General features: G+C 39.1%; 2 protein-coding genes and 1 long non-coding RNA gene across 7 annotated transcripts; 2 read left to right on the forward strand and 1 right to left on the reverse strand.

Annotated features, from left to right (window-relative positions):
- Window positions 1-1,367: 1,367 nt before the first annotated feature.
- On the forward strand, window positions 1,368-10,648 carry LNP1 (leukemia NUP98 fusion partner 1). 2 transcript variants are annotated; one of them, XM_079101407.1, is made up of 4 exons: window positions 1,368-1,463; window positions 1,600-1,788; window positions 8,021-8,251; window positions 10,238-10,648. In XM_079101407.1, the coding sequence occupies exons 2-4, from the start codon at window positions 1,633-1,635 to the stop codon at window positions 10,385-10,387; spliced, it is 537 nt and encodes a 178-aa protein (XP_078957533.1). In that variant the 5' UTR covers window positions 1,368-1,463; window positions 1,600-1,632; the 3' UTR covers window positions 10,388-10,648. The 2 variants fall into 2 exon arrangements, with proteins under 2 accessions (XP_078957533.1, XP_078957534.1); XM_079101408.1 differs by lacking the exon at window positions 1,368-1,463 and having other exon boundaries at window positions 1,481-1,788.
- Window positions 10,649-29,414: 18,766 nt separating this feature from the next.
- LOC306638207 lies at window positions 29,415-54,094 on the reverse strand. Its single transcript, XR_013757408.1, has 3 exons — window positions 52,465-54,094; window positions 30,419-30,557; window positions 29,415-30,292 (listed from the first exon to the last, which is right to left on the reverse strand). It is a non-coding gene; the product is annotated as an uncharacterized lncRNA (long non-coding RNA).
- On the forward strand, window positions 43,081-120,813 carry TMEM45A (transmembrane protein 45A). Of its 4 annotated transcripts, XM_079101400.1 has the most exons (7): window positions 43,081-43,421; window positions 57,460-57,536; window positions 105,589-105,781; window positions 106,986-107,192; window positions 108,441-108,625; window positions 113,494-113,639; window positions 120,321-120,813. In XM_079101400.1, exons 2-7 carry the CDS (start codon window positions 57,489-57,491, stop codon window positions 120,412-120,414), a joined length of 873 nt encoding a protein of 290 aa, XP_078957526.1. In that variant the 5' UTR covers window positions 43,081-43,421; window positions 57,460-57,488; the 3' UTR covers window positions 120,415-120,813. The 4 variants fall into 4 exon arrangements, with proteins under 4 accessions (XP_078957526.1, XP_078957527.1, XP_078957529.1 ...); XM_079101401.1 differs by lacking the exon at window positions 57,460-57,536 and having other exon boundaries at window positions 43,082-43,421; XM_079101403.1 differs by lacking the exon at window positions 43,081-43,421 and having other exon boundaries at window positions 57,516-57,536.
- Window positions 120,814-139,556: the final 18,743 nt, after the last annotated feature.

The following is a 139,556-nucleotide window of genomic DNA, read 5'->3' on the forward strand; positions in this document are numbered from 1 at the left end:
CACAAAACAGCAAGCATGCATCTCTCTTAAAACAAGTAAAAATGTTGCAAGCCATTTTATGCTTTGGTTACTTTACTTCTTATGTAAGTATAAATTGTGGCACCATGCTCTGGGAATAGTGCATAGTTATCAAGCTTATCATTTTTTCAGCTCCAGGAAGGATTTTCATTTGACAAATCACCAAGAATCTCCTTGTATGAAAATGCAAGCTTTCTCCAAGGTCTCTGGAATACTGGCAGAGAGACTTGCTTCAAACTTGACTGGGCTGCTTAGTTGTAGTTTGACCTTGAACAAGTGATAAGCTACTTGAATCTCAAATTCTTTATCTATAAAATGTGACACAAAATCTCCCAGTGACAGGGTTTTGTTTTGTTTTGGTGCAAAACACTTTCACAGAATAGGGATTTTATTGTGGTATTTTTGTACATGCACATAACATAATTTGATCAGTTTACTTCTCAATGCCTCCCAGAATCGTTATAATGAAAACAGCATTTGTGAAATATTGTAAATACGCAACACAAAATAGAGGCTCCATAAATGTAATATCCTCCTTGCCTTGAAAAAAATGACTGAAGACAGGGATAATAAGTGCCCAGAAGCTTTTTAAAAATAATAGCCCCTACTGGAAACAACCCACAGGAGAGCTCCACGTGACCATCACTGAGTTAAAAAAAAATTGTGGGATGTTCATGCAATTCATTACTATAGCACATGAAGTATTGTTACTGCAGAAGTGTGGAAAAATCTCACTGACAGAATGTTGGATGATACGCAAGTAATAATGATGTACAATACCATTGAAAGAAAGTTTGAGTACAGGCAAAATTAATCTAAGGGGTTGGAAGTCAGAAGTGGCGACATTTTAAAGGGTATGAGGATTGGAAATGGGACAGAGGGAGCCTGATAGGGACCCGGAAGGGTTCTGTCTTAACCTGCGTCATGGTTGGTAATACAGGGCATACATAGTAAAATTCATCAAGTCGTGTACTTCAGATTTGTACTTTTTACATGTGTATTATTTATAGTGGTTCACACACATATGTAATTCTTCAATACAAAATTGCTTGCTTTGACATAAGAGCTAGATTTGCTGTTAATATCTATTTGATTTATTAGGAGAATATCCAGCTCTAGAAATGGGATGCCAACAGCTGGCTACCTTGCAAGCTGCAGTCAGACTGTCCTTTGAATGTGGCCCCATTTCAGTGCTGGCCTGGCATATTATGAGAGTCATGCTTCATCATCATTGACAGCTGGAGATGCCATCACATGCCATTGGCAGCAAAGCACAGAGAAAACCAGGCAGTGGACTGTGCTTTCTACCCTTAGGCTGAGAGGCACAAACCCCAGCAATGGGAGGATTAAAAACCTCTCAATTAAAAAAGACGAGGGGGAGGGGAGTGTGGGCTGCACAATTTATAAATAGACATTGCCCAAGGCTGCCTGATGATGAAGTGGTTGTTAGTAAACCTTTCTCCTTTAAGGATGCCATTATCAGAGACCATTTAAAAATATCAGCTTCATTTTTGTCTTTTGGGGGAGATCCTGGGTTTCAAGTCAGCCCTCTTAGGTGATATTTCTCTCTGTTGGATTTAGGGACAGGACTTCCATGTTTTGAATCATCTTTAAATGGAGCACAAAGATGATGAGGATGATGATGTGTCTTTTGCCAAATGGATGAGCAGCTTCTGGGGTCACAGCTGGAGAGAGGAGAATGACAGAGGACTCCGGGAACACCACCGACCACAAGATGCCAGCTACAGGAAAACCTCCCTGCCCTGCCCAGTGAGTCGTTATCATGGAACCAGGGGAGAGGTGGAATGGGGAGGGGATTTCTCTTAGAGAATTTTTCGAATCTTTATTCATACCCACAAAAATCCCTTTTATCATTTCATCTTGTTATTTAAGTGACCTGATTTTTATCTATTTGGCAATAGTGATCTAAGATATCTTTCACTGCTCTTCAGAGCTCCTGATAAGCCTGACATAAACCCACTGCGTGACAGAATTCAAGGCAAAGGAAAAGAAACTTGATGTTATAATTAGTCTATGTAACACTGTCAATCAACATGTGATGTCTACTAGTCACTTTGAAATACAAAAAGTAACTCCCCTATTTGGTGCCATGACCTCTGAGGTGCTGGGGTTCCATGTGACAAATCACTGCCATTGATATATGTGATATACTTTTTCTGGTGGTTTCCATTTGGTTTTCTCACAAGACCAGGAGCTCAAACCCCCTGTCCTCAGCCCTGTTTTCCCAGGCCTAGGCAGAGAACCAGGTGTCTGGTAAATGAGAGGTTAGCAGGGAAGCTGCTTCGAGGGGTTGGGTGGCCTTGCCAGGTGTGGGCTCAAAACAGGTATCAGAGCGGGCAGGTGTCCTGCCCTCTGTGGTGCTGTAAGACTCCACAGTAGACACGTATGTCCTCTGCCTCACTGTTATACAGCAATAATACAGTTTCTCTCTTTCCGAGTCACTTAGAATTCCAGCCTCAGAGACTGCTCCCTAACCCCTGCTTCTGCCATCCCCAGAACCATACATTTAGGGGTAAATTTACTTGATTTAATTTTAGTTTCAGGATTCCAAGATGCATGATGACTGAGTTGTATTAATATATGCACAGGACCTCTTTTGGTGCCAGTGGTCTGTAACTTGGAAATGAGACCTTTTTGAGACCTCCTACCAAATGCATATTTGAGGGCCAAAGGGCAAGTGTCAGCATGTCTTTGTGCTTCTGATTCCTTAAGTGAAGAATATTGAATTGGGTGCTCTCTGAAAAATCTTCCAGCTTTAACTTTCCCTGATTCTGTTATAAACAATATACCTGCTTATCATGCTTTCATTTAATCTAAATATAATTAAATGTTCCACACCTAGCAAGCTGTCCATAACATGTGAAACAGGAGTATGGAGAGACTTTAGTTTCTAGATGTGAGAACAGGCATAAAGGGAAAAACTATGATTTACTCTTTATCACAACAGCGCCTTATAGCCACAGGAGAAACAAAAATAAAGGAAGAAACATGGTTTACAAAATAAAATGTCTGGAATAAACTTTAGCACCTATCAAATTTTAACTCAGATAATACACCCTATTTAGAGATTTCACTTTAGTTTGCAATATTGTTTGCCTTACGCTCTTAGGAAATAGCAGATTTTGTTTGTATAATGTTTCTAAATAGTGTCCATTAGACATCTTTGCTCATTTATCTTAATATGTTTTGAATATCTGAGTCAACAATGAATTTTATAATTATCAGCCTAACATGCATATGTTTATTTAGTGAGACAAAATATGGAAAAAAAATTACAATCTGAATAGAGAAGAGAACGTAGAAACATAGAACACAAATAAGAGGAGACAGAGGTGGTATGCACAAAGTCCTGGAAAACAGGGAGTCTGATTCTGCTTTTCCTATCTGCTTATCCTATGCATTTGGAAACTGAATCTGTACTTGGATATTTATCTTTTCATATCTCTAAATGTGCTCAAATTTTTCTTGTTTTGGAGATCTGAGAAAAATTCAGTTTTCAATTTTTGTGTTTTACTTTGAGCTCAATGAAAAATAACTTGAAAAGAAACAGTTACTTTTCTTTTTTCTTCTCTGTCCATTGCTTCAATCTAAGGTCATTCCCTCTCTAAATATTAATCTATTGATATTACACCTATTAATATCACATTCATAGGAAGCAAAGAGTTTCTCCCTTCTTGCCTGTTTTAAATATGTTTTCTAATGTGTCTTTATCAGTCTTATGATCAGCATTAATTCAGTTAACATATTTATTGAGCCCTCATTATATGCCAGGCATCGTGCCAGATACAATGGGATTATAGGGTAAAAGAAGACATACACGATCCCCATGCCTGTGTAAGTTTTAATCTAGTGGAAAATACAAATTGACAGAATGAAGTATTGTAACAAGGGGTAAAGTTTAGTCCTTCTCGAAGAACACCATTTTCATCTGTGATTGTTGATTTAAAGTGAATAAAGAAATCTTGCTTTTTTTGTCCTGTTGTCCTAGGTGGACAAAAAATTAATGTGAATTCTCTCTTGACTATTGAATATATCTGCCTTCCCTCTCTTTTATCATACAAATACAAAACCTAAGTAAACGTTTCCATATCATTTATTCATTTTTCTCATTGAAATGCAGTTTTTAAAAAATTTTTATTGTAAATAAATGGGATACATGTTGTTTCTCTGGTTGTACATGAAGTAAAGGCATACCATTTGTGTAATCATACATTTACATAGGGTAATGGTGTTTGATTCATTCTGTTATTTTTTCCTCCCCCCCACCCCTCCCACCCCTCTTTTCCCTCTATACAGTCCCTCCTTCCTCCATTCTTGCCCCCCTCCCACCCTCCATTATGTGTCATCATCCACTTATCAGCAAGATCATTCATCCTTTGGTTTTTTGAGATTGGCTTATCTCACTTAGCATGATATTCTCCAGTTTCATCCATTTGCCTGCAAATGTCATAATTTTGTTATTCTTTATGGCTGAGTAATATTTCATTGTATATATATAGATATACAACAGTTTCTTTATCCATTCATCAATTGAAGGACATCTAGGTTGGTTCCACAATCTGGCTATTGTGAATTGAGCAGCTATGAACATTGATGTGACTGCATCTCTATAGTATGCTGATTTTAAGTCCTTTGGGTATAGTCCAAGGAGTGGGATAGCTGGGTCAAATAGTGGTTCCATTCCAAGCTTTCTGAGGAATCTCCATACTAGAAATACAGTTTTAATACTTTAGTCAATTCACCTTTCTAGTCATTGCCTCCTTCAACTTAACCTGGTTCTTTGAACATTGCTGGTGTTAAGGGAGGTTTATGCCAAAAGAAAGAGCTCTTTGAGGAGAAGCTGAATTCATTGACCTGGGGCTTGGCAACTTCAAACAGACCCTCTCAGTGCTGCTTTGGGCTCCAGGGTAGGTATAGTCTGTGCTTGCCCACATGGAATAATTTGAGGGGAAACAAAATAAGTCTCTACCTACATTCAAGATTGCTTCTTTTTTTTTTTTAAATTATACTTCCCCATTTAATAATCTCTCCCTCCACAGTCTCAATTTAAAGCAGTGAAAGATATTTTTAATTTTAATTTTTATCCCTGATTGACCTGAGGTAGCTACACATTCTCATTTCTACAGTATGTCACCATAGGAGTGTTTCCTTTGCAGTTGTTTGCTATAGGGATGAGTTGGCCACCTTAAAGAATTTCTCACAAACCTAGAGAGAGAAGGCATACTATAGCATTTTATACTTGATAGTGAGTGGCTTCTTGTATTCCAGATTAGACTTGTATTTAACTTTTTGCTTTTAAGATGCAGGGTCTTGCTGTGTTGCCCAGGCCAACCTTGAACTCCTAGGTTCAAGTATTCCTCCCACCTCAGCTTCCTGAGTATCTGGGACCACAGGCCTGCACCACTGCACAGGGATATATTTATATTTAATTTTAACAAAGCACTACCTTAGTCCTTAAGTAACAATGGGATTTCAGTGACATTTCTCTGGGGGAGCTTTTAGATTGATGTTGTATGGACTTTTCTGTCTTTTACAAGGTGCTAATGTGGAGGAGCAGGTATAGAACTCTGATGGAGTTAAGAGCAGGACTTGGTAGCCAGTCTCCCACATTCTTCATGTACTAGTACCATGACTCTGATAAGCATAAGCAAATTGCTTAATCTCTCTCTGCCTCAAATTCCCCATATTTAAGTGAAATGGAGACAAAGTAGTATGACAATTGTATTGTGAAGATTCAACGAGGAATGTATAGAAAGTGCTCAGGACAGTGCCTGCTACCTCTTATTATTATTAGTCACCGATGTTTAAACTTGGAAAGTTTTTTCCAGATGCTTTTAGTTAATTACTGGGTAAAGTTCTAGAGCTTTTCATTTTATCTTTCCCTCATTATTGTTTTTAAAATATATTCTTTTACTTTTAATTGACTTAATAATTGAATAGTCTGGGAGTAGAGTTCAGTAGTAGAGCATATTCTTAGTACGTATGAGGCCCTGGGTTCAATTTCTAGTACCATGAAAAAAATTTTATGAATTCATGGGGTAGAATGTGATATTTAAATACATGTACACAATGTATACTGACCATATAAGATTACGTGACATAAACATTCCCTCAAACATCTATCATTTCATTGTGTTAGGAACATTGAAGATCCTCTGTACTAGCTATTTTGAAATATACAATTTAATTGTTGCCAAAGACAGTTATTCTACTGTGCTATTGAACACTGTAAGTCATCCCTCCTATCCGACAGCACGGCCTTCACTACCTTTAATGTTTCTCTTACATTACAATGGGAAGATAGTTGGTAATTTTATATGAAAGGTTGTCATTTGGTACATGCTTCCCAGATTAATATGTTGAAGCCCTAATCCTCAATGTCATGTTTTTAGAGGTGGGGCCTTGGGGAGATACCTAAGGTTAGATGAAATCATGAGGGTTGGGTCCTGATCTGATGGATTGGTGACCTTATAAGAAGAGGCACCAGAGAGCTAGGGCCAGAGAGCTGGCTGAATGGCTTGTTTACTTCCTCATTATTTCTGTCTATTAATGCACCCATGGTTTCCCATCTTCCCAAACTCATACCTGGTCACCTTTTCATTTTGTACCTCATTTGGCATCACCCCACCCTTTCAGTAACATGGCATCCCTGGTCTTTCTTTAGTCAGTGCGTCCACCCTACTGCCCAGCACAGGCACTAACCTGGGCGGCCCTCCCAGCCACAGCCTCATCCACCCCTTCACCTCCCAAATCTCTAAGAAAATTGTTGATTCCAAGATGAAGTCCCTCTGTCACACCTGGACAAAATTCACAGCTGGGGAAGCATGAGGGTGGGAGCTGATGCTCTGCCTGTGTGAGATAAGAACTATTTCAAGGACTTCCTCAAAAAACAAAACAAAACAACAAACAACAACAACCAGAGAACCTTCATACCCAACATGCTTGGCACATCTCACACAGACACACATTTCTGTAACATAGTTTATCTTTAACATTCTTTAACTACAATTCAGACAAGATGCTTTCCCTGCAATGGCACCTCCACCAATAAGCTACTGCCTCCCTCCTGGTCTAGAAGACCAGTGATGGACTTGGTATCTAAACAACTTACATGAATTTCTCCCTTTTTGCTAATAAAATATTTTCTTACTTTTCTCCCTTTGGGTGCACCTTTGGCTTGCCATCCGGTGCATTCCAGATTAAAATCCCTGAATGTATAAATTCTTTATACTTGAAGAATGAAGAAGTAAACAAAAATGTTTAAATCACTCTAGCAGAAAGATCAAAGGGAAAACAAGAGGGTGCAGTGACAGAAGCAAGGAAAAAGTGTTTCTAGCGACCCCTATGGGCCACTATGTAGAACACCAGACAATGATCAAGACAAAGACCAAAAAATGCACAGCATTTGGCAAAATGAAGACCAGTATCCTGATGCAAAAGTTACGTAGGGACTTTCTATGTTCTGCTGCTCTTCCATTTGTGATTTTAACATTGTTGTCATTGTGTTATTTGATCTCTGTCTGTGTGTGAGATGTACTTATATTCAAGATATTTATTAAACAATAATATAGTCACTGTTTTTTTAGTTTTTGTCTAATGCTTAATTTTATGTTGCTTTTGATACACATTAACTTTTTAATATAAATTCTATTTTTTCTTATAACTCTTCCATTTTTCTTTTACTTAGAAATTACACAAACATTATGGAATTTTAAAAATGTTTATGGCTTAACTAGAAATGTTTAAAAATCATTGGTAGAGTGGTAAGCAATTAAACTGGTCTTGGGATGTCCTATTTAATAGTTTAACCAGTTGATTCTGCTGTTTCATTCTAGGAGAAAAATCTTACTGATCAAGAAAATTAAAAATTTCAGTTAAATATTAGATATGTTTATTAGTAGTTAGTTTATGGGCATCCTGTGGCTGTGCTAATATTGTACATTCTCTTTATATTATAAAAATTTTAATTCTATATCCCCAGTTTCCTATGCTTCCCAGAATGACATCATGTGACCACCAGCCTCGAAGGCATTCTCATGAGGATCAGAAATTCCGAAACTGCACTCACATGCGATATTACAGGAAATGCTCAGTGGATGGATCACTCAAGGAGTCACTGGAATCAAAAGGAAGTTCTCATTCCAAAATTCAGGAGTTTTCAGAGTCCTTTGAACAGCAACTGTGCATTAAAACCAAACGCTCTGTCTCTTTGGTATGTAACAGAGCTAGGGCACATTTAAGCCACCTGGGAAGGAAACCCAGAGGTTTTGGCATCCTCAAGTTGGAGGAGCACAAATTTAACTTCTCCATTTACAGCTTGGTAATAAGATCTATGAAAACAATGCCCAGTTTATCATAACTAATTTAAAATTGAGTATTTTATATCAATTTTAAGGAGTATATTATAAATTTTGTTAGTATAAAATTAAAATTTTAAAACATATTCCTTTAAAATTTTTCTGATATAACAATCCACACACTTTTCTAAAGCTAGCTACAATAAACAATGGGGTTTGCCAGTGAATTTTAAAATGTATATAATTATTCTCTAAGGTATTTTCTCTAGCACCCCACTCAAAGGATACCAAAATATAGGAATGTTAAAGTCCCTTATGCAACATGGAGTATTATTTGCATATAACCTCCATATACTTTTTATCTATATACTTTACATTCTCCCATATACTTTAAATTATCTCTAGTTTTCTTATAAAATTTAATACAATGTAAATGCTATGTAAATAGTTGTTATATTGATTAGGGAATAATGACAAGAAAAATAAGGTCTGTACTACATATTCAGTACAGACACCATTTTGTTTTCTGTTTTTTTTTATCCTCAGTTGGTTGGATCCACAGATATTAACCCCACCGATAGGGAGAATTGACTACATCATCTTTTGTTTGGGGACCAAATGAATACTAATGTGTTGATTTAAATTTTTACATATCTGAACATTGAAAAGAGCCAGAAACTGCTTTTGCGGCCTAATCATGTCCAACAATGTTAATTCTTTCACTTCCCCAGTCCAATTTTGTATTTTATTTAGAGACAGGGTCTCACTGAGTCAATTAGTACCTCATTTTTGCTGAGGCTGGCTTTGAACTTGCAATCCTCCTGCCTCAGCCTCCAGAGCCGCTGGGATTACCTATTTGTTTTTTTTTTTAAATAGAAGCATACATAGATATCATGACCACATTTATCAAAGTTATTTTTGCACAGTAATTCCTTTCAAAGGAACTCCCCAACCATCAAAACTGAAGAATCTCTCTTTTTTGGGGCTGGGGATGTAGCTAGCTCAGTGTGGAGTGCTTGCAAGCACATGTGGGGCATTGGGTTCCATCCTTAGGATCACATAAAAATAAATGGATACAAAATAATGGTATTTTGTCCATCTACAACTAAAAAACATATATATTAAAACATAAATGAATAAAACAATAGAGATATTGTGTCCATCTACAACTAAAATATTAAAAAAAAATCTCCCCTTCTTCATAGTTCCCTGTCACATATCACATCACGCTGTTGTAGTTACGATTTCACTTATCATCTTTAGCTTTATCATATTTAGCCTGATGGTCTATCTCCCCTCACCACCTCGTTGGAATACTTAGAAGGTAGTCTCTCCATTTAGTACTGTATCTTCTAATCTGACAACAACACTGTGGTGTTCAATAAATCAGTGAAAAAATGTGGACCCCCAAAACCTATCCCATGGGCAACTTATTGGGGAATGCTAACCTGGCTGGATGTTATTTCTCAACAATTCATTTTTCACACAATCCTCATATTAAATTTAGTGCAAACCCTAATATGAATGTAATATAAGGAAATGAACACAGGGAAGTTAGAATCATTCCATGTGCACTCTTGTTTTCCTTATCCAAAAAAACTCTGGGACACTATTAATTTACATTCTTTAGCTTTGGCATGTCAGAGCACATGGTCACACGCAGGTTGGCATCCTCTCAGACCAGCAGTGATACTCAAGACCCTGTAGTCCTTCTCTTTATAACTAAAATCTTCCACAATATGATGATTGGGGTTATGCTGATTTGTTACTAGACACTAAGAACTGCACATCCGCTACAGGATCAGGGCTTTCCTCACGTCTGGCTGTTGGGAGGAACGGGGCAGGGGCTCAGCATGGAGCTGCTGGTGTATCTCTTCCCTTTCCTGATCCTTCTCTTTCAGGGACCTGAGAGCAGAAAGGAGAGAAACGAGAAAGAATGTAAGAGGATGGAGATAAGATCCCGCAAGAAGCTGGAGGACAGAAGGAACTCAGCCAAGGAAGAACACCAAGAGGCATCCATGGCCACCCTGGTTGAAAAAGGGTCCAAGTAGTCCTTTATTCCTACATCACCATGACAGATGCCACTGGTTGTTTTGAGCCCAGTTCACCATTTCAGGAGGGCAGGATGGCAGTCGTAAAAGGGCATCCCAGATGCTGAGTGACAGAGGTGGGTGGTTGGAACGGGGGTTCCTCAAGACGACTTGCGTCACCCTCCAACTGCTTGTGGCATCTTACTCAAGTGTAATCTGCTTTCTTGCCTTTTCATGGGAATAAAAGAATAAAAGGTATTTTAAAATAAAGTAATTTCTGAAAATGCAAAAGATCTTTAACAAGCTACCCACACATCTTCACCAACTCTTCTTCCATGACAACCTTGCAATTCATCTTAAATAAAAGTCATTGGTGTGACTCTTCAGGTTTACTTCCTTTTAGAAGTAATTATGTAAGTATGTCTAATGGCCATCATTTAAGGAGAACTGGTAATTAGCATGCCAAGTGTTACCATGAATGCTTTAATGTATTACCTAAAATAATCTTTTCCACTCTGAAGTGTGTTAGTCAGGTTTCTCCAGAGAGACAGGATATAGAGAGTGAAATATCTGAGATGAATGTATTTGGGGAATTGGCTCACATGATTACAGAGGCTGAGAAGTTCCATGATGGACTGTCTGTGAGCTGGAGAACCAGGGAAGTGAGTACTGTGGCTCAGGCCAGGTCCAAAGGCCTCAGAAACAGGGAAGCAGCTGGTGTAAATTCTCTTTTTGTGCCAAGGCTGAAGTCATGAGAACCTGTGGACAGGGGATTGTGCAGGTCCCTGATGCCACAAGCTGGAGAACCTGGAGTTCTGGTGTCAAAGGGCTTGAGAAGAAGGATGTCCCAGCTAGAGAGAGATTGCTTTTCCTTTGCCTTTTTGTTTATCGGGGCCTTCAGCCAATTGGAAGGTGCCCACTCACATTGAGTGACGGAAGATCCTCCTCCCCACTCAGTCCAGTGACTCAAATGCCAATGACTTCCAGAAACACCTGCACAGGTACACCCAGAAGAAATGCTTTGCTGGGATTTGGGTATCCCTCAATCCAGTCAAGTTGACGCTAAATATTAACCATCACAGATCTATTCTTCTCTTTACCTTCTGCTTGAGAAAAGTGCAGTACAGAAAAGTTCTGAGCCTGCAGATGTGGTGGCAAGGTCAGGGCCAGAGCCATTCTTTCACTTTGATACCAAAACTCATGTTCCTCATACAGGACCTCCATTTCTCCTAAGAAGTGGATGTGACTTAATATGTGATGTGTACGTGATTGACGAGATGTTAGTGAGAAAAGCAGGAGTGGATAGGTTAAAATTTTGAATACATGAGCGTATTGAAGACCGATTATTTGAGGTCAGTTTTGTGCTCTAGGTTTTACTTTATAAGACCATATTCTGTTACCAGTCTCCACACCCCCACAAAGAAGGGACTGGAACTCTCATACTTAGCCTGTTTATTCTTTGTCTTGGATCTTCAAATACCCATGGGTAACTCAGTTCTTCATTTTGTGAAGAAGAAAATCTCCCACATATACTTCTCATAACTAGTACTGTCACTGATTGCTACTGCAAGACACTAACCTTTACATAGACAGTAGAAAGAAGAGGGAAAGGGAAGAGTCCTAAGAAAAGAATAGTACAAGAGAAGTAAAATACCAATTATCTTGACTGGAATCATTTTGATTTCTATACAAACTGTACCTGCATTCATTCTGGACTGATATTTCCATGTGATCTTTTTAACACAATATTATGCTTTTTCATACATATAATGAAATATGAGTGCAGACTATGATATGGTGACTTTTTCCTGTCCATTGCCACCATTAACTAGGAGGATGGGAGTGGTCCTCCCTGTGCAGAATTCATGGGTAAGAAAGTTGTTTCTCTGCCCTGGCTTTGAGTACTTTGCAGACTAGATAGCCATGTTTCAAATCTGGCGACAGTTTTCTCGTCTACTTTGGTTTCTGGAGAGGTGTGGGGAGAGGTGAAAAGTTAGAAGCTTAGATGAGTCTCTTTGGCCCAGAGGATGACTGAGTGAGTCAGTAACCACCTTCTACTCCAACTTGGATACCTGTGGATTCATCCTATTCGTAGACTCATGGAAAACTCATGATTAGGAATTTTACAAATGTTTCATCAAACTGGAATAAAGTCATTTTCAACACACATTCAAGACCATAGTATGTATAGGCAAGGGGACACTCTTAAAATAAAAGGTCTAGTTTTTTTTTGTCATTTCTGTGTCACAAAACACTGTCTCTTACAATCAAAAATTCAGATTAAGAAAAAGAATAAAATTCAAATTCTGTTAGTCTGCCTACTTGGAGAAAATGTGGTTAATATCTTGGTGTAAGTTCTTCCATAATGTCATCTGTGTGTTCACATGTACATACTTCTACATAAAACACTTTTTTTCAGTCATGTCTCTTTTTAGTTAATACATTATTAACATCTTTTCAGATCAATGAAATAGTTTATTGAATAATTTCTAAGGCTCCTTTTCAATAGCCTCTGACATCATAAAAACCTTTCCTCATACCAATAAATACCAACCTTTTCATGCAATAGATACCACCTTCGCTATCTTCCCTCAAAGAAAACTTCTCGAGGATTTTTTTTTTTTTTTTTTTTTTTTTTTTTGTGCTGGAAATTGAAAAACATTCTATCCAGGCAAACATTCTATCACTGAAGTACAGCCTAACCCACCCTGTCAATTTGAAGTCTGCTGAAATGTGATTTTTATCCTTACTCTGTAGAAACTATTCTCTTCAAAGTCACTCATAACCTCCTTATGGTCAAATTTTGCAAAAACATCACTGTACTTTCCCTGCTTGACTTTCCTTGCTTGACTTTCTGGAAGCATACTTGACTTAGTCTTGAAGTTCTTTCTTTGGTTGTTGAGGATCATGTTCTCCTGGGTCTCCTTGTGCCTCTCTGATCCCGCTCAGTCTTTGGAGAAGGGTCCATATGTCTTAGGTAGTAGTTTTCTTCTGTCCTCTGCCTCAGCACTTGTCTTACTCTCTTCATTCTCTCTCGTCAATCTCAGACCTTCCCATGGGATCATATGTATCGATGATTCCCATCAAGCCCTCTGGTGTAGATGTCTCCTGAGCACTAGGCTCATGAATTAACTGTCCCTGGAACATATAATCATTTGTAGGCTTCATGGCATCTCAAACTCATCTTTTGAAAGCAAACTTTTATTTCTTGCTGTGTTGGTCAGATTTCTATCACGGTGACAAAATGTCTGCAATAGACCAACAGAGAGAGGCAAGTATTATTTTAGACTCACCATTTCAGAGGTTTTAGTTCATGGTTTCTTGGCTCTGTCACTTTGGGCCTGTGGGAGGTAAACATCAGGGTGGGGAGCATGTGGCAGAGCAAACTTCGCACTTCACAGCAGCTGCGAAGTAGAGAAAAAGGAGCAGAGTTGGGGGAGGTCCCAATATAACTTTCATGCACGTGCTTCCAGTGACCTATGAAGGCCAACTTAGCCCACTGCCTATGTTTCTACCATCTTCAATAGTACTTCCAGCTGGGGAATCAAGCCTTTCACACACAAGTTCAGATTCAAAGTATCACACTTGCCCTGACTATTCTTTATTTGCCCCTGTGCTCTCCATTTTGATGGATGCATCACTTAATGCTATCTCAAGTATGCACCTACTTGAGTTTAAAGCTACTTCCACTCCGCTTCTCTGATTCTACATCCAGTTAACCATCACTTCTGCTTATTTTGCATCTAAATGTCACTTGGATTTACCCAGTTCCATCCATTCTCATAGCTACTATGGGGTATCAGATCCTTGACATCTCACTTGTTTTTGATGAAAGAAACAATAAATATTTTTATATAACTCAAAATATATTATTAAAATTAATTTTATCTTTTATAGAGGAGGCTACTATAAAATTAATAATTACATATGCACCTCACATTTTATTTCTACGAGGCAGCAGTGATCTATATATACCCTGGGTAACTCTCAATCCTCTTTTTTTAGGTCTCTTGAATTTACTTTTTAAGTTTTATTTACCTTTAAAATGTATTGGAATTTGATAAATCCAAGGTGTTATTTGGGGTTAATTGGCTTATGAATTTTAAGTAAAGTTTATTATACCTTAATTTGTCCTCCCCCTGCCCTCCCTCCCACCCTTCCTTTTTTCCTTCTTTTCTTCTCCAAGTACAAATGTTCTTGCATGTTCATGTTCTCTTCTGTAATGCAGTGTATCTCATGTAAGTTTTATCATATAGTGTGTTTCGTAACATGTATGTCTTCCCATCTAGGCTGTGAATTCTTAAGTGGCAGAGACCACATCTTAATCATGTCTGCATTCCCCCAACCCAAAAGGTGTTTATTGCACAGTAGTGACTCAATAGCTTGAAGATATAACTGTAAACAAACAGAGTCCTGAAACTTGAATTCATTCTATTTCAGGCAAGACACTGTCATTTATTACTTTATTTAGAATGAAAAATCGGATCTAGTTAATATTTTATCTTAATATAAGTAAAATGTAAACCATTTTTACTTATAAAATAACTGTTTAATCTCCATTCAAATAATGCAGAAGCATATAAAATAAAAAATGACAGTCCCCCAGAAAAGTCAAGTGTGGGAATTAGGAACTTCAGTTCCACATTAGGGTCACAGCACTGTCGTTACTGTACCCTAGGGGGCAGTCTTAAGCTGATGTTTGGACAGGTAATGCAGGACTAGTCTCAGTGCTTGACCAAAGACAAAATCATTATTATTGTTTTCAAATAGAAAGGCGCATTTCATATAGAAATTATCAGAGGTGGATTAAACAAATGAAATGTTTGATAATTTTTATGACTTATCAAAGCATTTAATGGTACACATGAAGGAAGATGTCAAACTGGCTATCTCTGTTGGGAACGAAAGGACAAGAACTTAAACTACTGTGCAGTTAGTTGACTTTTTATGATAATGGGAAATTTTAGACTGGCAAAGGGAAGGGCTATAAATTCTAATTTTCTGTTTTGGGGCTTTTTTTTTTTTTTTCTTTTTACTCAGATGTGTAATGTGCTGACATCCTAACAATTTACAGGGAGGCACATGTCATACAATGGTATGAACACCCAATCATCACGCTAATGAACTAAAAAGGACCTGTCTTTGAAATTTTCAAGATCCTAACTTTGGATTGTGTTTCTCTGTTTTGGCTGAATTCCTGCTGTAACTTTGGAGCCAGTGATGATGTAATTGCCTGAACACAGTTTTTCCCCACCTTCAGGTGTGAATATGTTCACCAATAGTGAACTGCAAAACCTCTCTATTTTCCACAGTTTGTGCATACATATGTGTCCAGCAGCTCTTGGTTGGCTTGGATCCCAGTGCCAGTCAAACCTAACTGGAATAGAATCTGCCTTGGTTCATGATTTCTGAGTCTCTCTCCTAACTACTAATTGCCAGGATTCATTTATTCATTGTCAACAAAGATAGAACTTTCTTGATTGCCTGCAATGTGATAGGGATACAGCAATGAGCAAAATAGTCAAGAGCCCCTGTCTTCAAAAAGTGTAGTAAATACAAATTAAAGAAACATGCTGCATAACATCATGAAGAATGAAAACCATTTAGGAGGATAGAGTTGATGAGAATAGTCATCTACATGGGGTTTCCAAAAACAAAACAAAACAAAACAAAACAAAACACTAATGAGAAGACATTTGAACTGAAGTATGAATGAAATGAGGGGAAGGAGTCCCAGGCAGAGATGCAGCAGTGCAAAGCCTGGCTTCCATTTGCAAATAACAAGGTTTCATGCAGGAAAGGAGTGAAGGACAGGGGTATAGTGGAAAATGAGGTTGGAAAGTGCTAAGGCCAGATCATCTGTGGTATAGTTGGCTGTTGTTCTAAGGTGCCATGGGAGCTGTAAGAAGGTGTTGAGCAGGTAAGTCACGTTGTCTGACTTAATGGAAGATACACAGAAAGCAACATTGCCATCCACTTCAGGCACACTATCATGCTGCTTTTCCAAGTTCCATCTGTTAGCTGTAGCTCTGTGGCTGTGTGGTTAAGAAGAGTTTCTTGAAGTTGGAAGAACGTATAAGTGCCCTGATTCCAGGTTGAGAATATCTTCCTGTCAAACAGCATGGTGCAAGAGTAGGGTTGTTGAATGAATGAAAGAATGGATGCACAAAGCAAGAGTTGGGAAGTGGAAAATCAGACACTTTGACTCTACCTGAAGTCCACATGCCCTCACCCTGGGTACTGATGATCAGTAAAGCCATTTCCTAGGTATTATCAGCGCCCTGAAGCACAGGTTTCCTCTCCACTTCACTAACCCATGGATATTTACCGAGGGTGGCATGTACTGCAGTGTTAATAGATGCTGTGGGGGACACCAGGATAGGTGAGAAACAGTCACTGCCCTCAAGAAGCTTTAATTTTAGTTGGAAAAATAGTCATATACTCAAAAATTGTGCTTAAATTGGCATTTTGACTGAGTCACCAAGATATAGGAAGTGCTGCATACCAAAATCAGAAGTTTTGCAAAATGAATGAAAGACCTAAATGACAGACCTGAAACTATGAAACTCTTGGAAGAGAACATAGAGGAAATGCTCCTGGATGTTGGTCTTAGCAATGGTCTTTGTGGATATCGCACCAGAACGATGGGTTACAAAAGCAAAAATGAAAACAAACAAACAAACATGACTACAATAAATCAAAGAGCTTTTGCTGAACGAAGGAAACAATTAGCAAAATAGAACTGCAGTCTGTGAGTTGAGAAAAAATTATTTGTCAATCATGTATCCAATAAGGGGTTAGCAGCCATATGGAGAGGACCGTGTAGAGGAAGTGAGGGTGTTCTCTTGCCAATAGTCATGGAGGAACCGAGGCTCTCATTCCAAAAGCCTGTGAAGAACTGAATCCTGACAACAGTCAGGTGAACCTGGAAGCGAATCCTTCTCCAATTGTGTTTCACAAGCCTCCACTGTGCCTGAAATCTTGATCGCAGCCTTGTGAGAGCAAAAGAAGACCCAGTTAAGGCAAGCCAGGTCTCCTGACCCACAAAACTGTCAAATGATATATGTATGTGGTTTCAAACTGAAAAAGGACTTAATATCCAAAATTTATTTAAAAACTAATGTAACTCAGTAGTAGACAAATGATCCAATTAAAAATATGGGTCAAGGACCCAACTAGATATTTCTCCAAAGAAAACATAAAAATGGTCAATATGTGTATGAAAAGGCATTCAATATCATTAATCACTAGGTAAATGCCAATCACAAAACTACTACAAGATATCACTTCACACCCTTTAGAATGGCTATTATCAAAAAGTCAAAAGATAATAAGTGTTAGCAGGGGTATGGGGAAAAGGAAACCCTTGTACACTATTAGTAGGACTGTAGATTGGTGTACTCACTGTGGAAAACATGGAGGTTTCCAAAGAAATTAAAAATGAAATTTCTACATGACTCAGCAATCCCTGCTCTGGGTGCATATCCAAAGAAAATGAAATCAGCACCTTGTAAAGACATGTACATTCCCATGTTCACTGTAGCATTATTCACAGTTGCCCAGGTGTAGAAACAATCTGTTGACAGATAAGAAAGACAGATTAAGAAATTATGGAAAATATATACAATTGAATATTATTCAGCCTTAAAAAAGATTTTACTGTTTACCACACATGGATAAAACTGGAAGACACTATATTAAGTGAAATAAAGGAGACTGTTATGGGTTGATTTTAGGTGTCCCCCAAAAGCTGATGTGTGAGACAGTGCAAGAATATTGAGAGGTGAAATGATTGGGTCATAAAAGCCTTAACAAAATCAGTGAATTAATCCCCTGATAAGATAAACTGAGTGGTAACTGCAGGCAGGTAGGTTGTAGCTGGAGGAAGTAGGCATTGAGGTCATGAATTTGGGGTATACATTTGTATCTGGCAAGTGGAGATCCCTCTGTCTCTCTGCTTCCTGATCATCATGTAAGCTACTTCCCTCTGCCATTGTCCTCCACCAAAATGTTCAGCCTCACCTTGAGCCCCGAGGAATGGAGCCGGCTGTCTATGGCCTGACACCTCTGAATCTGTGAGTCCCCAAATAAACTTTTCATCCTCTAAAATTGTTTTCATCAGGTCTTTCAGCCACAGGGGCAAAAAAAGTCAACTAAAACAGAGATACCGTATGAAAAACATTGCAGGATCTCACACATATGTGGAATCTAAGAAAAGAAAAAGTCTAACATAATGTGTTAGATTTTCATCTGTTTGACAAAACACCTGAGATAAACGACTTTAAAGGAGAAGAGATTTAGTATGGCTCATAGTTTGAGAGTTTTCTTTCAGTTCATGGTCACTTGGCCCTGTGGCTTTGGACCTGTGGTGAGGCAAACATCATGGCAGGGAGTGCCATGGGGGAGCAAGGCTGTTCACCTCATGGTGGCCAGGAAACCAAAGGAGAGGACAGAGCCAGGGACCCAACAGTCCCTTCAGGTTCACACTCCTAATGACCTCACTTCCTTTTATCAGGCCTACCTCTTAAAGTTTCTACTCCCTCCCAGTAGTGCCACAAGCTGATGACTGAAGCTTTCAACACATGAACCTTGGGGGACATTTAATATCCAAATTGTAACACAGAGATAGAGAATAAGACAGTTGCTGCCAGGGGTTGGGAGTGGTGGAGGAAACGGAGAGGGGTTGGTCAGAGGATATGAGGCAGATTTGTAGGATGACTGAGTTTAGACAGGTAATGTATGACTTGAGGACTACAGGTAATAAAATGATGCTGTGCTTTGTGCTTGGGATTTTTGCTAAATGTGCAGATTTTAGCTGCTTTTGCCACAAAACAAAAAATCAGGAGTGACTGTGAGGTAATGGGTATGCTGAACATCATACTGTGTACCTTAAATACACACAATAGATTTATTTTAAGAAATTAGGAGTGCTGGTATGGAACACAGGAAGGCAGTTTTCTAGGAAGGAAACGTAAACTGACACATAAAACTAGGGAGAGAGGAAAAGGAAAGAAATGGAGCAAACAAAATTTGAGAAAATGTTTATTTTTCCATTAAGGAACAAAATCTAAGATTTCCTTAAAAGATGAGAATTTAATGAATGACATTAAATTAAATTGAGAGTAAAGGATACATAGAGGGGGAGAAAGCTCCTAGGAACAGCTACCACATGGTTGCTGTGTTTTGGATATGGTATGTGTGAGTCCCACAAACATTCATGTGTTGGAAGCCTGGTCCCCAGTGTGGTGATGTGGGAGATGGTAGGAACTTTCAAGACGTGGTGACCCAAGGGTGCATGTCTTCAAGTCATTAGGGAAGCTGCTCTCAGAGAGGACTAATTTAGTTCTCATGTAAGCCTTGAGTTCTCTCTCTAACCAGTAGTTACGATTGAGCCTGCCCTGGGAATGACTCTTTGCCTTCCTGATTGACTATGCAACGTCACCTCCACACGCACTCTTATCATTTATCATGCAGTTCTTGTTAGAGTGAGGGTCATCCTTTTCTGACTTTCAGCTCCTGAAACTGTGAAACCTCTTTACAAAGCAGTCTGCCACAGGTGTTTCATTATAGCAATGAACTAAAACAATGGTCATATGTAAGTGTCATATAAAAGATACAGACCACCACTGTTATGGACACGAAATCCCAAGGCTAGATGTCACCATGTTCTCTACCACAGTGCCATCTTTGCATCCATGTATGGAGCATCTTGCTTTCCTCATTGCTAACCTAGCTGCAGAAAGGAACATCTCTTCTACTTTCCTTGTGAACCCAAGCAACTAATGAATAACGAACTTTTACTTAAGAATTTTTGGGGAAGACATAAAAGATAGTTTAGATCGCATCCCTTTAAGCAAATTACATTTTTAAAAAATCCCATTTGACGTGACTTCCCTTCCAAGTTCATTTTTTCTATCTAGGTTACTAGGTTCCCACTTTGTCACCACAACTCCCCTTCTCTTAAAGCCTTTCTCTATATAGTAACCTAACACCTTGATTTTCTTTTCCTATATTATTTAAAGCAATTTTTTTTGTGCTCTTATGCTTGTCTTCTCTGTTTATCTTGGTGGTCAGCAAAATAAAATATACTGAAATCAATAGCATTGTAAGGTATAATTCATCTCAACAAGAACTTTGTATTTCTTTTAAAATAATTGTTTAAATTGATAAATAAAAGGTGTATAAATTTATCATGATAACATGATGTTTGAAATTATGTATCAATTTCAAGCAGCTAAATTAAGCTAATTAACATATGCATTACTTCACATATTTATGTTTTTGTGGCTAGGACACTTAAAACCTACTTTAAGAAAATTTCAAGAATATGATACATTGCCATTAACTGTAATCACTATAGACTAGATCTCTTGAACTTATTGTTTCAATCTAACTGCAATTTTGTATCCTTTGATCAACATCTCCCCACCCCACACCTAGTCCCTGGTAACTACCTTTCTAATCAACTTCTATTAATTCACCTTTTTTAGATTCCATATGTGAGATAACACAGAATTTGTCTTTTTTGTACCTGTTTTATTTCACTTAATGTGAAGATCTCTAATTCCATGTTGTCCAAATAATAAGACTTCATTCTTTATTATAGCTGAATATGACTATGACTTCATTTTGCGTAAGAAAGTATCACATTTTCTTTATCCACTCATCCATTAATGAACACAGATGGTTTCCTTTCTGTGGTTGTTGTGAACAGGGCTGCAGTGAAAACAGGGATGCAGGTATCTCTTTGACATTTTGATTTAATTTCCTTTGAATATATACCTAGTACTGGGATTGTTGGATCATATGAATTCTATTTTAATTTTTTAAGGAAGCTCCATACTTTTTCCCATAAGGCTCTATTAATTCTATTAATGTTAGTATAAATTAAGAATGTGAATTGGAAACTTTATATTTCTTGTTCATCTTTGTATCCCCAATATCTGAGCCCCAGCAATCAGTCAATATTTTACGAAATGAATGAACAGAAGGACTTTGATAAATATCTATTCTTACAATCTTTGGAATCTTACTCTCTCTATCAAGTGGTTTATTAAAATATTTCCTTCAAATTCATATATTTTATCCCCCAAGGGAAGTTCTGGTAGACATAATTTATTTTACATAAACTTAAATGAGAAGAGTCTGGACCAGGGTGGAAAAGGGATTAAGGGAAGATTAGGGACTCCAGGGTAGTATGTAAACAATCAAACGATCGTGAAATGATCCAAGCTTGCAGTGTCAAAGCATTCTGGCAGTTGTCACAAGTGCCACGAGTTAATATCATTGTCTGTCTCAACTGTTTCAAAGCCTCTTAGTGCTCCCTTTTGTCATTAGTTGTTTCCTACCTCATTGCGCTCCACACATCACATCCTCAGAGATAACTCACAGCAAAAAAGATCATGTGGCTCTCAACTGTGAAGACCTTGATGTGCTTATTGGTCGCAGAATTAAATAGACCCCTTCTAGTATGGCATCGAAACCCCTGTTAGGGTTAGGGAGGGGGGCAAGAATGGAGGAAGGAAGGACTGTATAGAGGGAAAAGAGGGGTGGGAGGGGTGGGGGGAAGAAGGAAAAAAAAAACAGAATGAATCAAACAACATTACCCTATGTAAATTTATGATTACACAAATGGTATGCCTTTACTCCATGTACAAACAGAGAAACGACATGTATCCCATTTGTTTACAATAAAAAAAAAAAAAAAAAGAAAAGAAAAAAGAAAACCTTGTCTAACTGGTTTTCGGCCCTTACTGAGGAGGATATTGCTTTGGACACGTTACATCCTTTCCACTCTTCTTCCTTCTCGAGGTGTCTACCTTCCTTCACACCATGTTCATTGCTACTGGATACATTGCCCTCAAGTGTTTTGGTGGAGGGATAGGTACAACAAATGAAATCTTCAAAATTACTGTTGTGTCTCTTTGTTTATGCTCTCCAGCTGGGATGGGCACTGGCTAGCCACTCATTACAGGGCAATAATAATGCTGTGCAGGCATGAACTCCTTTTACATGACAAAGGAGCCAACCAGGACTCTTCAGGAATCTCTCTTTCATCTCTGAAGCACTTCTGTCACCTGTGATTAGCTAATATGTGTTTACTGCTCACTGTGTTCTCATAAACAAGTGGCTTTTCTTCTTACCCCTTAACTCAGAAGCACAGTAATATGGTAAATCACGATTCCCAGAGAAGCACAGGAGCAAATAGAAAAATCCATGAGAAGGAAGGGGCATGAGAGAAATAAAATCAGAGGACTTTTAAAGGTCATTTGATTCAAGACTGCTCAGTCTGAATGCTATTTGAGGCAGGAGCTCCCCTGCAATGTGTCTGCCTGGTGTGTTCCAGCTTTTTCTCCATTGTCTGTGGTCACATTCTAGTAGTTGATGTTGTTGCTCTCCTGCTACATCCCTCCTCCCTCATAATAAAGGTTCTTTCTCAGCCTTTCTCCAGTGTTCCATCCACTCATTTTCTTTCCCTCAGGTGCCCTGGAGTAGATGTCTAGCTCCTAATGATGTCACCGCAGTTCCTGGAGGAGACTGCTCATTTCTTTCTCTGTCTTGCTGGTCCCATGGCTCTCCTTAAGTTAATGGCCCCATATCATCTGCCATTCCTCACAAAGCCTCAGTTCCTCAGTCTCATTGCCCTAAATGACATCCTCTGCATCTCTTGTGAATTTTCTCTTTAATATATGGCATCCAGAGCAAATAAATAAAGCATATGAAAACAAGAGAGAATTTTAAATAATTATATTGGCAAATGTTTTAAAAAATTAATTCTCAGAACTTGGGAGAGTGAGGTGAAATATTAAAAGTACGTATATGTTCAACGATGTTTGAAAGTAATATTTGTATCATGAGTATTAAAAATATTATTACCATTAGGATGTAAATTTTCTTAAAGGAATTGATCTAAGAAGTAATAAATATAAGATCAAAGATTTTCATGTAACAATGTTTTTATAGCATTGTTTTATTTAAAAAACCATTTTAAACAGTTTATTAAAATATAAATGGCATATAATAAACTGCATATATTTAAAATGTCCCATTTGATCCTTTTTTCTATTCTGGTTATTTTGTGGATATGTTTTTGGTGTATTTAATAAATATTTACCTAACCCAAGGTCACAAAAGATTTTCTCTTCATGTTCTATGACTTTTGTAGTTCTAGGTTTTATATTTAGGTTTATGATCAATTTTGAGTTTGTTTTTTGTTTATATTTCATATTATGGATAAAGGTGAGGCTAAAATTTTTTTCTCTTGCATATGGATATGCAATTGTTCCAACAATTTGTTTAAAACTGTCCTTTCTTTGTTGGACTTTCTTTTTATCTTTCTTAAGCTTGCATGTGAACCTATTTCTTGGCTTTCTATTGTGTTCTATTGATCTATTCCATTATTTTGTTTGAAAATATATTGTCCAAAAAGTATAATATGGTAAATGTTGATTGAAAAATTTGAAAGATAACCAAGAAGCAGACGAAAATCACCCAAAACACAACTATCTATACAAAAGCATGGTTAATATTTTTGCAATATTTTTATAGTATTTATTTTCTAAGTATTTTTTTATATTTGTTTTCAGAAGTAGCCTTAAATCCCTTGAGAAATTATATAGTAGTAATCTATCATCTTTCCTTCTTTACATATATGTATGTTTATATACATATATACACACATATATAATATATACACATACATAATATGTGTATATGTTTTATATGTGTACATATAATATACATATAATACTATATATACATAATGCAATATATATATAATACAAACATAAAATCTATCCAGGTTAATTTGAGTCACATTTCTTACTGTCAGAAAAAGGAGTTACATAAATGCAAAGAAGACATTAGTGTGTGCGTGTGTGTGTGTGTGAAAGGATTTTAAATTTTCCCCTTAGTATTGGATTGAAACAGGACATTTAAAAAATTTTTAAATTTATTCTTTTTAGAATAAATAAAATGGCAGTAGAGTATATTTTGACATATTATACATACATGGAGTATAACTTCCCATTCTTGTGGTTGAACATAATGTGGAGTTACTCTGGTCATGTATGCATATATGAACATAGGAAAGTTAGGCCTGATTCATTCCACTGTCTTTCCTATTTCCATCCCTCCTCCCTTCCCTTCAATCCCTTTTGTCTAGTCCAATGAACTTCTATTCTCTGCCCCCTACATTATTGTGTGTTAGCATCTGCATATCAGAGAGAATGTTGACCTCTGGTTTTTTGGGATTGACTTATTTTACTTAGCATGATAGTCTCCAGTTTCATCCATTTACCATCAAATGCCATAATTTCATCTTTCTTTATGGTTGAGTAATACTCCATGATGAATATATGCCACATTTTCTTTATCCATTCATCTGTTGCAGGGCATGGAAGTTGGTTCCATAGCTTAAGCTATTGTGAATTGAACTGCTATAAACATTGATGTGGCTGCATCACTGTAGTATGCTGATTTTAAGTCTTTTGGGTCTAAACTGAGAAGTGGGATAAACCGGTCAAATGGTCCACTCCAAGTGAAACAGGACATTTTAAATATATACAAATAAATATGTATGCAAATTAATAATTAATACAGATGCACTTATGTGCATATCTTTATGAGGCTATGGGCATATATATTTAAAATTTTCTTTTAACCTATATATAATTAACACATTGCTTTTTTTTTTAGTAATTTAAGTTGTAAGTTGCAGACAAAATGCCTGATTATAACTTGATCCTTCATTGTGTAGTGAAAAACAATGATACTTTTCCTGCATAGACATACTAAAACTATCAAGATCAAGAAATTTACATTATTGAAATATTTACACACACACACACACGTGCACACTCTCTCTATCCATGGAGAGGGACTAGAAGTAACGAAACCTCAATAGGACTGAGCTCACGGTGCTTCCAGATCTTGGTTTCTTAATACTATTTTCCACCAAAAGGAGCCAGGGATACTTGTAGAAATGTCTGACTCCAGGGCTGAGGAAGGGAAATACCAGTTAAGCCTGGAACACCTTCTCGTGCCAGCAAGTAAGACAATACTCAAAAAATGATGGGTACACATCAAAATGACACAGGAGTCACATTGATGGTACTCCCACTTGCCAAGTCTGGGACAATTTGAGAATCAACATAGATAGTTGCAGAATGCTACCCATTATAAAGTAGGAATCCAGGAATTTATATGGACAAATTAAATAAATAAATAAATCAGCAAATAATTGGGGGAGAAGGAAAAGCTAATCTTTCAGTAGAATGCCTATTGACAAATGTAGACATAGATGCAAACTATTTTTCTTACAAGTATTTATTAATGACTTAAGTAGAAGTACATATATGGGTAATTAAAGAAATCTGTGTAATTTATTTCTTAGTAGAAAACCTGGTAGACATCATCTTATTGAGGGATAAACGCTGATGTTCCCACTAATGGGACAATTAATGGTGTGCATCTTCTGATCTGATGCACTGAGCGAAGCACAACATCCTTTATCTGGTACTGCTGACCCAAAGGCATAAATCATGAGGACACATCAGGCAAACCTCAACTAAGAAACGTTCTACATGTCGCTGGCCTGAGTGCTTGAAAAATATTTAGGTCATAAAAGGCAGGGAAGGAAATAGTGGGAAACAAGGTCAGAGCAGCAATCGCAGTGCTCTGACTGGCCAGGATGTGTGGGAATGGTCAACAGACCAGTGTGAGGGTCCTGAGATTTTTCCCTACATGTAAATTAATAGGCTAGTCTGCTACAGTGTCATGGATAATAACAAAGAACACGAGTCTCTTAATGAAGAGATGAAGGACCAGTTTATTATTCACAGTAATAGTAGTAGAGTATCCAATTTTGCCCTGATTCTGGATTGCCCTGATTCTGAATCCCAAATCCTACAGGATGACACAATAGGGCCAGGTGATGCCTGAACTTGTTGTGGGTTCCTGAGCTTAGAAAACCCCAATATTTTATAATGATTGCAAGAAAATGCTTCAATTTCTTCCCAGGAAGGAGGATTCATTTTTATCATTCAACAAAAAGTCTCTCTCCTATGGAAGGAGACATCATCTCTATATCCCAAAGTTGTTTGCTGTACAAACATGCCTGAGAAGGTAGTATGGAATGAAAGCTGTTGGTGTCTCTAATAACAATACAGTGATACCTGCAGAGAATTGTTTCCTAACCAAATCCATGCCTTGCCTCCATACCATCTTTGCTTGGGGCAAAATTTCCCATGAATATTCCACTCCATCAGCCAATCTGATTAATATGACCACAGGGGCTGAAACCACATCTGTTTAATTAAGTCTCACATAGCACTTAATTAAGGCTACCATCAACAGGATTCCAAGCAATAGGAATCCTGCATTACTGACCTCAAAACCATTTCCCTCCCAGACCAGGTTCTGGCTCAAAGAAGCTGCACAAATGCCATAAATCATCAGGATCTACCTCATAAAGTCAAGTGACTTTCTCTTTAGATTTCTGTGTTTACCTTTCCACTTGGCACATGACATTAATCTAGATTTGGCAGAATGTATTAGTGATTGTATAGACTCTCTTATGGGGTGCAACTTAAGAACAGATCACTGAGAAGTCCAAATTTGAGTCATTGTTAAGCCCCCGGCTGACTGTCTCACACAATGCCCCAAAAAAATGGCTATTGGGAGAACAACCCCGACCATAGGGTTGCAGGTGTTCTTATACCAAAAATCACATCAATCATAAGTGTCTGTTGCAATGATTTGAAATTACAAACTAACATCATGAGATCATCAACAGAGGGGGAAGTGGGTCAAAATGACCCTTATGTAGGTGCAAACTAAAGAATGGTTACTAACATCCACACAATCACCATTCACATGGTACGTTGTTCAGGAGCAATAGGAATCAAATGAGAGCAATTTTTCATTACATAAGACTTGTCATTTTGTATCACTAAACATGTCACGCTAAGTAATTGATGATGGGGACAGAGGCAGGATGTTCCCATGGGAGAAGCTTATTTCCTACATAACATGGAGTCTCAGAGCAAAATGGAGTCTGCTTAGTCATTTCTCCCATGGTCTGGCCTATAAAAGTCTCATGGAGCCAGATCTGTCAGCCCATCACAGACTACTTTGGTTTCAAAAGAGAAAGTCCTTCATCCATACAGTTCTGGCCAGTGAGCTGAATCTGACCTGAATACTTTTGAGGACCCAGAGGTGTCATTAATGATTTTATTTAAAGTAGGGGTAAATCTTGTAACATCTTTTCTAATTGAGTGAGTGGCACTGGAGGAAAAACTGCCAGCAGGTGTATGTAAGTAGTGAGTCACTTATGCCTCTGGGAAGTTTCTCCAAGTAACCAAGGACAGTTTCATTTTTAAAACAGATCTCTGCCATGGTCTGAGACATACATGATCTGCTGGTTGTGTGTTGAAACAGTTGTAGGTCTCTCATGACCACTCCTAGGAGGCAGCTCACCATGTTTCTGGGAGAGATGGAGGTTAATGTCTGACTTGCATTCAACAGGTGAGGCCTTGGGGATGCACAGAGTACCCCTAGAAAGATCAGGGTCATTGATGATTGTGGGAGTCCTCAGAAGAATCTATATCCGTGGGGGCAAGGGGGGCAACTGACAGTACTTCCAATGTGGCCTTCTGGCTACTTGGTTCCTAGTTAAGTTCAAGTAATTGAAGCTTAACCAGTTTTTGGAAAGACTGCCTGTGGGGTATCCAGTCCAACATGTTCTGTTTGTCCATGCCACTAGCTAAGTAGAATTTGTAAAGTAGTGACAGAGGAGATGAAGAAGACATCTAGAGGTGACAGCAGTAGTTTTCTGTTGGAAGGACAGGAGCAGGGCCGTCTCTCGCTGTTTGCAGTGGACTTCCTGGTAAGGTTAAGGAGATGGCTAACAAATCATGGTTAGAGCTGTAGGACAGAACTATAGTCAGATACAGATTAGATGTTTGAAGCATTTTGGAGAGTGGCATATGGGCATTTTCCTTGTGAAGGAAGGTTCCAGGTGATTATGGAGAACAAAGTATCATTAATGTGCCTCCCTCCTCTGTATATCTCAGGGTGTAAGGTGCCAGGTTGCTGCTCCCCTTTCACCTCTGGAAAACCAGTGTGTTCATAACTCACCTCTCTTCAAGTCATCCCCTCTTCATGCTCAGCTGGTAGAGTGTTTGCCTCGCAAACACAAGGCCCTGAGTTCCATCTCCAGTTCTGGAAATAAATAAATAAATAAACAAAATAAAGAGAGGAGTGAAGAAGACATCTAGAGGTGACAGCATTTTCTATTGGAAGGATAGGAGCAGGGTCGTCCCTTGCTGTTTCCAGTAGACTTCTTGGTAAGGTTAAGGGGAATGACTATAGTCGGTTTCAGTTAAGATGTTTGAAAAACAATTTGGGAGAGTGGCATTGAGGCATTTTCCTTGCAGAGGAAGATTCCAGGTGATTATGGAGAACGAAGTATCATTAATGTGCCTCCCTCCTCTGTATATCTCAGGATGTAAGGTGCCAGGTTGTTGCATCCCTTTCACCTCTAGAAAACCAGTGTGTTCATAGCTCACCTCTCTTCAAGTCATCCCCTCTTCATGCTAATTCCTTTTGTCCAGAGGGTCAGGTGCAAGAGGGACAGTACATCTTAATAAAGCCCACAGAGATGCCTCGTGTCCCCTACTTGAGCTGGCACAGGCTACTGTGAGTGGACTCAGTGAGCAGAGCACTCTGCCAAGTGTTCATTGTGATCTAGGACCATGTCAGACTACCAGGTCAAGCTGCTACCTGGAAGGTGTGACACCCCAGATGGCCACTGTTGTCATTAAAGGAATGAGTGAGACCTCATGCCTAAGAATGCTCAGGATGGAATCACAAATTTTGAAAGTACTTCTGAATAATCCTCCACCTCCTTCATCCAGAACATTATCCAGGAAGCAGCAGAGGAATGATCTCTTCCTGGGGAGAGCTCCATTTAGTGATGAAAGTTGACTAAGTTGTGTGGATTGGGAGAAGGTGAGGGAGACAGAGCCAGAACAATATTATCAAATTACATTTTTAAATTTGAGGTCATTTTAGATGCACATATAGTTGGCAGAAATAAAACAAAGAGATCTCATGCTTCCATTACTCAGTTTTTCCTAAAGTTAATATTGTAGTATAGTATCCCAACAACATCACATGGAAACAGCCAAGCTACAGAACATTTCCTTCATCACAAAAATTCCTCATGTTGTTCTTTTGTGGACCCACACAGTTCCTTCCCACTCCACTCCTTCTAATCCCTGGACACTTATCTGTTCTCCATTTCTTAATGTTTTCCTTCTAGGACTTTGCATAAAGAAAATTGCAAAGTATGTATATAAAAAGCATCCATACTTTCATATTAAATATAATATTAGCTGTAGATATTTTATAGGTGCTGTAAGCTCAGGGGCACAGCTAGTGGCCAAATAAAATTGGACAGAAAGCAGCCAAAGCAAGCTTTATTGGAATTCGGCTCTCGGTTGAAATTCCTAGCCCCCACAGGGTACGGGTCAAGGTAGGGAGCCAGAGAAAATCACACATGGCCCCAGCTGCCCAGGGTCTTTATAAGCCGAATGGGTGGTGGTCCTGCAGAGTGACAGGTGAAGGTAAGAGTCAGTGGAGTTTTCCTGACCATTTGATTGGTCGCCATGTGGCATGCTGCCCTTTGCTTCAGTTGGTCCACTCTCCGTCATATAGTTGCCTAAATTCTGACCTAACATCCCTGACTTTTTTGGTGATGTAGGGTGCCAGAGTCCATCTGGCTATTTCCTGCACGTTAGGGGGCGTCATGGGGAAAGAAAGGTTTGGGTTCTAGTTCGGTGGGGAGGCAGCTATAAGAGTGTAGGAGCATCTGGTTGTATGTCAGTCACCCTGGCAACCTCACTCATTCGGTTCCAGGCAAACCTGAGAGGACAGGGAGCAATCATTAGCAGAAATCCTATCACAGATAGGGCAGTAAGGGTAGGGATCAGCCAGGTGCCAAGAGTGGAGTTCAGCCATCCTGGCCAGGGGTCATTTGATTCTTCTTACTTCAACCTTTCATTTAGAAGTCTGAGAGTTTCAGCATTTTTTCCACTAGACCAGATTCATTAATGCAGCAACAACATTCTTCTCTTAGGAAGAGGCATGTTCCCCCTTTGTCTGCCGTCAGATCTAGTGCTCAACTGTTCTGCAAGGAACTTGAGCAATAAATGTTATTCATCTTTGCAGGGATGTCGGGGGGCAGCAGATGCCTCTACTGCCTTCTGGAGTTTCTATTCTAGCTTTTGGTTGGCAGTGACTGCATAACCATGTCCTCGTGTTGGTATAATCTGTGTTTAGTAGAGATCTCTATATTTCTGTGACTTAGGGCTAGATAATCATACTAGCAAGCATAGATTAAGGCTATGTAGCTTAGCAGGATCTGTAGGCCTTAAACGGACTAAAAACTCCTTATTCTGGCAGTTTCTCTTGATAGTTAGCAGGTACATCTGCCTAAGAATCTCTCTCTTGTAGCTTTCAGTCTTTATTTATTCTAGGGGGGTTAACACAAATTTACATCTTAGGTTGCATTTAACTATTGTTTCTTTTAAGTGCCCAAGAATGGATATATTTTGGTTTTAACTGTTTTGCTAGATGTTTAAGACCAAGCTGGTCAAATTGACCTGTTCCTATCTGTTAAGAGTTGGCTGAGTTCCCACAGGGGTCACTTGTAGGGAACTTAAGGGAAGCTTCTTAGCTCTGCTAGTACTGTTCATTAGGCAGGGTCTCCTCAATGAGGTGGCTTCCCTTGGAAGCATCAGGGATGTCTCCCTTTTCCAATGACCCTCTTCTGCAGCAGGTGCACTGATTGGCTTTTTCACCTCCAGTGGTCTCATGAATCTCCCTGATCGAGAGGTTGCGTGGCCCAGAGCTGCAAAGCTCCTTAGAGAAGTTCTTTTGTTCCCTGGATTCAGGCTGACTTTGAGGGCAAGAGGCAAATACTGGCTTTTCTTGGCCTCTGTATTTAATCCAATTTCTAAGTTTGATCTTAAACATCCTGCAAGTTAGTCTCACCAGTCATAAAGTAAGAGTACTGGGCTTTAATTTCAATGTCTATGACTTTACAGATATTCACTCCCTTTTATCTAATTAGGGTCTACATTATCTGTCCTACCAGTGATGCCTTACTATTTCAAGTTAATTTACGGTGTTTGTTCTTGAAGCAGTACTTCTGCAAAAAATTAATCTGACAACAGTTATAGAGTTTACAAGGAAAATACAAAATGGAATCACCAACAGTAAAACATTCAGTTTGTGCAATAGCTATCTTGAATTTTGGCTGAGTTATTCATTATATACCCTGTTTGAGATCACAGTAATCTTTACAACAAACATCAAACTTTTGAACACATCTTTAAATGAGTTAAAGTCTGGCTTATTTTGGAGCCATTCTAAAATGCAGCAGGGTGGGAGGCAAAGCTTTATCTCAGGTAAGGCGGGGCTCTCCACAAATCTTAGATAAAGTGTTCTAATTCTGAAGCTGATTTTTGCCATTTTTTGCTATAACCAGCATGACCAAATTCTCAAGCTCAGTGAGGGGCAAAGGAGGATTAGAAAATAAATATTTATAAACACAGAGTTTGAAGATTAAGCTGAGATCAGATGGAGCTCTGTTCTCTGATGGAAATGCAGATCTAAAGAGTTACATCAACAATCTTTATTTATATATGTCTTATTATTAAGTTAAAGACTATGTAAGCATTATTCTTTATTTTCAGGAAAGTTACAGAGACTAGGACATCTACGTAACTTTTTCACAGCTGCAAAGTGCAATGTTAGGAGCTCTGTGTAGCTCTAAAGAAAGTCCACTGTCCAAAGTTACTATAAGGTGGGCAGGAACCAGAGAAGGAAGCTGATGAAACACTGGTTATCTAGCAAAAGAATTCCTTCCTGCCCAAGAGCTGTGTGCCTGAGATCAATGTCAGAGCTAATAAGACTCCTGCACAGAGTCTCCCCAGGGAGGGTACTGCTACAACAGTTGGGCATCTTGTGCTCCTGCACAGGAACACTCCCAGGCACAAGGCATGCCACAGCCATGAGGTCAGAGACCCCAATCTCAGTCACTGTTGCCCCATTTTTGCTATTGAGCATTACACTCTTTCTTAAATGTCATTTTAAGAAGTGTATAAAGAATAAACCTTAACAGACACAGTGTCAAGGGTAAATTAGTGTTTTTAAAGGAATCCTTGTCATTTTAACAGATAGATTAAACTTTGGTTTATATCAGCACATTAGTATTTGACCTTAGGAAAAACCTTAAATAGCTTTAAAAGATTGTCTCACATACATGTAACCAACTTACTTACATGCAAACTTGTTGAAATTTGCCCTTTACTTACACAGACTTTCTTAGCACTTTCTTGACCCTCATGTATTTCATCACACAAACTTTCTTACCCCACATTCTTTCCCCCTCTACTGAATACATTCCCATACTTAGAACCTTCTGTTTTTCTTTCCTATCTGGTGACCCCTTTGTGGTGAAAAATCTGCTCTCCTTCCAAATAGCTGAATGTGAGTGAGCAATCAAGAAGGCATTTTTGGAATCTGTGTAAATATTAACCTGTTTGCCTTTGGATAGAATTAGAGCCCTTATCAGAGCAAAGAGTTCGGCCTTTTGGGAAGTGGTCCCTTCTGGAAGGCAATTGGCTTCCAGAACTGAGGCGGAGGTGACCACTGCATAAGTGGCTCTAGGGCATCCATCTGTACCTAGCCCAGAATTGCCATCTTCAAAAGTGGTCAGGTCAGGTGAGGGGAGTGGGTAATTGAAGAGGTCTTCATGAGGTGAACATAGGGCCTCCAGCACCTGTGTGAGTGGAAGGGATTTATGGCTTAAGAGGTCCTGTAGTCAATGGGTGGAAAACACAGTTATTGGTTGGAGTAGGGTGAGTTTTATGGCTTCCTTAGTTAACTCAGTTGCTGCAGCCAGGGCCCGGAGACATGGTAGCCACCCACAAATGGCAGAATCAAGCTGTCTGGAGAGATTTGCCACCAGTCTGTAGGAAGGTCCAGTTGGTTGCACAAGAGGCCAGTGGCAACACCCTGTAAATTAATTAGATGTTTCCAAGAAACAAATTTGAGTAATTTACACATGTCAAATCCTTATTTTACTGTAAAAACCAAGATAGCAGATAGGTATATTGAACAGTATTTGTGGTCTCTTTTCTGTTGGAGATGAGTTCTATAAACAAATGATTAATATCAATTAACATTTTTAAACTTGACCACCTGGAGATGTGTGAGGTAAGTCATGATATGTACACGATTTTTGGATACACAATAGACAAAAGGATACACACAACATAAAACAAAGGCCTTGTATTTTTTATGGGTGAGATTTCCATTGCAATGTAACAGATACTCAAAAACTTGAGTTCAATAAAAATAGGACTGACCAAAACATCAATGTTATGAGCTCAAAAAATATAGAATTTAAGAAAACAAAACCAAAACCAAAAACAAAACAAGAGTCCTGGAAAAATGACACTGCTGTTAATTATTACTTTGCTGGAGTTCTGGTAAAAGGCTTTTTTTTTTAACCTGTGGGGAGAGTCATGTCTGTTAGATGGACTTGGTAGGCAAGATCTTGTGGTGCCTGTTGGATGCAGGGTGGTTAGTCTGGAGTGAGAGTGGAAGAAAGCCCTGTTAAGTGAGATCATAAGTTTGGGAAAGATATCGAAATTCCTTAATATAAGTAGAGGAGTCAGCAGAGAAAGGCCCTAAATGTTTCTCAATCTGGGAAAGGTCCTGGAGTGATAATGGAACTTGGATTTGCACAAGGCCCTCTGCACCAGCCACCTCCGGAGGAGAAAGAAGCTCTGAGTTAGGCTGTGGGAGGCTCTGAGGAGGAAGAGGAGGAGGAGTTGCATCTGCAGGAGGAGGGGGCGGGTTTGCAGGAGGAGGACAGGAAGAGGAGGTGGGGGGAATTCTGGTCAGAGCATGGAGGGGTGGGGTTTGGGACCGCCCCCAGAGAGGAGAACTTGAGTGGTGGAACAGGTAGAAGAGAGGGTGGGGCAAGCACCAAATTCCAAAAGGAAAAGCTTGCAAATGGCCATGTGTGCTCTTTGGTGGCCATCTTGAGATCTAAAACATACTGAGGCCAGGCCACAGTGGAATAAAAAAACTAGCCGTTTACACTTAAGTTTTGGGGGAGTCCCAGTTTAGTAAAATATGGTAGAGACAGCCCAAAGGAGTTTTGGGGTCCAATGAGCTATTGGTATTTCCCATTAGCCATCAAACTTTACCCAGATAGATGTACAGAAGCAAAAATAGGCGTCCCAATTTTAACTTGTGTACACTGGAAAAATGGCGGACGGACCAAAAGCCAAAACCTCTTTTGACTTTCAGGGGTCCAGAAGCGAATAAACGGGGGGGGGGGGTGCTACCTGAAGGCTGGGACATCTCCACAGTGACCAGAGGAAAGGCAAATGGGAAAAACCCCAGGGAACTTACCCTGTCTGTTGCCGGATAAAGGGAAATGGGATGGAGCAGAACAGAGCAGAGCTTAGCAGAACGGAACAGAATCTCCTGGTTCTTCTGAGGGAGGGTGTGGATCTCAACCCCAATGATGGGGGAAGCCCAAAAACCTTCCTGGGTCTTGGCACCAAATGTAAGCTGAGAGGCACGGCTAGTGGCCAAATAAAATCGGGCAGAAAGCGGCAGAAGCAAGCTTTATTAGAATTTGGCTCTTGAGTGAAATTCCCAGCCCCCTCCGGGATGCAGGTCAGGGTAGGGAGCCAGAGAAAATTGCACATGGCCCCAGCTGCCCAGGGTCTTTATAGACTGGAATGAGCAGGGGTGCTGTGGAGTGACAGGAGGAGGTAAGGGTCAGTGGAGTCTTCCCGCCTGTTTGGTCGCCGTGTGGTGCACTGCCCTTTGCCTCAGTTGCTCCACTCTCCATCATATAGTTGCCCAAATTCCGACCTAACAGGTGCTGTTATCCAAGTTGAGAAGTTCTCTATTCTCATTTTTCTGAGCATTTTTATGGTGATTTATTTTGTCAGCTGCTAGTTTTACTTTAATTAATGCATTCCAGTGATAGTTCTCTTTAAGTTGTTACTATCATAGATTGCATTATGTCCCTCCCTCCAGGTCTTGAATTTTTTTTATTTAACCCTCTATTTATTTTTAAAATTGTTATTCTTTTATTTTTTAGAGTCTGCATTTTGATTTATTGTACTGCATATTGATTTATTGTAAATGAGGTATATCATTTCGTTTCTATGGTTGTTCATGATGTAGATTCATATCATTCATGTAATCTTACATGTACATAGGGTAATGATGTCTATTTTAATCCACCCAAAGGACTTAAAATTAGCAAACTACAGTAATACAGCCACATCAATGTTTATAGCAACTCAATTCACAATAGCATTATGTTTTTAGTAGGAAGAATTCTTGCATCTCTGGGAACAACCCCATTTGGTCATCGTGGATACTTATTTTTAGGTATTGCTGAATTCTATTTATTATTGTTTTGTTAAGAACTTTGCATCTCTACCTTGTTATAGACTGGTAAGAGTTGAAGATATAATTCCACTTGATTTTTTTGGGTGTGGGAGTGAGAGGCACTGCAGTTTTGACTATGGAGCTTGGTTGGGGTGAAGTGGTTATTGTATAAAAATTTTGTTTTCTTGGTCCTACTAGGCTGCCTTTTCCTGGTTCTTGGCTATAAAAACAGCAGGCTCTGTTAGAACTGTGTGTGTGTGTGTGTGTGTGTGTGTGTGTGTGTGTGTGTCTGTCTGTCTGTCTGTCTTTTGGCATTTCTGAGTCACTGGTTGTGGCAGTCAGCTTTTTGTCACTGTGATAAAATACCCGAGATAAACAACTCATAAGGAGGAAAAATTTATTTTGTTCACCCTTTCAGAGGTTTCTATCCATGACTGATTTCTCCTGTTGCTTTTGGTCCTGTGGTGAGGAAGAACATTGTTATGGGAGTGCATGGCAGAGGAAACCTGTTCACCTCAGGCAAAGAGGAAGATGGGAATGGGCTTCCTGTTAAGGGTCCCAATATTCCTTCCTTTCTTTTTCTTTTCTTTTCTTTCTTTCTTTCTTTCTTTTTTTTTTTTTTTCAGAAAAAGGAAAATTGCACATGGCCCAGGCTTCCCAGGGTCTTTATAGGCCGGAATGGGCAGGGGTCCTGCAGAGTGATAGGTGGAGGTAAGGGTCAGTGGAGTTTTCCTGCCTGTTTGATTGGTCACCCTGAGTCCTACCTGACCTTAGAGGACAAAGGTCAAAAAACATTGGCTGCATTTTCCTTCATCCTTTTTACTTTCTTGACTTTGGTCTTCAAGTTTTGATTTTAAACGTTCAGCAAGTCAGTTCATCAGTCTTGAAGTGGGAGTATGGGTTACAACTTCAATGCCTATAAATTTACAGGTACCCTTTCCATTTAATTGGGATCAGTATTAGTACTGGGAAACAGCATTATATCCTATCTGTCCTGTAGGTGATGTCTTATTGTCTTAAATCAGCTCAGGTTATTCTGTTAGAAGTAGTACTTCTGCAAAACACTGACAGGCAACAGTTATAAAGTTTTACAAGGAATACAAAATGAACATTAAAGTATCTTTGGTATCTATTTAACCTCTACAAAGACCCATGTATTTATCAGCTCAATTACATACATGTTTTACATAAAATAAAAAAGCTCTCACAAACCTAAATGCCTTTTAAAATTTACCCAAACCTTTACTTAAGTTTTGTATTTATCCCCCGTTTGGGGATCATAGTAATCTTTACAACAACAACAAAAAAAAAACTATCTTTTGAATGCAACTTTAAATAAGCTTAATTCTAGCCTACTTTGGAACCATCCTATCATGGAGAAGGATGAGAGAGGCAGAGCCTGAATTCAGGTGAGGCTGGCCTCTTGACAAATCTTAAAAGTGTTTTATATCTGAATCTGATCTTTGCCTCTTTTTTTAAAAAAAAGTATCAACTCACAATGTTCTCAAGTGTTGTTTCCTGAATATATCTGAATAACAGTTAACATAATAATTACATCCAAAACATGAATTAAACAGAAATACTAAGAGGGTTTCTAACTTTCTTTTTGCGGAATAAGTGGCACAATGTTTTTATGTTCCACACTGTCAACCTTTGAACAAATTAGCCTCTCCTTCTTACCTTTCAAAAATTAGTTTAAGGGGCTGGGGAGATAGCTCAGTCGATAGAGTGCTTGCCTTGCAAGCACAAGGCCCTGGGTTCAATCCCCAGCACCCCCCCCAAAAAAAAAAAAAATTAATTTAAATCCCATCCCAGTGTAAAGAGTAACACAAAATTTTATATATAACTTATAACAACAGGTTACCTTTATCTAGTTATAAAACATCAAATGACATGAGTAAATACCAATCAAATTTGTTATTTTTTATATAAATCTAAAGGAGACTATTGCTACAGGTGATTTTTGTTTGGGAGAACACCAACTTGGTAAAGTGCTCTTTTAAGTTTTACATTTTAAAAGGCTTGTATACTTGAAGAACATTAATGCACCTAATACATCTAAGACATCTGTGCCACAATGACACACGTCCTTATATTAATGATATTTAATCTTTAAAGTAAAGTATAGAATCCATAGTGTATGGTAAAAATAATCACAGGTCTGCACGGATTAGCAGTACTAATAAAAATTGAAGGATAGTCTTGAATTTCTTATACATTTAGGAAATAGTGTTAATAACCAAAAATAGACTTAGTCAAAGTAAACAGATATAAGACAGTTCTTCAAATGATAGTGTTACCCTTCTATGTCAGATACAATGTATGAAAGAGAGCACTTATTGGATACCTTGCTGGTAAACCTACATAAACTTTCATTTTATAAACTTTTACATAACAGACAAGAACCAGACAAACATAGTTCTCAGACAAATATACATGAAGATATATGTGAATATATCTTCAGTCACATATATTTAAGGTGTTAACTATATTGTAATAACTTAAAATAATATTTACTTAACCAGTTATGAAATACTCATTTAAAAGACTTTAAAACAGGTATAAACCCTAATTTCTTTAAGACTTAGTTTCTCTAAGTAATAAAACCTACAGAAAAAAAATTATCTTGATAGGTAAGAGTAGATCAATGTTTCAGAATTTGCCTCATAATCAGTACATTAAAATTTGAATGACTTTGTACTAATTATAGCCAATTTAATCATATACAAAAACTTTTTGAGATTTACCTTCCACATACCTTCTGAAACTTACCTAGACATTCTGCAGCTTGTTTACATACTGTTTTATCCTTTCTTTAATCTTCAATTTTAACACAAGAATATTACTTTACCATACAAAATACTTTCTCATACAGAAACATTTCATTTACATTATAATTTTCTGCACTAAAATATATTTCCATATCTATGAATTTCTTATATCTCTTTTCTAGTTTCAGACTCTTTCTTAAATGCATATTCTGAAATGATTCTTGAATGTTATCTGTGCATTTAATTTCCACAACAAATTTCATCCCAGGTAATCTGTCTTCTTTATCATTATCACAATACTATCAACTTTAAGTGAGTTCCCTATTGTCAGTTTTACCCAGAGACTCCTTTTGGGTATTTTATTACACTAGGCATATTGATATTCAGTGGAGGAGGCCCTTTCCATCCTTTGCTTTAGGTGTTCTTGAATATCCTTTTGCAGAGGCTTCCAACAAAACACAGGTTGGCTTTAGTTTCTGGGTATTGTTTTTTTTTTTTTTTTTATCTTTTTCTTTTTCTAGGTGCAGTTGTTTATCCTGCCTGTTTCCCCATGCGTTTAGTTTGATGGGATACTGTCATAGAAAGAATTTCTCTGTCCCAGTAATGGATATTTCCTGGCTAAATGGGATATTCTGTCAGATTTTAAAAGGGGAGACTGTTCCTGTCACCAGGTCATAAACTAACAGTTTTGGAACCTACGACTACACCTTTGTGACCTATGAGTAAAAGGGGCTGGAAGGCAGGAGAGAGGCCAGGTCCTTGTTGCCCATTTTTCTACAGCCCAGGAAGTTTTGGATTTTCTTTCCCCAGCCCAGGGCTGGTGTTCCTGACCCACAGTGAGATGATCTGTAGCTGACTGGGGTCAAGATGAGAAACAGTGTAGGGACGGCCAACACTGGATTGAAAGACTTTAAATTTTTTTTAACCCTGTATTCTAGTGTCCTGCTATCCTTGCATACCAGAGGCATCATCAACTTAGTTCCTGAGAGTTCAGACTCCTTATCATGTATCTACATAAATACCTGTACATACAGAATCTCCTCCATATACTTTACCTCTGACAGACCAACTCCAACTACAAGATTATATTATAATCCAGAAAAACCATTAAAAGGCCAGAATGTATTACAGTAAAACATCTTTTTCTTAGTAGGTGGCCCAGTCTGTCAAGATCTTTCCCAAGAGACTACCTACAGGATCAATCTGCATGCCCCACATCTTAAATGGCCATCTTATGTTTATAAGATATAAACAAGAGATATATAACCAGAGAAGATCCCTAAAACTATGGCAGACAGATTGGAACCTTTAAAACAGCCAGACCTGCACATACGGGATTTCTTCCACTTACTTTACCTTTGACAGATCAACTCCAACTGCAAGATTGTGTAATAATTCAGAAAGTCATTCAAAGGCCAGACCATTATAGTAAAACATCATCTTTTCCCTAGACAGGCTTATATATATGAGGTCCTTTAAGCCAAGATCTTTCCCAAGAGACTACCTATAGGATCAAACACAGCACTACCCTTGTCTAATGGGCCAGTAACAGATAGAAAAAAGAAACAGACAAACAACCAGAGGAAATGCCTGAACCTAAGGCCAACAAACAGGAACCTAGAACAGACCATGAGGGAGTGAAAGTCACTAGTTGTCTTTGTCAAGTCCTGCTTAACCATACCAGCAATACCACCTCCTCATTTTCCTCCTTCCCAAAGTGGACCAAGATGGAGCTACATGTACCATTTAGGGAGAGAAGGCAGGAGTTTCCCAGAGCAAAAGGAGTTTCAGCAGCTGCTGGGACAGTCCCTCAACCCCTCCCTTTACTCATGGGAATAGCTCTTGACACAAGGCAAACTCACCCATCTAATTCTCCTGCAGTGGCTCTCAACAAGTTTGCCAGCCACTTGCATTCTCAACTTGGCATGCCAGATTTGCCCAAGTCAGCCAAAGTGGGAACTGCTCTCAGATCCCATCTGGGTTGCCACTTTGATACCAAAATCTCAGTCCTTGTCCATGATGCCAATCCAATAACAAGGACACAGTTTTGAGAAAAGGAAAAAAGAAGTTTTTTGTTTGCATGTAAAGGAGAAACACAGGGGACTCTTGTCCTTGAAGCTGGGATTCTCCCAATATCCCTTTTAAGCTCACTCTCCTAATGATCTAATTTCCCTATATTAGACCCAAACTCTTAAAGGTTCCACCACATTCCATTAGAGCAAGGCACTGGGGACCAAACCATCAACACATGGGTCTTTGGGGGATCATTCCAAAACCAAACTCCAGCACTGGCATCTTTATGTTCAAGTTTGGGATGATGACATAGAAATAAAACCCAAGAACTTTTGCCATTATGTTGTTTCTTGGATTCCAAGTTTTTCAGCTGGTCTTTCTTCCAGCAACCTTTCAGAGTCTCCTTACAAGAAAAAAAATTTAAAAATGGAAAGAAAAGAAAAACCCAGGAGTTTCAGTTGTGCACAGCAGGAGAAATGGGGTAACTTATTTCTATTCCATCTTCCTGCAAGCAGAATGGATCTGTTTTTAGCAGATATTTGAGGGAGATGTTCTAATACTCAGTAATATCAGATGCTTATCTATGGTAATAAGTGTTGAAGGTTGATCAATAACTGGAATATTAGGCCATTGTTGAGTAGCTTCCATGATGAAAAGGTGCACCATTGTCAGATAACAAATGATTCAGAAAACAGAGCATAGGACTGAAATTACTTCCAAGGACCTCAGTCTAACGCTGGTCCTTTGTTGTTTTTCCTGTCACAGGGATTAAGTGGTAGGAAGCCACTTCCACAGTTTGAGCTCCCCTGATTTTGGTGGGGGAGTGGTAGCTTGTAGAGTTTTAATAACATTTTAGTCAGGTTCATAGCAGAGGAAGTGTATGAGTACTCAATCATGGCAGACCTAAGGTGGCCTTCGCATGATCTCTACCTCCTGGCTTTTAGGAACAGCCTGAGAGCAAACTCTGGGAACTAAGGGCAGCTGACATCCAAAAAGAAGCTAGGGACTTAGCCCTATAACTGCAAAAAATAAATTCTGTTCACAACCAGGGTGAGCTTAAGATCAGATTCTTCCCCAGAAGATCCTGCAGGTGAAATTGCCCTTCAGCTGACACCTTGATTACAGTTTTGTGAGACCCTGAACAGAGGATCCATTTAAGCCATGCCTGGACTTCTGAACTTATGACCTTTAGAAACTGCAATAATGTGTGTGTGTGTGTGTGTGTGTGTGTGTGTGTGTGTGTGTGTGTGTTTTATTTAAACTATTGTTTGTGGTACTCTGCTATAGAGCAATAGATGATGAATACAACTAACAGGGCATCATCTTTGTAGTGAAAGCTTTCAACATCAGAAGGTGGAGCTGTTCTCAGTAAATTCTGAACCCCACCCTAGTGACAAATGACTAATAAGTTTATTATGTACCTAGAACATAGCAATGTTAACATCTTTGGAGACATTTGAGGCATGCTGGGATAGCTTCTGGGTTTTGATTTCCTCATCTGGAAATGAGAAGATAGTATCTGCTCCATAAGAATTAAATAGGGTATGCAAGTAAAAGCTCTTTTGTGCAGGGCCCAGTACCGACCAAGGTGTGTAGTCCGCGAAGGTGACTCTTGCCTTAACACATTAATGAGATCACGTTTCTAAAACATCCACAAACTATTATGGAGAGCGATTTGCTTTATCTTCTCTCCTCTTGCCCCAAATATTCCTTCAACCGTTTCCCTAGAATCAAAGCATTCTTTGGTGCAGTCCTTTCTCAATTCTCACAGAACAAAACAAGATTTCTGGTTTTCCCACACCTACTATATATAACTCAACAACAACAACAAAAATAAACCAAGTCTCTTAAACCATTCCTGCACCTACCCCTGGGATTCACTAAAGAAACAAATTTCTGTTTAATAAGCGTTTCAGTGAAGGCGTTCTTGATCCTCATCAAAAGAATACTACCCTCAAAGAGTAACTTCTCAAACCCTACTGTTCGCCGTTTAGAGAGTGGGGAGCGTGAAGCCCTGAGGCATGGCCTCAAGGCCCTGTGGAGTTTGGGGCAGTCGGATCCCCATCCTCTAATAGGGGCCTTAGCCAGCGCCGGGCGGGCCTTTTTCATTCCCTAAACCGAGAATTTAAACGAACCAGCCTAACTGCCTAAAAGGATGAGTATGATAGGGGTCAGGGCAGGGCAAGCTTTCGGTGCCTAGCGACCCTCTCTCGGCCCCTCCCGGGGCCGCCGCCGACGCTGCGGCGGCCGCCGAGTGCCACATCAGCGACCGGAGGCATTTCCAGGTTCCTCCTGAGGATGCAGCAAGCTGGGCGGGCGGGCTGGGGCAACCCGAGGCCCGCGGGAGTGGCGGGCCGCTCCGCCAATCGTCGGCAAGTGAGCAGCCCCGGCCACCAATCAACGGAGGCTTTTGCCAGCCGCGGCAGCAGGCTGGTGCCCCGCCGGGGAACCAGATGAAGCACATCTGGACAGCTGTGCTGAGAGGCTGTGCGGCCCCTTTGCGGGCCGGACGTCAGCTAGGCACGTCCCCCACGTCCTCTCCTGCTAGCCACTTTTTATTTATTCATTTTCCTCAAGAAGCAACCAGGGCCCTGAGCTTAAAACTTTTTCTCCCCCCTAATGCGAGGCCAGGCCAGACCCCATCCAACACTTAGTTTAATTTTCATGGGGCTCTGGGATCAAAGGAACAGAAACAGCAACATCAAAAACCCAGCCGCTATCTGATTTTAAACTGGCAAAGTGGGAAAATAAAGTGTTGAGTAAACAGACCAAGTTGGGTAAGTTTTGAATACGTGCTGGTTATCATATTTCTCCTGCTATGGTCTCTATCCTGTCTTTATGCTGTTCTCACCAGCCGTCTCTTCATTAAGGAGAGAAAAATATCTCCTGCTGGCACAAACCGCACAGTTGTTCGCCTTGCTTCTCTTCTTTTTTGCAAACATTTAAGTTTTTTGCTTTGCTCTTTAATTTTTGGGTATGCTTTGGGTATGTTTTCCTGGGAACAAATATTTGGCATTTTGTTATAAGCCTTTCCAAAGTCGTTGAATGTACTGAGATATATTGATTTTTCTATTTTATTTGTGTGTGTTGTTAAAGACTGACTTTTTAAAAATCTATCCTACTCCCTGTTTTGATGGAAGATTAAGAAAATTACCTGGATTATTTGAAATTAATGTAACTTTTGTTCCATTAATATGTATGATATTAAATTATTTAGAACCTGAATCATATAGGTAATTGCTGGATCTTTCACTTAAATTTGAATGTAGTTGTAATTCAAATATGTATCTTTTCTATGTTCTCCTACCCATGTTGAGACACCCAGATTCCTTTATGATGGTTAAAAAAGAAAACCAAATATGTGACAAACCATTCTGTGTGTCCATAACCTTGTGTGTCCAACCTCTAATTCTATCTTAAAATATTCAGTGATTATTATATGTGCTTGCTTACAGATAGTTCTGGTTCAATTTTAGGATTTAGTTAGTGTGATGGAAAATGTCGAGCTAGGTGAGCCGCCCAAGGCCCATTCCATCTGAAACCTCTGAAATTTCCTCTGTTTGAGGAAATGATTTGAATTTGCGACTTTCGTCATATGCTGTTTACTGTCATGGGTGTTCTGACCATAACTGATTTTTTTTATTTCTAGCTCAGATAGAAGTAGATGGTGTGAAATATTTAAGTTACAGAGTGTTTTTATTCAGAAAGGCAATGTTTACTAGAGGTGAAACAACTGAAGTCCTGTTGAGACACCTGGGGTTAGCAGATACATTGTTGCAGAGAAAACTGACTGGTCTGGTTAATTCACAATCTCATAATGTGACCTTGGACAAATTACTGGGCCCATCTATGCCTCAGTTTCTTTCTGTAATGTGCTAATAATAATAACACATATGTCAGGGGGTCGTCTAGAGGATTGAGTGAGTTAACATATGTAAACATTTAGAATAGACTGGCACTTGGCAAATCTTTACCTTCCTTCCAAGTTTCCCCAGCTGCCATTCTGACCTCTGCATTAGAAACTAGTATTTACCTAGTGCCCACCACTTGCAAGCCAGGTACTGGGTAAGGCTGTAAAGAGGAGTCTTGATTGGGGATTGGGGTAGGATTGATCAAGGGCCTTAGATCTAGAAGGACCTGGGCGTGTGGGGAATAAAAGGCTATCTTATTAAAATGGTGGCTTCATGGAAGTGTTGGCATTCCTGGAAAAGGATTTTGCTGAACAGTTTTGATTATGGGTGGGTGAATAGGAAGGTGTCATTGAGAAGCAGCATTACAGGAAGAAGGTGAAGCAGGGGAAAAGACACGATATGGTGGCTGGGAATTGTAATGCTGACCTGGGGACACTGGGATAATTCGTGGAAGGCTAGCAGGAGGAAGGTTGGGAAGTGGGAGAGGTAGCACAGGAAGGCATTAGATTGCCAGGTGGCAAAAGGGAGTTTTGGGAAGTAGATTAATGGGGGGCATTGAGGTGAATTAGCAGCGGTTACAGGTGTTTCTAAAACCACTCATCTCGGAGGTCCAGTCTCTACTGTTTGCCCAGCATTCCCTCCTTATCTGCTGCATAACTTCTGTGACTTCCATTTAGGACCCACAATTTGGGCAGCAGGGCTGGGCAGTGAGTCAGGGTCCCGTGTTTTGGACTCATTCTCTGGTGGCTGTCTTAAGCCCTGCTTAAGTGGTATGGTGCTCTGGGCCATTACCCAGGCTGCTTTTTAACAGGCCACACCCTAAATTCTTGCTCTTACCCATCCTGCTGATGGAATCATTATAAGTATTCACATTCATACCTATAACTTTATAATTTATAGTTACTGAAATAGATAAGAACTATAATGTGCACCTAAATGGTGGGTTTGGTGTGCTCCTGTCTTTTTTTTCCTTGAGGGCATGTGCATAGCAGGGAGATGTGCCCTGGTGCTGCTGCTGACCACCTGACTGACCTCAGGTAAGACATTAAACCATATGACCCTTTGTGCCACCATCCATGAAATGTTCACGAAGTTCCCTTTTCTCTTGGATGACCATATCTTCTTTTCCCCACACCCCTGGAACAGTGTGTTCCTTGAGTGGCTATTTGATCCATCTATGACTATTATTTTCTGACCCCTTAATGTATGGCAGACATTGTTCTGATCTCTGGGCATCATCACAACAACCCTGTGAAGGTTAATGCCTATTTGAGGAGACAGAGTCACAGGCAGTTTAAGGTACTTACCCAAGATTATACAGTGAACAATGACCGGTGCAGATTCAGTATAGCACCAGAGCCCAACCTTAACCATTAGGCTACACTGCCTGAGGTGTACGAGCAGCTATGACTGCTCTTCTTGTTTGTGGTGGTGATTGTTGTGAAGTTCATGGAAGGAAGATCACTGGAGACAGGGACACATTTGGAGGGATTGAGTTGATAACTACCTGAAGAAGCTAGAATATCAACAGGAGTCTTATCATTGAGGTATGTTTACACAAGAGACAAGAGATATTTCACTTAAAACATTTTTTTTGTAGTTGTAAATGGACATAAAATAAAAGCATTCGCCTTGATTTTATTTATTTATTTTAATGTGGTGCTAAGGATCGAACTCAGTGCCTTACACATACTAGGCAAGCACTCTGCCACTGAGCTACAGCCCCAGCCCAACACTTCACTTTTTTATTATATGGATCTCATTGCAGACAAGTATTTTGTCTTCTTGTCTTGTTTGAAGAGAGCCCACTGTAGTACCTGGGCTTATTATGGTAGACATTTCAGAATAAATGTCAATTGAATGGCTATTCTCATTTGAAAAAGGATGTGTGGCCACAGTATTTTATTTTTTAAAAAAGTAGAGAAACTGTGAAGTGTCCCAAAACTTGTAGAAAACGGGACAGTGTTTTAGTCAGTGTTTTTGTTGCTGTGACTAAAGAACCAACCAGAACTTTAGAGGAGGAAGGGTTTATTTGGGGGCTCAGGGTTTCAGAGGTCTTAGTCCATAGAAGGCCGGCTCCATTCTCAGGGCCCAAGGTGAAACAGAACATCATGGCAAGAGTGTGGCAGAGGGAAGCAGCTCACATGATGATCAGGAAACAGAAAGAGGGGTCTCCACTTGTCAGATACAAACGTATACCCCAAAGTCAAGCCCCAATTCCCACCTCCTCCAACCATCCCTGCCACTTCAGTTAACTCTCCGTTAATCCCTATCGGGGGATTAATTCACTGATTGGGTTAAGACTCTTATTACCCAATCTTTTCTCCTCTGAACCTTCTTGCACTGTCACACATGAGCTTTTGGGGGACACCTCACATTCAAAGCATTACAGGCAGATATGATAAGAACTCTGTGCTCCCATCTTGGGCATCCTGGTTTTTCATCTTATTTCTGCAGATACTATGGTTTGGGGATAAGAATTTCTCATGATGAAGGTCACTGCAGGGTTATTTTAAGTGTAAAATTATTAGTCATAGTCTATATTTGACATCATTTGGGGAATTCATTCCTCAAATTACTCATGTATTGGTTCAAATTTATTATTTGGAAATATTTTGACTTGCTGGTTATCTCATTACCTTAATGTAGTCACCATTCACCATAGTGTAGGATCTAAGCAAGCACATAGACTTTAGAGTTGAACAATGAGGGTTTGGATCCCAGATCTGATTCTTACTAGTGTGACCTTGAGCAAGTCACTTTCTATAGGAGGCTTTGTTATCTGTAAAATGTAAATAACAAAAGACATTCCACAAGATAGTCTATGTAAAGCATTTGACATGGTGTCTGGCTTATAGTAAAGTTCATATATGTAAGCAATTAATTTTTTATTATGGTAAAATATATACACATAATATAAAACTTACTGTTTTATCCATTTTTTAGAGGACAGGTTAATGTCATTTCTCACATTCTTGTGCAACCATCACCATCCATATCCTGAACTTTAAAAAAATCTCAACTGAACACACCACACCCATTAAACAGTAATTCTCCATACCTCCTACTCCATCAACTTTTGTAACCACCGTTCTACTTTCTGTCTCCATGCATTTAACAACTCTAGGTACTTCATATTTGTGGAATCATGCAATATATTTGTCCTTTTATGTCTGACTTACTGCATTTAGCATAATGTCTTCAAGGTTTATTCATTTAGTAGCATGTGTCAGATTATTTTCCTTTTAGGGCCGAATAATATTCTCTTATATGTATTTTTCATCTTTTGTTTTTCTATTTATCCATTGCTGAATGGATTTGGGTTGTTTCCACCTGTGATGGTTGATTTTATGTGTCAACTTGAGTAGGGCACCCAGCTAGTTGGCCAAACATTATTCCGAGTGTTTCTGTGGTATTTTTTTAGATGATATTAAGATTAAAATCAGTGGACTCTATATGTGTGGAATATGCTCTCCATAATGTGGGTGAGACTTATCCAATCAATTGAAGGTCTCAGATGAGAAAGACTGACACCATGGAAGAAGAGATGATTCTTCCTCCGGATTGCCTTTGGACTTGTGACTACAACATCAACTTCTTCCTGGGCCTCTGGCCTGTGGGCCTACCCTATAAGTTTCAGATTAGTCAGCCTCCAGAATTTCACAAGTGAATTCCTAAAATCAATCTCTCTTTAATACTCTAATGCATACGTATGTCTGTGTGTATGTATATATATGTTATATATATTCAATAGGGTAATACACACACACACACACACACACACACACACACACATATAGAAAATTATATATGTGTGTGTTCTGTTGCTTTGGAGAACCCTGATCCTTCATGATCCTTCACTAATAAGCCATCTTTGGCTACTGTGAAAAATGATGCCATGAACTTGTTATATAAATATTTATTCAAGTCCCCATTTTCCATTACTTTTGATATATACTCAGTGAAATTGGCAGAACATATGAAAATTCTACTTTTAATTTTTTGAGAAACTTTACTGTTTTCCACAGTGGCTACATTGCTTATTTTATGTTACACCAGCAATACACAGGGATCCAATTTTTACACACCCTTGTCGACACTTGTTATGTTCTGATTTTTTATTGATGTTTATTTTTCATATAGTAGCTGTCCTAATGAGTCAAAAGTGGTGTCTCATGGTTTTTATTTACTTTAGCCTAATGATAAGTAATGTTGAGTATCTTATCCTGTGCTTATTGGCTCTTCATGTGTTCTTTGGATAAATGCCTATGTGTTCAAATATTTGCCCATTATAAAATCAGGTTGATTTTCTGTTGTTGCATTGTAGAAGTTCTTGATATATTCTTGCTATTACCTTGTCAGGAATATGATGGCAAGTATTTTTTTCTCGTTATTTGGATTATCTTTTCACTCCTTTTTTTTTTTTTTTTTTTTTTTTTGCGGTGCTGGGGTATCTTTTTACTCTTTTGGTAGAATCTTTTGATGTGTAAAACTTTTTCATTTTTTATGTGGTTCAATTTATCTATTTTTTTCTTTTGTTGCCTGTGTTTTTGATCCCGTATGTGACTTATTATCACCAAATCCAATGCCATGAAACTTTTCACACGTGTTTTCTTTTAAGGATTTTATAGTTTTAGCTAATTGGTTTAAGTCTATGATTCATTTTAAGTTAGTTGTTGCATCTAGATATTTCAGCAATTCATTAATAATTTTTATGAATTAATGCTTATCTGTATAGAAATCAATAGCATAGATATAATGATAGTATAAAACATTGATTTGTTCTTGGTTAATGTTTTCTGATTATGTCTAAATTACTGATTTATTTTTTCCCTATAAAATTACTTGTAATTTCTACTCTCTGTAGCTGTTTCCAAGGAAGAAAGATTACTCCTTTAGTGAAAGGGCCTGATAGCTCTCTTTTCCTTTTTAAAATATCCTCGCCTTTTGGTGGCATTTAGAGTTAAAATGTGTGTGTGTGTGTGTGTGTGTGTGTGTGTGTGTGTATTGAAAAAAATGAAAACAGATTGTACAGAGTCAAATTAATAGTTTCCCTTTTAAATATCTGCTTTCTTCCTGTTTTTCTGCTTTCCCTGGATGTAGCCTGTTATGATTTGGATTTGGAATTTCCCAAGAAGACTCATGTGTCCTCAGCTTGGCACTATTGGGAGGTGGTGGGAACTTTAACAGGTGGGCCTACAGGGAGACCTTGGGGGCTTGCCCTTGAAGGGTATATTAGGACCCTGACCACTCTTCTTTTTCTCTCACTCAATCATGAGGTGAATATGTCTCCTCCTCCACATGCTCCTGCCATGATGTACTTACTGTGCTACAACAGGCCCAAAACAACAGGGTCAAGCCATCATGGACCAGAACTTTCAGATCTGTGAGCCAAAATAAACCTTCCTCTTCTTAAGTTAGTTTATCTCAGGTATTTGTGACAGTAATGGAAAGTTGATCAATTCATATCCTTGGTTCATAGCTTGGTATGTTTCCTTCCAGACTTTCTCCAAAAGTCCATTCTCAGGGAAAGATCTAAACATGAATATAATTTAAAAATAAAAATGACACCACATTATATACACTGTCCTGACTTTGCCTTTCTTTAAAAAAAAAAAAAAAAAAAAAAAAAAAAAAAAATATATATATATATATATATATATATATTTTTTTTTGTTGTTGTTGTTTTTTTGTTCTGGGATCCAACCCAGGGCCTTGGACATGCTAGACAGCTGCTCTATCACTGAGTCACAATCTCCAGCACTGCTCCTGTCTGTGAGCCATTGGTTCTTTCCAGTCTCCTCTGGCTCTCAGCGTTCCTGCAAAGGAGTTTGACACTATCTCAGTAAAACCTTGGAAGACAGAGGTCCTTTCTCTCATCCACCCACTACCACTTCTGACCAAAGTATGTTCCTCTGGTGCCATCAATAATCCTGAAGTGAAAAAAGGCCTGGAGGCAAATACTTCTTTTCTTACTTGCTGTCCTGAGCAGAGTTGCTGCCCTCTGTGGAGTCTTTTATTTCTCTCTCAAGAGAAAAAAGAAAATAAAGTGACCAGCAAGTACCAGGTGGCACTTTCCCTGGTGAGGAAGTGGGTAGCATGTCTGCACTACCCATTGTACCTGAAATTTCATAAGGTTCTAAAACAAACACATATCATTTTATTTAATTCCCTTTAATAGAGAGAAAATGGATATTTAGAAAAGTCATATATGATGCCCAAGAAAACTGACGCTCAAGAGGTAAATTGTGCTACTTATTTAGTTAGAAGGAATATGAAAATGTCTCTGATTTTAGTTCTCTTTTTATTAAATATCCTTGCTACCTCCAAAAGACAGCACAATGCCTTGGAGAAGTCTATAGACTACTACTGTCATATCAACCTCAGATATTTATTTATCACCTGTGGAACTATTTTAAAAACACACCCACCTAAGATTCTCTCATAGAAGGTATGGAGTAAGGCCAAGGCATCTGTGGAAAGCTTCCTGGTTGTCTGATGGGAGGCCTGGGCTGGGAGCCACTGGCCTAGTGGGAGGTGTTTCCCAGCCAAGGGTGATTACCTTTATGGGGTATGCTGGTGTCCTTCACTCCCAACACTTAGAACTGGCCTCAAGCAGCCATTGTTGAAGGAAAGCTCCACCCAAGGTTCTAATTAAGAGACAAATAAATTGGATGGGAACCCCTTCTTACTGGAATGTTAACAGAGATGATCTTTTCATTCTGCAGCCTGATCCCCATGAAAACTCACTTGTTTAAGCCCTAATTTATATGGTGCTCCTATTAACTGCACTGTTTTCAGAACCAAGCTTCCCTCAGTACTATAGTTATTTCTGAATAGTAAGTTAGGCATTTAGGAAGCATCTGAATTGCCTTAATGACCTAAAATGTATCATGAGTCCATTTTCTGAGTTGAGTCAACACTGAGTTGCCAAATTGACCTATTCCTTGTATACAGAGATTGTGTCTATCTCTGGCCCATAGTCTACCACCAATTACATTTTTAGTAAAAAGTGTTAAGCTTAATTTATATCAAATTTAGTAGAAGCGAAATATAAGGAATTTTTTCAACTTCAGATAAATGTCTCTTTAAAACAGTTCTTACCAGATTCCTTTAAAATTAAAACAATATATTAAAATATCAAAATATAGGTATTATAGGTTGAGCATCCCTAATTTGAAAACCCAAAATCTGAAACTTTTAAGTGTGTAAACAGTGCTAAAAATGTTTCACATTTCACATTTGGATTTCTGGTTTTCAGATTAGGGATGCTCGATCTGCAAAGTCTATGCAAACATTCCAAAACCTGAAAAACTCAGAAAACTGAAACATTTCTAATCCCAAGCATTTCAGATAAGGGATCCTTAACTACTCTTACATAATTCAGAAGATGTCCCTCATATCCTAATAGACCTACATTTTAATTTACTATCCTCACGCTATACATAAAATAAGAATAAAACTCCAGACATCACTCTGATAGGTCTAAGTATGGATCTTGTGTTTTGTTTTTTAAATATCTTGTTTTCTCTTAATGCTCTTTCAGTTTGAAGACTGAAGCCTCTCTTCAGCTCAGGGAATCTTTTTTTTTTTTCTTTCTCTCTTCTTATAAGTCAGATGTGTGTTTAGACTAACAATTATGGAAAACGGTTAAAGGCTGATAACAAAAGCCAAAATAGAGAGATATATGGTAGTGCAAAGTACATTTAAGGCATCTTTGAAGATTCTGTGTATTTTAATAAATAATGAAAATTTAAACATTAAAAGTGGTGGTGAGGAAGGAAAAAAATTTAGAAAATGCCAAAATCATTTAGCCAAACCGTGGGGATAAAGGACAGAGTTCAGACAGAGTGAGGAGGGGGAGGTGGAATGAGGGGAGTTGGAGTTAGAGGTTGTGGGGGCATCTTACCTTGAAGCAGCTTCCAGAGAGAAGGGACCCCCGTCCAACTTCTCCATCCTCACTGTTGTCCTCCTACTCTATCCTCATCTTGTGTTCACTGGGCATGAGGACGAACCACTGAAGAGCAGGATGACTTTGTTTTCTCCTTCCTGCTTTGATGGATTTGGGGATGGTTTGTTTCCACTAGGGGAAAAGAAGGCTGCATCAATACCTCGTCCATCCGGGTCAGTTTAGGAAACTCCCTAGAGACATTAAGCCTCATTTTGCTTGTCGGAAAGTTGGGCCTGTCCTCCTTACTTCTGAGTATCACTGTGGGAGGATTAATGAGGTGATGTATGTAATGGGGCTTTGCCAACTTCAATGCAGCCCACAGAGGTCTAGGGTAGACAAACAGAGGCAGAGGTATCATGGTGCACCGACCTCCTTATCCTGACCTTCCAGATTCTTCTTACCGCTCTTTGTGATCCCAGGAGAATGAAACACCAGTCATTTCTGTGCTTGATCCACTTTCATTCAGCATCCATCACCCACCTGCTCTGCCTGAATTACTGCAGTGGTATCTTAAACTACCTGTGGTAAAAGGCAAAAGACCAGTTTGGGTTTTTCCTTCTAGTCTATTGCAGCCTTTTTTTTTTTTTTTTTTAAATCCTGCTTAGATTTTTCCTCAATGTCAAATTACTTTAAAAAGTTCAAAATTTTCTGAGCATTTCTCTCAATTTCTGTACTCATTGTAGATGGTAATAATAGTTTGCAGAATAGCCCTGGCCCATATACTGTGGTGTAAATGGTACTGTCTTTTGCATCTCCCTACTTTCACTCTTGTCTCTAAACCAATGACCACAAAGCAGTGAGAGGTATTCTTTTAAAAATACAAATAAAAGTCACGCCATTCCCAAACTCAGCCCCTCCAATGACTTCCCTTGGTACTTAAGACCAGACATTTACCATGGCCTAAAAGGCCCTCAGTCAGCTGGACCTGCCCATATATCCACCAATTTCCTTTGCCCACTAGCTTTACTTGGTGCTAAAGAAGTAGAGTTATGCTTTTGGTAAAAGTATGTTCACGTAGAAAACACATAATGTCCTTTCTTTTACTAGACAAGCAAGGACAAGTGCTTCCATCATTGTCTTTCCAACAGTGAGACCTTTCTCACTGGTTTCAGAAGGAGCAAGATGCCTAAAACCAAGTCTCAGAAAAGATTCAATCAACTCTGTTTTTGCAGTGTAACCTACTGCTCTTCTGACAAACTCTGCCTAAAGTGGCCTGCAGAAGGGCCCTTTGAGGATTTGGCATTGTACTGATCAGCACATGCATGTGAAGAAACTGCTAGAAGCTGAGAGACTGGCGTAGAGCTGTTGTGGTTTGAGTATGATTCTCAAAAGTTCATGTGTTGGAAACTTAATCCCAAATTCATGCGTTAATGGCATTCGGAGGTGGGACATATGGGGATTAATTAGGATTAGATGTGGTCATGAGGGTGGGGCCTCCTTAAAAGCATTTGAGTTTAAGAAAGATCTGAGCTAGCCTGCTTGTACTGTCTTTCCATGGGATGCCCTCTGCTGTGTTACCATGCGGCAAGAAGGCCCTCAGCTTCTTGAGCAGATGCTGGTGCTGTGCTCTTGGACTTCCCAGCCTCTAGAACTGTAAGAAATATATTTCTTTTCTTTATAAATTACCTAGTCTCAAGTATTCAGTTAGAGTAACATAAAATGAATGGAGAGAGTGGGAGAAGAGTACAAAGCCCAGTGTTCACAGGACTGGTAATATTGCTTTTTTCCTTCCAGCCAGACTGGAAAACCCATAATTCATGGGATCTGGGGTAGAACAGTCAGGAAGGTCTTGCCTCAGTAATGGGAAATAGCACTAGACTTTACACTGCTCCAAATGTGCCTAACAAATTATAAAAAAGCAGCTCACCAAAGGATCAGACTGTTTGCAAGTTAATTTAACCTCATCCCAGAACAGAGCTCTAAAATATTAATAGAAATAAAAAAGAGCCAGTGCCCAACAAGGTATAATCCACAATGTCTGGCACCTCAAAATAGTCAAGTGTTTGTGTTTAAATTGGAAATACACTGTCCCTGACTCTCCTGGTGGTGTTCTTTCATGCACATTTTTGTATCATTAACAAGTCAAAAAGTTTATGCCTTCAGTTTTAACATCTTGAACATAACAAATCAGAGAATGCCAAACCATGGTCTGTGTTGTTATTTATCTTGGCTTCTGAGACACCAGTTCCCTTTTTATATCTATTATTATTGTAAAAAATACATTTTCCTGTGTTTGATACATTCCCATTAGATTAGAGCAAGGTGAACCCAAGCTAAGATGTTTGACTAAGTCCATCATGAATCCCAGTGGAGTTCAGGGTAAGGGGTAGTGAAAGTGGTGAGTTAAGTGTGACTGATGTGCAGAGGCCAATGGCTGACTCAGAGTCAAGGGTCTTAGAGGGCAGTAAGGACCAAACCAGGGAGGCAAGGTCTTTGACAGGATTAATGGGACTGGCTAAGCCAAGATGCAGAACCAGAAGACTTTGAAAGCCGATAGAGAACATACAGAAAGTGAAGTAAGCAAAGTCCCAGGGAGACTGTGTCCAGGGAGAAGAATCAGAGTTTGTTTATTATCAGAGGCTGATGATTGGATCAGAAGAATGTCCCAGGATCATGCATGAACTGACTGCTTTGGGGGCTTATATCTGAAGTCCACACTTTGGACCTTGCTATCTATTTTTCCTCTGAGATTTGGGCAGTTTTTAATTTGGTTGACAAGACTGTTTCTTTGATTCACTCCCCCCACCCCATTCTTAGATCCAGCCTGACACTGTATCTTCTGAATACTTTTAGACACTTTTATCACCAGAACAAACACGTTTTCTTCAGATTGGCTGTTGCTATGTACAACATTCTTTCCCACTCCGTTTGCACAGACAATGTAGCTTTTATTCATACTACTTATCAATCTTTTGGCAAATGCAAAAATTAGTTTTTAAAAACGATTAACCCAAAGAAAGCTTCTACTTGAAGATGATGACAAGAGATCACTATCATTAGGTGGCTGAAATTTTACTTTCTCTGGGAGATGGTGTTGGGACTAAAGGATCAGTCTTTGGGAAAATTGGAATTCCATTTGTCCTTTAAAGGAGCAGTGTCTTTAAAATCATTTTTTCATCTAGGAGGGATATTTTCTCTCACTAATCTTGGAACACATTACTTCCATTGCAAATGGTAACTACTATGAATAGATAACTCAAGATGGGATGTCGGGATGGAGGGTGGATGGTAGTCAGTATTCTCGTGGTCACCATGATGGTCTTCATGGTCAGAGTGGTTCCCTTACAGTATTAAATAATGACAACAACATCAACACTACACAGTAGACAGAGTAAGTTCACCACTTTATTATTTTTTTTATGTCAGCATAGATTAGAGGAGGTTCTATTCTCTGTGTTTCCCAATGAGGAGGACATAGATACAGGAGAGATTAGAATGTGCAGTCTCTTTGTGTCTATCTGATGAATTTAGGACTGCTGTCTATACTGCTGGACGTACCTGTAACCATTAGCTCTGTAAGGAAGATCCAAGGAAGGACAGCTTATGCTTTGTGGAAAGAATGCACTAACTTGATATAATCTACTTTATGTTAATTATGGTTTTAACTTTGGCTTTATATTTATATATGTTTTGTGGTGGTAATGAGTAAGAGGGTGGGGTGAGTGAATGAAACTGCTTCTATGCCCTGATAAGGTGCTACATTCTAACTGGTTCTCAGATGGGAGTTTGGTTGGTTTGTTTTGGTGGTGGTGAGGGAGAGTTAGATTAACAATGTGAAATCAGTGAAGGCAAAATCAAGAGCGTTTTCCTTTACCTCAGACCCAGTCTCATTTTCCACCTGACCATGTTCATCTCTTTTCCATATTTTCATACCATTTCCCCCCAGACGTGTGATTGCCCTTCTGTCAGCAGGTCCTTAATAACAGAAATTACATAAATTCTGAAGAGACACTGATGGATTATTTCCCTTTTTCATTACTGTGGATCTTATATTTGCTTTGGAAATAGAATTCATATACCACCTTGGGGAATTCTTCTTTGGCTTTCCTGAAATTAAGACATCCCACCCAATTTTATTTTTCATAATGTCCTGAAAGAAGTAGTGTATGAACAGCTAGTAATAGAAAGAAGTCAATTAAAGGGATATTCTGATTTTGAGGTATCCTGAGCTTGGCATGAAATTAATCCTTGGGGAAAAAAAAAAGATCTAGGTACCCATTCTTGCTCCGAGAGAGCAGCATTGACTCACACTGAGTCTAGTTAAGTCTCTAAATTTTCCTTTTAGTGCTTTATCAATCACAGATTGTGCTGTCGTGGTGTACTGCCAGATTTGGGGATGGAATATCATTAATGAAGAACTTGGTTAGACCTGAAAAAGTGCATTTTCAGGAAAAGCCACCGACTTGAAGGGTGTTATCTTGCCTTGCTGTTTGGCACATCATCACCTACTTTTCTATATCTTAGTTAACAAAGGACATTTGCAAATTTCCTCCCTTCTCCTCTCCACAAACTGAAGTTCATCCTTTTGTATTTTTCCTCCATGGTTCAAGGTATATTTGAGCACATAAACTAATATTCTTTATTATTGGGGGTATGACTTGAGAAGCAATTCATGGAGGGTAGTTCTGAGCTAGAGTGACTAAAAAACAGAATAAGGATGAATGAATATTTTTTCTGGTGCTCTATGTCCAATTGGAGAATCAATGAGTAGGTTAGCTTACATTAGCTGAGCATCTTACTGTCATAAAACAGACCATGACCCTGGTGATTGGAGAAAGCAGTTCTTATTTGGCATCCTTATAGGCAAGTCTCTGATTTAAATGAGTTTCTCTATTGGCCTCCCATTTGAGATTACATTTTCTAAATATCTTCTGTTTTCTGGTTCACAACTTCACATTTCAAAGGTGCACTCCACACTCACCTTCATTGGTCTCATTTCTTATTGGCTGGTAGATCCAAATGCTGAAAGGAGCAATAATTCTATGAGTCTTCATTTCTGGGATTTCTCAATCTTCATTTGTGCAGCTCAGGTCAGTGGTACCATCTGGGGTGTTATCTACCCGCCTTGCGTGTTGGAATGAATGTGAGCTGGTTTACTTGGTAGGTTGGTCCAGGTAAGAGACGCTAAGTCATTGGTGGTGGGGGGGAGCCATTTTCTGTGGGAACCTTATGCTTACACCCTGGACGCTGAAGTTGGATGGTTGAATGGTTTTAGGGAGGTGATTAATCAGGATGTAGACATAGTGAGAGTGGAAATAAATGAGAGTGGTTATGACAGTTATGGGGGAACCCTGCTAATAGAGACTTCTGAGTGTCTTCTGGTGAGCTGGGAGCTTGACAGGTGGGTTGACAGTCAGACTTGTGTGTCTGACGACATTAATTGCAGGGTGCTATGGGCCAGGTTTCTGTAGGTTGGGTGGAGGTGGAGGCCACTGGCAGTGAGTACAACACTCAAGGAGAAACGTGAGTAGGAGGAAGAGAAGGGATTTCTCTGGACTGTTGCAAGGCTGATGCTGGTGCAAGAGGCTTTTCTTGAGCACTAAGCTGCACCTGCTAGGATTGGGAGCCTCTGAGCAGCACATCTGCTCATGACTCGTGGGGGACTTGGGCAAAGGTAAAAGTGTGGTAAGTTTTAGTGCAGTACTGTGATTTTTTACTAGTTGCTTTTGGCACAGACTCTGATGTGTGTGTGTGTGTGTTCCCATTTAAAACTTAACTGAGGGTGTCAAGTTTCAGATTATTGGGGTTTTTTTTCTGGAAAATATTCAACTAAGAAACAAAGACACAATTAGTTGCTTCTTTCTTAATTTTACTACCTTAATCCTAAAGTTCTTGGCTTACTGAGATCAAATAAGATGAATGACTTAGAATGTAAAATTGGACTGAAACACCCCAAGGATAGTTAACTATTTCTGGAGTAACTTTTGGTAATGCAGAAAGAGAAAAACTTTTGATTCCTGCAGACTGACTTTACTGTATATTTGTAACATTGTGCAAGCAACTTAATCTCTCTGATCTTTGGTTTCCTCTTTTATAAAATGGATATAGTATAAGCTTCCCAGAGTGGTAAGGGTTTTATGAGATAATATTAGCAAAAAGCCTGGTTCAGTGACTGTCACATGGAAAAACACAATAAAAGTTGGTTACTTGATTTGGTAGCTCTTCTTCCAGATCCACTCACCCACACTGGAGCCATGTTCTGTGAATATTGACACACCAGTCACAAGTGTCTACCCAGTCTGCTTTTTGTGGGTTATGTGTGATTGAGGCAAAGCTAAGACTAGTCTAATTCTAATGATTCTGTGGACCTTTCATTTCATTTTATATTAGAATCTAGCATTATGGTTGAATAGGCAGAGTAGATGTTGCAGTTATGTGTCTTTAATGATGAATTTTTTAAAACTTGATTTCTGTGACAGTTTCCCCTCTGGGACATATTAGAACCTGGCAGTTGAAGCACAAGACCTGCCACCTATGCTACTTTTCTATTCATATTTTCCATTTATTTATCCATTCATTCACCCATGCACCCATCCAACCCTCCATCTATCTTACACTCACTATATTTCAGGAAGAGTTATAAAAGCTAGGAATTAAATAGTAAAGAAAAAAGGGCATTTAGTATAGGGAAAATGAAGTGGGAAAAGGGAATGGGGTATTGAGGCAGTTTAAAATAAGATGATGTGAGAAGAATTCATTGAGAAAGTAACATTAAGACATAGTCATAGAGGAAGGCTATGTTCAAGCAGTAGGAACAGCAAGTACAGAGGCCCTAAGGTAGAGGTGAGCCTGGCCTTTTGAAGAGAAGCAGGAAGGCCAGTGTTGTCAGTAGGGAGGAGAGTCTGGAGAGGGGAGGTGGGAGAAGGGATAGGGCTAACTCCTGGAGGCCATGTGGGCCCTTGTGAGGACCTAGGCACGGCCTACCTCAACAGAACAACAGTGACTTCTGTGTTGAGAAAGTCTGAAAGGGGCAAGAGCAGAAGCAGAGTCCCTGTGGGGACTGTCAAGATGGTCCAGGTCTGGACCAGAGTGGTAGCAGGGGAAATGGTGAAATGGCATATTTGGGGCATATTTGGGAGGTGGGGCCAATGGAATTTTCTAATGGGTCGGATGTGGGAAGTGAGAGAAAGAGAGGAGTCAAGGATGATTCAAATTTTTGGTGTGAGTAACAGGGAGGATGGAGTTGTCATGGGTGGGGAGGACTGGTAGAGCCTATCTAGTTGGGGATGTTGGGAGCTCTGTTTGGCCAGTTTGTAGTTTGAGAGGTGTGCTAGACACCTGGGTGGAGAAGCTGAGTGGACAGTTGATTGCAGGACTCGATAGCTTGGGGAGAAGTTGGGATAAAGATAAGTATTTGGGGAAAGCAGTCATGTTGCACAGCATTTCAAAGTGTGAGCAGAATGCGATCTCCCAGAGCTGAGGGAAGATAGAAAAGAATTAAAAACAGGTCCCCACACTCCCAACCATAGGAGCTTGGAGATTTGGAGACATCAGAAACCAAGGAGGGGCCAGTGAATGGGAAAAACAAGGGAAGAATATTTTTCAGAGAGGAGGCTGTGGTTCAGCACTGTGGAATTCTGCCAGTGACTCAAGTAAGATGAGGGCAGAATTGACCACTGGGATTTAGCAATGGGGAGGGGGCGGGTCTTTGGTGGCTTTTCCAAGAGAGCTAGGATCATGTAGGACCAGTGTAGAAGGTAGAGAATAAGGTGGGGCAAGGTGAAATTACAGCCAATTTTCCTCTGTCCCCATTTTCCAGGAGACCCAGGTCCCTTAGTTTCCCATTTATCTTTATTTTATGTTGCTACCTCTATCTTTGTAAGCACTTTTAAATTCTTTTTGAATGGTCAACAGGTAATCAGATGGGGTGCAATCAACTGTCCACTCAGCTTCTCCACCCAGGTGTCTAGCACACCTCTCAAACTACAAACTGGCCAAACAGAGATCCCAACATCCCCAACTAGATAGGCTCTACCACAGTCCTCCCCACCCATGACAACTCCATCCTCCCTGTTACTCACACCAAAAATTTGAATCATCCTTGACTCCTCTCTTTCTCTCACTTCCCACATCCGACCCATTAGAAAATTCCATTGGCCTCTCCTCCCAAATATGCCCCAAATATGCCATTTCACCATTTCCCCTGCTACCACTCTGGTCCAGACCTGGACCATCATGACAGTCCCCACAGGGACTCTGCTTCTGCTCTTGCCCCTTTCAGACTTTCTCAACACAGAAGCCACTGTTGTCCTGTTGAGGTAATCAGATGGGGTAATCAGATGGGGTTGTCCTGTTGAGATGAATTCATCTCCAGTGTCTGCTGGGTTCAGGGCCTGTGATTACTTAACTTTCTGTCTGGCAATAGAAATGTAGCCAAACCTTGGTCCCGAGGGAGGTGTTCCCAGCGCATCTCTGAATATGACCTTAGAACTGAAGTCACAGACCCTGCAGGGAAGATGCCCTCAAGTATGAGCATGGTGGGGCTTGTTCTCATCTCCTTATGAGGCCCCAGAATAACTATGTTTTAGCATTTGTCTTGGGACAGACCCAGAGTATGACAAATAGAAATCTTGAAATAAGAAAAATTAGAAGGGTTTAAAAGGAAAACAGCAGAGTGAATGTAGTGATGCGGAAAGGAAGAAAGAAATCAAGACACGCAAAGAAGCTTCCTCAGCTTTGGTACTGCCCTTCTGGGCTATGATTATCCTGGTAAGAATGCAAGGGCTGACCTACATTTTTAAAGTGATTGTGGAATTTGGCATGTATTTTAGGAAGGCTGTTCCCTGGGCTGAGGCCCATTGGTGACTCAGCTGGCTTAGACACAGCTGGCTTTTGTTGGTGCAACAGGAGAGCTCCCCTGCAGCGGTCTGGACACATTTGCAGACAGTGCCTTCTTGTTATTGCCATCCAGTGGGCCTGTTGCTTCCTTCTCATTCCTCTTGTTTGATCAGGCCTTGCCATTTTGAGCCTATGAAAACAATTATTGTTTAGGAGCTCCATATACAGACTGTAGATGTTCCTTAGGGCTGTATTAAGGTGCTAGGAGATGCCAGAGGAAGGACATCTTGGTGAGGTCCTCTCTTTCCTGTCCCCACCAGGTTCTGGAAAGTAAACCTTCTGCTCTGTTATCCATGTGTGGTGTTATGCACTGGATATCTCTCTGCCTGCAGTGCCAACTTTTGCATAACCACCCTGTCACACCCACCACACACATCCCACAGAGTCTTATCACCAAGAAGGGTCCCTCACTTTCCCTGTTTCAATACAGGAGATGGGAAGCAAGAGGACACAAGGAAGACAGATTGGGTTCTGAGAGCAACCTCTGCAGTACTAAGATGGGGGCCACATCAAGGTAACACCCTAGTTTTCCTTGGTCCCAGGTACAGTGTGAGTGAGTAAATTTTTCATTAGCTTCATAAATGGAGATGCCTGCTTTCCAGTCATTTTCAATACCCTAAAGAACCACTTTAGTAACTGGGGGCAAAGTTTGTTGAGTGTAGATTTGTCATGGTTGCCTTCTAATTTGGAATTTAGTAGAGTTTAAATTCTTTCTGCCATGTGCTGAGCTCCCCACTGGCAATGAGGTTGGAAGGGGTCCAGATGAAGTCTGCATCTTTGGCTGAGGCGGGATGTGCTGGGGATTAGCTTCAGTTACTGTGTCTGCCCTGCCTAGGTGGGACTTATCTGGATCTCAGAGGCAGCCTCTCCGACTGGGACAGTGCCAGTGCCAGGTCAGCTTCAGTACATACACAGTCCCTGCAGCCGCCCACCCCATATCACTCTGTTCCAGCTGGGTCTAGCTTCCTTCTGTCCATTCAAGTTAATGAAGAGAACAATGCCGTCCAGAGCTGCTGTGACATGGGGGGCTGGCCTGGTGCCTCTTGGGGTGGCCAGAGCCTCCCTGCTATATTCAGCTCTTGCACTTTTCCTGTACCTGGTACAGCCGTAAACCATTTTACTATGATTGCAAATATATTTCTGACCAACTCAGTAGTGTGAGGAGAAGTGTTTGTGTTTAAATGTTGGTTTGTTGTTTGGGGTTGAAGAGGATTTCTGAGAAAAGTCACCCTTTCCTAAGCCCTTTCTCAGGCAGTATGTGGTTCTGCAGCAATGCACCTGCCCAGCTTTGTCCAATACCAAGTTCAGGTTTATGCTTGAGAAGACAAAACAGTAGCAGGAATTTAATGTTGGGGGTGGTGGTACCCACCAATCCTTGTCTGACTGTTGCTAGAGCTTTTGGACACATGAGTGTACACACACAAAATTTAGAGTCTCTGACTGAAGCTTTGCACAGGCCATAGCCTCAGTGAACCAATAGTTCCATGAATAAACATCTCTCACTATGGCCCTGGAGGGTGAACGTTTATGTCCATCATACTGTGAGCTAGGGAAAACTAACTTCCTTTGGTTGTGTCTACTTCTTGGTATAGTCAGTCTCTATTTGTTCTGGGGACAAGGAGCAAAAGGGCATCAGCACTTCATGTCTTCTGTCCTCTCCACTCTATCGTAACTAGACCTCTTGATTCTTGGGCCACATTGTAATGTTTGTCATTACTTCTTCCTATACTACAAACTTCTTAAATGTTTCACATTATTTCCACATATTCTGAGCCTCCCAAATTTGCTACATCCTCTTCCATAGCTCAGAACATTTTTCTTTTATTAAAATGATTGGAGGCATCTGATGGTGCTCTCTGACGTGACCCACATCTGGACAACTGGCCTGAGTGGGATGCAGATATTACAAAAATACACTTTTGCTTGCTTTCAGTGCTTTGGACAGTATGGTACCTGGTAGTTCTTGAATTGAAATAGGGATGTGAGCATACTCATCAGTTCATCCATTCATTCATTTAATTATTTGTGAACCCCATTTAAGAAATCCTGTTACTGGGAATGTAAACACAAAAGGGCATTGCCCTTTCTTTCCAGGGCTCAAAGTTCAGTGAGACAGACCCTAGATGTAAATAATGACCAAATGCATGAGCAATTCCTCAATAGTTCCTTGGGATCACATAAAAAGGGAAACTTTCATAGTTGGAGTGTAGGTTCGAGGAGGTTCTCTGTCTGAGATGGTATGACCCCTGACTGAAATTTTTCTTCTTTTTTTTCTCCAATTCATCCTTTTTCTCCTTCTCCCCCTTCTTTGGAATTGAGTTATGCTGGATGTGTGTTGATTGGGTGAAGGAGGGAAGGGCTGCAGGCAGTGGGGAACAGAACAGAGCCAGGGAGGCATGTTGGAGAGCTTAGCAAGTTTGGGTAATATCCAGTGCCACTGTATAACTAGGTCCTAGCAAGAGGCAGCAGTAAATGAGAGAAAGATAACTCCAGGAGAGGGAGGAGACTGCCCCCCACCATTATTCTGCGTGATCAGACCATACTTTTTGAAGGAATGCGTCTGTGGGATTCAAAACAATGTCTTATAGTATTCCCTGGAATGAGTCACCTGGAGGAGAGAGAGACCTAGACTTGCAGCTGTTTTGACTTGACTTGCAATGGAGGCTTCTTAAGTGCAGCAGGCAGGAGGAGGTTGTGTTTTGAATCCTTTTTCTTCACTCAAAATACAATGAGACAAAGTTCTATAACAAACCAACATCTATTGATAAAGATTTTCTAATAATACCAACCTCATCAGAGGTGATGTGATGATTAAACGACAATTTATTAATACATGAAACAATCTAACATAGTATCTATTCAACAGATTTTAGTTTCTTTTCCTTTCCATTGTCTTTCTTTTCTCATTCTTTGCTTTTTTCTCTTCCTATCTCCCTTTTTCATCCCACTCTTTATTAGCTAAGTAATATAAGTCAGGCATCCTGCAAGGTCTACATTGTCCAGTATGGTAGACACCAGCCACATGTGGCTATGGAACATTTGAAGTGTGACAAGTCCCGATTGAGATGTTCTATCAGTGTGAAACACACACAGACGTCACATAGTTAACACTCTGCCTTGTCCCCAAACCATTGTTCCCAGGGTTTGCCTTCTGAGGGCAGAAGGCCAGAGACTTCTTGAGTCCTTGAAGGTTATTCCAGTACAAAACCAGTCTTTGATGAGTTTCTGAGGTGGTCTTCAGGTGAGCTCTCTCCTGCGGTGACATTCTTATGAATGACAAAGATTTGATTTTAAATTACTAGTCCGTGTTCTTATTTTCCTCAGCAGTTTGGAAATAATGTTTTGATACTGGTGGGGGAAGCAAAAAGAGGAAATAAAAATTTTCTTTGTAACTTTTTCTAATCATCGCATACTTAATTGACAATATTTGGACATATCTGATGAAATAGAATATATTATTAAGCTAGATTTCACCAGTTCTCACTTTTACAAAAGTGACTAGTAAAAATTTAAGATTATGTACATTACTTCCATTGAACAACACAGTGCTGGCTGCTGGGAATTCACAGATGAAAAGGAAAACAGACTTTGGGGACCTTAGAATCTAGTGGGGACAGGCAGAAAAACAAAGAACAGGAGGAAATTTAAAAATAAATGGAAAATACAAATTGAAATTAGAAAAGTACACATTATAACACATACTGTGAAAATAAGTTTCCACGGAGAGAAAACAGGAACAGGTAATTTAGACCACCTGGCAGAGGAAGTCCTCTCTGAGGAAGAGCCTGGTGCTGAGCCTTGATGAGGATCTTCCTAAGTGGAGTTTCTAGGTGACAATGGGGACAGAGCATTTCAGGCAGAGGAAGGAGCCTGCTGGGGATACTCATTGAGTCCACCGAACACCAGGCCTGCAGTGGGAAGACCTGTGGGGTGACAGACCCAAGGAGGGCCCCCGGCTCCTCAGGGCTCGTGCTCTGGTGAGAAGACGGGCAGGAGAGGCAAGCGCCCGCGGGTGCAGGGATGAAGCTGGTGCTGGCCCTGGAGCGCCCTTTCCCCTGTCTTGTCTCCATCTGAGAGCCATCATCAACCATGTGGGTCCCTAGGGTGTGTCTGTTCCTCCTTCCAGGTAGGTAGTCGGTAAGATGCACAGTTGTCCCTCCATTCCCTGTTCTCACCGCCCTCTTCTGACTCAGACTCATCATCTCAGAAACGAGCATCTGCAATTGTCTTCTAACTGGTTTCCTTGCCTGCAGCCCCTTTCTCCCTGTCATGTGTGCTGTGCGTGGCTGCCAAGTTAATCGTCCTGAAACACCATTTAGATCACGTAACTTCCTAGCTCCTGAGTTTTAACTAGTGCCTTGCTGGCAGAGGAGCCGTTTTCTGGGAGGTGCTGGATCCCTCTCACTTTTCACCCTTTAGATTTCCCTTCCGCAGTTTGCAGAGAAGCATGGCCTGCAGCCAGCCTCTTTAGCTGAGATTGAGGAGCCTTTCAAGCCTAACCAGCAAACATCTTGCCATACTTCTGCTCCTGCCTTGTGTTGCCACCCAGGCGAGGCGTGCTGCAATCCCCCCTGTCCTGCAAACACGGAGGGGCACTGTTTCCCAGGGAAGGGCAAGAGCACGTTGGCAAGAGCTGTTTCTGGAGTTGTGTGACCAGATTTGAATCCCAGGTCTGCCATTAAACTAGCTGTGGGAACTCTTTCAGTAAGTTATTTATCTTTTTTGAGCCTTAGTTTCCTTATTTGTTAATACTAGTAGGCTGATCTTAACTTGTAACCTTGAAGTTGGATGGATAAGGTGAAACACTGCACATAAGTCATTTCATAAGTGCCTAGTCCCCATAGTGAGTCCTTATTCCATATCCCTTATTTAAATTAATGGTAAGCCGTGATTAAGAGTTGCCTCTGGGGACTTTGGCCCTACTTTCTTTTTGTGTCCCTCTTACCAGTTAGCAATCTTCTTATAACTGGAAATGGGCTGTTGGGCAGCCTTAGCGTATCAGTGTATCGTGGTGGTGACCAGAAACACTGAATAGGGACACCGAATGCTGTTGACTTGGACCTGGATGGAACCTGGAGAGACCATCCTGTGGTGCATCCTGAGGTACCCCAGGCTGTTCAAGCAGTTAGTTCAAGGAGTGAGTTAAAAAGCTTCTGCTGTTTCGTGTGGAATCTGTTATTTTTCTTGCACAGCGGTTTTCTCCTGTCCATCACACAGTCCTGTAGTTGCTGGTTTTTCACTTAGCTTCAGTTCCTCTTACTTGAATATCTCTTTTGCTTTACTTCTGTCAAGGAGGAACAGTAAAAAAGCCTGAATCTGGAGATACAAGAGATTGTTAGCCTTGTCAGGCTTCTGCTCTTTTCTGTGTACAGTTCGCCATAGGATTAAATGTGTCAGACTTGAAAGTGTTAAAAGTCTCACACAGGCTTACCATGACATTATTAGCTGTTTTTTTCCTCATTTGTTTTTTTTTTTCTGGGACTTGGTGTCAGGACATTGTCAGAGGGAGGAAACAACTTGAGCTCTTCTCCTAGGGAATATTCTTTCATCAGAATACAGTACTGCTGGTAGACTTATGGCAATTTAGGTATAAGGAACTTTGATATTTTAAATGGTAAAAATATTAAAACAATCTGTCCAAACATTTATATATATATATTTTAAAAAGTCTATTAGTTTTCAATTGCAACAGACTGGTTACAAATTAAACTACAAAGATCAGAGTGTTTCAGAGTCTCCTAAGTGATTATGTAGTCTTTTTCAAACTGTGAAGAGTTGGGTGGAAGCTTTATTTCAAGGTTGAATTTTATATATGCAGTCACAGGTAGAAAGTATGTTGTTGTGTATAGAATGGTATTTCTCAACATCGTAGATCAATAAATAAAATTATTTTTATGTCATCTGTTTATGTCAGTATCTTACAATAGACACTTAAAATACATGAACATAATTTTAAATTATGCTATGTATGCTTGAGAAGGGAGCATCATTTCACATCAGGAATCACTGAACAAGGGCTTTCTCTCTTTGGAAGATGTAGTGTGTAGCATTCAGTTGACAAGAGTAGAATAGAATTCCTCCTGATCCAGAGTTAGTGAATAATAAATATTTGTAAAGTGAGAATAAATGAATGTCAATTAAAAAAGTATCAATAGCCCTGTTATGGAGATTGAAATGCAAATGAATTCCTGTGGTGTTTAGTGCCAGGAAAAGAAAAAAAATACCAACAGAAATTCAGATGTCTTACATACTCAGTACTCAATGTGTATTTTAAAAATATGTTGGATTTCCAGTTTTCCCAGCACCATTTGTTGAAGAGGCTATCTTTTCTCCAGTGAATGTTTTTTGGCATTTGTGTCTAGTATGAGAAAATTGTATTTATTTGGGTTTGTGTCTGTGTCCTCTATTCTGTACCATAGATCTACCTGTCTGTTTTGGTACCAATACCATGCCGTTTTTGTGAGACTAAACCCCTATCTCTCACCCTGCACAAAACTCAACTCAAAATGGATCAAGGACCTCGGAATCAGACCAGAGACCCCGCATCTTATAGAAGAAAAAATAGGTCCAAATCTTCAACATGTTGGCTTAGGATCAGACTTCCTTAACAGGACTCCCATAGCACAAGAAAAAAAAGCAAGAATCAATAACTGGGATAGATTCAAACTAAAAAGCTTTCTCTCAGCAAAGGAAACTATCAGCAATGTGAAGAGAGAGTCTACAGAGTGGGAGAAAATCTTTGCCACTCATACTTCAGATACAGCACTAATTTCCAGAATATATAAAGAACTCAAAAAACTCTACACGAAGAATACAAATAACCCAATCAACAAATGGGCTACGGAAATGAACAGACACTTCACAGAAGAAGATCTACAAGTGATCAACAGATATATGAAAAAGTGTTCAACATCTCTAGTAATAAGAGAAATGCAAACCAAAACTACCCTAAGCTTCTATCTCACCCCAATTAGAATGGCAATTATCAAAATACAAGCAACAATAGGTGTTGTCGAGGATGTGGGGAAAAAGGTACACTCATACATTGCTGTGGGGTTGCAAATTAGTGCAGCCACTCTGGAAAGCAGTATGGAGATTCATCAGAAAGCTTGGAATGGACCCACCATTTGACTCAGCTATCCCACTCCTTGGCCTATACCCAAAGGACTTAAAATCAGCATACTACAGAGATGAAGCCACATCAATGTTCATAGCTGCTCAATTCACAATAGCTAGATTGTGGAACCAACCTAGATGCCCCTCAATTGATGAATGGATAAAGAAACTGTGATATATATATATATATATATATATATATATATATATATACACACACACACACACACACACACACACAAACACACACACACACACACAATGGAATATTACTCAACCATAAAGAATAATAAAATATGGCATTTGCAGGCAAATGGATGAAATTGGAGAATATCATGCTAAGTGAGATAAGCCAATCTCAAAAAACCAAAGGACGAATGGTCTCGCTGATAAGTGGATGATGACACATAATGGGGGGTGGGAGGGAGGCAAGAATGGAGGAAGGAGGGAGTGCATAGAGGGAAAAGAGGGGTGGGAGGAGTTGGGGGAAGGAAAAAATAACAATGAATCAAACACCATTACCCTATGTAAATGTATGATTACACAAATTGTATGCCTCTACTTCATGTACAAACAGAGAAACAAGATGTATCCCATTTGTTTACAATAAAAATAAATTTAAAAAAGTATGTTGGAAAAAACTATAAGATAAATACAGTGCCCATCACACTTGATCACCCTCTTGACAGCCCTCCTTACTCCTGTCACCAAGAGCTGGTCCCTTTTCCTTAGTTCTGAACCACTAATGAACCAATGATTCAATTATGGTCGTGGGAATCATTAAGAGGTTAGAAGAGGCATCGGAAATCATCTTGGACCAGTGGTATCAGCTTAATAAATGTGAGCTAGACCCATTTTAACATCAGGTTTCTAGATACCTCTCATCCTCTCCTGAACTTTGATTGTGGCTATACGTTATCTACTGATTGAGCAAAAAAGACATATCCAGACCAATTCACATGACTTCTTGCAATGGAACAGTAGTCCAGGGATCCTCAACTCACCTAATGGGACCAATGGCATTTGAGACAAAATTCCTAATTGGTTAAGAAACAGCTTGGTTATAAATCAGAAAAGCGAGGATGTTCAAATAGAGATTTTGATTTATCCAGAAGTCACAATCAAGTCAATCAGGACACCGAGTAAGGGACACTGGGTATTGCTTAAGAAATTTCCATCCTGAGCTGTTGCAATGTTCATTACCCCATGGAAATCCTTTCATGCATTGCCAGGTAAAACACAGAATGCTTAGTGAAATTCAAATGTGAAGTAAACAGCTCATGAAACATATGGTACAGGCTTATGCTAAAAAATTACTTGTTGCTTATGTGAAACTCAAATTTCACAGGGTGTCCTGTCATTTATTATAGTTGTTAAAGTGGCCACCCTCCCTTCAGATCTCCACAGTGGTACCAAGTGGTGGAGGGCAGGGATTGAAAACATGGATGACATTCCTGTACAATTGTCTACACAGCTCACTGATGTATTTCCTGGGGATTTTTCAGATGTCTATCGAAAGCTGTAAGGCTCTTTGTTTTATCTCAGGGATCTTTGCTCTTCTTCATTGATATACAGCTCAACTTGGACAAAGGCCACCCAGGAGGCAGTTATGATGTCCTTTATATTCTGTGTTCATTTTCATCAACTTTAAGGTTTTGTCACAAACTTATATAACTGACTCAAAGGTGGGGGTAGAGTCAAAGGTGGAGATTTCTTAGGGCTGAAGTAGTGACTTTCAGGGTCCTATCAGGAGAGGAAGTAGAAGGCAAGGAACTGTAATTTACCAAATCCCTTGTCTTCCAGGACTGTAGTCAGAGAATTTTCTATGGGGCATGGCAGATTATAAAACTCCAGTTTTTCTTGTCTGAACTTAAACTTTAAGGTGATTGAAATTTAGGTGTCATTCTCTTTCTCTTTCCAAACAGTTTCTCTCTACCTCTATAGGTTAGTTTCACAAGCAAAGTTGGCATTGAAATGATTTTTTTCATTTATTTTGTAAATAAATTGGATATGGTAGAATTTTTTTTATTTTGATTTAAAATTGACAATTTTTTTTTTTTTTTCCAAATCAGGCAGAGTACTACAAGAAATTCAAAGAAATGTCTATTTGAATGAATATTCACTTTGGGAGACTCCTAAATGCCAATGGTCTTGACATTCAAGTTCAGATAATTAAAGAGAGAGAAAGAGAGAGAGAGAGAGAGAGAGAGAGAGAGAGGGAGAGAGAGAATTATAACCTGCCATGTTCCATGGAAAATTCTCTGACTACAGTATTGAAAAATAAGGGTTCTGGTAAATTACAGTTTCCTTGTTTCCTATTTCCTTCCCTGATTAGACCCCGAAAGTCACTACTTTAGTCCAAAAAAGCTCCATCTTTGACTGTGCCACCTCACCCATTTAAATGAATTGTTTACATTAAAGTTCTGTGTCACAAGGCAGGCCCATGTTAAAAGAATGACCTTCACAACAGGGTCAGATATTTTCTTCACAGGAGATTGGAATAAAAGCACTGAAAAAAATTTAAAGGTAGATAATATGTTTTTTTCATCTCAATGCTAAGAGAATTTTCATTACAAATTCATATGTTTAAAAATAAGGGAAGATTTAGGCAGATCTGTGGGCAATGGATTCTTTTGGTTTTTCCAAGTCTGAAAACATTTATATTTGTTTTCAGTTTTGAAAGATAATTCGGGGAGATATGGAACTCTTGGTGAATTTCTTTGAATTTCAGTTCTTTACAGATCCTGTTATTTTGTCTTCTGATTTGCATCCTTTAAGGCAAAACGTACACTGTCATTCTCAACTTTGTTTCTCTGTATGCAATATGTATTTTCTTTTTCTTTTTTAATTTTTATTTTTACACACTGCATTTTGATTCATTGTACACAAATGGGGTACAACTTTTCATTTCTATGGTTGTACACCATGTAGATTCACACCATTCATGTAATCATGCATGTACATAGGGTGATACCATCTCAGTCTACTATCTTTCCTTCCCCAACCCCTCCCGCCCCATTTTTCTCTACACCATCCAAAGTTACTTCATTCTTCTCTTCCCCCCCCACTACGCTCCCCCGCTGTATGTATCATCATCCATCATCCACTTATCAGAGAAAATATTCAGCCTTTGAATTTTTGGGTTTGGCATATTTCATTTAGCATGATGTTCTCCAACTCCATCCATTTACCAACAAATGCCATAATTTTATTCTTCTTCTTTAAAGAAGTAATATTCCATTGTGTATATATACCACAGTTTCTTTATCCATTCATCTATTGAAGGGCATCTAGGTTGGTTCCACATCAAGCTATTGTGAATTGAGCAGAAAAGCACTGAAAATTAAGCTCCTATTTTTGTGTGAATTTTCTTTCCCATCCAGAGTAGAAATTTTGAAGATTTATTTTATAAAACTCTATGGTAGTGATTGCCAGTGTTTCCACATTTCTCCCTTTATAACCTCAAATATTTGAATATAGTGGTGGATATTTGGACTCAGAGGATAAGGAAGGGGAGATTAAAAATGGAGCAATTAATTGTAGACTTTAACAATTAAGAGAAGAAAATAAGGGTTAGAAGGCAGTTGCACAGAAGTTTGAGAAACACTGCTTAATCCCATTCTTGCTCCTCATACAGGACTCTTAGATAGTACCACTCAACTTTAATCAATTCATCCATCAAACATTTTTGAGTGCAGGCTTGGAACTGGACGAGTGAGGAGACCTGGAGTAAAAGAGGTTATCTCAACATGGAATGTGGGGAAACACTACAGCAAAGGGATATTCAGGTGGTGTGGAAGTGGAGGGAGTACCATCTAAAGCAGATGGGGAGTTCAAGGCCAAGGGAGGAGTCACCACCATATTCAAGACCAGGCCTTTCAGCTGCAACCACTCCCTGTGAGTCTTGGGGTCACAGCCTTGGATTTCTCAGGACAGCCTCAGTCTGAAATGCTTTTTGATCATCAGATGCCATGCAGAAAGACAAAATCTCTGCTTCTTGGTTCCTCCATCTCTTTTTATCCTTCCCAGCTCTTTCAAAGACAATTTTAAGTAGAGATAAAAATAGAGAAATATGATGTATCTGTTACCCAGTTTCAACAACAATTACCAACTCACCACCAATTTTGTTTTGTCTATCTTCCTATCCATTTCTCTTTTCCCTCAGATAGTTTTTGTGAGAGTCAGGGCTTTCCTGAAAAAATGTAGCAGAGAGAGAGAGAGAGAGAGAGAGAGAGAGAGAGAGAGAGAGAGAGAGAGAGAGAGAGAGAGAGAAAGAGAGAGAGAGAGAGAGAGACACTGCATATACAATTCTCAACATGTGATAATTTGACTTGTGAATTTTTAACTTTATACTGTTGCTAACATGATATGCAATCAGTAGAAACTGTACTTCAGACTTTGAATTTTTGCCTTTTCCTGGGTTAGCAATATGCAGCATGATATTCTCTCACCGTGCTGGGCATCGACAGTGAGCCACAGTGCCAAATTTGCCAAGAGATCAAAGGGTGAACAACTGATCTTCTGCACAGTACTATGTTACTAACCTGTGATGTGCTGTAGGTTAGGTGTTGCTTTGGTTTGGCTGTGGTTTGTCCCCAAGCATTCATGTGTTAGAAGCTTGGTCTTCTGTGTAGAAATATTGGAAAGTAGTGGAGCTTTTAAGAATTGGAGCCTGGTGCCAGGTCCTTAGATGACTGGGGATGAGTGGGTCCTCTCTGTCACATCCCGCATGGACAAGGAAAGGGTTAACTGCTGGAGGAGGATGTTGGTGGTTTTTCTATTACCTCAATAACTTATCTACTCAATGAACACACAAAAGCAAAAACTCTTTATTAGAGAGGGGGCGTGACGGGTCTGGCCATACCAGCTCTGGCCTCTTACAACAACTGAGTCTCCCAACTCTCTTTTATTTATAATACACAGGTAAATGGGGCAAGGACCCAGAGGAGCTACTTCTGTGATGAACAGGATTGGGTGGAGTTAGGGGAGCCATCCTCTTAGGGGAAAATTCCAGAAGAAGACAGAACCACTCCCACGCAGTGCCACATACTTCCCAGCACTTCCTAGAAGACAGGCCTCTGCGTCACATGGCTTAACTTAGTCTGATTCTGCTAAATAAGGATGGCTTCCCACATGGGGATGCTGCCCTTGAAATAGATTAATATAGTTTTCATATCCCAATTAGTTTCTGAGAGAGGATTGTTATGAGACTGCCCCTCCCCTCTCTTTGGCTTCCTTTCTGTTCATGTGATCTCTCCCTATTGCATGCACTCCCACCATGATGCTATCTTGTGTGCAGTCTTTAGCTGAGGGTGAACAAATAGGGCTACCAGATCTTGAACTTTCAGACTCCAAAACTGTGGACCAAATAAACCTCTTTTTTTTTATATACATTACTCAGTCTCAGGTATTTTGCCATAGCGATGGCAAACTGACTTATACAGAGAAATGGTACTGAGGAGTGGGATTGTTGCTATACCTATATCTAAAAATGTGGAAGCTGCTTAGGAACTAGGTAGTGGGTAGAGGTTGGAAGACTTTGAAGGAGCAGGCTAGAAATAAGCCTGTGCTCTAAGGGAAACTTTCTGGTGAGGGCTCATTAGATGGTTTCTGTTAGCAATTAGGATACAGTCCACACTTATTGCACCATATCAAAAAACTTGGCTGTACTGTGTCCATGCCCTAGAGTTTTATGGAAGGCTGAATTTAAGAATGATGGACTGGCTTATCCAGTGAAAGAAATTTCTGAACAGCAAAGCTTTCAGACTGTGACATGTGTATTACTGGCTGCTTTTAATGAAAATTATCAGTGGACTAAGAAACGAAAGAAATAGATTGGAAAGCTTTGGAAAATTTGTGGCCTGACAAGGAAAAAACAAAGAAAAATCATGTAAAGGTGTGACCAAGTAATTCCTTTTTTTTCCCACATTGCTTTATATTTATGATTTGCAAATTGGCATTTCATCACAGTCTGAATTCACAGATATCTTATATAGATTATATACAGAATTAAGACCAATTTTGTATAAATCAAAATGATTGCTATAATCTTTGCTTTGAGAAAATTTTCTGCACCATTTGCACTAGATTTTTTATTATTGATAAATTCTATCATACTTAAGTTCCACTGCTATTCCTCTTACTATTGATTAAATGCCTACGCATGCAATTTTAGCTAGTTTTCAGTTCTTTATAAAACTAATTTAAATGTGTAGTTTTTTTGTTTTTCTATTTGTTCTTTTTAATTATGCATGACAGTAGAGTATAGTTTGACATATTTATACAAACATGGAGTACATCTTATTCTAATTAGGATCCAGTCTCTCTGGTTGTACATCTTGTAGCGATTCACTGTGGTGTATTTTTATATGTACATAGGAAAGTTAAGTCAGATTCATTCCACCATCTTTCCTATTCCTGTCTCCCCTCCCTTCTCTTCATTCCCCTTTGTCTAGTACAATGAACTTCTATTCTTTCCCTCACCACCCACCCTGTGCGTGTCAGCATCCTCATATCAGAGAGAACATTTGGCCTTTGGTTTTGTGGAATTGGTTTATTTTGCTTAGCATAATAGTCTCCAAATCCATTCGTTTTCTGGGAGATGTCATAAAGTCATTCTTCTTTATGGATCAGTAATATTCCACTGTGTATATGTACCACATTTTCTTTATCCATTCATCTGTTGAAGCACACCTAGGTTGATTCCATAGCTTAGTTATTGTGAATTGAATTGCTATAAACATTGATGTGGCTGCATCACTGTAGAATGCTGATATTAAGTCCTTTGGGTATATATCATTCCAAGTTTTCTGAGGAATCTCCATACTGCTTTCCAGAGTGGTTGCACCAATTTGCAGTCCCACCAGCAATGTATGAGCATACCTTTTCCTCCCATTCTCGCTAACATTTATCGTTACTTATATTCTTGATATTGGTCATTCTGATGAGTGAGATGAAATCTCAGTGTAGTTTTAAATTGCATTTTTCTATTTGCTAGAGTTGTTGAACATTTTTTTTTCATGTATTTGTTGGCCATTTGTTTTTCTTTTTCCATTCCTTTGCCCATTTATTGATTGAGTTATTTGTTTTAGTAATTTCTTACTAAAGGTATGAACACAGATGTTAATTGTCAGGGCGGTAAGAAAGAGTCCTTGAGACATCTCAGAAATATTCAAGGTCACCCCTTCCCTTCCAGGTCTTGAGGGCTAGAATAACAAGTTTGTTTCATGGACCCGAGAATTGCAGCCCTGTGTACTCTTGCTGCTCAAGGCCACTCCAGGGTGCTATTCCCTGCTTTCCAGTGGTGAGACACTCTACGGCTGCAGCCTTGGTTCAAGAGGGTGAAAGCATGTGAAAGGGAATACAAAAAGAAAAGGAAATATGGAGGCAGACCTCATGGACCAGTGATGCTTTATTCAGCACTAGACGGGTACATCTTCTGGGGCAAAATGGCAGCAGGCCACCACAAGGTTCTGGGTTTTATATAGTGAACCCTTTCCACGGGAAAGGGGCGGGGCCAGGCCATGGGAGGAGTTTTGGTGGTGGGATCATTTAGGGAGGGGTGGGAATGCTGGTAGGGGCACAGGAATGTAAGTTCCTTTTGGGCTTATTGTCCGTATCCTTCAGGTCAGACATGGTTTGTGTCAGCAGCAGACCTTGGTGGCATCCGTGTGGTGCTGATTTTGCAAAGGTATGGAATGCAAGAGTTATGGGATCGTGGCAACTTCCCTGAAAATTCAAAGGAAAGCCCGGGAGGCCAGACAGAGGTTTCTTGCAGGGGCAGAGCTGACGGAGAGAGTCCCATTGTGGCAAAGCCTAGTGGAGCCATGGGAATGGAGCTGCAGCTGGACCCCAGAAAGGCAGATCAGCAGTGTGTGCAGTGCCAGCCTTGGAAAGGTGTGGTCATTAGCATTTAGCCTGAGCCGTGGGCTGCGATTAGCAGAGCTGTGGGAGGGGGCTCCCTCAGTCCTTGAGGGCTCGCCTCCCGGTGCGGTATGTACAGGGTGGCGGACTTGGCGCTTTGAGATTTAATGTCTGCACTGCTGGATTTAAGTCTTTTTGGGCTGGTTATTCTCTTCCACTTTGCTGTTTCTTCATTTTGGGATAGAAACATTTTTCCCATCATTGTATCTTGAAAGTAGATAACTTGTTTTTTAATTTTACGGGTGCAGATTTGGGTGGAGTTTCTGGATTTTGGAGTGAAGTTGGAATGAATTGAGATTTTGGAACTATGGGAAATAGAATAACCGTATTTTGCATTTTGAGGACAATGACCTTGAGGGATAGGAGCATAGTGCAATGACTTGGATGTAGTTTCTGTACCACTGTTCATATGTTGGAAGCGTGGTGGAACTTTTAAGAGGAGGAACCTGGTGCAAGGTCCTTAGTCATTGGGGAGGGGGGGGGGCTTGCCCTTGAAATGGATTAACATAGTTTTAATGGAATCCAGATTAGTTCCTGAGAGAGGGTTGTAATAAAAGAGTGAGACTGGTCTTTCCCCTCTCTCTGGTTTCCTTTCTCTTTATGTGTTCTCCCCCTATTGCATGTACTCCCACCAGGATGCCATCTCTTATAAAGCCTTTAGCAGAGAGTGAACAATTAGGGCTACAAGATCTTGAACTTTCAGCCCCAAAATCTAGAGGAATAGGAGAAATAACTCCTATAGATTTTTTCTTTATATATTATCCAGGTTTAAATTATTTTGCTATAGCAGTGGGAAACACATGAGTAACTTGCATTTTCAACAACTTGACATTTTCAATTCTGATTTTTTGAGGGGAGACGTAAACCTATTGTGATTAAAGGAGCATAGGGGTGCGTGTGTGTGTGTGTGTGTGTACAGAGCTATACATATATGTCTAGATATTTCTGCTTATTGATATATATGTATTATATATATATATATTCTGCCTATTTCTTGATCTATCTATATACTTATATATTTTAAAATTTATTTTAAGGAATTCTCTCATGCAGCTGTGGAGGCTGAAATATCCTACAGACTGGAATGAAGAAAAGTATTCATGTTGCAGTCTCAAGTCTAAAGATAGTCTAGAGGGAAAGTTCATTCTCTTGGTAGGGGATGTCTCTAGGGATCTCAGGTTTTTCTTTTAAGACCACCAACTGATTTCATGATTCTTAATACCACTCTCCCCCTCACTATGGAGGGTGTTCTGCTTTATGGTAATCCCACATAGAAAAAGTATTTGCATAGCAACATCTAGACTTGTCTTTGACTAAAAACTGAGTCATGATTTAACCAAATTGACACTTAAAATTAACTCTGAAGATTTCTGAAGATACTTTAAGGCATCACATATTTTCCACTATGATATTTTAGTAATACATATTTCTTTCCAAAATATAAATTCTTTAAACAATATTAAACATGATTTATACTATTATCTTATGTAAGAAATTTAAAAATTTTTTAAAAATTTTGAATTATTTTTGTTTCATGGGCTGGGGATATAGCTCTATTGGTAGTGTGCTTGCCTGGCATGCACATGGCCTTGGGTTCAATCCCCAAGACCATAAAAAAACAAAACAAACCCTGAATTATTTTTGTTTCAATTAAGATACAAATAAAGCCCACACATTGCAATCATAGCTATAACTAAAAAGGCCTCTTTTGACTTATAGTTTCTTTTCTCTTTTTGTCTTTCTTACAATTTATCCTTTGCGGAAATCATTTTGTCTTGTAAAGATTTTCATCATCATCTGGAGTTTACTGATTGCATTCCCATGAGGTCATTTAATGTATTTCTCTGCCCTTACATTTCCTGCAAATTGGTAATTATATAGATAGGTTAGGTCACACACAGATCCAATTCTCTCTGTAAGGACACGCGAGTCACATCTTTTGGATTATCTCTCTTTTGTATGTTTTTTTGAAAATTACCATGCCTGAATATATTATCTGATTTAGGTTTGTAAAATTTCATATTATATAATTTCTTCTTGTATTTGTTAGTTGAAATAGTTCTATAAAGAGAATTTTCCCCTCACTAGTCATTTGGGTACAGTTCAAAGTAGTTCTTCCTAATTACTTACCCCAGAGTTTCCCAAACCCCTGGGAGTCTGCTGATATGTTCTCCTCTCGTAGGGGATGTCTGCAAGCTTGCTAGTGTAATAACCTATTTCTGCTTTTTCATCTCAGTGGTGATTAAGCAATATTATAAGCAAATCTGCATCATCTAGATGAACATCTTGTGTTTTTGGAGTACAGCCAATTATCTCAGTGCTGAAATTTGCATTTGTATTGGGGTCATGATGGTGGCAAGTAGCACTGCTTTAATTTTCAAGATTATTGAATAAAGAAGGTGGGCTTCAGATGCCAGATAATCTTTCAATGAGTTTTAGTTTGAATAGAGAAATTTGAGTTAATATGGGGCACATAATAATATACCTAGTCTGGACCAAAAAGAACATAGACTGTGTGGTCAGTGCCTGCTATGGTTTGTCTGTTCTGAAACACTGAAATTTTATTGCCTTTGTAACAGCATGGAGAGGTCCAACCTTTAAGAGGTGATTAGGCTATGCCCTCATGAATGATTCATGTGGTTATTGTGGGAGGGGGCTAAGAACTGTGAAGGTGGGTTTGTTATAAGTCCCCCATCCTCTTGCGAGTGCTGTTTGCCCTTCTGCCACATTATGACACAGCATGATGCCCTCACAAGATGCCAACCCTGTTCTAGGACTGCATAGCTCAGAAGCATGAGTCATATTAGCCTCTGTTGCTTATAAACTCACCCAATCTTACATATTCTCTTATAATAGCACAAAATGAACTAAGTATCATGCTGCAAAAGGGGATTTATTTTAGCAAAATCTGTCTTCTGTTACTGTTGATTTGCATTAGTTTATTTGATTTGTGTTGGTTTTGCAGTTTTGTTTATATTTAGTCTGTAAATTTGTCTTATTTTTCTTGTTGTCCAAATAAGTATTTGTACTATTTTAAGAAGTTTATAATAAAAGCGATGTAAGTGAATACACTGGTGTGAATTTATTCTCCTTTTAAAAAGGTCTGCCATGACCAAGTTTGAGAAACGCTCTTCATCCCATTCCCACCGTCATAGGCTCTTAGCCCCAGTCAGCACCATTTGTCTGGTTAAGGAGTGGCCTCCTGCTCAGGGTATTTGGAGTCTAAGGGTGTGTACTGAGAAACACCACCCAGAACACTCAAAGGGAGAGCGCTGTGTTCGGGGGCTTCCTGCCCGCCCTGACATCTCAGACCACAGGATATGAGGAGCTGCCTTCTTCTGTCTTTTTCCCTAGTGCCTTGTGAGGTATGGTAAATGAAGAATCTTAGGTCATACCTACACATTAAGAGAACAACTCTTCAGAAAGATAAAAAAGCAAATAAAAAAAAACAAAAACAGAAAACAAAATACATAGAAAAAACAAACAAGGGAACAGAAATTTCCTGACACCAAAACCAGAGATATTCTGTTGATTTTTTTTCCTCCTCTTCTCCAATCAAAATTACACCAGGATTAGTTATCACCACCCTGGCTTCCAATTCTGCCTATGTTATTTATTGATTTTTTAAAAGCTGTATTTGAAGGTGAATACACTTCTACACTTTGAGGGTAGACAGAGCTTGATGCCCCATCTGCCAGCTGTTTTAAAAACAGGAGGGATTCTAAACCTTTACATGATGATACCTAAGGCAAATGTCCAATCCTAAATCCTTAGCCTCTTGGATGTTCTAGTAAACTCTAGGTCCCTTTCATTGTTAGTAGTAACATTAAACCAGAACTTGGGTGATTTTTGTGCGAGAGTTTTTGAATGAGAATTGTGCAAACATCGTTTTGAAAAAAAATGCACTTAATCTTGGTTGGACCCTCTTTGATACAATAATTAACAACCAAATATGTTACATTTTAATTTTTCCTAGGAGAAAAGAAAACATTTGACGTTAAGAAGGTTTGACCAAAGAGCTCTCAAAGAAACACTTAGACCCGTATTTCTTCATTGGGAAAGGGAGTGTGATTTTGTGCCCCCAGAGGGGATTGATTGATACCTGTCCATATGTTTGGTTGTCATAACTGGTGAGGGTTAGGAGGATTGATGCTGACAGCATCTAGTAGTCAGAGGCCAGAGGTGCTTTTATACATTCTATAATGCACAGAACAGCGCCCCAGGAATTATCTGGTTTGAAATGTCAATAGTACTGCTGTTGAGAATTCTGTCCTAGATCAGTGTTTCTCAAACTTTAATGTGCATTTGAATCAGCTGGGAATCTGTTAACATGGGGATACTCATTTGGTAGGTCTGGATGGGGCATGAGATTCTGCATGTCCCAGGAGCTCCTAGTTGGTGCCGATACAGCTAGCACTAGGAGTGCCCTTTGAGTATCAGTGTTCTAGAATTCTTGTTTGTTGTCTATCTTCTTACTCAAAAAGATGAGTCCTATGAGAGCAGGGACTCTATCTATCTCATGTCTTTGTGGCTAGAATGGTAACCGGCACATTGTAGTTGTTTAATGAGTACTTGTTCAAAGCATAGATGGATAGATAGAAGAATGAGGAAATGAACGGAAAAGTGGCCAGGCCACAGCACATCCCACACCTCCCTCTGAAGAACCTTAAAGGCACTCCTAAGGAAAATAGAATTTCCTTTCAGCAAAGCCAGAAATTTGCCAAAAGCCTTTCCCAGATCATGGGAGCTTGTGATCCAGAAATCACAAATGAGATTAAAATGAAAGCAGCAGGAAGCAGGGGGATGGGAGGACTGGAGGGTTGGGTGACTTTTATGTCTATGAGTTCAGCAATTCGGAGGTTGATTGCCCCAGATGGCAGAATCATTTACTTCTTACTCTGGATTCTCTGGGCTCCATTGATTACCCTCTGTCACTCACCATTCTGCGCACAACAGAAGTCCAAATCAAGCCAAGTTTTGAAATCTGATCTAGGAGTGCCTTTCCTTTCCAAGGTGACCCCTGACTCTTGGAAGGAATTTGCTTAGAACCCTTACCCTCTCCTCTGCCCTTCTGGAAATTCACTGTGCCAGGCAGAAGAGAAAGGGGACAGAAGAGCAGGATGGCGGGAAGGTGGGTAAAGAAGAGGCAAGGCAGGCGAGGCCGTGAGAACAGGGCTACAGGACATTCTCTGCAGGTAGGGCAAGGAGAGCCAGAGGCTCATCCCTGTGTAATTGTTAATAGAGCTGTTAGAGCAGCAACTCCCTATGAGAAGTGATGCAACTGAATGGGCCAACATTGTTGATTCAGGTGTGGTGTTGATTCAAATGTATCCATTTTGGATACATTTAAGTAAGCTATTTGGAGCCACCAGGTACTTATGACTCTGCCCTGAATCAGAGTGAAATCTCTTTCTTTTCTGGGTTGAGAGTGGGTGGCATAATCCTGCATTTGGGAGTCAGGTCTCCATAGAAGAAATTCATCAAGACTGATGAATGTTCTGTGTCTCTACTGGGAACTAAAAGGAGTTAGGCCATAAGGCAAGGTTAACAGAGAATAATAATTGTATGTCACTGGAATGGAATGGTTACCGGAGCACTTGGAGGAATCCACCTTTCTGTACATCTTTAAATAGAAACTATAAATTTTTTATTATAAAATGATTTAAGGGCTCTGTTATATCCCTTCTTTGCTCAGAAACATTCATCCCTTCTTTGCTCAGAAACATTCATTATTAACCTGGCATCCAAAGCCCTTTGTTATCTGACTCTAAACTACCTTTTTAGGTTGGTTGGTTTGTATGTTTTTCAGAAAAATTTAAAGCAAAACAAATGAAATGTGAACTAGCTATAGAAGGGAACTTCCACAACTAGATGCAGGATAGCTACATAAAACCTACAGGTAACATCATACTTACTGGTCAGAAACTGCTAACTTCCCACTTAAGACTGGGAATAAGACAAAGATGTCCCTGATCATCATTCCAATTGAACATTTTACCCAAAGTCCTAACTTATGCAATAAGACAAGAAAAGGAAATAGAAAGCATACTGACCAGAAAGGAAGGAATAAAACTCACTGTAATTATAAATGATGTAATTGTCTATGTAGGAAATCCCAAAGGATCAACAACAACAAAATCCCTGGAATTAATAAGTGATTATTGCAAGGTTTTTGAATACAATATTAACATATAAAGGTCAAATGTTTTCCTATATAACAACAGTGAACAATTAAAGCTTGAAATTAAAAACTTGCCATTTATATTACATCTGAAGTGGAGAGATAGTCCATATTTATGGATAGAAAGAGTCATTATTGTTAAAAGTTCAGCTCTTCCCAACTTGATCTATGAGTTCAATGTAATCCCAAAGTCCCAGCAAATTACCTTGTGGATGTTGAGAAATTGATCCTAAAGTTTATATTGAAAGGCATAAGACACAGTATAGCCAACTCAATTTTGAAGGAGAATAAACTGAGTTAGGGCATTGACACTACCAGACTTTAAAACTTAGTTTAAATGGCATGGTTCATATTATATTGTGAATAATAACAAATAGATCAATGGAGCAGAATAGAGCCTAGAAATAATTCCATGCAACTATAGACAGTCTAAATTTGTATAAAAGTGAATCAGTAGCAAAAAGACAGTCTTTTCAACAGATGAGCTAGAATGGCTGTGCACCCACTGCGTTAGGGAACCATAGGATATTTGTAGGTATGCACAAGGAGATAGGTATTGGTATGTAATTATGGAGGTCAAATAGTCCCCTGATATGCTGCCTGCAAACTTGAGAATCAGGAAAGTTGGTAATATAATTCAGTCTAAGCTGAAAAGTCTGAGAACTGGCGCCTGCTAGTGTGAGCCTGAATCCAAAAGCCTGAGATGCAGTCCGAAAGCATGTTATGAGGATGTCTCAGATCAGAAAGAGAATAAATTCACCTGTCCTCCATCTTTTTGTTCTATTTGGGCCCTGAGGGGATTGAATGATATACATAATCCCATCTTCTTAGTTATTAATTCAAATGCTTTTTATGGAAATACCATCACAGATAGTCAAAAAAATTAGTTTTATCAGCTATCTGGGCATCCTTTAGCCCAGACATGTTGACACATAAAATTAACTATCACCCCCACATAAAAAACAAACAGAAATCTAGATATAAACCTTACATATTTTATAAAAATGAACTAAAAATGAATCATAGACCTAAATGTAAAATAAGAAACTATAAAACTTCTAGAAGATAACAAAAAAAATTTAGGTGACCTTGGGAGTGACAGTAAGTTTTAAAATATGAAGGGCACAATTTATGAAAGAAACAATATATAGTATCATCTTCGTTTAAAAAGAAAAAACTTTGTGAAAAGAACAAGAAGTATTTGTGAAAGATAAATCTGATTCAGTACTTATATCTAAAATATTTTAAGAACTCTTGAAACTCAACAGTTAAGAAGATAATCCAATTAAATTAAAAACTGAACAAAAGATCTGAATGTATACTTTACCAAATTGGTATATAGATGGTATATCAGCATATAAAAGGTGCTTGACTATCATAAGTCATCAGGGAATTATAAGTTAAAAAAATGAGATATTAGTATGTACCTCTTAAAAATGCTACAAATCCAAAATACTGACAATATGAAATGGCGGTGAGGATATGAAGCAACAAGAATTATTCATTGCTAGTGGGAATGCAAAATGGTATAGCATGGCTAGTTTGGAAGACAGGCAATTTCTTTTCTTTTTTTTTTTTTTTTTTACAGACTGCATTTTGATTCATCGTACACAAATGGGGTACAACTTTTTATTTCTATGGTTGTGCACAATGTAGATTCACACCATTCATGTAATCATACATGTACATAGGGTAATGTCTGTCTCAGTCTACTATCTTTCCTTCCCCTACACCCTCCCACCCCATTTCCCTCTAAAGGATCCAAAGTTCCTCCATTCTTCTCTCGCTCCCTCTGCCCCTCCATCCCCCATTATATATCATCATCCACTTATCAGAGAAAACATTCGACCTTTGGTTTTTTGGGATTGGCTTATTTCACTTAACATGATATTCTCCAATTCCATCCATTTATCTGCAAATGCCATAATATTATTCTTCTTTATGGTTGAATAATATCTCATTGTGTATATATACCACATTTTCTTTATCCATTCATCAACCGAAGGGCATCTAGGTTGGTTCCACAATCTAGCAATTGTGAATTGAGCAGTTATGAACATTAATGTGGCTGTGTCACTGTAGGCTGATATTAAGTCTTTGGGGTATAAATTGAGGAGTGGGATAGCTGGGTCAAATGGTGGGTCCATTCCAAATTTTCTGAGGAATCTCCACACTGCTTTCCAGAGTGGCTACAGCAATTTGCAACTCCACAAGCAATGTATGAGTGTGCCTTTTCCCCCACATCCATGTCAACACTTATTATGCTTGTGTTCTTGATAATAGCCATTCTAATTGGAGTTAGATGAAATCTTAGGGTGGTTTTAATTTGCATTTCTCTAATTACAAGCGATGATAAGCACTTTTTCATATATTTGTTGATCACCTGTATCTTCTGTGAAGTATCTGCCCCAGTTCCTTAGCCCATTTATTGATTGGGTTCTTTGTATTTTTGGTGTAAAGTTTTTAAGTTCTTTATAAATTCTGGAGATTAGTGTGTGTGGAAAAGATTTTCTCCCACTCTGTAGGCTGTCTTTTCACATTATTGTTTCCTTTGCTGAGAAAAAAACTTTTTAGTTTGAATCTATCCCATTTATTGATTCTTGCTTTTGTTTCTTGTGCTTTGGGGGTCTTGTTAAGGAAGTCTGGTCCTCAGCCAACATGATGAAGATTTGGACCTACTTTTTCTTCTGTTTGGTGAAGGGTCTCAGGTCTAATTCCTAAGTCCTTGATCCATTTTGAGTTGAGTTTTGTACAGGGTGAGAGATAGGAGTTTAATTTCATTTTACTGCATATGGATTTCCAGTTTTCCCAGCACCATTTGTTAAAGAGTCTATCTTTTTTCCATTGTATGTTTTTGGCACCTTTGTCTAGTATGAGATAACTGTACTTAAGTGGGTGTGTCTCTGTGTCTTCTATTCTGTACCATTGGTCTGCCTGTCTATTTTGGTGCCAAAACTATGCCGTTTTTGTTACTATTGCTCTGTAGTATAGTTTAATGTCTGGTATTGTGATACCTCCTGCATCACTCTTCCTGCCCAGGAATGCCTTGGCCGTTCTGCGTCTTTTGTTCTTCCAGATGAATTTCATGATTGCTTTCTCTATTTCTGTGAGAAATGTCATTGGGATTTTAATTGGAATTGGCAATTTCTTAACATATCTAAGCACAGTCCTGCTATATGAGCCAAGTTTGTGCTCCTAGATTTTAATCAAATATTCAAGAACTTATATTTGTACAAAGGTCTGCACATTAATGTTAACAGCAGCTTTATCACAATTGCCAAAACTTGGCAAGGACCAAGATATCCTTTGGTAGTTGAGTGGTTAAAGAAACTCTGTCACATCCATGCAATGAAATATTACTTAGCAATAAAAAGAAATAAGATCTCAAGTCACAAGAAAACATGGAGAAGACAAATGCATATTTCTGTGTTAAAGGAGCTAGTCTGAAAAGGCTACACGGTATGATTCTAAATATATACCATTTTCAAAAAGACAAAATTGTAGACATATTTTTAAAAAATCAGTGGTTGCTAGGAGTCCACAGGGAGGGAGGGATAAATAGATGGAACACAGATTTTAATGTATGATATACTTTAATTATGTTTACAAGACTTTACATATTTGCCAAAACTCACAGAATTGTAAAACACAAAGAATGAACCCTAATGTAAATCAGGGATGTTAATTGTTAATAATGATGCATAAATATTTATTTATCAATAATAACAAATATATGATACTAATACAACATTTTAATAATTAGGAAACTATTTTTCAATGAGACTGAACCATTTCTGTTCTCACCTGCAGTGTGTAAGAGTTCCTGTTGGTCCACATTCTTGTCAATACTTGGTATAGTCATCTTTTTAAATCTAGTCATTCAAGTGAGTGTGTATTAGGATATATTATATATACATATATATGTATATATATATAATTTTGGTGTATATTATTTTAATTAGAGTTTCCCAGATGACCAGTGATGTCAAGTATCTTTTCATGTGTGTGTTTGCCATTTGTATGCCAAAATTTTGAGGGGCCGGGGCTGTAGCTCAGTGGCAAAGCACTTGCCTAGCACGTGTGAGGCACGGGGTTCAATCTTTAGCACTGCATAAAAATAAACAAATAAAATAAAGGCATGCTGTCCTTCTATGGCTTCAAAAAAGATCTTTTTTTAAATTGTGAATGTCAATGTGTACATGACTTTATATTTCAAATTTCTCAGTCTTTTCCTTTATTTTTATTTTGCTTTTTGTATCTTGTTTTTAAAAGTTCCTTATCCCAAAGTCATAAGAATATTTAAATGTTCTTTTCTTCAAAAATGCTTTAAAATTTGATTTTCACTATCAGGTCTTTAGTATGCCTGGAATTTAATTTTTAGTCTGGTGTGAGTATGGATCTAGTTTAATTTTTATCCAAGAATAGAAATGCAATTCTCACTGAGTGTGATTTGTATTGCCATTTTTGTCGCTTACCAACTTCTCCTGTGTGTATGGGTTCTAGTTGTACTTTCTATTGTGCCCTGCATCTGGTTTTTTTTTTTTTTTTTTTTTTGGTAGCATTTATTTTTTTTCCATTTTTTTTTATTAAAAATCATAGATTTACATAGGGCAATGTTGTTTGATTCATTCTGTTATTTTTTCCCTTCCCCCCACACCTCCTATCCCTCTTTTCCCTCTATACAGTCCTTCCTTCCTCCATTCTTACCACCCTCCTTATCCCTAACCCTAAACCTAACCCTAACCCTAACGCTAACCCCTCCTACGCCGCATTATATGTCCTCATCCGCTTATCAGCAAGATCATTCGTCCTTTGGTTTTTTGAGATTGGCTTATCTCACTTAGCACGATAGTCTCCAATTTCATCCATTTGCCTGCAAATGCCATAATTTTATCATTCTTCATGGCAGAGTAATATTCCATTGTATATATATGCCACAGTTTCTTTATCCATTCATCAACTGAAGGGCATCTAGGTTGGTTCCACAATCTGGCTATGGTGAATTGAGCAGCTATGAACATTGATGTGGCTGTATTTCTGTAATATGCTGATTTTAAGTCCTTTGGGTATAGGCCAAGGAGTGGGATTGCTGGGTCAAATGGTGGTTCCATTCCAAGTTTTCTGAGGAATCTCCATACTACTTTCCAGAGTGGCTGCACAAATTTGCAACCCCACCAGCAATGTATGAGTGTACCCTTTTCCCCACATCCTCGCCAACACCTATTGTTGCTTGTGTTCTTGATAATCGCCATTCTAATTGGGGTGAGATGGAATCTTAGGGTGGTTTTGATTTGCATTTCTCTTATTACTAGAGATGTTGAACATTTTTTCATATGTTTGTTGATTGCTTGTACATCTTCTTCTGTGAAGTGTCTGTTCATTTCCTTAGCCCATTTGTTGATTGGATTATTTGTAGAGTTTTTTTGAGTTCTTTATAGATTCCGGAAATTAGCTCTCTATCTGAAGTATGAGTGGCAAAGATATTCTCCCACTCTGTAGGCTCTCTCTTCACATTACTGATAGTTTCCTTTGCTGAGAGAAAGCTTTTTAGTTTGAATCTATCCCAGTTGTTGATTCTTGCTTTTATTTCTTGTGCTATGGGAGTCCTGTTAAGGAAGTTTGATCCTAAGCCAACAAGTTGAAGGTTTGGACCTACTTTTTCTTCTATAAGATGCAGGGTCTCTGCTCTGATTCCGAGGTCCTTGATCCAATTTGAGTTGAGTTTTGTGCAGGGTGAGAGATAGGGGTTTAATTTCATTCTGTTGCATATGGTTTTCCAGTTTTCCCAGCACCATTTGTTGAAGAGGCTATCTTTTCTCCATTGCATATTTTTGGCCCCTTTGTCTGGTATGAGAAAATTGTATTTATTTGGGTTTGTGTCCATGTCCTCTATTCTGTACCATTGATCTTCCTGTCTATTTTGGTACCAATACCATGCCGTTTTTTTTACTATTGCTTTGTAATAGAGTTGAAGATCTGGTATTGCTATATCCCCTGCTTCGCTCTTTCTACTGAGGATTGCTTTAGCTATTCTGGGTTTCTTATTCTTCCAGATGAATTTCATAATTGCTTGCTCTATTTCTGTAAGGTACATTATTGGGATTTTAATTGGAATTGCATTGAATCTGTATAGCACTTTTGGTAGTATGGCCATGTTGACAATATTAATTCTTCCTATCCAAGAACATGGGAGATCTTTCCATCTTATAAGGTTTTCTTTAATTTCTTTCTTTAGTGTTCTGTAGTTCTCATTGTAGAGGTCTTTCACCTCTTTTGTGAGATTGATTCCCAAGTATTTTATTTTTTTCGAGGCTATTGCGAATGGGGTAGTTTTCCTAACTTCTCTTTCTGAAGATTCATCACTTATGTATAAAAATGCATTGGATTTATGAGCATTGATCTTGTAACCTGCTACTTTACTGAATTCACTTATGAGTTCTAAAAGTTTTCTGGTGGAATTTCCAGGTTCCTCTAAATATATAATCACGTCATCAGCGAACAGGTATAGTTTGAGTTCTTCTTTTCCAATTCGTATCCCTTTAATTTCTTTGTTTTGTCTAATTGCTCTGGCTAGAGTCTCAAGAATGATGTTGAATAGACGTGGTGAAAGAGGGCATCCTGCCTTGTTCCAGTTTTTAGGGGGAATGCTTTCAGTTTTTCACCATTTAGAATGATATTGGCCATGGGCTTAGCGTAGATGGCCTTTACAATGTTAAGGAATGTTCCCACTACCCCGATTTTTTCTAGTGTTTTGAGCATGAAGGGATGCTATATTTTATTGAATGCTTTTTCTGCATCTATTGAAATAATCATGTGATTCTTAACTTTTAGTCTGTTGATATGGTGAATGACATTTAATGATTTCCTGATGTTGAACCAACCTTGCAACCCTGGGATGAAACCCACTTGATCATGGTGCACTATCTTTTTAATATATTTTTGTATGCGATTTGCTAAAATTTTGTTGAGAATTTTTGGGTCGATGTTTATTAAGGATATTGTTCTGAAATTTTCTTTCCTAGAAGTGTCTCTGTCTGGTTTAGGTATCAGTGTGATATTGGCTTCATAGAATGAGTTTGGGAGGGTTCCCTCCTCTTCTATTTCATGGAATACTTTGAGAAGTATTGGAATGAGCTCTTCTTTAAAGGTTTTGTAGAACTCGGCTGAGAACCCATCTGGTCCCAGACTTTTCTTTGTTGGTAGGCTTTTGATGACCTCTTCTATTTCATTGCTTGAAATTGATTTATTTAAGTTGTGTATGTCCTCCTCGTTCAGTTTAGGTAATTCATATGTCTCTAGAAACTTGTTGATGTCTTTGAGGTTTTCTGCTTTGTTGGAGTATAGATTTTCAAAATAGCTTCTAATTGTGTTTTGTATTTCACTCGTGTCTGTTGTGATATTTCCTTGTTCATTCTGAATTTTAGTAATTTGAGTTTTCTCCCTCTTTCTCTTTGTTAGTGTGGTTAAGGGTTTATCAATTTTGTTTATTTTTTCAAAGAACCAACTATTTATTTTGTTAATTTTTCCGATTGTTTCTTTTGTTTCAATTTTGTTGATTTCGGCTCTGATTTTAACTATTTCTTGTCTTCCACTACTTTTGTTGTTGATCTGCTCTTCTTTTTCTAGGGCTTTGAGCTGTAGTGTTACGTCGTTTATTTGTTGATTTCTACTTCTTTTGTTGAATGCGCCCCATGAAATAAATCTTCCTCTAAGTACTGCTTTCATAGTGTCCCAGAGGTTTTGATATGATGTGTCTTTGTTCTCATTTACTTCTAAGAATTTTTTAATTTCCCTCCTGATGTCTTTTGTTATCCATTCATCGTATAATAGTGTATTATTTAATCTCCACATATTGGATAAGTTTCTGTTTTTTATTCTGTCATTTATTTCTAATTTCAATCCATTATGATCTGATAGAGTACAAGGTAGTATCTCTATCTTCTTGTATTTGCTAACAGTAGCTTTGTGGCATAAAACATGATCCATGTGCTGCTGAGAAGAAAGTTTATTCGTTCTTTGTGGGATGGTATATTCTATATAAGTTGGTTAAGTCTAAATTGTTGATTGTGTTATTGAGATCTATGGTTTCTTTATTCAATTTTTGTTTGGACAATCTATCCAGCAGTGAGAGAGGTGTGTTAAATTCGCTTAGTATTATTGTGTTGTGGTCTATTAGATTTCTGGAATTGAGAAGGATTTGTTTGACGTACATGGATGAGCCAATGTTCGGGGCATAGATATTTATGATTGTTATGTCTTGCTGATTTATGCTTCCCTTAAGCAGCATGTAATGTCCTTCTTTATCCCTTCTGACTAGTTTTGGCTTGAAGTTCACATTATCTGAAATGAGGATGGATACTCCACCTTTTTTGCCGTGTCCGTGTGCATGGTATATTTTTTCCCATCCTTTCACCTTTAGTCTATCGGTATCTCTTTCTATAAGATGAGTCTCTTGTAGGCAGCATATTGTTGGATTTTTCTTTTGAATCCAATCTGCCAATCTATGTCTTTTGATTGATGAGTTCAGGCCATTAACATTCAGGGTTATTATTGTGATATGATTTGTATTCCCAGTCATTTGACTCATTTTTGTTTTTTGACATGATTTGGTGTCTCCTTTATTTGGCTATTCCTTTAGGCTAGTTCCTCCCGTTGCTGATTTGCATCATTGTTTTTCATCTCTTCCTCATGGAATATTTTGCTGAGAATGTTCTGTAATGCCGGCTTTCTTTTTGTAACTTCCTTTAGCTTTTGTTTATCATGGAAGGATCTTATCTCATCGTCAAATCTGAAAGTAAGTTTTGCTGGGTATAAGATTCTTGGTTGGCATCTGTTTTCTTTCAGGGCTTGGTAAATGTTGTTCCAGGCCCTTCTAGCTTTTAGGGTCTGGATTGAAAAATCTGCTGATATTCTTATTGGTTTCCCCCTGAATGTAATTTGATTCTTTTCTCTTGCAGCCTTTAAAATTCTGTCTTTATTTTGTATGTTAGGTATTTTCATTATAATGTGCCTTGGTGTGGGTCTGTTGTAATTTTGTATATTTGGAGTCCTATAAGCCTCTTGAACTTTGTTTTCCATTTCATTCTTCAGATTTGGGAAATTTTCTGATATTATTTCATTGAATAGATTGTTCATTCCTTTGGTCTGTTTCTCTAAGCCTTCCTCAATCCCAATAATTCTTAAATTTGGCCTCTTCATGATATCCCATAGTTCTTGTAGATTCTGTTCATGATTTCTTACTATCTTCTCTGTTTGTTCAACCTTGTTTTCAAGATTTAATATTTTGTCTTCAATATCTGAGGTTCTGTCTTCAAGGTGTTCTATCCTATTGGTTATGCTTTCTATGGAGTTTTTAACTTGGTTTATTGTTTCCTTCATTTCAAGGATTTCTGTTTGTTTTTTTTTTCAATATCTCTAACTCTTTATTGAAATGCTCTTTTGCTTCCCATATTTGCTCTTTTAACTGTTGATTGGTGCGATCATTTAATGCCTGCATTTGCTCTTTCATCTCCTCGTTTGCTTCCCTGATTGTTTTAATTATATACATTCTGAACTCCCTTTCGGACATTTCTTCTGCTGTGCTATCATTGGGTTTTATTGATATAGTATCTAGGTTTGTTTGGGACATTTTCCTTGTTTTCTCATATTGGTCAGATGTCAGTGGGACTCTGTGATATTGCAGATTTCCTCTATTGGCTTATAGTGTCCCTGTAGATTTCCAGTGTATCACCTACCAGCCTTCAGTAGCCTGAAGTCTTGGAGTAACTTGATAATGCAGTGCTTCCGAAGAACAGTGCCCCTAGCCCGCTACTGGTTCCAGGGAGAGAGACCTGGAGAGGTCTCTGGCTGCCCTACCCTGGTCCCAGAGGCTGCTTGCGGGTCAGAGGTCTCTGCTGGCTTGGGGACTTGTGGCTGGCTCTGTGTAGAAAGGCTCTCACTGGGCGGTCTGCTCCGAGAAGCTAGCCTAGAAAGGCGCTTCCCGCCGGAGGGAGCCGGGCTGCTTGAAGAAGTCCCTGGCTGCCCTGTGCTGGTCTCTGAAGCAACCTGATGGCGGGCGGAGCTGGCCGCATACTGGTTCTGTGCAGAAAGGTCTCACTGGGGGGCAAAGCTGGAGAATCTGGCCCTGAGGGAGGAGCCCACCGCCAGACTGCACAGAGCTTCCTGGGGGAGACGCTATCTGCCCTGTCCTACTCTAATAAGCCACCCGAATCTGGGCCTGCCGCCCAGCTGAGCTTCACTGGGTGGGGGAGACTCACCCTGTGGTTCTATTTTAGTCCGAGTTTCTCAATGCCTCCCCTTCTTGAGTCCTGGGTTCTGGAGAGACTGGAGATGCAGTCACCCTCTAGTCCGCTATCTTGGATCGCCCCGTGGAAAAAGCCTGCAGCTGGAGGGGGGCAAGGCCGCCTGGAGAGGTCTCTGGCTGCCCAGCCCTGGTCCCAGAAGCTGCTTGCGGGTCGGAGGTCTCCTCTGGCTTGGGGACTTGTGGCTGGCTCTGCGTAGAAAGGCTCTCACTGGGCGGTCTGCTCCGAGAAGCTAGCCTAGAAAGGCGCTTCCCACCGGAGGGAGCTGGGCTGCTTCCCCTGCTTTTGTTGATGCAGTGTCACATGGGTTTGTTCATGCTGCTCTTTACATCTGGAATGCTCCTTTTTTAGCTCCACCTTTCAACATCCTACCTGTTACTCAAGGTTCACCGCACACCTATAACATTTTATTCCTCTACTATAAATATTAGCTTCTCTCTTTGGTATCCTAGTCCCTACTGGGAATTTCTTCTTTGTCCTACCATATTATAAAGCCCTTATATATTTCTGTGGTATGCAAAATAATGATTCTACACCTTCCCCTGTGTCTCAATTCCTGGAATTCATGAATATTATTATGTTACCTGGCAAAAAGAATTTTGCAGATGTGTGATCAAGCGATGGAGGGATTATCCTGGATTATTTGAGCAGGCTCAGAATGATCACATGGTTACTTAAAAAGTGAGAAGTACATTCACCAGCGGAGTTCAGAGTCAGGAGAATATGTGACTAAGGAAGAATAGTCAGAGACACGGAACGTCATTGACTCTGGAAGTGGAGGAAGGGGGACTATGAGCTAAGGAATGGAGAGGACTCTAGAAGCTGGCAGAGGGAGGGAAATGGATTCCCCCCTTAAAGCTTCTTGAAAATAATGTAGTTACGGCTTTGATGGAGGAGTAGCTTGATTTTAGTGACAGGAGTGTTGAGCAGCTTTTGTGGACACCCTGAAAACCTAGTGAGAGGAATTGTAAGATAATAAATCCATATTGTTTTAATCTACTTAATTCTAGTAATTAGTTATAATAACAATAGAAAACTGGTGCGTTTGCTTACCATGGAGTCCCCTGTTACTTGAAGCAGATCTTCAGATACATATGAAGTGCTTAATGATTGTTCGTGGACTTGAATTGAGTTATAAAGTAGCATGAATTTGGGAATTACAGAATAAACTCTTTAAGTTCTTTTCACATTACTAATGATTAGCCTGATGCTCATTGCTAGATTGCTAGTGTGCTGACCTTTGTCAACTATAGCAAATGAAGTCATTATAGACTACTTGACCCAGCAGTACTTGTTGTCAGCCTTGTGCTCTTTGCCTTATGCTACAGTGGTGGTAAATAAATACTGGTTATATGCAAAGCATGACCTCCTTTACAAATGCTGACAGCTTAATATGCAAAAGTTCACCTACTTTTCATGTACAGATAGCTCAGTGGTAAAAGGACCAGGAAGTATCTTTTTTCCTGTGGTAACCTATTCGAAGGTATTTGGTTGAGATTGTTTGATGGGGTTATTGGAAAACCTTTTCTAGTCTTTGACCTTCTTTGAGGGGGAATTGTGTGGGATTTGAAATCAAATATATGAAGATTTTGTAAACCTGGCCCTGATCTTTACAATCTCTATGCCAAGAGCAAGTTATTGTCTTAGTCCATTTTTTTGCTACTATAAAAGAATACTAAGAACTGGATAATTTATAAGGAAAAGAAGTTTATTTCTCATAGTTCTGGAGGTTGGGAAGCCCAATATCAAGGTGCCAGCATCTGGTGAGGGCCTTCTTGTCAGCCAATATGATGAAAAGCATCCTGTGGCCAAAGAGTATGAGAAATAGGAAGCCAAGGAAGACAACATTTCTTTTAAAACAACCTCCTCTCTATATAAATGATCCAATCCTGTGATGGTGGCCTAAATCCACCATGAGGGTGGAGTCCTTATGAACTAATCACCTCTTAACCATTACAGTGACAATTAAATTTCAACATGAGTTTTGGAGGAGGCTTTAAGCCATAGCAGTCATCAAATCCCTTGGGTTCTTTTGGGTTTTCTCACATGGGTGCACTCTACACATGTTTGTGGAGCTAATAACACTTCCTTGGTTTGTCTCAAAGATAAAGCAAACAGATGAATGAGGAGTTATTAGCACGTAGTGGGCGTTCATCCAATGCAAGCTTCCTTCATGCCGCAGGTGCATCACTACTAACAGAAATAGTCCAGGCTCCTATTTACTTTGAAGTTGGTTACAGGCAGGTGATGCAACTTGACATTTGCTCTTACTTTTTATTTGTTTGTTTTGTTTTTTAAGACACAAGTCTTTAGATTGTTTCACCCTGTTTTATATGTTCAAGTTTAGAGTTCTGTTTATCATTTTATATGTTTGGTTAAAAGTAGACTGTGCCATGAATGGTTTTGGTTATTGAAAGACAGAGAAGTTGGCAATGGGAACAAGAAGCAGAGATATAAAAGAGATCCAAATAGATACAATAAAATAAAGCTGTGGCACCTATGATGGCTATTCTTCCAATGGAGCCAGATTGTCATTCTGGTACACATGAAATTTACAGAAGACAAATGGTGTTTAGGGTGTGGTGATGGGCAATCATAATTAAATCTATGCATTGGTGCTATTCTGCATGTCTCCACACACCATAAGCCTAAAAACTCGAGAAAATAAAAGTCAACTGACATGTGCTTAGTAAAAATGTAGACTCCTCAGTTTTCCCCTACTGATACATTCACTAGGTCTGAGGTGGGGCCCAAGAATATGCATTTTATTAACCTTTCCAGATATTTTTTGATGTTGGTTATTTGCTAGGCCAGTGTTCTGGGGAGATGAAGCCCTGGCAGGACCTCATCATTTGTTAGCCATTTATTGAGTGGTAAGTAGGTGCAAAGCATTATGGGTAACATAGCTCCTGCTTGCCATGGGCTTAACATTGAAAGGGGGAATAAGACTTGTATACAGACAAAATAGCAGCTTCTGGCTCTCCAGGTTAGGGTCAGGTTCTTGCTTTTTCCTGTTCCCATTTCTCTCTGCACAAGTCTCACAATAGTCTAGAATAATTTATGTACTTACCTTTCCCCGAAGGCAGTTGTTTTTATTTCTACATATCTGTACAGTGCCTGCAAAGCAGTTGGTATTCACTACATGTTGAGTTAGTGTGTGAACAAGAGCAAATGGTACACAGTCATCTAAGAGTTCTGAGAGGGAAAAAGCAGGGTGGAGAAGGGAAGGAAATATATGTTCAGAATGTCAGGAACTGAGCATTTGAGACCCTGCCTGGGGCTATGAAATTTCCCACCAACCTTTTTCAGCTATTAAATAGGATAAATATGTTTATCTATTACTTAATATGTGCATACTGCAGGTAAGTATATATTACCTTTCCCTGGAAGAATCATAGCAAGGTTAAGCAGACTAGACAGAATCGCTCAATAGTATTTGGAAAGCTGAGGGTTTGATTCCAGGATGAAATGAGGTTGCTCTTAGAACTTACTGGGTGATTCTTCCTACTCTTTTTTAAAAAATTTATTCCATAAGATTCATTTATTTTTAAATGTTGTTTTTAACTGACAAACAATTAGACACATTGATGGGGTGCAGTGTGACGTTTTGATACAGGTATACATTGTGTAATAATTAAATCATGGTATAGCATATATTCATCACCTCATACCTTTGTCATTCATTATGATGAGAACATCCAAAATTCTCTCTTCTAGCTATGTTGAAATATATGATGTTGTTAAATTTTATCTCCCTACTGTGTAGAACACCAGAATTTATTCTTCCTAACTACAACTTTGTACTCATTGATCAGTCTCTGCCTAGCCCTCTTCTCTCCCTTCTTCACCTCTGGTTACCACTATTCTACTCTTCACTTCTTTAAGATCAACTTCTTTGGACTCCACATATGTGTGAGATCATGTGGTATTTTTCTTTCTGTGTCTAGCTTATTTTACTTATCATAATGTTCTCCAGGTTTATCCATGCTGCTAAAGCCAGGATTTCATCCATTTTACAGTGGAATAGTATTTAACTATGTATATGTACCACATTTTCTCTATCCAGTCATCTGTTGATGGGTATTCAGATTGACTCCATGTCTTGGCTTTTGTGAATAATGCTGCCATAAAAATGAGAGTGCAGTTCTCTCTTTGATATGCTGATTTCACTTCCTTTGGATATATGCTTAGAAGTGGGATTACTGGGTTTTATAGTATTTCTATTTTTAATTTTTTGAAGAATCTCCATGTGGTTTTCCTTAATGACTGCGTTAATTTATGTCCCACCAACAGTGTATAGGAGCTCCCCTTTCTCTACCTTCTTGCCTGCATTTGTTATTTTTAAACATCTTTTGGATAATAGCTGTTCTAATTAGGGCAAAGCAATATTTTGGATAAGAACACAACAGTAGAGGGAACAAAAAGACAAAAGTAGGCAAATAGGATTATAACAAGCTAAAAAACTCTGCACAGCAAAAGAAACAGAACAAAGAGACCACCTATAGAATGGGAGAAAATGTTTGCAAGTGATGCAACTGAAAGGGGTTAACATTCAAACTATGTAAGGAACCCAAACAGCTCAAAGAAAAAAATGCTAAGTAATCTGATTAAAAATTAGGCAAAAGACATTTCTCAATAGAAGGCATACCAATAGCCAACGGTTACATGAAAAAATGCTCAATGTCACTGCTCATCAGGGAAATGCAAATCAAAACCTGTTCTTTTTATTATTCAAATAAGATTACTGCATCTTGGCAGTATTATCTTACCTTTAAGGAACCCTCTTACCTTTGGGGTACTGGAGTACTGGGTGGGGCTGAGCTGAGGGTAATTGAGAAACCCTCTTGCAAAACTCTCACTCCTGCATCATTTCACTCAGGCCACTCTCCACTGGTGTGGTGCTGCCTGTCCATCGTCCCCTGGTCACTGTGGGTTCGTCATTCAGGACACTGTTTCAGAACTACTCATTTCCATATGCCCTTCTCAGATGGAGACTTCTCCCCATGTTAGGCATCCAGTCACCTTAACAACTCTCGTAAAACTTGTACCTTGTTAGTAAGGGACAGGTTTCTCTTTTTCTGGGTTCCTCAGTATATTGCAAGCTTTGTGTATAAGTAGGGTCATGTCTAGTCTTGAGCCCTGAGTCGCTACTGTGCAATGTAGGCGATGACTAGGGTAGTTTCCAAATGCTTTGAGCTCTATTGTAGAGTTGTAGCAGTTTTGTTCCATTAATTTTTCTCATTCTTATAACTTCAGTTTTGAGTCTGACTCAACCTTGACACCTTTGGCAACTTCTTTCTTGAGGTGCTGCATGTTAGAAACTGGTTTATCTTCTTAGGACTTATGGAACATGATCAGTTGTTATTGCTCCTATTAACATTCCATCTGTCTTCTGTCCATCTTGATGGCCTGAAAGAGAGGTAATGTGTTCTGTTGTCTTTGGTTCTCAGAGCTGACTGAGGCTTATGGCCTGGGAGGCAGGATAACAAGGTGAGTCTTACCTGGAACTAGTCTGTGGCACAATGATTGGACAAGGAAGAAGCATGTTCAAAAGGGCGTGTTCCCTGGATTTAAATACATTGTGACATAGTTGAAGATTTATCTGCTCAAAGCCACGCTGGAAAAAGGAGAACATTGGTTTAGTCTCAAATTAGGAGGAGGGCCAATCAGCATCAGATTTTCCCTTTGGAGTCTGGAACCATTGTAAATTCTTAGAAGAAGAGAATTGAGTTGGACTTGACATTGAGGAGAGTGTGAAGAAGGTAAGGACAATTTAACTAAGAAAATTCTTTCAAAACAATTCAAATTAGGGAAAGTGCTGGTGTGAAAAGATGGAGAATCAAGGAATTTTAAAGCTACATATGCCTGTATACACTTTACTGTGACTGAAGCAAAGAGTAAAATGAAGTTCAAGTTTGTTTGGAGTTACAGATGTATCTTAAAATATGTCACTAATTAAGACCTAGATATATTTGGGGGGAGGTAGTGGCTTACTATGAAATTCTAATTTAAGCTTTTTTCTCATTATAGTGTTCATCTTATACTGAAGTATCTATTTGATTGAGATTCTACCAATAAAATTGTTGAACCTCTTTCTCTGGGTTATTTTGAGTTCTCTCCTCTTTTTTATGTATAGACCTGGTCTGTGGTTTGTGTGGCTATAACACCTGAGAATTAACACCTAACACTTGATTTAGATCTTGGAATTTCCCCAAAATTATCTTTAAGTGCTAGAGTTTAAAAATATTTCTCTTTTGAGTAGGGAGCGTGCGCGCGCGCGCGCGTGTGTGTGTGTGTGTGTGTGTGAGAGAGAGAGAGAGAGAGAGAGAGAGAGAGAGAGAGAGAGAGAGAGAGAGAGAGAGAGAGGGAGACATGGATGGTCAGCAGAGGGGCCAATGGGAATATTAGGAACTTTTTTCTTGTCTTCATTCCAGAGGATGATATTGGATATCATAGGAGGGACAGGTTTCTTTGGATGAGGGAGAAGTATGATTCTTAGGATGTGCCACATCTAGAGGCCAGTGATTAGGTCTTTCAGGTGGGAATCAGGCAGGGAGTCCTGAAGAAGGGTCTTTGTTTCCTACCGTTGGTGTTTCTCCCAGGGTTTCTGCTGGCTGCTTGGCAAGTATGTTCTGCTTTGTGGGTGAGGAAAGCAGTTGTGTTTTTGGTTTTGTTTTTTCAAAGAAGAATGTGCCTACACCGGATTTAGATCTTGTCAAACTCTCCTACTGTACTTAGTTTTAACAAGGACTAAGATGCACCTGTAGTTGATAGTAAATCAGAGAACAAGATTGATGGGTAATGGTTTCTAAAAGGTAAGAGTGAAGTGATATTTGAAGGTACAGGCAATTTTGTTTCTCTCTACAATGAAAGTGAAATAAAATGAATGCTGTTTTCATTGCCATACCTGGGTCCCTTAACCAGGCAAATATACTTTGAGCCTTTTAAACATAGAAAGATTGGGACTACTGTATTGTTTCAGATTAAAGGCCTGACATACAAAAATTCTGTACTGGAGTAGGAAGGATTTGTTTCTTTTCCCACTGATCACTTCACAGCTTTCTTTAAAAACCATCAGCCACTTCCCATGGCCTCCTCCTTGCCTTCCACTGGGCATGCTGACAGATGTTGGTCCTCCCATTCTGTGGGGAAGCGGGTGTCTCTTAGATGGTCATGGAGTTGGGTTGGAAGGACTGTTTGGTGTAGGGCTGCACATGTAGCAGAGTCCTGGATTATAAAATTGCCTGCTTTCTATGAGATAGATGGTATGTTTTACCTGTATATTCAAAGTATTTATTAGGTAATTCTAAACATTTTAAAGCAACAATTTTTATAATCCTGTTTGACATTTACTTTTATTTTTAAATATACTGGGGATCCTCAGGAAAAAAAAAAAAGTGATTCCGTTCCCTAACTTCTCAGTGTCCCTAATTGCTAGCTATATAGACTCTCACAAGATGATCATAGAGGCTAATGAGGAGGACCCATGTTCCATAACCAATCACACAAATAATCCATTAAAGTGACGGCTGGTTTCCTGAGACGGTGTAACAGGGCCCACCCTATTTTGGCGGTCAGGGAGGATTTCCTCGAGCATATGAAGCTGAAGGGACTAGAGGAAGTCAGCTAAGTTTGGTGCAAGGAAGAACTGATGTTAGACTACCAAGGCAATAAGTCCCATAATTAATTAGGTTTTAGGGAAATAGCCTGACTCTGGGAAGATTTTCATATTTTGGTTTTGGGCAATGTTGTCAACCAAAAATAAGTAACTGGCAGAAAGTTCCTGGGTAGATAAGATGATTAGTTCAATTTGGGGTATGTTGAGTATGAGATGGCCTTTGGGACATCAGAGTAGAGACATCATGTAAATAAAGGATCTTGTATTATAAGAGCAGAATTACTGTAGTTCATTTACAACTTTATAGTATATAAAGGCCCAATGAGAACTAGAAAGAATAGATTTATAGTTTCTGCTTTCAATGAGTTTATTCTCTAATTACAGTAAAGATGATCACCACTGAAGATCTCAGTAACCTCTAAGGCAATAGCAGATGAAATGTTATAGGCAGCATGAATGGTGGTCAAAAGAAATGCTGGGGAGCATCTTGCTTTTCTGTATTATGCAAGAAGAGTTGTTCATTTGGTATTACCTTGGTTTGACTCTGGTAGTTTGAGGTGGACTGAGGATAGCACGAACTTATTTGTTAGTACTGTACATTATTTGCTTTGGAGTAGCACGTTTTATGAGGTGGGTTCAGCTATTTGTCCCATTTGACAGTAGAAGAAGCTGAGGCACTAAAAAAGTTAAGTAACTTGACAAAAACCATGTAGCTAGTAAGTGATGGAGTTGGTATTTACATTTACTCAGTCTGAGTCTAAAACCTCTGCCCCTCATTTTTCATGCAATTCTTTTTACTAAATATGTCCCCCTTCATTTAGGTTATTTTAAAATGGTACTTTAGGAACTGCATAATTTAGTTAATTGTTATGCTAATTTTTGACATATATGTTGTTTTTAATTTGGTTATCTTATTTCCAACTATATCTTCAGGATAAATTCCTGCAGGTGTTTCCTGTACAAAGGAAGATGTTTAAGGGCCCTCAAATCATTTAAATAAATATTCTTTTCTGGAAAAGCTAAGACATTTTTCAATTCCACAGGGAAGTATTTTTTAATCTCATATGATTGCCTAGACATAAATAAAGAGGTGCATTAGGATAATGAATCAGAGACTGTTAAAGCAGGAACTCCAGATATCATTGAGGTCTACCTCCTCCGTTTATTAATTAAGAACTAAGGCTCAGAGAGGTTAAGTAACAATTTTTCTTTAAAGACTCAAGGTATCAAAAATCAAGACACCAGTGTGTGAAAGAGACCACTAATGTTCATTAGAGAAAAATTGTAGACAGTTTCACATCATTTCAAATTTTGAACAAAAAGGCCATAGTTTCATATTACTTTCCTTTAAATATGCTTAAAGAACAACTGTATGGGGAAGTTCATACTAAGTTTTTAAGAAATCCTTTTGAACTTTTGTTGTTGTTAAAAACAACAAAACAGATAAATGGATGGAATTGTAGAATATCATGCTAAGTGAACTAAGTCAATCCCAAAAAACCAAAGGCTGAATGTTTTCCCTGATAAGTGGATGATGATATATAATGGGAGGGGTGGGTGGGGGGTGAGAGAAGAATGGAGGAACTTTGGATTACAGAGAGGGAAATGAGAGGGAGTGGGGATATGAAAAATGGTGGAATGAGACAGACATCATTACCCTATGTACATGTATGATTTCACGAATAGTATGAATCTGCATTGTGCACAACCATAGAAATGAAAAGATGTACCCCATTTGTGTACAATGAATCAAAATGCAGCCTGTAAAAATTTTTAAAAAAATTTTTTAAATTAAAAAAAATAAAATTGAGAAATAAATTCTCCTTCTCCCTTTGTGTCTCTGCATATATTCATATATACATATATATTTTTTCTCTTTCTACATATAAATTTACACACACACATACATATATATATAATGTATATATTAACTTTTTTGGGTCACTAAGCAAATAAAAGAATACAAAAATGCATACTTATATGCTGCTTTGGGAGATGTTTGATGGAGGTGGCAGAAAATATTTCATAATTATTAGTTTGAATGGGGAAATAAAGCACAAATTAACTATCTCTGTAACAGTTACTTGTACTCTTTTTATTTTATAAAAGTATGCTGTACACACTAAGAAAGAGTAGTAGAAGACAGGAAATAGTTAAAATCAGAGCTGAAATCAATGAAACTGAAACAAAAGAAACAATTGAAAAAACTGACAAAATAAAAAGTTGGTTCTTTGAAAAAATAAACAAAATTGATAAACCCTTAGCCACACTAACAAAGAGAAGGAGAGAGAAAACTCAGATTACTAAAATTCAGAATGAACAAGGAAATATCACGACAGACATGATTGAAATACAAAACATAATTAGACGCTATTTTGAAAATCTATACTCCAAAAAATTAGAAAATCTCGAAGATATCAACAGGTTTCTAGAGACATATGAATTACCTAAACTGAACCAGGAGGACATACACAATTTAAGTAGATCAATTTCAAGCAATGAAATAGAAGTCATCAAAGGTCTACCAACAAAGAAAAGTCTGGGACCAGATGTGTTCTCAGCCGAGTTCTACAAAACCTTTAAAGAAGAGCTCATTCCAATACCCCTCAAAGTATTCCATGAAATAGAAGAGGAGGGAACTCTCCCAAACTCAACATTGTCATTGAAACTCTAGCCAGAGTAATTAGAGCAAAAAAATTAAAGGGATACGAATAGGAAAAGAAGAACTTGAACTATCCCTATTTGCTGATGACATGATTATATATTTAGAGGAACCAGGAAATTCCACCAGAAAACTTTTAGAACACATAAGTGATTTCAGTAAAGTAGCAGGATATAGATCAATGCTCATAAATCTAATGCATTTTAATTCATAAGTGATGAATCCTCAGAAAGAGAAGTTAGGAAAACTACCCCATTCACAATAGCCTCGAAAAAAATAAAATACTTGGGAATCAATCTAACAGAAGAGGTAAAAGACCTCTACAATGAGAACTACAGAACACTAAAGAAAGAAATTAAAGAAAACCTTAGAAGATGGAAAGATCTCCCATGTTCTTGGATGGGAAGAATTAATATTGTCAAAATGGCCATACTACCTAAAGTGCTATACAGATTCAATGAAATTCCAATTAAAATCCCAAGGATGTACCTCACAGAAATAGAGCAATCAATCATGAAATTCATCTGGAAGAATAAGAAACCCAGAATAGCTAAAGCAATCCTTAGCAGGAAGAGTGAAGCAGGGGGTATATCGCAATACCAGAACTTCAACTATACTACAAAGCAATAGTAACAAAAACAGCATGGATTGGCACCGAAATAGACAGGTAGATCAATGGTACAGAATAGAGGACACAGACAAAACCCTAATAAATACAGTTTTCTCATACTAGACAAAGGTGCCAAAAACATGCAATGGAGAAAAGATAGCCTCTTCAACAAATGGTGCTGGGAAAACTGGAAATCCATATGCAGCAGAATGAAACTAAATCCCTATCTCTCACCCTGCACAAAAATCAACTCACAATGGATCAAGGACCTTGGAATCAGACCAGAGACCCTGCATCTTATAGAAGAAAAAGTAGGTCCAAATCTTCAACATGTCGGCTTAGGATCAGACTTCCTTAACAGGACTCCCATAGCTCAAGAAATAAAAGCAAGAATCAATTACTGGGATAGATTCAAACTAAAAAGCTTTCTCTCAGCAAAGGGAACTATCAGCAATGTGAAGAGAGAGCCTACAGAGTGGAAGATTATCTTTTCCACTCATACTTCAGATACAGCACTAATTTCCAGAATATATAAAGAACTCAAAAAACTCTACACGAAGAATACAAATAACCCAATCAACAAATGGGCTAAAGATATGAACAGACACTTCACAGGAGAAGATCTACAAGCAATCAACAGATATATGAAAAAATGTTCAACATCTCTAGTAATAAGAGAAATGCAAACCAAAACTACCCTAAGCTTCTATCTCACCCCAATTAGAATGGCAATTATCAAGAATACAAGCAACAATAGGTGTTGGGGAGGACATGGGGAAAAAGGTACACTCATACATTGCTGGTGGGGTTGCAAATTAGTGCAGCCACTCTGGAAAGCAGTGTAGAGATTCCTTAGAAAACTTGGAATGGAACCACCATTTCACTCAGCTATCCCACTCCTTGGCCTATACCCGAAGGACTTAAAATCAGCATACTACAGTGATTCAGCCACATCAATGTTTATTGCTGCTTTATTCACATTAGCCAGAATGTGGAAACAACCTGGATACACCTCAACTGATGAATGGATAAAGAAACTGTGATATATATACATATATATACACACATACACACACATACACACACAATGGAATATTATTCAGCCATAAAAAATAATAAAATTATGGCATTTGCAGGCAAATGGATGAAATTGGAGAATACCATGCTAAGCCAATCTCAATAAACCAAAGGACGAATGGTCTCGCTAATAAGCGAATGATGACACATAATGGGGGGTGGGAGGGAGGCGAGAATGGCGGAAGGAGGGACTGTATAGAGGGAAAAGAGGGGTGGGAGGGATGGGGGGAAGGAAAAAAATAACAGAATGAATCAACCACCATTATCCTATGTAAATGTATGATTACACAAATGGTATGCCTCTACTTCATGTACAGAGAAACAAGTTGTACCCATTTGTTTACAATTAAAAAAAAGTATGCTGTAGATATCTATAATTATAAAACATAAATTCAAACTTCTTTATCATAAAAAAAAAACAAAAACAACTGCTTAATAGTTGTGAGATCTGGGCAAGTCATTTAACTTCTCTAAACCTGTATCTCAACTGAAAATAGGATAATTCCTCATGAGTGAATATGTCTCAAAAAATAAGTTTGAGATGGCACGTAAAACACTTGGCATGGTGTCTACAATACATGGTAACTGTTCAGTGAGTGCAGGTGTTTATTTTCTCTATGGGCACTGACATCATTGTGGTGGGCTCTACTAGGCTTCCATGATCATAGAAGTCAGTATACTCTATGGGGACAAAAGATGTTTTGGCCTAGTTCCAGAAATGAAATGTCTATCTTCTGGATGTTCTTATCTTTGTAGGTCATGGGGAGTTTCAGAGGTCATGCCCTCCCTGGAACCTTCTTCCTAGTCATGGGTCTTTGGTGGAGTACAAAGACTATTCTGAAGTATGTCTGCAAAAAGCACAAGCGGACCTGCTACCTTAGTTCCAAAGCATTATTCCATCGAGTAGAAATTTTGGAGGGAGTTGTAGTAGTTGGCATGGCTTTAACTGGTAAGTGGACCATTTCCATGTTCTGTTTTCTTCTTCCAGGTATTTTCATATGCAAAGAGAAGCAAAATTAAGAAATCACCAAAATGAAATTGTATTAAAAATATCTCAGTACATATTCTAATTATAGTGTCTATCTTATATAATTTGTTAGGTAGGTGATACTTCATGTTCATACAAAGCCCTATTCCTTAATGAATTAGCCAGAGTAGTTAATTTGCCTACCCAGTTAAGGTGAATTGCTCTTATACAATGAATTGGATCCTCTGAAATAATTGTTACAGATTGGTCAGATTTTGGAAAAAAAAAAAAACTTCCAGGAACCATTTTACAAATGATACCAAAATAATCAAGTGATTGTGGGAAAGTTTCAATAATAAATTGTTGCCAATAGGCTACAGAGAGGGGTCAGGGCTGAGGAAGACCTTGCTTCCCACATCCATCCTTTTTTCTGGCTTCCTGAACTGGTGAATGTTAGGACAGGTAGGTTCTAAGGACCTCCCATTGCCTATGAAGATTCTGTGAAACATTCCACAGCAGTCTCTCCTCAGTAAAAGGTAAAGCCTCCCATTTTCCCATTAGATTTTTTTGTATGACACCAGGTATTTGCTACGGTCATCAAATTAAAGTGCAACTATTTCCAAAGAGAGGAATTTCCCTGTCAAGTTCTATAGATTAACAAATAGAGGAGCATCTCTGAGAAAGTTAAACTTATGCAAAACTGACTTAGATTATATGCTCTATCTGTCTGGGCCTTCTCAGTTATCTGTAATTAAGGGAAAGGTGAATTCTTTAACATTTTTATTGGGAATCAAGGACAACTTCCTATATTGTGGCAGCTATCCAAAGATGTAGTATCCAGGAAGAAAGTAATTAGCCTTTATAAGACTGACCTTGAAAATCCAAACTCCCAAATCATTCATGATTTACTTTGGTCATTAGACTGGAATAGGTAGTTGAACTAAAATTATCAGCATTGAAGGCCTGAAAAATGACAAATTTATTAAAATTGGTCCAAATTAGCATTCGAGCCTCTAAAATAAGGGTAAAGCACCAGTGCTCAGCTGTTAGGAAGTAGCCCCCAGAGAAGAGTTAATGATGTAAGAAGTCAGTAGAGCGGAACAGTCATTGCACATCTTCTTGCATCTTCATGCATGCTGTGGAAAATTAAGGAGAGTGTTGCTAAAACTGCTGTGTTCCTCTTCAGGTATGGCTGGGGAACAGTTTATTCCTGGAGGGCCTTACCTAACCTTATACAAAGAAGGCCAGTGGAACCAACTCCTGGGCTGGCATCACTTCACCATGTATTTCTTCTTTGGGCTGCTGGGTGTGGCCAACATCTTATGTTTCACCGTCAGTTCACTTCCAGTCTCCTTAACCAAGTTAATGTTGTCAAACGGCTTATTCGTGGAGGGTACGTACAAGTGGTTATTTTTCTATCTTTTTCTCTATTAGTGGGTGATTGTGTGGCCCTTTATAACAATGTATATTTGCTGTCTTATTGCAGTTGCAATTGGTAGGGCCATAATGAGATATTTGGTGTCCTAGGTAGGGTGCCAAACACTTTTGCTCCAGACTTATTTAGTACAACTGGACAAGCACAGCCATTCAAGTGTGCTTTTTTCACATTTCACATCTGTCTTAGAAGAATCATCTGTAGCGGTTCCTTATTACCTGGTGGTCCTGGAGATTATTGTTATTTCCACTTTTAACAATGAAAACTGAATTTCCGCTGTCTACTAATCAGCTTTTAAAATACTGATAAAGTAAATCTGTGCCATAATATCGGTAGAGTTTAAAAAATTCAGTAACATAAAAATTTGAGGTCCTAATTTTGAGAGGTTCATGAAAAACAATATGTTTTGTTCAGTAGTTTTTGCAGTTTCCTGTGTGTGGGGGTGGGTAGGTGAAAGTCAGTGTTTAATGATTTATTTTCATTTATTACATATAAAAGAAATAGATGGATTCTGGAACTACAAGTCCCAAATGATCAGGAGGCAGTCACTTCCTAACTGCTCCCCTTTCTTCCCACATCTGAAGATGTGAACTTCTGCCTAATCCTCTGAGAACAGAGCTGAATGAAAGATGGGTGCCAACAACAAGGAGTGTGATTCTTGTTCTCTCCTGTTGTTACTACGTTTGGAGTGAACATCTTTTCCATTTCATTAAAGTAAGATTATTAGGATGAAGCTGGAATCTGTCCATGGTATGAAAAATGCAATTAGAGAAACTTGTCATACCTGGAAGGCCCACCCTGTGATCTGTGCATGTGCTTCCTTCTCCCTGAGCTGGTTCCTCAGGGTAAGGCTTCAGCCTCAGCCTATTCTTTTCTGTAGTCACTTTAATTACAGCTCTCTGCCCTATCATGTTATTTATCATCATCTTGTGTAGATGGTGCTTTGAAATATAGTTAGTTGAGAATGGCATGGGGTGTTAGAGGAGAGACTAAAGGTTGGGGAAGGGAAAATATTAGATTATGAGGAGGCGGCGTTGACTCCAAAAATGCAAGGATGCATTCCTGTGAGCAGCAGTGGGGACCTGCTTTTTTGGACAATTGTATATGTATAGAAACTTCTGTGGGTAGAAAAAGGGAGTGAGACAAGCAGTGGGCAACATTAGGTTTCATTAACAAAGACAAACTGTCCCCTTTCCCCCCCATTAGCTTTTATCTTCTACAACCACACTCATGGCCGGGAAATGCTGGACATCTTTGTGCACCAGCTGCTGTTCTTGGTCACATTTTTGACAGGCCTGGTGGCCTTCTTGGAGTTCCTCATACGGAATAATGTGCTTCTGGAGCTCCTTCGGTCAAGCCTCATCCTGCTACAGGGAAGCTGGTTCTGGCAGGTGAGTAGGGGTCTCCAGCTAATATACCCATAGTCTCTGCCTGTAGCTTCTGTTCTTATTTGAGGGGGCAATTTGCTCTAGGCCCTAGAAACTTCCCTCCATTGTGTTGTCTGTAGTGAGAATGTGGGCCTTTGAGAGGTGATGTTCTTCAAACACTCAGGGTCTCTGGTGGGGTCATTGTCAGAGCAACTGGGCAGGAATCTGGGTGTGTGATTCTTCCTCACACACCTGAATATGTGAGAACTCTGAGCTGAAGCTGTTAGTCAGAAGCAGATCATGATGCTAAAACTACTTATAGCCTAATGGGTAGTAAGCTTGAGAAATACATGGGAGGCAGGAAAGAGGAAACTATTACTTATTAAGAAACAACTATAAGTTGGCCATGGTGCTGAATTTTTTTTTTTTATTTTGGTGCTGAACTTTTATGCATACATTATTTTAGTCTATCTTTACAACAATCTGGAAGGTAGGTATCATTTCTAATTTACTTATAGGAAGATTCAGAGAGACTAAGATACTTTCTCAAGCTCACACTAAAAAGGAGTAAGGATCTGAATCTGGACTTGTCTGACCACAACAAATTCTAGGCTCTTTCTACTTTATGATGTCAACTCCCAAATCATGGTGTATTGCTGAAAGTATAAATTCCAGTCAGTGAATATGTATTTTGTGGAGTCTCATAAATCATTATCTAATATACATATGTAGATGTAAAAAAAGTCTGGGATGGAAGAAAAATATGGTTTAATTAGAGAAACCTTCTTAGAAGAGATATTTAGATGTTTAGTTACCAGAGAGCAGGGACTTGGCATGATGAAGTTATTTCTGCATGCCATATGATAAATAATAAGAAAGCATTGGGAGGTGAAGACAAGAAATGGTCAAAACAGGGTAGGAAAGATGTGGCATTTAAATATGTTGGGAAGTAGGTAAGCTGTTTCAGCAGAGACAGATAAGGGAGGGGATAGATTCAGGGGTTATTTTGAAAAAAATTACAAAAAAAAAAACATCATGTAATGAAGGTGATAAGTGGTAACTTTAACCAGCTTTTATACAGAGGCTGTGTGTTAGATGATTTACTGTCACAAGAACACTCAATAAGTAAATAGAATGTTATGTAAAACACTATTGTGCACTCTCTATACCTCTTGATTGAACTTTTTTACTATGTGAATGTATTACATTTTCAAAAGTAAATTTTAAAAAAATTTTAGAGATAACATCTGCTTAAGAAGACACAGTGAGTTTATGATCCAGTGTATCTTATCTGCTCCAGACACATAACAATGACATAAGATATTAAAAAATCCTAGAAAATAAAAAGGAAATTTTTAAAAAGAAAGAAAAATAAGAAAGTAAAAACCATTAAACTATAGGGAAGCAAAACAAACAAACGCAGAGCAAAGATCCTTGTGGGCCAGATGCAGAACAGAAATGCACAGCTGGAACAGAGCTAAGCTATAGGCTTGTGGGTTCCAGGTCCAGAAAAGACAGTTATGAATTGTTGTTACAGGATGGGAACTGATTCTTGGAAATCCTAAATTGTGTCATTTGTGTTATTTTATATTCCTAATTTTTTCATCAGCTTGATCTCTGTCTCAGAAGTCTGTTAAAGATTTATATGATAGTTATGATCTTGTCAAGTTCTCTTTTTCAGGTTTGCTTCCTTGTAAGACCATCTTCTGCTTCTCTTTTTCAGTTGAATGATGATCCTCATTCATTTTCAATCTTTCTTGTTTTAAGATAAATACATTTAAGGCTATAAATTTCCCTCTCTATACTGCTCTAACTGCCCATTTGCCATTTCCATTTACTTTCCTCTTAACTTATGTTCCTTATGTGTGCATTTGTGTGTGTGGTGTTGGGGATTGAGTCCAGGACCTTCCTGCATAGTAAGCACATGCCCTACCACTGAATTATACCTTTAATCCTAGGAGTGTATTTTAAGTTTCCAAACATATTCTTTTTCTTAATATTATTCATTTCTAATATGATTGTTCTGTGGTCAGAAAACATGTTTTCTTTGAGTTATGTTGAGACTTTCTTTGGGATATAGCCTGATGTCAGTGGTTGTAAAAACTCCATGTATTTGAAAAGAAAGTATATTCTTTCTTCATTGGGTTCAGACTCTATGTTGTATTAATTAGCTTTCTATTATGGTAACAAACTGAACTGATTAAACTAAAAAGAGAAAAGGTTTATTTTGACTCATAGTTTCAGAAGTTGAAGTCCCTGATCAGTTTGGCCCATATGGCAGGCAGCCCATTATGATGGGAACATGTGGTGGAGCAAAGCTACTCACTTCATGGTTTGAAAATGAAAGAGAAAGAAAGGAAGAGACCAGGGTGCCATAATCCCCCTTGACTATATGCCTCCAATGACATAAGGGCCTCACACTACAGCTCAAATCCTAAAGGGTCCATCACCTCCCAGTAGCACTACCCTGGGAGAAAGTCTTTAACCACTCAGATATGTGGGGGACATTTAAGATCCAAATGTACACAGATATTTACTAGATCAATTTTGTTAAAGAGTTTAATGTTCAAATAGATATATTAAGAACAAAAGGGAACTCCAAAGAGAGTTGAAGAAAGGAATTATAAAGACAAGAGCATACTCAGTTGATAACTAATGATTAATTATACTTAAAATCTGATGGAGAAAGCTGTACTATATCTTAACTGAGAATAAATTGGCTTAATCTGCCCCTTTTGGGAGAGGAATGTTTTCATATTTCTTCAAAATCATTTCTAAGGAGGAGCTATGAGAGTAAAAAGACTACACATAAGTCTGTGATCATTTGGAAATTTTTTCACTCACCAATATGTCTACACCAGTTTCCTGTTAGACCTGGTGGCCAACCTGAATAATTCTGGAGCCTTAGAGAAAAGTGAAAACACACCGTGAAAAGTGAAAAATGAGATCCCAGTGCAAATACACACACCAATAAAATTGTTGGTTTAGCCATAGTAACTCTCCCACTCTTAGATTCCTCTGAAACAAAAAAATATCCAGGATGTTTATGGCCAAGACTATCTTAAGCTAACAATTTTGTGTTGCAATTTGCTTTTCATCATATATTTCTTCTTGCCACTTCTCCAAATATGGCTAATACTAGGAATAAACTATTGTAGATGGATTAGAGAAAATACACACTGGACTCTTAGAACCATACATATAGAGATGTGAACTGAATAAAGCAAATGCCCAGATTGAAGGCTGGGGGTATTGCTGAGTGGTAGAAACTTGCTTCATGCATAAGGCCCTGGGCTTAGTCCTCAGTACTGAGAAAATTAAAAATTAAAAATATTTTTAAAATCAGCTCATATTGTCTACTTTTATTTTTGGTGGACAATATTTTAAACTTTATTTTCTCTTTTTCATTAGCACATAACAGTTGTTCATATTTATAAGGTACAGTGTAACATTTCATTACATGTATATAATATATACTGATCAAATCAAAGTAAATAGCATTTGCATCTCCTTATCATTTCTTTATGTTTGGAACTTTTGAGCTCCTCTATTGTAGTTCTTCATATATGATTATATAATATGCAAAGGAGTGGAATTTCCCTCCCAATTTACGAAAACTGGTTTTCTTCCTGAACCAGTTTACATTTAAAATGTTTTTTTCAAAAACTTAGACACATTGTGCAATTTCAAAAATAAAATCCTTCATGTCCCTGCATTTCATGAGTCATGCTTTCCCCATGAATATTTCAGTAGCTCACTTTGTACCTTGGGCTTGTCCCTCCCAATCTCCTCCTCATCGTCCTTAGAGCCCAGGGACAATCAGGGAATGAGGAAACTTCCCCTGGTGCCTTCACTTCTTGTTAGTTTGGACAGTTGCTTCATCTGCATCTTCCAGCTACAATACCACCCTCCCCCATCCCTCTAAAACCAGCCTTGTCTGGTCTTTAAGACAAAAGCTATTCTAGAATGGCAAAAAGACCCAACTAAGCAATAGTTGTCTGGGGTCTGATACTTTAGATCAAGCACTTTCTTAGGCTTATACTGTTGAAATAAATGATTGGTTAATAAGATTTTAAAAAATAGGAAATTCATACTCTTAACTATAAAATTTTTGCCCCTGGCATGTTGCCCATTAGAGAAGATAATTATTATAATTATAGCAAAAACTTACAGGTTTTTTTTTCTTAGAATTTTTATGTTAGAAAGCAAATTAGGGCAGCAGATAAAAGTGCAGTGATTGATTTTTACATTTAAAAGAGGATCTAATGAGTTGACTTTGTATTAGCAAATATTTTAAACTCACTTATTTTAATAACTTTTTGGAGTGTATTCTTAAGGATTTTTCTATATATAAGATCATATCATTTGTAAATATAAATAGTTTTACTTCTACCTTTTCAATGAGTATTTTTAATTTTCCTGGCATTATTGTTCTGGCTAGAATACCTAGTACAGTGTTGAATAAAGTGATGAAAGCAGACATCTGTGTATTGTTCCTGATCTTAGGGGGAAAACTTTCAGTTTTTCATCATGAAGTATAATGTTATCCATAGGCATTTATTTATTTTAAAACCTTTTTGTACTCTAATTCTGAAATAGCAGAGTGAAGCGCACAACGTACACACCTAGGGCATTTGGGAAGACCACCTATCCCCAGAGAAGATTACTATTTATTTTGTAAATTGATCAGTAAATGTCCTTTTAATTTTTTTTTTTTTCCAAAAATATGACTTGGTGGATATCGGCTGTATGTTATTAAAACAGGCAGCTGAGCTTAATTTTTTTTTCTGTGACAACTCGGGGAGTTATCTTAGTTATTAAGCATTTTGAAATGCACATCTTTGGCAATATGGTTGGTTTTTTTCATATGGCAATTCTGTTTTAAATTACAGATTGGCTTTGTCCTGTATCCCCCGGGTGGAGGTCCTGCATGGGATCTAATGGATCATGACAACAGTATGTTTCTCACCATATGCTTTTGCTGGCATTATGCATTGGCCTATATCATCATTGGAGTGAATTATGCTTTTGTCACCTGGTAAGTTAGTGAATTTTGTTCATGGAAGTTTCCATTCCTTGGTGTATTATCTGATGGTCTATACTTCACAGTGTTGAACTTAAAATTCAAAGAGGATTTTATTCCTTACCATCCTATAAGACAGGGTAGCATAGCAGGAATTATCAAACACAGAAATTGCCACTTAAAGAATACATGCGTGCTGGTTTAAAGTTGGACTAACTCAGTGGTATCTCTGCTGTGCCACTGACTCATACTCCAGCACTTTACTGTGCCCCCATATCTTTGCATATGCTGTTCCCTCTTCTGAATGGTGTGCCCCATCTGCAGCTAATCCTCCATTTAACCATGTACATACATTTCAACTTTTGTTAGTTTTTCATCTCTATGACCAAAATAGCTGATACAAACAACTTAAAAGAGGAAAGATTGATTATAGCTCATGGTTTCAGAGAATCAAGTCCACGGTTGGTCAGCTCCTTTGCTCTGGGCCTGAGGTGAGACAGAACATCCTGGTGGAAAGGCACATCAGAAGAAAACTTCTCAGCTCACGGCAGCTAGAAATCAGAAAGAGAGAGGGGAAGGGGCCAGAAAGAAGGTAAAATATTCCAGGTTATGCCACAGTGATCTACTTCCTTCAACCAGCAACCAGTCCTACCTTACACTAGTCCTTTCAGCCATCAATGGATCAATCCACTAATGAAGTCAGAGTTCATATGATTCAATCACTTCCCAAAAGCCCCACCTCTGAACACCTGAGATGTTGGGGGACATTCCAGATCCAAACCATAACACACTTGTTAAGCTTGGAGCCATTTTTTTAAACCAATTTGTATGAGTCCCATTAAATTTGAGTGCTTGGTTAATTTGTCATTGACTAATATTTCTAACAGTTGAGTGATATATATATATATATATTTTTAATAAGAATCCTGATACAACATTCCATGACCAGGGGAGGAGAAATATAACAGACTGATAAGAAAACATTCCTCTCTCTGGTGGTATTGCTTTAGGTCAATTACTTGAACACTGGATCTCAGTTTTGTTGTTTACAAAGCAGGGATAATAAGAGTACCTAAATGAGATCATGTATTTAATTGCTCAAGACGTAATATGAATTCAATAATTGTTGTTGTTTTCTTGTTCTTCTTTTTCTCCCCCTTTACCTTCTCCTCCTTCTTTGGTAGTTAAAAAAAAAAAAAATGAATGAAGTGTAGACTCTAGACCCAGTCCTTGAGGAATTTCAGTCTTGTAGATGGCACTAAATTAGAGATGGACGATGAAGAGGCAGTGCAATGAATGGAAACAGTAGGAAAATAAAGCACTGTTAGAGTTCAGGGGAGGCTACTCACCATCAAACTAAAATGCAGCTTGGAAGATGAGCAGGAATAAGAAGTGGTAGTCATGGCTCTTCTCTCCAAGGCAGTTGGTGCCAAGCCACAAACTGACTTAGCTTATGCCAGTTGCTAAGCATGAAAGCTCCAGCACCTAATCCTTTGGACTTGAGCACTGATTAAAATATTCTCTGCCTGCAGTGTTCTAAATCTAGTGTTCAGTATAGTAGCCACTAGCTACTAATCACATCAAATGGGGCTAATGCCACATTAATTTTAGTTAATTCATTGATCTATGTAGATAGTGGCTAACACATCTCCCAGGTTCTCTGGATTCCTATGGATTCCTACCATCAGATTCCTAATAGCTGCTTGTAGGCTCGGGGGGTGGGGATGGGGTGGTCTCAGCCTCTGCTGGAACCAGTTTTCCACTCTCTCTAGATATGGATCCTAGACAACCCCTTCTGCTGGGTGCTTCTTTGTGCTTTACTGCTGAAGCCACCCTGGCACTGTGGCTCTGAAGAATCTATTTCCTTGCCCAGCTCCCAGATGTCAGATAGGCTTTGGGTCAGACCACTTTGACATGTACATGCCTGGGTGCTGTGTAATTCTGCTTTTTCATTCACCCAAATATGTGATGAGCTCTTTATTAAGGCTGGCTCTGCCACTGAGTGAAACTTGACTTCTTCCTCTGTTGTTCTAGGCTGACATCCGGGCCTCATCTCCTTAGGGGCTGGGCAGCCTCCTGGAACAGTGCCAGAATTCAAGGAAATTCTCTACCTCATGTCAGCTCCTCTCCAGAGCCAAAAGAAGACTACTGTCTCTTCCTGTTTCAAAAACCTTCAGACGCCTACTGAACTTCTTATTCACTTACTATTCTCTGGAAGCCAGAAACTTCATTCTTATTTTTCAACTTCTCCCTTTCCCCACCACATGCCATTCTAATCTTTTTGACCAGATAGTTCCCTCTACCTGGCATATCCACATTAAATGCACATCTCTTCTATAGATGCTTCTGTGGTTCCTCTAGCCCTAGCTCATCTCCCTTTCCTGAGTTTTTATATCAATTTATTCTCCATCAGACATTTTAAAAGTTGTGATCTATCTGGGGATGTTGACTATTAGCTCGTGGATCAGTCAGCTCTCCATCACTGTGACACAATACCTGAAGAAAACAACTTAATGAAGAAAGATTTATTTCAGCTCAATGTTTCACAGGTTTCAGTCCATGGGCAGCTGGCTTCATTGCTGTTAGGCCTGTGGTGAGATAGCACATCATGGTGGAGAACGTGACGGGAGCAAAGCTGCTAATCTCAGGGCAGCTAGGAGGCAAAGAGAAGGAGAGGATGCACTCCCAATAACCTACTTCCTCTGACTAGACCTGCCTCCCAAATGTTCCACCACCTTCCAATAGTGCCATCGGCTGGGGGAAAATCTTTAACATGAGCTCTTGGGAAACATTTAAGATCCAAACCATAACATTCTTCCCCAGGACCCCCAAGGCTCATGTCCATCTCACAATGCAATATACCTTTACAGTATTGCAATATCCATTTGTAATATCCATCTGCAAGAGTCCCCAAAAGTCCAAATCCAAAGTCCCCTCTGAGAAGCAAAGCAAACTCTTGGCTGTGAGCCCCTGTAAAGGTCAAAATAAAGTTATATACATCCAATATATCATAGCACAAAGTAAACATTTCCATTCCAAACAGGGGAAATAGAGGCTAGAAAGAAGGGATGAGACCAAATCAAGATGAAAACCCAGCAAGGCAAATATTAAATTCTGTAGTTTCATGTCCAGTATCTGAGGCACCTGGTGCCGTGATGTGAGCTTCAAAGGGCTTGGACAGTTGTACCCCTATGGCCTTGGTGACTGCAGCCATGCCACTGTTGCGGAGTAGCTTTGCTCATTGCCTTCAGCCACCCTTGGCAGGTGCTCCACTTTCCTGGCATCTCTAACTCCATTGCAGCTTATGTTTCATGCTTATAGCTATATACATCACCTCCTCAGAAGATGCCTATATGGATTCTGACTCAACTACCTGTACTCCAGGTCTTCCTTTGAGATTTTGGTGGAAGCCTCTGTGATCCCACAACTTTTGCATTCCCATGCTGAGAAAACCAGCATCATATGGATTATGCCGAACTGTTCTGCAAGGAGTAGCCAGGTCCACTTGGACCATAGCTGTAGTGGCTTCTGAGTGGCTGAGCACAGTGAAACAAATCCTTGGGAAACAATTTGCTGAATGGCCTTCTGTGCTCAAGGGACCCAGATACTCCTATCCAGGAGCTTATACTTTAAGTATAAAGGCTTATACTTTTAAACCTTTGAACCTGCAATTGGTACAGTCTCATTGATTCCTGAGGTGCCCTCTTTTCTAGGCATCTTTCCTATTGTCTCAATGCAAAGGAACTGGCTTCTTTTGGATGGTGCTAATCTCTTTAGTGACCACTGCCTCCTTGAGCACAAATTTACACACACTACTTTTCTAGCAAACTGCAAGTTTTTCAAAACTTTCTGTTTTGCTTTATGCTCCCAATTGTCATTATTAATCTGACTAAGTGCATCAATCAGTACCTATGCCACAGTCTGAAGGCTGTGCTGCCTTGAAGTTTCCTCTGCTATATACATTTGTTTATCACCTTGAAACAGCCCCACAAAGTCTCAGCACATGGAGAAAATGTAGACAAGTCCTTTGCCACAATGTAACATGAATGGCTGGGAACCAGGTCTTTTACCATATGAGCTCTTGGGGGATTTTTAAGATTCAAACCATAATAACTCATATGTGTTTGTTTCATCTGCTAGCTAGATTGTATCTTCTTGTGGCAAAGAACCTTTTAATATTCCCATATATCTTTTATACTGGCAAATTATATAGTAGGTGCTCAATAAACATTGTTTCCTAATAGAGCTCTTACTCAGAACTACTTAAATATAGGCTATATTTATTTGAAAATCATGTTGCATGCGCAATTTAGTTTGCTGTCATATTGCTGTTGGTAAGATAAAAACAAGAGTTCAATTTTTTTGAGCTATTGTGATATAAACTTTATCAATAACTTTAAATATATTATTAAGATTCAGGAGTGTCTCTCAATGGGGTCACTTGAATGGTTCATTTACTCCTGAATTTCAAGGTAAGGAGCCTTGAAAATCCGCTGGTCGGGATATGACTGTGGAGGTGATTTGGAAATCATCCACAAGTGATGAAGTGTTAGAACATATATTGGAATTTGTTTGATATAGCACAGAGATCATTATGGAAGCACAACCAGGTTACAGATCCCCAACTCTCTGGAAGATGAACCTATATTTCCCAGCTTTCTAGCCTTATCCAATTCCATGCCTTCACTCTTGATTATTATAGCTCTTAAGTGAGAACTATCTGGAATTCTTATTCCATGTTTTACTGTATCTCACATGTAAACACCACTGTTTCACAGAACTATTTCAGGAGACCTTTCTATGTATAGGAGACTATTTCCCATTTACAGAGTGGCTTTCCAGGCAATGATTCATGCGATCCATTTTGAAGAACAAAATAGAGATGCCCTAATTGTGCTCATGATACCTTCCTAGAAATGCACCCATTGTCTCAACTCTGCTGTTTCAGATATTAATTGAAGAATATATATGAAAAGATATGAAAGGAAAAGAGCATAGATACCCAGATTTTAGTTGCTGGGCTTTGCACCATTTGAGTAACTAGCAATTTTTTATACTTCCTCATTATTACCCTCTCAACATGTCCCTGGTGCATTTCTGCATGTGCAAAACCTAGAGCTGCAGCTGGCAGAAAGAGTCTGGTAAAAGTGTCTCTGTGTCTCAGCCTGGTGCAGCAAGAGCAGATAGAACCAGAGAAGAGTCAAATTATGATGATTAATTTGTGAGAAGCAGCCATGAATTGTTTTACTTTACACAGGAGTCTTCAAGAAAGAAACTACTCAATTAACTAAATAGTCCATTTCATTTCACATGTATTGAAGATTTGCAATGTGGAAATAAGATGTAGTTTTCAAAACAAATGACAGAAATCCTTTCCAGCCTTAGACTTGTCACAGAGAATTGGCCTTTCATGAGAACAGTGGCTTGACGGGTTGAGGAGAGTGGGAGCAACACCAATAGTCGTTTAATCAAAGCTAATGATTTCCAGCAGTTCTTCTGATTTTGGAGTCAACAGATGTTACTAATACTGCCCAGTTATTGTTGTTTGTTGGATGAATTAATGCTGAGTTGGAAGTGACAGAATAATTAGCCTCTATGAACAGGTGAAAGACAAGGACTCCTGGCAGATTTTCCCAAAGGTCATTGATTTGTCAACTGTGTGTGAAGCCACTAGTCCAGAACAGACATTGGTTCAGACTTCCGCTGGGGTCAGGGGAGCAAACAAGATGGAGTTCTGCAATTGTGAAGCTTTAGTGGGATCCAGAGCATAGGGAAAGGTATGACATATTGATAAGATAGGACAGAACTTCATCAGAAGGAGGAAGGCAGAAAATAAGCTTCAAGATGCAAGTAGGCTGTTGGAGTTTTTCATAATAGGAGAATAATTTGGTTTATCAAATTTTCATTTTGCTATGTATTTTGGGAAGTTATGTTTTACTGATGTGGTCACAGTACAATGTTCTTATGATGATCATGCACAGGAAAAGCTCTGCACAGTTTTTATTAATAGTCTTTTGATTACATTAGAGTAGTGAAGAGCCTGTGGGGCTTTTGCCACTAAGAAGCTTCAGATAATCCAGTGTCAAGCCCTGTAATTGCTACTTCCCCCAAACCCACAGTTTAGATCCTCTTAACCTATGAACATGGTCATGGGGTGAAGAGAACTTCTCTGAACTCAATTCACCATGGACAGGGCCATCACATGCAGTCAAGGAAACTGTGCCCTACACAAAAACGTGTCTCCGAAGGGGCAAGTGGGGGCTGAATTCCAGGCCAGATTTGGCATGGGGCTTGCTGTGGGTGCCAGCCCTAGGGAAGGAGGAGGCTTCATCTTTTTTGTAATCACTGAGAGCTGTGGCTTTGATGGAAAAGCTCCACTAATCTTGGTTTCATCTAGGGTTGCCACAGAGCATGGATTCTCTTGTTTGTCTTAGAAATGATTGAAATTATCTTCCAATGCCCAATTAAACAATCACATACTACATTTGAAAGTCACATTTTATCTTTTTACTTACATCCCACTTTAATCTACAAACATGTTCATGTAACTCTGAAGCTAAATAAAAATGATTTGCCTTTTTGGGTTGCTTCCCATATTCACACAAATAATCTGGTCATTGTTGCATTACAGATACATGCTGCTCTCAATTTTTATTTTAAATGTCATCTAATAGAGATGATTTTTTGTTTCCTCAGGCTGGTGAAATCTAGACTTAGGAGGCTCTGCCCCTCAGAAGTTGGACTCCTGAAAAATGTTGAAAGAGAACAAGAATCAGAAGAGGAAATGTGATTTTGATGGGCATCTAGTGTATCTAGATAAACCTATTCTCTTTTGCATTGTCTTTGCTCATGGTTTTGTTTCTTGAATTTTTTTTGGAGATCAGCAGGCAGAGGATGACTCTGTAGTTTGTATTTCTAATTTTGTTAAAGTATTTGAGTTTAAATGTTTTATTTTAGCTTTGAAAATACTTTGGGTGATACATTCATTTTGCACAGAATGCTATCCAGGGGCTAGAGTGACTTTCCTCACATGTATCCTTTGATGCCCACACTATGAAATATATTGGTTTTATGTGCCTTACAGACAGGCCCGAGGTTCCTGGTCTTGCTACCATTTCTAACTCATTGAACATGGAATTATAACTGTTTATTGCTGCAATGAGAAATAAATAAATGCATGTACCTCAAATCTTTGTTTTTATTACTGAGCTACACCTCACCCTTAGGTGATGCACAAGAGGCTGAATGTCACAGAAATTCATTTTGGCGCGACATCTCTCTCTGGAGTACCTGAGTTCTCCCATGGGAAACAGACCAAATGTCCTGTTGAGTTGTGTGATCTTCCCAAGATGAAAGCAATGATCCCCAGTACACATGGTCGCAAGGCTATCAGAGACTGGGAAAAGAGAGTTGTGGTGTTGGCTTGTAGGAGTTAAAAGTCATCAAAGAAGAATGAAATTATGGCATTTGCTGGTAAATGAATGGAGCTGGAGAATATCATGCCAACTCCAAAAAAGCCAACTCCAAAAATTCGAAGGACAGTGAATGTTTTCTCTGATATGTGATGCTAATTCACAATAACAGTCAGCGTGGTGGCGGGTGCTAGGGGAGATTAGTTACTTTAGATTAGATAGAGGGGAATGAAGGGGAAGGAGTCGGGGTATGAGAGTAGGAAGGATAGTGGAGTGAAAAAGACATTATTAGCTCATGTACATATATGACTGTATGACCCATGTGAGCCTACAATGTGTACAATCAGAAAACTGAGAAATTATACTCCATTTATGTATGATTTATTAAAATATATAAATGCATTCTATTGTCATATAAAACTAATTAGAACAAATTTTTAAAAATTTTTTAAAGACTTAATCAACAACAACAAAAAATTCATTACACCACAGAAGGAACACCAGGCCACCCCTGTGTTAAAGCAGGTGAGGACTTAAAACAAGGGAAAGGTTGTATAGAATACCCGAGTCAGGAGTCAGGATCCCTTCCCAGCTGTGGACTATGTAGCCCTCAGTGCAGAGTCACGAAGCCCTGTCCTAATTCTAACGCAACCATTAACCTGCCTCTGGGTATCCAGTAATTGTCGTGTCCTCTCTAAAGTAAGGGGATTGAATTGACTGCATCACGGGCCTTTTTCTGGCTGTCACATTGCACAAATCTCCAGGTGGAAGCATGTGGACAGCTAACTTAACACAATGTCAGTCAGAAAGTCCAGTCTCTGCCATGACAGAAGAAAGGAGGACGCAGGAATCCCCAGGAGAGGATGACCCAAATGTGGAGGAAAAGAGGCAGTCTTGTGCAAAGCTGGGGCTTAACGTGGCAATTAAATCCTGAGGCCTCCCCTGGCATTCCAGAGCACTGACAAGCGCAGAAGCTACCCTGCCTGGCATACATCACAGGGGCCCTGAAGGTGGAGGTGATAGGATTCCTCAGGCCCGAGAACCAGACACATTCATTTTGTTACAAAAGGTTCGGAAAACACAGATGTGGTGCCTAAAGATTTATCTTTAGGAATGCAATAAACCTTAGTGCACTCTGGCATTTGGAAATGCCCACATGCCATTGTCCTCTGGGTATTTATTGTGTGTTCTGACCCATGTGTGTCCTAGATCTGAGGGCTCTCTTCCAGTCCAGCAAGATTTTATGACTGGCAAATCTGAGTTTCAAAAGAATGAGTGAGCAGTCAACTGGAATCTAGGCATCACTGGAATCTAGGGCTGAGCAGGTATGATTGAGATTAAGTCTCAGCCAGGCACAGTGGCACATGACTGTAATCCCAGTGGCTTGGGAGGCTGAGGCAGGAGGATCCCTAGTTCAAAACCAGCCTCAACAACTTAATGAGGCTCTAAGTAACCTAGTAAAACCCTGTCTCAAAATAAGAAATAAAAAAAAAAAAAAAGACTGGGTATGTGATTCAGTGATTAAGCACCCCAGTTTTCAATCCCTGGTAGGAAAAAAAATGTAAGTTTGGAATCTTGATCATTGATAAGTGTCAATATTCTACAGCCTTTATAATAGAGCAGAAATGTCCATTTCTTAAGTATCTGCAGGCAGAGAATACAAGAAAGATACAACCCAGTGAGTTCTCAGATGAGGAACATTTGATTCAACTTTAAAACCATGGTCTGGGATTGTTTATAGACCTTGCAATAAGCCAAAAATTTTAAGACTTATTGTGTCTTTATGGTTATATTATTAAATTTCTACTTTACAACTACCATTTTTTGGAATGACAAGAAAAATTAACATATTGAGATTGAGCCCAAATAGGAAAGTCTTCTTCACATTGTGCTTAGGAGTCTTAGATCAATAAGTAGACTCTGTAAAGGTTTTGATTTATAAAGGATTATATTTATAAATAATTATATAGGTTTTTAAAACCATGACACTGATTTTTATTTTTGGTATCAGGGATTGAACTCAGGGGCACTTAACCACTGAGTCACATTCCCAGCCCTTTTAAAATAATATTTTATTTAGAAACAGAGTTTTACTAGGTTGCTTAGGGCCTTGGTAAGTTGCTGAGGCCGACTTTGAACTCACAATCCTCCTGCTCAGCCTCTCGAGCTGCTGGGATTACTGGCTGTGCCACCATGCCTGGCCCATGACACATTTTACAGCAAAAATATAAAGTTTTCACTTTTAGAACAGGATGAGGAAAATCATCTTCAGGCAATACTGATCAACTCTTGGGTACGGATGAGACCATTCAAAATGGTTTCCATGTGCCCAGCTGTGTGCAAGAAGCTAGGGACATAGTGATACTCAGGTCAGAGTCTCTGTCCTCACCAAACTTACATTCCTATGGGAAAGAAACACAATAGCAAAGTCAGAAAATCTATAATTTGAGATAATAAGTGCATTTAGATCAATAAAGTCGAGGAGGATCAAGAATGGTGGAGTGGGTAATGACATTTTCCTTGGCTGGTCCTTTTCCAGAGGTGTTTCTGTGACCACCCTAGGGAAAGTAGCATCCCAGCCCATTCCTCTCCATCATTACATGAAATTATAGTGTTCACATGTTTTCAGAGCCTTTGGCTCTGCTGGGGAAGCCCTCATCAGAGAGCAGGTGGGAATGGGGTGCCCTTCTTTACATTGACTGCATTTTGTCTCAATTCTTCCGACCTCCTGGGAGCCTGATTCCAGAGGTTTTGCCATACTTCCTTCAGGGGAATCTCAAGCTTCACTGCCATAACCAGAAGAAGAAAGCCTTTCGATAAGTCAGGGTGTGATGTCTAGTGCTGTTGTCAGTGCAGCAAGACTGGGGACATTTTCTAAGGCAGACGAAACCCTGCAGATGGAAAGTCACTGGGATGGAATACGCAGGAGAGCGGCAGGTGGGGCAACTACACAGCAATATCAGCCTTGGCTGTTGTCATGATACAGCCCCCAGGGCTTTCAGTGACAACAGTCTCCTCCTCTTGGCCAACTGCAACCTCTCATGGCAGCTCGTGGTTGACGTGGGACGCTGGGACGTGACCTAGGGGCATTCTCCTTGTCATTTCATCACCTTAGGATTCATTGATGAAGGATGTGCACATTGTATTTTGAATGTAGATTAACAAGGTGCAGTAGGAATCATGGGGTGTTACAGGAACAATGAAAATAAAAGCTGGGAGGTGAGGAATCCCCCCACCCATGCAGGGAAATGATCAATAAAAAGTACAAAAGAGAAGCTTTGGAGAATACATCCCTGAAATCTATATTCTGTCTAATGTGAAATCCAGATGGAAAACAGTGAGAAAACAGAGGGCAAACGTGAAACAGTATGAAAGATTTCCCTTAAATAAATGTCCAAGAAGGGACAGATTTGCATTAAGGTCGGAGAGATGCTTCTGAGATATGTATATTGAACAGAGTGATTGGGTTTCTGGAAAAACCACTAAAAATTCAAAAGTGAATCCTTATGTAAACTTTTAAGTTCAATTTTAAAATATTATTATTCTTTATTTTATTTTTGTGCTGTTTGGGATCAAATGCATTAAGTTACATCCTTAGCTCTATTGTTATATTTGCATGTTTAAAAGTTTTTAACACCCAATTTAAGGAAAATTTAATTTTGGAGACAATTTTAAACTTAGATAATTAGATTTCCCTTTAAATTTTTCAAACTGTATTTGAATTAAATACTTTTCATAATTTTCTTAAGTACTTAACTGGCTAATTTTCCTAAATTTTTAAGTTGTTTTTACAAATCTAATTTAAAACTTACAAGTAAATGTGGGGAAAGTAGACTTTTCTGCAATATTTCAATAAGAATCAATTTAGTGGGATTTCATAAACCTACAAGTCTAAATTTATCACTACATCTTTATAAAATGAGCTTATAACAGGTTGTGTCCCAGACTGCCTCACACAGGTCTGTACTTTTCTAAGATGGAGTCATAATTACCTGTCTTTTCTGCATGTCTTTTCTGTAACTCACGCCAGGACATCATGTCGCTTGATGGGTTTTATTATTCTTGAGCTCCTAAGAAACAAGTATATCTCCTTTGAAGTATACAGCCTTCTGAACTTGGTGTACTCATGTCTTTCTACACATTTATTCCTAACTTGTAGGACTATTTAATTTTTACATCTAGTAAGGTGACATCCTAATGAATTTTAGGTCACTCTCTCTTACAGGTAATTTACCCAAGAGCTCTGAGACTGCTCATCAGTAGTTGGCAACCTGTACTGTCTTGAAGCAGGGACCACAGAGAGTGTATCTGAATTGTGGAAGGAAGTAATTCTATGGCTGGGATATTGTTAACAATGAAAGTGAGAAAGTGCCTCTAGTCTGGGTCCTCATGAACTTGGGCTTTTCTACCTGTTGTCAAATGTCCTAAAGGAGGCAGGGAGCAGTTAAAGATTTTAAGTAAGAAGCTGGAGGTGGGGCCCAAATAATCCCCCATTTGCTGGTGTGCAACTGGAGCCAAAATATGTACACACAGGAATGAGCTTACCCAAGTAATTGAGGAAGACTTGGCAAATTTGAACAGAACAACCCCTCCTCTGCTCAGAAGCAGGGCTGGAGTCCCTTTGCTTCTGAGATCAAGTCTAAGTTAATTAAATTATACTCAGAACTCTGGCAAATTAAAAAACTTCTTATTGAATGTAATTTGGGTATAGTTAAGCTTTCATATTATATTCCTAACACAACCCTTAACTTGTTCTGTTTCCCAGAATATTTTATTTCCTTATATATGTTGTATTAACTACTGTCCTTTCCATCTATTCCTCAACTTAATTCTGAAGAATCTTTAAGATCCAGTGGAAAACATTTCTCTTCTTCCACTTCATATTGCTTCTCCTGTCGACAACTGTTACAGCAGGCAGCTTAAGACAGCATGGATCATAAGCTCTTCAGTCCTCTATTTGTAGACAGACCATCTTCCTTCTCACTACATTATAGTCCCCTAAAGAGGACCAGGATGCTTTGGTCTCTGTTGTAGCAACTTGTAGATGTTTGGAGACGGAGGTCCACTGAGGATGAGAACGTTCGATGTCTACCCCAGTGCACTCAGACATCAGAAACTGGGCTCTGAAGGCACAGATCTAATTTTACTTAGGATTGAACAGGACATATAGAGGCACATTATCCAATCAGGTTAACACACTTATTAAAGCATAACAGAATCAGCCTATAGGTGAACTATACGTGGAGGTAGTGTAAACAAACCAAGTATGCCTAAGTAATTCTGCCCAGCAACAGGTCTGAGACAAAGGACTGGGGGATGATAAGCTCCAGCACACAGCATGAGGCAATGGGCAGCACTGGCAAGCTCACATCACAGCTTGCTAGGATGCTTGATAAGCAAGGCCTCCCCTCAGCTCCTAACTCAGCCTCAGCAGCTGCAAAGACCTTCATTCCATGGTGAGTCTTTACCATTACCTCAGTTTCTCTGTCCAGACTGTTTGGCTTACTCAGACCATGATGTCAGTGACTGCTGTCAGATAAGCTTAAGAAATGTTCCCTACAGCAACTGAGGAAACTCTCTCAACCTGCAGCATTGGAGTTATAGCACAGAAAGAAAAGAGGAAAACCAAAGGAAGAGAGATTATTTAGGGGGAAAAAAAAAAAAAAAACGGGCCCTAAGAAGTTGTCTGCAGGAAAGGATCCTGAGACCACAGTTAGTGGATTGAGCAAGATTCTATGGTGAATTAGTGGTCAAACCCATGAAGGGACCTAAGTCTGAGGACACCAGCCAGGTGTGAGGGCTCTTTCCACTTCAGAGGTTATTACTGTGTAGTGAAAGATTCAGTTCCTTCTAGATGAACCTGCCTTTTTATAAGACTCTGCCACCCTACCCCTCTTACACAGTGTTCCATTCATTGGAAGAGACAACAGCTTCTGTGTAAAAATTTCTGGTGATTTGATTCTGGTCAGAAACCAGAGTAGAGATTGCCAAGACAGGGATAGCTAGGACACATTAGTCTTCCCAGTCTGTGATACCTCCCCACTTCCTACAGGTCAAGAAATGTCTTTATTGTTTTATTTCCTTTTGTTTACGGTGAAGGGATTGAACACAGGGCCTCATGTATATCAAGCATGTGTCTACCACTGACCTACATTCCCCAGTCTAAGAAATGTGTCTTAAATTTATTCCATGTCGGATCTATTTACATTGTGGATGACTGGCTGGATACTGAATATACTACAGAATAGGATTAACCACAGGGGAAAAAAAACAAAACAAAACAGCGAGGCTGCTACCCTCTTGTGGCAGAGCATGGAAACGCAACTCACAAGCAAACAGCTTTACATCCTACATGAGGCTTCCTTTAACCCAAATAACAAGACAAATCACAAAAATAGTTAAAGGTAGAATACAATTTTTTTAATCTTAGATTTTGATTTATTGGTACTTTAATCCATTATTATGGGCCCAATTGTGTCCCCCACTCTCCAGATTTGTTTAACTCCTAACTCCCAGTACCTTGTTTGGAAATAGGGTCATTTCAATGTCAGTTAAGATAAAGCCATGCTGGAGTAGGATAGCCCCCAACCCAATATCACAAGTGTCCTTATGAAAAAAAGGAAATTTAAACATACACACAAACAGAGAACCATGAGACCATGAAAGCCATTATCAGCATGATGTATCTACATGTTAAGGAACACCAAGTATGTCAGCAAACCACCAGAGCTGGGAAAGAGGAACAGAGCAGATCTTTCCCCAGCCTGTTCAGAGGGAACATGGCCCTGCCCATACTATGATCTTGAATTTCAAACCTTTAAAGCTGGGAGGCAATAAATCTCTGCTGTATTTAATCTACTCAGTTTGTGATATTTTATTATAGCAGCCTTAGAAACCAATATAGTTCTATTTTTTTTTTTTTGACTTTCAGATCACTTTTTATTTCAGTCGATAAGGGAATTTTCTCAGTGTCCAATAAAAATATGCCCATTTCTGTAATTACCAGGCACACCTGTTTTCAAATTTATTACTGAATTTATAAAGAAAGATATATTTCAATGGGTTTAGAAAAAAAATCGCAAAGGTTTAGGTTCCTCATGCTATTATCTGCTATTTTTCCCTTCCTGACAGTTTTCTTTTTTTTTTTTTATTTTATTGTAAACAAATGGGATACATGTTGCCTCTCTGTTTGTACATGGCGCAAAGGCATACCATTTGTGTAATCATAAATCCACATACAGTAATGTTGTTTGATTCATTCTGTTATTTTTTCCCTTCCCCCCACCCCTCTTTACCCTCTATACAGTACTTTCTTCCTCCATACTTGCCCCCCTCCCTAACCTTAACTCTAACCCTAACATTAACCCTTCCCTCCCCCCCCTTTATGTGTCATCCTCCACTTATTAGGGATATCATTCGTCCCTTGGCTTTTTGAGATTGGCTTATCTCACTTAGCATGATATTCTCCAATTTCATCCATTTGCCTGCAAATGCCATAATTTTGTCATTCTTTATGGCTGAGTAATATTCCATTGTGTATATATACCACAGTTTCTTTATCCACTCATCAATTGAAGGGCATCTAGGTTGGTTCCATAGTCTGGCTATTGTGAATTGAGCAGCTATGAACATTGATGTGGCTGTATCTCTGTAGTATGCTGCTTTTAAGTCCTTTGGGTATAGGCCAAGGAGTGGGATAGCTGGGTCAAATGGAGGGTCCATTCCAAGTTTTCTAAGGAATCTCCACACTGCTTTCCAGAGTGGCTGCACTAATTTGCAGCCCCACCAGCAATGTATGAGTGTACCTTTCTCCCCACATCCTTGCCAACACCTGTTGCTTGTATTTTTGATAATCGCCATTCTAATTGGGGTGAGATGGAATCTTAGGGTGGTTTTGATTTGCATTTCTCTTATTACTAGAGATGTTGAACATTTTTTCATATGTTTATTGATTGCTTGTACATCTTCTTCTGTGAAGTGTCTGTTCATTTCCTTAGCCCATTTGTCGATTGGATTATTTGTATGCTTGGTGTAGAGTTTTTTGAGTTCTTTATAGATTCTGGAGATTAGTGCTCTATCTGAAGTATGATTGGCAAAGATATTCTCCCACTCTGTAGGCTCTTTCTTCACATTACTGATAGTTTCCTTTGCTGAGAGAAAGCTTTTTAGTTTGAATCTATCCCAGTTATTAATTCTTGCTTTTATTTCTTGTGCTATGGGAGTCCTGTTGAGGAAGTCTGGACCTAGGCCGACATGTTGAAGATCGGGACCTACTTTTTCTTCTATAATCTGCAGGGTCTCTGGTCTGATTCCAAGGTCCTTAATCCATTTTGAGTTGAGTTTTGTGCAGGGTGAGAGATATGGGTTTAGTTTCATTCTGTTGCATATGGATTTCCAATTCTCCCAGCACCATTTGTTGAAGAGGCTATCTTTTCTCCATTGCATATTTTTGGCGCCTTTGTCTAGTATTAGAAAGTTGTGTTTATTTGGGTTTGTGTCTGTGTCCTCTATTCTGTACCATTGATCTACCTGTCTATTTTGGTACCAGTACCATGCCGTCTTTGTTACTATTGCTTTGTAATAAAGTTGAAGTTCGGGTATTGCGATACCCCCTGCTTCATTTTTCCTGCTAAGGATTGCTTTAGCTATTCTGGGTTTCTTATTCTTCCAGATGAATTTCATGATTGCTTGCTCTATTTCTGTAAGGTATGTCATTGGGATTTTAATTGGGATTGCATTGAATCTGTATAGCACTTTTGGTAGTATGGCCATTTTGACAATATTAATTCGGCCTATCCAAGAACATGGGAGATCTTTCCATCTTCTAAGGTTTTCTTCGATTTCTTTCTTTAGTGTTCTGTAGTTCTCATTGTAGAGGTCTTTTACCTCTTTTGTGAGATTGATTCCCAAGTATTTTTTTTTTTTTCGATGCTATGGTGAATGGGGTAGTTTTCATAATTTCTCTTTCTGAGGATTCCTCACTTATGTATAAAAATGCATTGGATTTATGAGCATTGATCTTGTAACCTGCCACTTTACTGAATTCACTTATGAGTTCTAACAGTTTTCTGGTGGAATTTCCTGGTTCCTCTAAGTATATAATCATATCATCCGCAAATAGGGATAGTTTGAGTTCTTCTTTTCCTATTCGTATTCCTTTAATTTCCTTGGTCTGTCTAATTGCTCTGGCTAGGGTCTCAAGAACGATATTGAATAGGAGTGGTGAAAGAGGGCATCCCTGTCTTGTTTCAGTTTTTAGGGGGAATGCTTTCAGTTTTTCACCGTTTAGAATGATATTAGCCATGGGCTTAGCATAGATGGCCTTTACAATGTTAAGGAATGTTCCCACTATCCCTATTTTTTCTAGTGTTTTGAGCATGAAAGGGTGTTGTATTTTATCAAATGCTTTTTCTGCATCTATTGAAATAATCATGTGATTCTTGACTTTAAGTCTATTGATATGGTGAATTACATTTATTGATTTCCGGATGTTGAACCAACCTTGCATCCCTGGGATGAAACCCACTTGATCGTGGTGCACTATCTTTTTAATATATTTTTGTATGCGATTTGCTAAAATTTTATTGAGAATTTTTGCGTCAATGTTCATTAATGATAGCGATCTGAAATTTTCTTTCCTCGATTTATCTCTGTCTGGCTTGGGTATCAGGGTAATATTGGTTTCATAGAATGAGTTTGGGAGGGTACCCTCCTCTTCTATTTCATGGAATACTTTGAGAAGTATTGGAATGAGCTCTTCTTTAAAGATTGTGTAGAACTCAGCTGAGAACCCATCTGGTCCTGGACTTTTCTTTGTTGGTAGGCTTTTGATGACCTCTTCTACTTCATTACTTGAAATTGTTCTATTTAAATTGTGTATGTCCTCCTCGTTCAATTTAGGCAATTCATATGTCTCTAGAAACCTGTTCATGTCTTTGAAATTTTCTATTTGGTTAGAATATAGATTTTCAAAATAGCTTCTAATTATGTTTTGTATTTCAATTGTGTCTGTTGTGATATTTCCTTGTTCATTCCGAATTTTGGTGATTTGGGTTTTCTCTCGTCTTCTCTTTGTTAGAGTGGCTAAGGGTTTATCAATTTTGTTTATTTTTTCAAAGAACCAACTATTTATTTTGTCAATTTTTTGTATAGTTTCTTTTGTTTCAATTTCGTTGATTTCAGCTCTGAGTTTAACTATTTCCTGTCTTCTACTAATTTGGGTGTTGGTCTGTTCTTCTTTTTCTAGGGCTTTGAGCTGAAGTGTTAGGTTGTTTATTTGTTGCTTTTACTTCTTTTATTGAATGCGCTCCATGAAATAAATTTTCCTCTAAGTACTGCTTTCATAGTGTCCCAGAGATTTTGATATGATGTTTCTTTGTTCTCATTTACCTCTAAGAATTTTTTAATTTCCTTCCTAATATCTTCTGTTATCCATTCATCATGTAATAGCATATTGTTTAATCTCCAGGTGTTGGAGTAGCTTCTGTTTTTTACTCTTTCATTTATTTCTAACTTCAATCCATTATGATCTGATAGAATACAAGGTAGTGTCTCTATCTTCTTGTATTTGCTTACATTAGCTTTGTGGCATAATATATGGTCTATTTTAGAGAAGGATCCATGTGCTGCTGAGAAGAAAGTGTATTCGCTCTTGGTTGGATGGTATATTCTATAAATGTCCGTTAAGTCTAAATTATTGATTGTGTTATTGAGATCTATGGTTTCTTTGTTCAATTTTTGTTTGGAAGATCTGTCCAGTGGTGAGAGAAGCGTGTTAAAATCACCTAGTATTATTGTGTTATGGTCTATTTGGTTTCTGAAATTGAGAAGGATTTGTTTGACATTCATGGATGAGCCACTGTTTGGGGCATAGATGTTTATGATTGTTATGTCTTGCTGATTTATGGTTCCCTTAAGCAGTATGTAATGTCCTTCTTTATCCCTTCTGACTAGTTTTGACTTGAAGTCCATATTATCTGAAATGAGGATGGATACTCCAGCTTTTTTGCTGAGTCCATGTGCATGATATGTTTTCCCCCATCCTTTCACCTTTAGTCTGTGGGTATCTCTTTCTATAAGATGAGTCTCTTGTAGGCAGCATATTGTTGGATTTTTCTTTTGAATCCAATCTGCCAGTCTATGTCTTTTGATTGATGAGTTCAGGCCATTAATATTCAGGGTTATTATTGAGATATGATTAGTATTCCCGGTCATTTGGTTCATTTTATTTATTTATTTATTTATTTATTCATTTTGAGACGACTTGGTTCTTCCTTTATTTGACAATTCCTTTAGGATAGTTCCTCCCATTGTTGATTTGTTTCTTTGTTTTTCATCTCTTCCTCGTGGAATATTTTGCTGAGAATGTTCTGTAATGCTGGCTTTCTTTTTGTAAATTCTTTTAGCTTTTGTTTATCATGGAAGGATTTTATTTCATCATCAAATTTGAAGGTAAGTTTTGCTGGGTATAAGATTCTTGGTTGGCATCCATTTTCTTTCAGGGCTTGAAAAATGTTGTTCCAGGCCCTTCTAGCTTTTAGGGTCTGGATTGAAAAATCTGCTGATATCCGTATTGGTTTCCCCCTGAATGTAATTTGATTCATCTCTCTTGCGGCCTTTAAAATTCTGTCTTTATTTTGTATGTTGGGCATTTTCATTATAATGTGCCTTGGTGTGGGTCTGTTGTAATTTTGTATATTTGGAGTCCTATAAGCCTCTTGTACTTGATCTTCCATTTCTTTCTTCAGATTTGGGAAATTTTCTGATAGTATTTCATTGAATAGATTGTTCATTCCTTTGGTCTGTTTCTCTAAGCCTTCCTCAATTCCAATAATTCTTAAATTTGGCCTCTTCATGATATCCCATAGTTCTTGGAGATTCTGTTCATGATTTCTTACCATCTTCTCTGTTTGTTCAACTTTGTTTTCAAGGTTAAATATTTTATCTTCAATGTCTGATGTTCTGTCTTCCAGGTGTTCTATTCTATTGGTTATGCTTTCTATGGAGTTCTTAATTTGGTTTATTGTTTCCTTCATTTCAAGGATTTCTGTTTGGTTCTTTTTCAATATCTCTAACTCTTTATTGAAGTGATCTTTTGCTTCCTGTATTTGCTCTTTTAACTGTCGATTGGTGCAATCATTCAGTGCCTGCATTTGCTCTTGCATCTCGTCATTTGCTTCCCTGAGCATTTTAATTATGTACATTCTGAACTCCCTTTCTGTCATTTCTTCTGCCATGCTGTCGTTGGGTTTCATTGATGTAACATCTAGATTTGTTTGCAGCATTTTCTTTCCTTGTTTTCTCATATTGTTCAGGTATCAGTTGACCGCTGTGATATTGCAGATTTCCTCTATTGTCTTATAATATCCTTGAAGATTTCTATTATATCCCCTCTTAGTCTTCAGTAGCCTGAAATCTTGGAGGAAGTTGATAATGCAGTGCTCCACAAGGGAGCTGACTCCCTAGGGGTAGTGGCCTTCTGGTGGGGTATATTCCCTGCTAGTGGGCAGAGGTACCTTCACTTGCTGATGAATGGTCATCCAGAAGGGAAGTAGGATGTGGGCTGATGCAAGACCAGTTTGGGCCTGTGTCTCTGATTTTACAGTCCTTTTGGGAGAACCTCACCCAACAGGGAGGAGTCACCCAGTGGGGAGGTCTCGCTGGTCGGTTTTCCTCCCAGAGGTTCCGTTCAATTCACAACTACCGCCTGGACTGGGCAGCCTTCTTCTGCAATGTTCCCAGGGACCTGGACCTACCTCCTGGGCCTGGAAGCCTCACCCTTCGCAAACGAATCTCCTTCGGCTGCCTCTCCTCAGAGAAGCTGCCTGCAGTCCTGGAGCCTTCGCTCCGCCCCTCAGTTTGTCTGTGGGGCCCTTCCACCAAGAAGCCGTCTAGGACCCAGCTCTGCACTTTTCGCCTGGCTATGCGGCCCCTCCTCTGAGCAGCCACCTGGAACCCCTTACAATCGCTCCGAGTCCCAGTGACCCGCCACACGCCTTTTCCTCCGGCAGCCACCTGTTGTTCCGTGTGGTCGCTCTAAGACCAAGTGACCCACCACGCACCTCTTTCTCCACCAGGCAGTCACCCAGAGATCTGGTGCGTCACGAGTCCCAAGAACTCACTGTGCACCTTCTTGTCCCGACTGCCACCCGTAGCCCTGGTGCAGTCACTTCGAGCCCAAGCACCCCGCCACGCTCCTCCTCCTTCTCCAGACAACCCCCCTGTGTTCAGGAGCAGATGCTCTGGGACCAAACCACTCACCACGCTGTTCCACTGGATAGCCGCCCAGAGCCCTGGCGCAGCTGCTCCAATTCCAAGCGACGTGCCGAGCCCATATTTCTCCTTCTCCTCTGGGCAGCCCCCTGTGTTCAGGGATGGTCGCTTTCAGTCCAAACAGCTCACCGAGCACCTTCTCCTTTGGGCAGCCTCCCAGAGCCCGGGTGGGTTGCGCCGAGTCCAAGCGCTGTGGTGAACAGCCACCTCTCCAATGCTCCCAGCTGTCTGCGATCACTGCTCCGGCGGGGGGAGGGGCATCTCGCCGGCAGCTTTACTTCACAAAAGTTCCCTGCTTTCGGGGCTACTGCCCCTTCCGGTACATCTGCCCCGTCCGGGACGCCTGCCCAGTGGGAAACACTCACCCGGCTGCTTTGAGTTGGTCCCAAGTCTCTCAATATGTCCTTTTCTTGAGTCCTGAGTCCACGCTGCTCCTCCGGATAGCCGCCCGGAGCCCTGGCGCAGCTGATCCAATTCCAAGCGACGTGCCGAGCCCGTATTTCTCCTTCTCCTCTGGGCAGCCCCCTGTGTTCAGGGATGGTCGCTTTCAGTCCAAACAGCTCACCGAGCACCTTCTCCTTTGGGCAGCCTCCCAGAGCCCGGGTGGGTTGCGCCGAGTCCAAGCGCTGTGGTGAACAGCCACCTCTCCAATGCTCCCAGCTGTCTGCGATCACTGCTCCGGCAGGGGGAGGGGCGTCTCGCCGGCAGCTCTACTTTGCAAAGATCCCTGCTTTCGGGGCTACCGCCCCGTCTGGGACGCCTGCCCCGTCCGGGACGCCTGCCCAGTGGGAGACTCTCGCCCGGCTGCTTTGAGTTGGTCCCAAGGCTCTCTATATCTCCTCTTCTTGAGTCCTGAGTCCTGGAGCAACACGAAACGCAGCCACCCTCTAGTCCGCCATCTTGAATCCTAGTTCTATTTACTTTAACAATAATTTTGAATTTACAGTTTTAAACTTCAAAATAAGGCATGTATTTGAGCTGGAAAATGGTATGCTGTATTCAATATGGCAAATGACATACCTCCCAACCATAAATTGTATTTGTTGGAAAACCTGCTGGCAATCTGGCTTGATTTTGCATTTATATTATTTTCTGTATCTATCAGTTTAGCAAGTTTCCCACCCAGTCTTTTTGTCATTACGACATTTATCAGGTAGGTAAATGTTTATATTTTTGAAGTAAATCATTTCTCAACTAGTGATTTCTGTATTATCTTTGGTGTCTGTTATGTTTTAGACATTAGGTGTTCCCCCAAAACTCATGTGTGAGACAATGCAAGAACATTCAGAAGTGAAATGATTGGGTTATCAGAGTCTTAACACAATCAGTGTGTCAATTCCCTGACAGGGATTAACTGTGTGGTAACTGTAGAATGGTAGGGTGTGAATGGAGGAGGTAGGTTCCTGGGGCATGTGCCTTTGGGGTATGTATTTGTGACCTGAGCTTAGTTTCTCTTTTCTTTCTGATTATCATGTGAACTGCTTCCCTTCGCCATGATGTTCTGCCTCACCTTGAGCCCCGAGGAATGGAGCTGGCCTTCTATGAACTCAGAACTCTGAAACCATCAGTTGCAAATAAACCTTTCCTCCTCTAAAATTTTTCTTGTCAGGTCTTTGGTCATAGCAGCAAAAACGCTGAGTAAAACAACATCAATGTTTTATACAACTGCTCTCTATCTAGATCACAGCTTCTGGAATATCCTTATCATACATCATTATTAAGCTTTCTGGGGATTATGGGCCTTCTTATCTTGGAAAATTTGCATGATGCTCTTTGAAAAATGGTCCTGGTATTACCTATATACAGAGATAGAATCAGGGGTATATCTATGTATCTCTCTATATGATAAATATATATTCATGCATATAGTATATATTTAGTCTATTTATTATTTATATATACAATGAGAGAGAGAGAGAGAGAGAGAGAGATTTTAAGGAATTTGCTCACACAGTTTTGGAGGCTGGCAAGTCTACAGGGTAGGCCAACAGGCAGGGTAGAGTTGATGATAAAAGTCCAATGTAGTCTGCTGAGAGAATTCTCTCTCTCTTAGGAGAGGTTGTTCTTTTTCTATTGAGGCCTTCAACCTGTTGGATGAGGTCCATCCAATTTCAGAAATCGCTTTACTGAATGGCTACAGATTTAAATATTCAATGTTAATTCTCATCTTAAAAGTACCTTCACAGAAACATTTACAATAGTGTTTGATGAAATATCTGGGTACAATGACCTAGACTAGTTAACACATAAAATTAGTCACGGCAGTCCCAAATGAATCCTGCCTCCCTGAATGTATGCCTTTTTGCAGCCTCCTCCAACACTGAATCGAGGCTGTCTTGTAACTTTCTTGGAGCAATATATTATGGTAGAAGTGACCTGAACAAGTTCTAGTCCTAGACCTTAAGAAGTCTTATTTTCTACTGGTACTTTCTTGAACCCCAGCCTCTATCTGAATAAGCAAGCCTATTCTGTTGGGGTTCCTTCAAGGAAGAAGATACCCCAGGGAAGAGAAGACCCTGAGGTAGAGAAAGACCCAGCCAACTTGGCTTTCTCAGTCATCTTAGCTGAGACTCAAGTCTGCTTGGATCCTCCAGTCCCAGTCAAGTGTCCAGATGACTCAGCTATAAAAAATGTTGAACAGTATCATGTCTAGAGTCCTGACCAAATTACATACTCATGAATCAATAAATGGTGGCTGTTTTAAGTCAGTAGGTTTTGGTGTGAAGTGTTATTCAGCAATAGGTAAGTGATACTTATGCCGAAGATTTCATTAAAACAATTATGATAAATGGAAAGGTTTAGGATCCAGAATATTGTCTCACCAAGCAGTAATGATAGTGCCGTTTTACACATTGAAAAAATTGGCTTATCTTTCCTTAGATCATCATACAACTTGTTACTTCTATTTCAGACTAGTGTTTTACATGGTTATAGTTATCTGCTGAAGCTCTTGCTTACTTACGGTTAATTCTGGGTTTGCTTTATGCTTGAATTGGGCTTCCTAGGAGAAAAAAAAAAAAGAAAATCAAACTATTTTCCATACTACCCCTTTCAACCTAACCACGGCTGACCATTTTTTTGGTTTTTCAATCTCAACTGTACACCTGTGACAACCAGGTGAGATTTGGGCAATAGGAAGTGGAAAAAATAAGAGAAAAAGGAGAGAAAGATCAAAAGAACAAGTTTAGAAAGATTAAAGCAGGAATTGAGGTTCTCTGAAGCAAGATGCAAAAATTAAATTTAAAATTAAAAAAGAATTTGAAGATTTCTTTTCTTTCATTTTGTGGATCACAGACATGTTGGTTGATTCATAGGGACATATTTAGTTTCATAGAGAACAAACTTCCACTAGTGTTAAGTGAGAAGTGAGTTACTTTTCATAAAGTGAGGCTGATTTTCCCTGTGAAGCAATCCGCCCTTGAGGTCTGATCTGGAACACAAGGCTGTGTGGAGAGGAGAGGACACCTGAAGAACAGAGGTCTACAGGACAAAGTGGGAAGGTTCAGAGAGGTCAGTGACCTGGTGACTTGCTTTTGGCCGAGAAGATCTTTTATGATCCCTTCCTCCTTGCTGTCCCTTGACCATCATGTAAAGATAGAGGGTTATAGGACTATACAGGTAACACAAAAAGGTGAATTTAAGAGTTTCTGTGTTACAATAGCTCAGTTTTATCAGCGAAAGGGTAGCGAAGGTCACTGGGCCATTTCTAAAAGAGAAATCCAGGGGTGTTTGGCTAAGGTGTAACAGGAGGGGAAGTTGAGCGTGGTCTTCATCAATGCTGTAGGAAGCATAGGAGGTTTGTGTGTTCTTAACTCTCCACTGGGGTCACAGCACAGGTGGTAGGGAAATAAAGGGGACTTGAAGGATTCCCGATCCTTCTGGGTATAAGCTCATTAAAAATCTTGTTAAATGAATGAATAAGACAAGAAAAAGTGGTTTCACAGATGACTGAAAACACTTCTGATGAATTTAGCACGTTTATCTGAATAACTGGTATTCTTTAAGGTGACAAAAATGGAATGACAAAAAAGGCACTTAATCTTTTGCCATTTGTTAATTTGCTACAAAGTGGATTCATTTCTTTTGGGAGAATAACCTTAATGCAGTAGTCACTAAATTTCAGTGGATATCAAATCACTTGGAGAACTTGTTTGAAAGATTGCTGGCCTCAGTCTCAGAGTTACAGATACACTATGTTTCCTATTTTATGTTCTGGTTTATAATCTGTTGTGAATATTATTTATTTTTCCATATTTTATCTGTTCATTCATTGATAGGCACCCAGTTTGGTTCCATTGTTTGGCTATTGTGAATTGTGCTGATATGAACATAGGTGTGCAGTATTACTGTAGTATGCTGACTTTAATTCTTTAGGATAAATACCAAGGAGCAATATAACTGGTTGGTATGGTGTTTCCACACCTAGTCTTATGAGGAATCATCATACTGATTTCCTTAGTGGATGGACTAATTTATAATACTAGCCAACAATACCACCCATCCTCTCCAGCATTTATTACTGTTTGTGTTCTTTTTTTTTTTTTTTTTTTCACTGTTTGTATTCTTGACAACTGCCATTCTAACTGGAGAGAGATGAAATCTTAGTGTAGTTTTGATTTGCATTTCTCTAATTGCTAAAAATGTTGAACATTTTTTTCATTTATTTTTTGACCATTTATATGTCTTCTTTTGAGAAGTATCTGTTTGGTTCATTTGCCCATTTATTAATTGAAGTATTCTAGATATTAATCCTTTGTCAGAAGAGAAGCTAGCAAAGATTTCTCCCTTTCTATAGGTTCTCTCTTTACATTCTTAATTCTTTCTTATGCAGAGACATTTTAAAATTGATATCATCACAATTATTAATTCTGGGTATTATTTTCTGAGTTGTAGGAATTCTATAGAGAAAGTTGTTATTTGTGCCTACATGTTGGGGTGTTGACCTCACATTTTCTTCTAGGAGTTACATAGTTTCAGGTTTAATTTCTAGGCTTTGATCCATTTTGAGATGACTTTTGTGCAGAATGAGAAATAAGGATCTAGTCTTGTTCTTCTACATGTAGATAATCAGTTTTCTCATTTGTTTAAAAGGCTGTCTTTTCTTCCGTGTGTGTTTTGGGCACCTTTGTCAAGGATCAGATGACTACATCTGTGTGGGTTCATCTCTGTGTCTTCTATTCTGAATTATTGGTCTTTGTGTCTATTTTTATGCATACCATTCAGTTTTTGTTACTCTAGCTCTGTAGTA

The sequence above is a fragment of the Sciurus vulgaris genome (genome assembly GCF_902686455.1).
Source record: "Sciurus vulgaris genome assembly, chromosome: 10".
Lineage (NCBI taxonomy): Eukaryota > Metazoa > Chordata > Mammalia > Rodentia > Sciuridae > Sciurus > Sciurus vulgaris.

Coding starts and splice junctions, on each gene's coding strand:
- TMEM45A (XM_079101400.1), top strand. CDS start 57,489: ATGAGTCTTCATTTCTGGGATTTCTCAATCTTCATTTGTGCAGCTCAG. Junction 105,782..106,985: donor AGTTGGCATGGCTTTAACTG/GTAAGTGGACCA, acceptor GTTCCTCTTCAG/GTATGGCTGGGGAACAGTTT. Junction 113,640..120,320: donor AATTATGCTTTTGTCACCTG/GTAAGTTAGTGA, acceptor TTGTTTCCTCAG/GCTGGTGAAATCTAGACTTA.
- LNP1 (XM_079101407.1), top strand. CDS start 1,633: ATGGAGCACAAAGATGATGAGGATGATGATGTGTCTTTTGCCAAATGG. Junction 1,789..8,020: donor AAACCTCCCTGCCCTGCCCA/GTGAGTCGTTAT, acceptor CTATATCCCCAG/TTTCCTATGCTTCCCAGAAT. Junction 8,252..10,237: donor CCAAACGCTCTGTCTCTTTG/GTATGTAACAGA, acceptor CTTCTCTTTCAG/GGACCTGAGAGCAGAAAGGA.